This window comes from Eumetopias jubatus, unplaced genomic scaffold (assembly GCF_037043125.1).
Source record: "Eumetopias jubatus isolate StellerSeaLion01/CBP00866 unplaced genomic scaffold, mEumJub1_p1.0 scaffold_17, whole genome shotgun sequence".
Lineage (NCBI taxonomy): Eukaryota > Metazoa > Chordata > Mammalia > Carnivora > Otariidae > Eumetopias > Eumetopias jubatus.
Genome location: NW_028274823.1, coordinates 48,924,475 through 49,050,879, shown reverse-complemented (window position 1 = coordinate 49,050,879; position 126,405 = coordinate 48,924,475). Strand labels below are relative to the sequence as shown.

Below are 126,405 nucleotides of genomic sequence, written 5' to 3'. Positions count from 1 at the left end.
CTGGCCATTGGAGCCATCACCTCCGACTCTGAGCGGCTGGAGAATAGAGAGGAGGCCCAGCGGAAGTGGTGCACGTGTGGCCGTCTCCAGTGAACCCGCCTCCGTACGGAGTCACAGTGCAGCCGTCCCGGCCCTTCCCTGCGCAGCCCCCGTGCTCCCTGCCCTCCCAGACCGGGTGGAGGCCAGTGTGACCTGTGCACGTCCCCTCCTCGCCCCCACATATGCTTACTGTAATGTGTCTGGCTCTTCCCTTGTCCTTCCCGCGCCCCTCCTGCCCCCTCCTCGAAGGACTCAGCTGCATCATTGTTTTCCCATGTCCTCTCCCACTCACACCATTACATCTTTCCCCATCTCCGAAAGCTTGCCTCGGCCCCCTCGCCTGCCTGCCTTCCCTTCCCGGGGAGGCTCATTGTCTGGGTCTCTGTTCCCCGTCCTGCCACAGCCCACCACTCCCCTCCCTGACTGAAAGCTGCTCACCCCCTCACCAAGCCCCGTTGGCCTCTGCAGCTCCCAACACTCTGGACTGTCTTCTGCTCCTGTGGCCCAGGCTCGCCAGGTCTCTGGCGCTCGCCCACCCGTCCTTGTCATGCTTCCAGCTACGCCTGCCACTGCCCAGCTCACCCGTCTCCGGGGGTGCCCCCTGCCTGAAGGGCAAGGCTGTGAGCTGGGCAGGAAGACCACCCGTGCTGGTGCACGGGAAGCCTGTGCTAGATTTCCCCCGCACGAGTAACAATAAAAATGAATTGGCTACAGAACCTCCTGGAACATAGGAGGTGCTCTGGGTACTTAACAGTTAAACGCAGTCACCAGAAGAGCTCAGAGGAAGCCATTTTCATGCCCAAATGTGAGACTCAAAGAAAGGGGAGCTCCTGTTGAGGATTGGGAAGATCTAGATTCAAACTCTGGAAGGCAGTCCCAGAACCTTTACCTATTAAAATAGGCCTGGCTCCTCCTGCTGAGCAAAACCACATCAAGGGCAAGCCTGGGGAGAAGCAGTTTTCTGAAGATTGTCCAGCTAACGGGCTCTGTGGCAGATCGACAGGCATTTGGAGAAGGCAGGGGAGTGCTCACTCTTGCCTCTGGACCTGGATTTGGGAGAATATGGTTCTCAGCCTTCCTCAAGGCACTCAGATCATCACAGTGCTCAGCCTTGCCCCCGAGGCCCTGGGTTTGGGCAGCAGGCTCACTCCCCTGCAAGGCCAGAGCTGCTCTCCACCCAGCAAGCCCACAGAGGTCTTTCTGCACCGGGTGGTGAGGAATTGGACATGGCCTTCTCTCCAGGGGATCCTATCTAGGGGGCTGCCACCGGGATGGTGATGGGCACTTATCTGAGTGTGGGCCTCTGCAATCTTAGGGACCCCGAGTGGAGAGCTCCCCCGAAGAGGAGACCAGCAGAGAAGGAAAAACCTCAGTCTCGGTAGCAGGGGCCACCTGACCGCTCTTGGTCAGCAGCCTCAGAGCATGGACTGCAGAGGCACAGAGGAAGGCGAGGGGCTATTGCAGTGGTCCCAGCATCCTCGGAAGGTCCTGCCCAGGTGTCAAGTGCTCAGGCCTGCCACCCAGAGGTGCGGTGCCTTTAGCAGTACGAGGTGAGTAGAATGACTATATGACCTTCATAGGTGGGCATTTCTAGTTCTAGGGTCATGGTGTCTGTCCATGGGCCACAGGGTTTTTTGGTTGTCTGCCCCTAAACTGTGGTAACTTGTCCCAAATGATGGATCTTGGTAAAGAGGCTTCCGCAAGCTTGTGTTTGTTACTCAAGAGGTTGCTGCCTGGCCTGCCAGGGCCGACAGGACACTCCGAAAATCCAGAGAACCGTATACCTTTAGTGCTGTTTTAGCTCTCTGCCAACCCAGCAAGACCTGGCTTTTCCTCCTCTAGACGGCAGTAAAAAGGTACGTTCATTCTCAGAATGCTGTTGGGGGCTCCAGGTGCTTCCAGAAAACCTGCCGTGGGTGCTGTGGAATAAGGACTGGGGAGTGACTTTGACAGGAAGAAAAAGCCAAGCCTACATTCAAGCGGATGCTGTTCTGGTGAAGTGACCGATTTCAGAGAGCCCAGCTTTGGAGGAGGAGGAAATGAAGTATTCAGGAAGGTCAGAGACCATTCTCTCTTCCGCCTTCTTCCCATGCCCCGCGTCTCATACTTCAGCGGGGGCTTCGGAGGCATGGTTTAATAACTACCAAAGTAAATCATCACCTTTTATCACCTCAAACAACTTTAAAACTAGTCATTTTATATGTATAAGCAATCTAAACGTGGGCTAGTATAATGGGGAAAAGTACGGTTCCCGTTCCCCAGAGGCAACCGCTACTAAGTACCCTTCCAGAAAATGTGGATGCATATTCAAATATCTTTTTCACACAAATGAGGATCATGTTTTACATAGTAGTCAACAGTTAATTTTACTTAGTATATCTCAGAAATCTTTCTGCATGAGTGCATACCCATCCATGGTGCATTTTCACAGTCACACTGCCCACGGCAGGACCGGCCAGCCAGTGAATGAACCTTGCTCTATTCAGGGGAGTATGTTTACAGTTGCGGGTAACAGAAAACTCAGTTCAAACCGGTTTATACAATGAGGGGAGGTTTTTGGCTCCTGAAACTGGAAAGTCCGGAGGTGGGGTGAGCTTCGGGGTTAGTTTGATCCAAGTGGCTCAGCGACGCCAGCAGGATCTGGTTTCTTTTATTCTCTCTGCTCTGCCTTCCATAGTGTCCCCATGGGCCAGGGCAGAGGGAGGGCAGACCCATCACGGACAAGCTGGGGCCTTACTGTGATGGGAATGGCATCGTAGTGAAGCCAGTGAGGGAAGCTCCCCGCCACCCCCACCCCAGAACCCCCTGTGCTCGTCCTTCCCACTCAGAGCACACGTCAGGGCGACAGACCCCTGTGGAAGGGGGTGAACATCGAGGAGGCTGCCAACAGCCCTCATGATGATTTTGTGGGTGGATGTTTTAGTTGGTGTGGTGTTTTGTTGTTACAAGGGCTTATAAAAACTCCATGGTATCTTGTTGTCAGAATGACTTCTAGAAGGGTTTGCAAGGAAAACATGTTTTTAAAGGAGTTCTCCAAGGCGGTGGACTGACACTGTAATGATCGGGTAGTTGGGGATGGGGCATGCCTATTGCTGCCAGCCCATAGCTGGTGTGGTGAGGGTGCTGTGAGCATGAGCATCTGTGATGGAAGTGTGGGCTGGTTCTGGGACAAGGGGGTAGATGGGTGGGGGGCGATGTCTCTCCAAGGACCCCTCCCACTAGCCTGTGGCCCTCTAACAGCACAGCTTCCACAGAGAGGCTGAGCATGATGGGCAGGGGAGCCCTAGCCCATGGGAACAGTGTTGGGTGGCATCCTTGTTTATCAGTGAGGACAAGCACTCAAGACCCAGTGCTGCCCCTGAGGTTGCATAGGGAGGGAGATGCAGAGTCTGGGCAGGCACAAGCCTGGCCCCTGCCAGCCTGGCTGAAGCTCTAGGATGCGACACTTGTGAAGTCAAGGAGCCGCCCCATCTCCCCGCAGGCCCTGGTTCCTTGCGATGGGGCTCTGGGGTGCAGACAAGCTCACACGGCCTGATTGCGCCCCCTGGCGGCTGGGCGCTCCTGGAGAAGGGAGGTGCCCACACTGGGCTCCGCCTGCCCGCAGGGCCACTTCCCCAGAGAGGCGGGTACATGTGAGAAGAGAAGCTGGGAAGGGAGAGGAGGAGGTCTTGGCTCCGTGGGGGTGCAGCCCCCGTGGAGACGGGGATGGGTTGTGGCGGCCTCTTCCGCTCCCCTGCAGCACCAGGCTGTGGAAACCAGAGTCATTATGTGAGAGGGGAGGGAGTCCGGACCCAGATTCGATTGGGTTAGGACCTGTGCTGTGGTGGGAAGAAGCCTGAGCCTGAGCTGGAGTTTGGGCTCAAAAAAAAAAAACAAAAAAAAAAAATTAGTACCTCAGTTTGTTCATTTTAATTATCTTTCTTTCACAAAGTGCCCAGGAATATTCCGTTCATTAGTGGAGATGAAAGAACGCGGGGAGCCATGACTCCCCAGCCACCTACTCCTCACTAACCGTGTGGCTTTTAGCAAGTTACTTGAGCTCCTTGAGCCCTCTTTGTAAAATGGGGACAATAAGGGCCCCACATGGGGTTGTCTTGTGGATTACATGAGCTGAGGTGGTTTACCCATCACTTAGTCTGTGCCTCCCGAATTACTGCCGATAAATTAGGGAAGAGCAGCTGGTGGTGGCGACCAGACTGGGTTCCAAGTCACAGCTCAGGAGCCCAGCCAAACGCCCCACTTCTCTGTCTGTTCAGGAACAAGGCTCAGAGGTCTGTAGGGAGACTCAGCAGGCATTTGGAGTTCAAGGTCTGTTTGCTTTCTGTGTCATAGAGGTGGGGAGGCAGGAGAGGGTGTCGCTTCTCGCCTGGAGTTTGGGTCCTGTCGGAAACCAGCACAACCCCAGAAGTCTCTGGAGCCCCTGGAGGAAACAGAGTGGTTCTCGCCCTCCTAGGGGACGGGGGCTGTCCGCAGAGGCCAGCCCACGGGAACCAGCGTAGCGGCACAGCCTGCCTTCAAGGGGCTCAGGAGGGATGACGTGGGGAGAAAGGGGTTTGAGGGGCTCGGGATGGGAACTAGGTGCTGCAGGAGACAAAGCCCCAGACGCGGCAGGACATCACGTTTGGACAGGGTGGACCCCATCTGGTGCCACTCTGGTCAGGAGCACAGATGTGCAGGGAAGTGCCAGGACCCGCCGAGGCCTGAGTGGAGGCCGAGGCCAGGAGGCCTTCTGTGTCCTTTCCACTGCTGACGGGTGAGGGTGTCCTTCCAGGTGGTGGGGCAGCCTTAGCAGGACAGAAGCCAGGAGCCAGGGAGACGAGTGTGTGTGTGTGTGTGTGTGTGTGTGTGTGTGTGTGTGTGTGTGTAAGACAGGTGCATGGGCCCTCACTGTGCTTGCTCCCAGGAGAAAATCTTTGTGTCTAAAAACCTGCGGGAGCCCCCAGGGTCAGGAAGGTTGCCGGGTCGAGGTTCTAAGGCAGTGTGAATCCAGTGGTCTCACCTGTGTACTCACTGCTTCCGTCTTGCTGGTGGTTCTCCCTCTCACCCTCCCTGCCCAGCCCATTCAGCCTAGCTGTGCCTTTGCAAAGAGCCCAGGGTTGCGGGCCCTGTTTGTAGGTGATTGTTTGGATGCATTCATCTGTCTGCAGGAACTGGGCCCAGGCCTGGTGTTTTCTTTTAGTTTTAGACCTATTTTTCTTTTTCCTGTTTTATAAAGTGAGCACCACTGTGGGCCTATCTGGACAGAGTTGGAGCAGCCTCTGGGAGGGACTGAGCACCCCATCTCTGGAGGTATGCAAGCCCAGGCTCGCCATCTCCTGGTGGGGGTGATACAGGTGGGGCTGGGAGCCGGTTTGTGCTGCATGGACCATGGACAGTCTTCCTTCCCATCTCTGACAGGCAGTGGTCTTTAGTGTGCCTTTTGTTAGAGATTATGTCCCCCCCAAAAAGCATTACTTATGTAATATTACATATGCATGTGTCAAAAATTTTATTCAACTGAGGGAGCTGGTAAGATTAACAGTCAGTTTGAAGGAGAAATCACATAAATCTATATGGAGTAAGGGAATGTGAAGACTGGCTTTTTCTTCAGGGGATGAGGGGGTAGTTGGGCTTCATTCAGATATGTACAGTTAGGCACGTCCATAGACAAGAAATATTTGGCATTAACTCTACAACTTAGTTGTAAAGCCACTCAAAGGTAATGAAAGCCTAGAATCAGATCATTGGAAGAGTGTGCTCTAAACAATGCATTGTTTTCCACCAGAGACACCCAGAATCTTTTCTGCTTATTCCAAAAAAGATTTCCTTCCACCTCTCGTCTTTCTGGCCGAGAGAGAGGTGGAAGGAAATCTTGCTCTTTCACAGCGAGAGAGGGAACACAAGCAGGGGGAGTGGCAGAGGAAGAGGCAGTCTTTCCACTGAGCAAGGAGCCCGATGCGGGACTCCATCCCGGGACCCTGGGATCATGACCTGAGCCGAAGGCAGATGCTTAACCGACTGAGCCACCCAGGCGCCCCACAGCTTAATTTTAATAAATAGGACCCAAGCAGGGAATCCAAAGGAGCCAATCTCTTACTGAAAAATGGAGTCTGGGGGTTAGCGTATCTCCCAGGTGCCCTAAGTAAAGGTCAGCCCCTGTTGGAGGCGTCCTGGGGGCACCGGCTGCCCCCTTAGCAATGGACGGATGCCTTAGGTCCTCAGGCTGTGTCTCCTGTGTCGAGAGCCTGGGTGTCAGCCAAGCTGCTTTAGTCCCATGGCCACCCCTGCAGACCCATCAGGAGCCACATTCAAAACTGAATCTGTCTTCTCTTCCCCCAGTACCAAATCCTGTCCACACCCCAAACCGTTCCTCTCCATTTTCTCCCATCTCAGCTGAGGGCCCCGCCATCCACGCAGCAGCCAAATCCAGGAGGGTGGGCATCATCTGGGTTCTGAGCATGCCGTCAGCTCCTCCGTGGTCAACAGAATGCCAGGACATCCGCTCTCGAAGAAATGTCTCATCTGTTGGGGAGATCGGGAGATCTTTAACGCTTCACTCCCTGGGACAAGCAACATGACAGATTGCGGTGTCCTTCTTCCTTTCGTCCTGCTGCACGATTCCTGGGACTCCCCTGGTTTGTAACGTGTGCATTTGAGTCTCTTTTCAAGCATAATTGCATTTCGAAGTGAGTTTACCTCCCCTCCCTGTGGATCGCCAAGTGACTCCTGGAAGCTGCGGGGGTGGGGGGGCGGGGACGGCTTTCAGTGGTGTTCTCCCATAAGAAAGAGACTCTGTGATGGACGCTCTGTTGTGGGTCCGTGCTCGCAACACAGCACTCAAGAAAAGAGCCAGGAATCTGGTGCCGTTTCCTCAGTAAAATGGGGATAGTTCTTCCAACCCACAGCTTAGGCGGTAGCGCTGAGGTTCTCAAGCTGTGGTCCCTAGACCAGCTGCTGCAGCATCACCTGAGAACTTGTCAAACGTGCACGTTCTGTGGTCCCGCTCCAGACCTCTGGAGTCAGAAACTCGGGCATGGAGCCCAGTCATCTCTTTAACCAGTCGTTAGATTCTAATGCATGCTCTAGTGTGAGGACCACTGCATGAGGGTACTGTCAGAATAGACTAGCCACTATAGCAAGCATCCCCTACACTTGAGTGGCTTTGAAGAATAATTATAGGTCTTTGGAGTCATTTCTAGTCTGCTGGTGGTTGGGGAAGAAGGGGGAGGAGGGGAAGTCTTTAAGAATGAAGCCTGGGTGGCGGGCACACTACTCGTGCTCCCATTCCATTGGCCAGAACACAGATGCTACACTGAATCACAAGGGCCTGGCAAAGGTCTAGCTGCATGCCTAGGAAGAAGAGGAGAGGTCTGATCTTGGAGGACACCAGTGGTCTGTGCCCCAAGTCCCATAGTTTAGGGAAATGAAGACCGGAACTGGATTTACTGTCTTCCAGAATCTCCCTCTGCAAGGAACGGAGGGCACCGTCTGCGCAGGGCTGGCTTACGGTCTCTGTTCAGCCACGTCATGACTCCACAGAGTGGCTGGAGGCGCTGGGCACCTCACCGTGCTGGGCAGGGCTGCGGACTCCACAGGGCCAGGGATGTGGTCTGCGAGCAGATCAGGGGGCACGCGGTACACGGAACTCCTCTCAGTGCCCTTCAGGTTGGCCACTGGGGAGGTGTGGGCACAGCTCCATGGCCCTGGAAGGACTGTCCAACTCAGAACACGAGTAGGGGTGGGGGGAGTGGGCTGGAGGTTAGGCTGGGGTGGGGTGGGAGGGGAGGGACCTGTTCCAGCTCAGCATGATGGGTTTAAGTCCTGGATCCATTAGCAGCTGTTTGGCCTTGACAATAAGGCCTTGGGATAATAGAATCTCTTGCTTCATAATCTTGTTCTGAGAATTAAGTGAGATAGAGGAAGAACACCCTTGGCACAATGCCCACTGCACACGGTGGGTGTGTAAGAGATAGTGGCAGTTCTTCCCTGCTTGCTCGGAGGAGGAGGACAGGGGGATGGGGGCTCAGGGTTCCCCTGGTGCCTGAGAACCTGGCCTGCGGGGTCTGGGCTCACTTGAGTTCTGAGCTGCTTGTAAGGCGAGGGCACTGCTTCTCTCTAGGGGTCAGGACGGTCTCGGGGCCTGGCGGGGATGGGCCTGCGGTTCGGATGTGACCGTGTCTGCAGCTGCGAGGTGCCACAGGCTCGGCTCTCGGGCTGTGTGGTCCTCAGCAGGTACCAGGGGACCTGGGGCAGGGGGGACTTTGTGGGCAGTTGCCTGTGGTGTGAGCCTGTTTGCCATCTGGGGCTCCAGAGTTGCCTCCTGCCCTCTGAGTTAATAAGAGTCAGTCCTGGGCTGAGACTTAGCCAATCTGTTCTGTCCATGCTCAGTGGCCTTGTTCCGGGGGAATTTGCGTGGAGGAGAGTGTTTTCTAATTAGCAGGACTAGGGCTCTAGGGGAGATTTGGGGGGCAGGAGCGCGGGCAAGGGTCAGTCCTCTGTCTGTGTCAGATGGTGGGTGGGGAGGTGGCAACTGGCTCAAAACTTCCTCCACCCCGAGGACCCAGAGCTTCCTTGTCCCCTAGCTGTGTGCAGGCACGAAGGGCTCACCTCCAGAAACTGCCCTTCCTTTGCTGTGTTCCTGGCTTCCTGGAGGGAGACGGAGGGAGTGGGACTGGGGCCGCAAGGAGGTGGGACGGCTGCCTTCAGAGCGGGACCTGGGGTCTGGGGGGACTTCCTGTGGGAAATGGGCCCTCAGGAAGAGCCCTTCGAGAGGCTCTGCCCCAGGTGCCTCGCCTTCCTGGTGTCCTGCCCACCTCTGAAGCGTCTGTGGCAAGACAAATGGAGAGCGAGCCAAGCCACTGGGGTGGTCAGGATGCGTGGTTGGCGGTGACCTCACCTCAAGCGAGGTTGTCAGTTCCTAGGGCGGGGGGGACAGTGGGACATGCCTAGGCGGAGAGGGAGCAGGGCTCTGGGAGGGGGCCTCACACCACTGGGGTGTCCCCTCCGTCAGCGTCTCTGCTTCTCTCTGCACGTCGGCCCTGTTCTCTCCTGCTGCACACCAGAGACCTTCTCCGCTGTGGGGGACAGGAGGGCCAGCAGCAGTTAGAGCTGTAGTAGAACATCTGCCAGTTTCCCCCCGCGAGGGCGTGTCCACCTCAGGCCTGCGTCACACGGGCGCCCGGGGGAGCTCCCTGGGAAGCTCCCTGGGCAGACGGAACTAGCTGCCACAGCTCACCACCCCCACCTCATAGTTTGGTTCACCCAGTTAGTGAGGAACCAGGCCCCAGACTGAGGAGCAGGGAAACAGCTCACACTGGCACCTACTATGTGCCTGGCTGACTGACATAACTTACCTCACCTGTCTGATGCTGACAGAAGCCCCGTGTGTGCCACGATTACCTCTGCATGTACAGAAGAGGAAGATGAGTCATGGAAATGTCAGGGCCGGTCGGCTGCAGGCCTGGGCTCTGCCGCTATTATCATAAATGCGCGGCTGTGTCTGCAAATGTCAGTGTGGGTGTCCTTGCCCTTCAGAGGTCCTGGGATCCCACCGATTCCATGGTGGGGAGAGCCCCAAGCCCTTCCCACGATTTCCACTCATTCCAGGGACCCACGCTCCCATGGGCCTCCCACTCCTGTGCCCCTTCGTGGTCTCTGTTTTGTCCCTCCTCTGTCCTGGCAGAATTGGATAAAGGTTAAGGGTGGTTTTTTGTTTGTTTTTTGTTTTTCCCGTAAATAAGAAATCTCCTCATAGCAAACCTTTTGAGAATTAAATCATTTTGATGAAGATTTGGAACAGCCTTGGGTTGTGTGGTCATCTGTCATTTCTCTCTCTCCTTCCCCTGCTATCTCTGCCACTCTGGAACCTGATGTCCCGGCTGGGTTCCATGGAGCTGCTCAGTTCACCCCAGCGTGGCCTCCCAAATGGGCACATCCAGACCTAGCAAGGTTTCCAGATCACAGGCCTTTCTTGTTATTTATTTATTTTAAAAAAGACTTTATTTATTTGAGAGAGAGTAGGAACAGGGAGGAGAGGGAGAAGCAGGCTCCCCCCCGCGGAGCAGGGAGCCCGATCAAGCAGGGCTTGATCCCAGGACCCTGGGATCATGATCTGAGCCAAAGGCAGGTGCTTAACCAACTGAGCCACACAGGCACCCCTAGGGTTTTCCTTTTAATTGGACCTACTTAGTCTCCTTCAAAGGCAGTAGGGGTTAAAATATTCTTTTCCTCATTCATACAGCGGAGACCTTACTACACATAATATTTTACAACCTGCTTTCTGTCTTAGCAATACATAATGGGCACCCTTTTATGTCAACAAATATTCTTCTCAACAGCAATTCTGATGGCTGTAGAGCATTTTATCCTATAGACCTGCCATGATTTACTAATCTATACCTCATATATTGAACGCATCAGTTACTTTGAAATGTTCGCTCTCACGACTAATACTGCACAGACTCCAGAGTTCCTGGCCACTGGTAAGGATGTCCTGGTAGGATCACAGGTGACAGACAAGGATCTAGCTAACTATTTCTGGTCTGTTTATTGAATGTTCATTCTTTCCCCCCCATTATTAATTGCCATTTTGACCATGTACTAAATAATTACGTATACGTCTGGATCTGTGTCTGGGCTTTCTCACTTTAGTCTGCCTGTTCTTGTGTCAGGACTGAAATGTTTGCTTTATAAGTTTGAATTGGGCAGTACAGAGTTTCTGTACTTCTGTACGTTTTCCAGGCTGTTCTCATCTATTCATTTTTTTTTTTTTTGGTTGAACTTGGCAATCTTTTTATCAAGCTTCTCCCCCACTTCCCAATTAATTTCCAGGTTTGGCCTGAAATTTTACTAAATGTATACATTAATTTGATATTGTATTAGTTATGCATTGCTGCATAACAAATTACCCCGAAGTCTGACAGCTTAAAACAACATATATATATCTTATACCTTCTCTGAGGGTCAGGAATCTAGGAATGACTTAGCTGGATGATTCTGGGGAGGTTACAGTGAAACTGCCGGCCCAGGGCTGCAGCCTTACCTGACCAGATCTCTGCCCACTTCACTCACGTGACTGTTGGCAGGAGACGTCAGCTCCTTACCACGTGGGGCTCACATGGCTTCCCCAAAGAGATGAGAGAAAGAGAACCCAAAGGAGAAGCAGAATGCCTTTTATGCCCTAACCTCAAAAGTGACAGATCACCATTCTAGTATTTTCTATTGATGGCGCAGAGCAACCCTGACACACGGGGGGGGGGGGGTCACGAATACCAGGAATCACGGGGAGCCACGTTGGATGCCCACGAAGATAGATGGATTAGACATTTTCTGGCGTTAGATCTTTCTGATTGTGAATGAGACCGTGTGGTGAGGGCATGGGGGTGCGGCGGGGGTGGGGCAGGGCAGGGGCCCTACAGCAGGGCCATCAGTCTAATACCCCAGAGATTTAGCTTATCGCCTCATGACTCCTACATCCAAGTCTCCAGCAACCTCACTTCAGAGTCCTGTTCTGGATGCCTCCCCAGCATTTGCATGGGCTCCAATCAATTCCCCCTTGCAAGTTCCTTCATTCATTCTCTTCCAATAGATATTTATCTAATAGCACCTGCTGCAGCCTAAGCAGTGTGGCAGGCACAGAGAACATCAGTGAAGCACTGCTTGCTATCTAATAGGGAGAGAGAGAGAGAAACACACAGTAAGTAAAATGGTGTTTTACAAAGCAAGTAATAAGGAAAAAAAAATCAAGCAGAGTCGGAGAGGATCAGGAGTACGGAGGAGTTAAAAGTTAGAGCAAAGACTTGAAGGAGGTGAGGTTCCAGATGGAGGGAAGATCCCGGGGAGGCCCTGAGGAGGGAGCATGCCTGGTGTGTTTGTGGAAAGCCAAGGAAGCCAGCAGGCTGGGGCACAGGTGGAGGGAGAGGGCTGGGAGGGCTTATCTGAGGGGGTGAGGGTGGAGAGAGGCAGATCCTGGAGTGCCTTGTGGGCCCCTATGTGGACTTGGGCTTTGACTCTGAGTAAAATGGGGGCCATGGCAAAGTTTTGAGCAGAGAATGCCATGATCTGATTTAAGTTTTAAAAGGATTTTAAGTAGGGCGCCTGGGTGGCTCAGTCGTTAAGCGTCTGCCTTCGGCTCAGGTCATGATCCCAGCGTCCTGGGATTGAGCCCCACATCGGGCTCCCTGCTCAGTGGGAAGCCTGCTTCTCCCTCTCCCACTCCCCTGCTTGTGTTCCCTCTCTCGCTGTGTCTCTCCCTGTAAAATAAATAAATAAAATCTTAAAAAAAAAAAGATTTTAAGTAGATGCAGAGAGAACCTGATAGGACGCTCTGGGATAAGAAATGTCTCCCAAGTCTCTCCTCCTTGGTCCCCACTGGTAGCTCCCATACAGTCCTTATCACCTCTCTCCTAGACTTTGGCCAAAGTCGGCCGGCTTTGCCTGCCTCCTGCTCTTCCAGCCTCCTCTTGGCACCAGCGCCAGAGCTGAGAAATGCCTCCAAGCCCTTCTCTGGTTTAGGAACCTCTGATGACGTGAGCAGTTCATTCATCCTGACACTCTAGGCTTCCTGGCCAGGGAGCTCTGGCTTTGCCTGCATCTCCCTCCCTCCCAGTGGTGGGTGCTGGTGTGGAGGCCCATTATTTGGAATCACATTTAAGGACTTTCGAAAGACATTTTGCTTCAGTTGTATGTATTCTATATCTTACTGTATAAAACAATGCAGAATTGCCTATAGTGGTCGCCTTTCCCCTTCCAAGAAGAAAGCAAGAAGCCATGTGTGGGGGTGCCTGGGTGGCTCAGGTCATGATTCCAGGGTCCTGGGATGGAGCCCTGAGTCGTGCTCCCTGCTCAGCAGGGAGTCTGCTTCTCCCTCTCCCTTGCTTGCCTCTCTGCCTACTTGTGCTCTCTATCTCTCTGTCAAATAAATAAATAAAATCTAAAAAAAAAAAAAAAAGCCACGTGTGCTCCGTATTTGTCCTTTGTCTACACAAAAGTAATGATACAAATTCAAATAATGAATACTGCACACAGTATTCTGTGGGTCACCTTTTCCTTTTATCTGCCGTGGATATCTTCCCTTGCCAAAGCAGACAGTTCCACCCATCCTTTGTGACAGGTGTAATGTTCGGGACTGAGCAGCGCCCCCATCCCACAGAGGGACGTTCAGGTGGTCTCCAGTCCCTTTGCTTGTACTCCCGCTCCAGAAGCAATTGCGTTAGCGTGCAGAATTAAACAAATCACGCGGCCAATGACAAATGAAAACAAAACAAGGGCATTGAAAAGCGGCAGACAACCATCTGCAGACCCAGGGGCCCCCTCGCCTCGTTTTTAGTCGCCGGTATTCCTGTCGTCTGCGCGGCCCCTGCCCCTGCGTTCGCGGCCACTGAGGGCCACAGTGTCCCCGACGCACTGTTTGGTGGTCTCCTCTCCGCGCGGATCCACCTCTCCGCGCCTGGTGCCCCGGGGCTCCGGGCAGGCGGGCTCCCGGGCTCCTCGAGGCGCCCACACCGGCCGCCAGGGGGCGCCCCAGGCCCGGGCCGAGCGGCCTCCTCCGCAGGGCAGGGCGGGCGGGAGGTGGCGCCGAGCGGGCAGAGCGGCAACCACCCGTGCCCGGCGAGCGCGTCTTTCCGGAAGGCGGATCCGGTGGCGCCCCGGCTGCGTTCGGCTGGAGGCTCGGCCTCCCGCCCCACCGACCTGGGATTGCCCACCCACCCTTTCCCGGCAGAGTGGCCACCACATGGGTGCCATCGGCATCACCCCCGCCCGAGGCGCGCGTGCAGCCTGCCCATTCCTGCTCTCCGTCCCCTCCGGCCTTTCTCCCTGCAGGCGTCTCTCCCCGCCCAAAGAAAGAAGGAGGAGGGGGCCAGCCGGAGGCCGGACTCCCCTCGTGCCCCTGTTGCCTCTGCTCTGGACACCGTTCTCCCACCCAGCCCCAGTTAGGGCGCGGAGAGCTGTGCCGGAGGCAAGGGAAGCCCTCGCTGTAAGAAACCGGGAACCGGCACACAAGTAGGGGAGTCACTGGAATGTCTGAGCTGGGAGGACAGAGAAGAGAAGGGCGTGGCGAGTCCGGGGCCGCGGCTCCGGATGGTCGAGCCTCAGTGTGGAGGCTGCAAGGTCTGGGTCGCGGGGCAGCAAGCTAGCTAGGCCTAGGCGAGGGGCAGCCTGGCCCTCCACACTTGTTTTTGACCCTGTGGCTTGACACTCATCCCAACAGCTTCATTATTCTCCTGTTGTGTGCTAACCCAGCAGCCGGAGAAGAGAACCCAATCACACCTGTGGCCCATCACCCTCGGGTGTCTGATCCACCTTTGGCCCTCATGGGGAGGGAAGGGGACATGAAATCACCAATCCTACCACACCACAGTGCCAGACCCGCACCCGCTGTTGTTTTTCTCCTGGTCGGGTTACAGTTTTAAACCATCAAAAGATTCACAGTTGCCAGTGGATGTCGGATTTGAAAGTAGAGTCGCAAGGTGGCAACTTAGGGATTGGGTAGCAATAGGCAGGTTACTTACCTTCTGGAGCCCAGTTGCCTTGTGGGAATACAGGGGCAGCTGTTAGTAGCTGTGAGCACCTGTTGGCCTGGTCCTATCCACCTGAGAGCAGCATCCCACTCTGTCCCAGGTGCTTCTGATTCAGGGCACAGAGAAACCATATCATTCTGCTTGGTGATCTCCAGACACCTGCAAACAACCACCACAAAAAAATCAACTGCAACAACCAAAACTGAGCCCTGGAGGATTAATCCGTCAGGACATGCTCGGCTTTCGGAGCTCAGGATAGGGAATGGAGAGAGGAAGTCGGCCACCTGTGTGTCCTTGAATTCCATCCATGGTAATGCCCCTTCCTGGTCCCTACTCATTCTATCGTGTTTCCTTTCTGGGCGCTAACACAGTGAGAGGCAGAGTTTTAAAAGCATTACCTCAGGATGCCAAATGTCCTGGAAAAGAAGAAGGCTGGCAAGATGGGAGCAGGTAGAGGGAGAGGCTGAGGAGCCTAGGAACTGCTGGCTGGCTCCTCTGGCCAGTTTGAAGTTGGCTCAGAACTCATGGAATGCGTAGGCAGAACTGCCTTTTCCTCCTCTTACCTGCGGAGGAGAGATCAGTTCCTGGCTGGCCCGGGCAGTGTCATCGATACGGCTGGTGTCATCGTTACCTTCCACTAACAGATCACTCGACACCTGTCGGCCCAGGCAGGGTCGGGTCCGCACATTGCCCTGCAGAGCTGGAGGCTTTGATCCTCCCCATTGTCCTTGAACCCCAGGGGAGGCCAGGACACAGGCGCTGCTGGGATGTGGCAGTTGGTGACCCAACAGAAGGACTAGATTGCTCCTGATGCCTGCCCCCCACCCCTTGCCGGGGCCCAGCTGCCTCTTTGCTTCCTGCTGCCTGGTCCCTGTTGCTGTCCTGGGCAGAGGAGATGCGTTTGTCCCTGGCTGGGTGCTGAGGCAGCGTGACGATGCTACACAAAGGGACACCCCAAGTGACGCTGCAGTGAGGAGCCGGGGGTGAGGAGTAGCCCAGGGTGTCCCATCTGGCAGGGCTTCTTGGCTGGCTGCCCTTCTGGTGGGTGCACCCCAGCTGACATCATGCTGCAGCAGATCCTGCACGACATGTACATCGACCCCGAACTCCTCGCCGAGCTCAGTGATGTGCAGAAGCACATTCTCTTCTACAAAATGCGAGAGGAGCAGCTGAGGCGCTGGAGGGAGCGCGAGGCTTGGGAGGTCGTGGCCCAGGCAGAGGGCCTCAGGCCCCCGAAAGTCAAGCAAGGTACGTGGCTGGGTGTCACCAAGGGGTTGGCCCCTGGGCTCCCAGGAGGTAGAAAAGTTATTGATGCCAGGCTGTCTTCTTTAAAAGGAGCCCAAGTGTGATGAGGGCTGGGGACTCGAAACCCTTGTTCTGGGAGGGTCTGGCCCCACTAGCCTGGCCTCTATGTTTTGATCAGGTCTGTGAGGCTCCAAGGCAGCAGAGGGGGCTCCTGATGGGGTGAGGGAATGGGGGGACTCGCTTGGCCTTGTGGGAGACCCAAATTCTGGGAAGACTCCGTTGGGATCTCCGATTGGGCTCCAACACAGGTGATGATCCCTTGGTGAGGGAGAGGGCGTATTCTTGACCTTCACCAGTGGTTCTAGGATGGAGGGCCAGCGTGTAAGGAGGACATGCAGTTCCTCCCTCCCTTGTGCGTGCCAGCACAGTGGTTCTCAGCTAGGGTCAGCACAGAGCACCCTGCTGCTCCTCTCAATTTGCGTGTGAAAGGAAGCCTGGGGCTGTGGCTGGAGCCTTGCCAGGCATCTGGAGAGAGGGTGTCAGGGAATGTCCTGCACAGAGAATGACCAGCCCTTAATGGCAGTAGCAGGTGCAGAGAAAAAGCAGGGGTCCGGCCCGTGTTTTACGTTTCGGGTGGTTTATATGCAGTCCTGGGCCCGCTGGCTGATGCGCCCGGGATGAAGATAACGCTGAAGTAGTCAGGACCTGCTGGAGGACTCCGGGTCCTGCGAGGGATGGTACTTTCTGTGGCTCCTGCACTTGACAGTATGCAGTCCATTAATCTTCTCCCTCATTCATTCCCCCCAACAACCCTCCTCTTGGCCTCCATATGGTTCAGCAGAGTGAAGTATAGACTTGATCTCTTTAAAGTTTCAATCCAGGACAAAGCCCTATGTCTGGACTGGGCATGCAGGCCCCCTGGTGACCTAGCTCCTTTCCCCCTCCAGGCTCCCCGCTGGACCGTCCTGGCCACACTCACACCCATCTGGACATGCTTGCTGTACCTAGCCTCTGTCTTAGCACGAGTGGTTCTTCCTATGGGGAATGTCCCCTTGCCTCCTCCCCCTGACAAACTCCCCCAGGACTAGTCCCTGCCCCCTGGAGTCTTTGGTGGGTGCTCCTGGTGCAGGGAAGAACTCACTCCTCTACAGGCGCTTGGCATGTAGTGCCCCCCTCTGGGGGCAGGAGTAAGTGGGGACATGCTCTACTGGCTGGATCCTCTCTCTTCCTTGCCTCTCCCCCCCCACTATCATTTATCATCTGCTTGCCTGGCTCTCCCAGGGGTCTCAGAGCCATTGGAGCATGAGACCATACTCCATCCTGTCTTCCATCCTTTGGTCTAGCACAGAGCTGGCACACGGTTAAATCTGTGTTTTGAATGAGACCCACAACAGGACCCCAAGGGGGAGAGCTCTGACTTGGCTGGGTGTGGCTGGTGTCCAGGCTGGGGCCTCCCTAGTTGGTGAAAATGACAGGCTGCCTTTCCAGCCCTGCCTGACCTCCGCCCTGGGGCCTCACACCGTCTGTATGGTGGCTCTTCTGGGAGGAAGACAGATGCCCAAAAATTTAACGGCAAAAACATTTTTATGGCAATTTGTCACACATTGACGTCTACATTTTCATGTGTAAATTATACATTAAACTCATTTGGGTTTCTGATGCAGAAGATTCTTTTCCGGGTAATTAATTTTCTGATTTATAAAGAATGGAAGAGAGGAAACACACTGAGGAATGTGTGCATTTCAGGTCAGGATCTCGTTCAAATCTCAGCTCTTGGCTTCAGCCCGGCCTGTGGAAACGTCTGGGTGGACCATGGGGAAGCCTTTGGAGGGGGTGTCTGGCTTAGCAGAGCTTTTGCTGCAGGGTCTGGGATGCACCGTATGCTGAGACCCTGTTTCAGACGAGAAGCCATGGGCCACGAAGTGACTCAATCCACCTAAAGTCACCTAAATGCTAAGAAGTGGAGTCGGGAAGCACAGCTCATGACTTTGACCTTAGATCTGGTGACTAATGTTTTTCTATTCATTCGCTTCTGAACTCAGACTTGAATTCCACAAATGATCTGTGCGTGCATTCACTTGTTCATTTCTTCACTTATTCCTTTCCGTGCGCAACATTGCTAAGTGCAGACTTTGGTGAACTGGACAGAGCTTTGGCCCTTGAGACTGGGTAGACAGATCACAGGGGCCACAGCCGACTGGAGTGCCAGCAGCAGGGCCTGGCGCATAGCAGCTGCATGGTGGCTCAGGGCAGGAGTAAGTGGGGGCATACTCTACTGGCTGGATCCTCTCTCTTCCTTGCCTTCGCCACCCCCATCCCATTCCCACTATGTCTGGAAGGAAGATCTGCTATGCTTTGCTGAGGTGTGTGCCAGCCCCTTGGGGTCCCCGAGCACAACTTACTCAGTCCTGGTGAGCCTGGAATGATGCTTTGCCTCCTCCTGCCCATTCCCCCGTCCTGTCTTGTCCCTTAAGGCCTCTCTCCCACTGTCTCTTTTCTGGGGACATTTCCCAGCTCCTAGCAGATCTGACCTTGTGGTTCCGAGGGCCCCTGTAGGACGGGGCAGGGCAAGGTGTGCCTTGTCTGTGAGAACTTTCCTGCTATCCAGTCGTTCCTGGAGAGGGTAGTAGTGAACATTGGTGATACGGATCATTCTAGTTTACAGCAACTCAGGGGCTTTATGGATCCTTGAACACACCTTTGGGGTCTACGCAGAAATGGGCTGGGGTAAAGATGATGGTCTTGGCTGGGCACGCATCACTCCTCTGACCACGCGGGCATGTCTATTTTGTTTTCACCTTATGCTTTGGTGAGCACCTTCTGATGTCCTACCCTGCTGTGGAAGATACAGACTCTCAGCTGTGTTTTCCCATCTACCATCATGCTTGCTGTTTTGTCACATTTCTATGATTCAATGTCTGACAAGAATTGGTGCTGTTATGTTGAGGCTCTGGGAAGGCATACTCTAACATTGTGTTCCTGTTAGATTGAAGCCAAGCCCCTCCAACATGACCATGACCTTCACACTCTCTTCCCTGGTTAAGTGTCCTTTCTCCACAAAAACCCACACCACACGTCAGGAGCTGTGGAGCCTCACAACCTCTCGCCCTTCAGTGCTTGCTCAGTCATCCCTGTTTCTTGAGGGTAGACCTAGGTGTTGTCTGGGACGAGGACTCAGGAGACATGTTCACCCTGCCGCCAGCCCCAGGAAGCTTCCCCACCTGGACCCGTCCGTTCTGCTATGACCCACAACTTCTGTCAGTGTTAAAGTGGTTCCTCCATGACCACCTCTGTATCCATCTGGACGTCCTCTGCCTGGGAGCCAGACATCTTTCCCCACCCTCCTTCCTGGCCAACACCGGCCAGCTGGTGAACCAAGTCTGCACACTCACGGATGTGGCTCCTCTCAGCCACATGGCCGGCTCCGTGCCAGAATGCCTGCATCTTCCTGTGTAGGCTCGCCAGCCTGCCCCTTAGTTCCAGCCTGGGGAGTGCTCAAGTCCAGCTGGGCTCCGGCCCCCTCTGCCTCCACCCCCCACGGCTGGGATCATCCAAGGCCCACCTCTCTCTGTTGGCTTAGCCTGGGCAGTGACCAGAAGCAGCCCTAAGACGCGCTCCTTAGCATCCTCTCAGGTGACTCAGAATTCAGCCCCTCCTGCTGCATATCTGGCCTGGCTTAGGTGCCACAGGTGGGCCCGGTCCATTCCCCAATGATGGCTGTGTGACATGTTCCTTTTCATGGGGCATCTGCCTTCTCTGTGTGTCCTGGGAACCATCCAGTAACCATGGCAATCTTGCCTGTTGGGCCAGGGGCCCTCCTAGCCTCAGCGTCCTCCCTCCCCGCCCTCGCAAGGAAGGGTTGACCTTGATCACCAGCCATGCCTGTACTTGCCTGCAGACTTTCCTAGTGTGGCCCTGTCCCCTGCCTCATGCTCACTCCCTGCAACCCTTTTTTCACACAGCAGCCAAAGAAACTTTGTAACGTGCCGATTAGCTCCTTCATCTCCCTGCCTCAGTGGCTTCCACTGTCTTCAGAGGAGATAAGATGCTTCTTGTTGGCCTGTGTCCCCCCTCCAACCTACTCTCCACCCATTTGTGTCCCTCTGCGGGGAATGCTCTCTCCCCAGATCCTCACAGGGCTGAGTTCTTCCCTGACCGCCCACTCTCCACGGGTCCCGTCCCCATCTCTCTCTTACCATACCCTGCTGAACTTTCCTTACAGAACCTTCCATGACCACAAGTATCTTTTTAACAAAATTGTGGTGAGATACACACAACATAAAATTTACCATTTTAGCCACTTTACAGTGTTCATTTCAGTGACAGTACATTCAAAATGTTGTGCAGGGGGTACCTGGGTGGCTCAGTCGGTGAAGTGTCCGACTCTTGGTTTCTGCTCAGGTCATGATCTCAGGGTCTTGAGACCCAGCCCCATGTAGGACTCCAGCTCCTACTCAGCTCCAATCGGCTTGACGTTCTCTTTCTCCCTCTGCCCCTCCCCAGCTCGCGGGCGCGCTCTCGCTTAAAAAAAAAAAAAAAAAAAAAGTGTTGCAACTACCACCATCATCTAGTTCCAGAACATTTTCAGCCCAGAAGGGAAACATTTTACCCATTAATCACTCACTCCCCATCCCTCCCCCCGCCCGCCCCCCCCCCCCACCCTCAGACCTTGGCAACCGCGCCGGTCTGTGTTCTCTATGGATTTGCTGCCTTTTTTTTTTTTTTTTTAATGTATCTGTTTGCTTGTTTGTTGTCTGTCTCCTCCATTAGCCTGAAAGTGCTGCGAGGCCTGGAGCGGGGAGCAATCGCTGGCTTCTGTGCCAGCATCTGGATGTCTGGATGCGGGGTGGGGGTAGGGGCGTGGGCGTGGGTGCGCAGCTTGCACACACGTGCTGTGTCACAGGAGCTGGCCCGAAGGGGAAGGGACGAGTAGTAAAGGGTTTCTACTGAGTGAATGGTTGTGCGCTCTGCAGCATGACCCCTCCTCTAGACCCTGAAAATCTGCATCGAAAGTATCAAAGGCCCAATATAGTTGTGTTGGTAGATGGGTTATAGAAGCTGAACTACAACGTATAACAACATATAAGTCACAGCGATTCTGTCACCTTTTCACTCAGACTTATACCTCATTTCAGCTTCCTTCCTCGTTTTCGGATTTTTGACTTGGATGTGAGTTTGACCAATACAACGTTTTCCCCATGCGTCTTTTTAAAAAAACATATTTATTTATTTGAAAGAGGGAAAAAGGAGAGGGAGAAACAAGACTCGCCACTGAACGCAGAGCCTGATGCAGGCTCTGTGCAAGGCTTGATCCCAGGACCCCGAGACCATGACCCACACCGAAGGCAGATGTTTAATCCACTGAGCCACCAGGTGTCCCTCCCTTACATCTTCTTAGTATATATGTATATATATATACACACACGCACACATATATATATATTTAAAGATTTTATTTATTTATTTGAGAGAGAGAACACAAGCAGGGAGGGGAGGGAGAAGCCGACTCCCCTCTGAGCAGGGACCCCGACCTGGGGCTTGATCCCAGGACCCCAGGATCATGATCAGAGTGGAAGGCAGACAGACACTTAACCAACTGAGCCACCCAGGTGCCCCTTCTTAATGTATATTTGCCTCAACCTTTTTTTTCTTCCAGCTTTTTGGTGCCATATTAAAGAGCATATGCTGTTTTAAAAACTTATTTTAGGGGGTGCCTGGCTGGTAAATTGGGGCTGAGTGTGGGTCTGAGGGGTCAGTTACGGTAGCAGAAGAGCAGTGAGGAAGCAACCAGCTTCCTAATGGGAACCCGGAAGTCAGGCAAGAAGAACATCATGAGAAGTGTATCTGTGGTGACACAGGGCTGTCTACCTGAGCCCAGAGAGGTGTTCAGCACCCATGACTTGGAGATAGGTGCCTGCAGCTCTTGGGGTATATTTGGGGACAGGCAGACCACGTTCATTCTTCTAGATTTTCACACCCAAAGGGATACTCTATTAGCTCATTTTCTGAGGGGCTCAGGGATGGGAAATAACAGTCAGCGATCAATTCTTCACCCTTTGGTTGGGTCGATGCTATTTTCAAAATGCCTCTAGCATGGTGGAATGGAACCAGGTCTCCTGATGTTCATCTTGGTTCCGTTTTGACCTTTGAAAGTCACCTGTGCAATGGGAATAACCACCCTTTCTCAACAGTCATTGGGAGGATTCATAAAGCTTCTTCAGCAAGTGGGAAAAGCTCCTGCTGCGTGAGGGGCACTTAAGAGCCAAGTTCTATTCCTCTCCTCCCTCTTCCCCCCGACTCTGGTGGCAGATCATCTGGGGACTGGCTCAGCCTCTTCCTGAGAGCTCCCCCACTAGACCTGGGGCGGCTGGGGGGCCAGCCTCCTCATGGCCTGGCCAACCTCAGTTTTTCTGGAGCCTCAGCCATAAGGGGGTCTTACTTGTGTCTGTCAAATCACTCCTTGTGTGGCTTATTTTTTGGGATAAATTGGGAGGAAATTCAGTTATTTCACTAAAAGGCTACTCTGATAAACACCTTTCCTATGGATTGGGCAAAGATGTGATACAGGGAGTGCAGGACTAATCTATGGGGAATTGCTGTGATCTGCAGGTTGTTGGAGGCACGGCATTGTGTGGCCTGGGACCACCCTGTTTGTGACTGTGTGGCTGGGTGTGGGGCCTAGTCCTGGGCAAGGCACTGGAATAAAGGCGAGTGGTCTCTGAGAGCCGTGTGTGTGTGTGTGTGTGTGTGTGTGTGTGTGTGTGTGTGTGTGTGTGTGTTTTATGCGTTTTGCTGGTACTTTGGGGCATAGAGATGGGGGCTGGGGCCAGACCCCCTGTTCCACCTGCCTGGACTGTGAGACCCAACGTGAGCCTTCCACCAGTAAGTGCTCTACCCAGCTTTGTGGACTTGACTTTGGGGCCCTACTTTCTGGTTTGCTAGCATCATGTTCTGCCCCTACGTGGCAGACAGCAGGGTGGGATGGCTGTGCTGGCCAATGAGCTCCTGGGGGTGATGTCACTCTGCTTCCTTGCAGCTCCCTTCCTTCATCTGCAATGGGGGAGGGATTTCGGAGTGGTAGTGAGGATGTAGGAGCCACTGTGCCAAGTTCCAAGCCCATGCTGCCTGCATAGCACTGGCTGTGGGGGCGGCTGCTTCACCGCCTTGGCCCCTTTTCCTCCCTGCCTTCCCTAAGCCCAGCGGTATGGTGCCCCAGTGAAGAGGCAGCTCCGCCTGGCCAAGGGCGCCGGGGTCCATGGCTCCCCATGTCCGGTGCCAGCACTTTTGAAAGTGAAAAGCCCAGCATCACTAGTAAATCACAACAGGGCAAATTATAACAGGAAGATAGGCAAATGTCAAAGAAGTTTGAGGGTAGTCATGTTGATGATGATCCAGAGAAAGAGATATTCTCTCCTACACAGCCGAGGGGGACATAGAAAGAGGGGCAGAGTGCTTGTCTTTTTCCAGTATTCCTGCAGGTTCCCGAAGAGCCTGGGCCCACTGGGATTGGACAGGTAGCAAAGGCCGGTGCCTGGAGGCACACAAGCTGGCTAGGGGTCAGTGGCCCAGCCGAGAACTTGACTTTCTGGGTAGTACCCTGTCCTCTCCTCACTGCTGCCAAAGCTCAAGGACTTTGGGCGGATGAGTTTTGCTCAGCTCTGGATGGAGGAAAGCCCTTCTCATTGCTATTGCAAGGGGGATGCCTGGTGAGCTGTGCTCAGGTTTAATTTCTGCCCCCTTGCCACAGGGGTGACCATGCCTGCCACTTCCCTGCTTCTCCCCTCTCCACCTCCCTGCTTGCCATTCCAGGTTGGAGGTCAGCAGGGGGCAGTTTCTGAGAAAGGCCACCAGCTGGTTATCTCCTGACTCCCTGTAACCCGACCCCAGGTCTCAGCTCCGGCTCAGGGTGTGTTGAAGTAATAGGTTGCAGACGGGTGCCTGTCCCTCAGCTCATCTCTCCGAGTGGCTGGCATTACTGCTTTCCAGGGTTTTCTCACGTAAAAATTAGCAATGCTTCTTAGGGTTTTCCCATTTGGAACCAGATTTTGCATTTGACTGCTGGGTCTAAATTCTTTGGTGGGGAGCATTTTCACACCGACTTCTCCCATGTTCTTGCAAAATTACATGAATTTAGGCTTCAGGGGCATTTATTTTATTTAATTTATTTATGTTTAAAGATTTATTTATTTTGGGGGGAGGGGCAGAGGGAGAGGGAGAGAGAATCTCAAAGCAGACTCCCTGCTGAGTCTGGAGCCCTCTGTGGGGCTCAACCTCACAACCCTGAGATCACGACCCAAGCCGAAACCAAGAGTCGGATGCTTAACCGACTGAGCCACCCAGTCGCCCCTGGGGTCATTTATTTTTATCCTATCATTTCACTGATATGTTCATTTTCTGGCCACCACAGTTGGGTTCTCACAGTCAGACTCTGTGAGATGCTAAAGATTTAGGAAGTCGGTCCATGTCCCCGGTACATGTGTACCCCTTCATTTTACAGATTAAGTTATTTTGTGCCTCAGATGTTGTTCCAGATAAACATACTGGGCTAACACCAGTGACACTGGGGTCCAGAGATCTCACTGGTACTTTGATTGGGCTGTGCCTGAACTGAGGGGAGGTGAGGTCAAAGGTGGAGTATTGCGGATTTCCCAGTGATAATGACACCAAGTCCCAACATACATGGGGCATTATGGTCTTGGTGGCAGATTTCAGATTTGTCCCTTATTTTCCCAGGAGAGGGCAAGCCTTCTGAGAGGATGTGGCATGGAGCGTGGGGAGCCAGGTGAGGAGCCATTTTACATTCACAAGGTTAAAGCAAGTGTTGGGGGAGGGTGGTTTAGTGTGAGCTGACCCCAAGTCTGTCGCTGACCCACAGCAAGGACAGTTCTGAATACAACATAAAACAGCCTGGCCTTGTTGACTGTGTACCTTATGGCCACACCGTGCCAAGCTTCACATTGTTTGCCCCAGTGGTGGCTTATGCAGTGATTGGTCCGAGGGCCCTGGGTTCAAGTTTTGGCTCTGACCACTCCCTAGCTGTAGGTGTCTTCTATGTATTAATTTGAACTTAGCAAATTGCTCAAGGCTTCCTGAGCCTCAGTTTCTTTTTGCGTACATTGGGGATGATGGCAATAGGACCTCTCTCCCAGATCTGCGGGCAAGATTAAACGAGATGCTCCCAGTCGAGCCTGGTATGTTTAAGTATCTGATAAACATGAGCAAGAGCACATTTCTCACCTAGAGGAGTTCTTTTCTGTTTGTTTGTTTTTCCCAGAAAATTAAAGTTCACAACTTAGAACAAAAAGCACTTATATTAAGAGAACACACCAGCCATTGGGGCAGCCACTTCCCTGCAGGATTGTTGAAAGGCACCATTTCATCAGAAGTGGCCCTCCCCTTAGGAGATAGCTATCTGTCTGTCTGTCTGTCTATATTTATTTTAAGGAATTGGCTCACATGATCATGGGGACTGGCAAGTCTGTAATCTGTAGGGCACAGCCGCAGACTGGAAACTCAGGCAGGATTTCTGTTCCAGTCTTGAGGCAGAATTCCTTCTTCTTGGGGAGACTCTTAAGTCTTTTAACTGATTGGGTGAGGCCCACCCACATTATGGAGAGTAATCTGCTTTACGGAAGTCTACCGACTGTAAATGATAATCATATCTACAAAACATCTTCACAGCAACATCTAGACTAGTATTTGACTGAACAATTGGGCACATGGCCTAGTCATGTTGACATATAAAATTGACCATCACAGTTCATAACTGATTCTACTCACAGGGAGTAAGCACCTACTGTGTGCATCTACTGGGAGAGATGCTAGAAGTCCTCTATCTGGCTGGGGTGGCCAGACACTTTGGTAAGGACGTGCCGGGTAAAGGAGGATTCTTCCAAGCTACCTCCCAGAATCCAAGAAGGGCAAGTATAATCTGGAATCAGAGAGTCGCAGCCAGAGATTTTTCTCCTGGTTTCCTGTTGGTGTTTCTCTAGGCACACTTGCTCCTTCAGGCCAGCTCCCAGTGCTATTCATCTGCAGACATAGCCCTGCTAATACTGCCCCGGATCTGAATCTAGGTGGCCTTCCATTTCCAAGATCTGTTATCACCCCACCCTTTTTGTCCCTCAGTTTAGATTCCATTCAGTGGGTGTCTGATTGGCCCAGCTGATTGGTTCACCTCTATGAGCAAAGGAGCTGGGGTCATGGAGAAGGTAAGGCTGCTGATTTTCAGAGTTATGGGCTATGGAAGGCAGAACTAGAAGGGAAGTTGGATGTGATGGGTAAACTGGTAATATACCTGCTTAGGGTAAACCTTCTTGTCTTGGTCAACCCAAAGTGAACTTTCTGCACCTTGGGAATCTCCTCAGTTCCAGGCAAACTGGGACTCTTGGTCATCCTATCTCTGGCACACCCTTTCTATTAGGAGAGAAAGTGTAAGATAAAGGGGGATGCTATTACCTTTCCCACTCGTTGACAGGTAGAACATGGACATATACATGAGGTAAAGTAAGCGTCCAGATTCTGTTTGCTGGAGAAAAATATCCTTTCTCCATTGAATTACTGTGGCACTCTTGTTGAAAAGCATTTAACCATATATGTGTGGGTCTATTTCTGGACTCTGTTCTGTTTCATTGTTCTTTTTCACTGATGCATATACCTACCCTTACACAAATACCACACTGCCTGTAGCTTCCATAATAAATCTTAAAACTACAGCTTTGTAGTAAATCTTGAAGCTGAATTGTCTGAGTCACACTTTGTTCTTTTCCAGCATTGTTTTGGCTAATCTAGGACTTCTGCTTCTCCACAGAAATTTTAGAATCAGCTTGTCAATTTCTATAAAAATCTTGCTAGGAATTTGAGATTGCATTGAACCTGTAGACCAATTTGGGGTGAGTTGACATATTGATACAGTTGAGTTTTCCAATCCATGAAAAAGGTATGATGTTCCATTTATTTAGGTCTTCTATTTCTCTCAACAATGTTTTATGGATTAGAGAACACCTTTTGTTAAATTTATCTCTATTTCATGTTTTTCTATTTTCTATTTCTATTCTATTTCATGTTTTTCAATGCTATTGTAAATGGTTTTTTAAATTTTAATTTTTACCTGTTTGCTGATAAAATATAGAAATATAATTTATTTTTGTGTTTTGATTACCTTGTTTTCTGCAACTTTCCTAAAATCACTTATTAGTTCAAATAGTCTTTTTGGTAGATTCTTTAAGATTTTATACATGGTGATCATACAATATGCAAATAGAGAGCCTTTTATTTCTTCCTTTCCAATACATGTACATTGTAAATTTCTTTTTCTTGCCTATTGCACTGGTTAGGATCTTCAGTACACTGTTGAATAAATGTGGTGAGAGCAGACAACCTTGTCTTGTTCCCAATCTTAGGGGTGAAATCTCAATCTTTGGTCATTAACCATAATGCTAACCAAAGATTTTTCCTAGACGTATTTTATCAGGGTGAGGAAATTCTCCATTATTACTGTTTTGCTGAGAATTTTTATTAGGAATGGACATTGGATATTTCAAAAGTTTTGTTTGCATCTGTTGAGTTGATTATAGTTGTTTCTTTTTTAGTCTGATCATATGACAAATTACTTTGATTGATTTTTGAATTTGAATCAACCTTGAATTCCTGGGATAAACCCTGTATGGTAATGATACATTATCCTTTTTATATATTTCTGAATTCAGTTTGCTAATACTTTATTAAAAATTTTTAAAATCTGTGTTTGTGAGGGATATTAGTCTATAGTTTTCTTGAGATGTCTTTAGTTTAATATCAAGATAATATTGACCTCATAAAAATGAGTTGGAAAATACTCTCTTCTCTTGATTTTCTGGAAGCATTTGTGTAGAATTGGTTTATTTCTTCCTTAAATATCTGGTAGAATTCACCAGTAATGTCTCCTGGGCCCACGCTTTTGTTGTGGGCAGATTTTAAAGTACGAATTCAAATTCTTTAATGGACACAAAGCTACGCAGGTTGTGTATTTCTTCTGGAGTGAACTTTGGTATGTCTTTCAAAGAATTTGTTTATTTAATCTAAATTACCAGATTATTGGCATTAAGTTCTTTGTAAATTCCTGTGTCTGTGGGATCTGCAGCGAAGGACCCTCTTTCATGCCTGATATTGGTAAGTTGTGTCTTTTCTTGCTATTTTGATCAGTCAGTCTGGTGAAAAAATTTATTAATTTTACTAGTGGTTTCAAAGAACCAATTTTTATTTCACGGACTTTTTTCTGTTTTTGTTTTCTTGACTTCTGTAATCTCTATTATTTCTTTTTTTATTTTTGGATTTAATTTGTTCTTTATTTTCTAGTTTCCTAATGTGGAAGCTTAGACCACTGATTCGAGATGCTTCTCTTTTAAAAAAATATAAGCATTCTACATTTCTCTTATAGCACTACTTAATAACATCCATGGGTTTTACATGTTGTATTTTCATCTTTCTTCAATTAAAAAAATTTCTAATTCACCTTGAGATTTCTTCTTTTATCCATGAGTTGTTTAGAATTGTATTGTTTTATTTCTGAATACTTGAAGGGATTTTTTCCGGACATCCTTCTGTCATTGATTTCTAGATTGATTCCACTGTGGTCAGTGTTATACCATAGATGATTTCAAACTTTTAAATTTGTTCTTTTTTTTTTAATGGCCGAGAATATGATCTATCTTTGGTGAACGTTCTGTGTGCACTTGAAAGAGTTCTGCTGCAGTGTGAAGTGTTCTATAAATGTCAATTAGGTTAAGTTGGTTGACAGTGTTGTTTAACGACCTCTTATACCCTAACTGATTTTTTCCTCTACTTATCTTATGAATTACCAGGAGTGATTTTTTTCTTAAAATTTTTTAATTGTTATGTTAATCACCATACATTACATCATTAGCTTTTGATGTAGTATTCCATGATTCATTGTTTGTGCGTAACACCCAGAGCTCCACACAGAATGTGCCCTCTTTAATACTCATCACCAGGCTAACCCATCCCCCCACCCTCCTCCCCTCTAGAACCCTCAGTTTGTTCTTCAGAGTCCATCGTCTCTCATGGTTCGTCTCCCCCTCCAACTTACTCCCCTTCATTCTTCCCCTCCTGCTATCTTCTTCTTTTTTTTTCTTAACCTATATTGCATTATTTGTTTCAGAGGTACAGATCTGTGATTCAACAGTCTTGCACACTTCACAGCGCTCACCATAGCACATACCCTCCCCAATGTCTATCACCCAGCCACCCCCTCCCTCCCACCCCCCACCACTCCAGTAACCCTCAGTTTGTTTCCTGAGATTAAGAATTCCTCATTATCAGTGAGGTCATATGATACATGTCTTTCTCTGATTGACCTATTTCACTCAGCATAATACCCTCTAGTTCCATCCATGTCGTTGCAAATGGCAAGATCTCATTCCTTTTGATGGCTGCATAATATTCCATTGGGTTTATATACCACATCTTCCTTATCCATTCATCTGTTGATGGACATCTTGACTCTTTCCACAGTTTGGCTATTGTGGACATTGCTGCTATAAACATTGGGGTGCACGTACCCCTTCGGATCCCTACATTTGTATCTTTGGGGTAAATACCCAGTAGTGCAATTGCGGGATCGTATGGTAGTTCTATTTTCAACTGTTTGAGGAACCTCCATACTGTTTTCCAGAGTGGCTGCACCAGCTTGCATTCCCACCAACAGTGTAGGAGGGTTCCCCTTTCTCCGCATCCCCGCCAACATCTGTCGTTTCCTGACTTGTTAATTTTAGCCATTCTGACTGGTGTGAGGTGGTATCTCATGGAGGTTTTGATTTGGATCTCCCTGATGCCGAGCGATGTTGAGCACTTTTTCATGTGTCTGTTGGCCATTTGGATGTCTTCTTTGGAAAAATGTCTGTTCATGTCTTCTGCCCACTTCTTGATTGGATTATTTGTTCTTTGGGTGTTGAGTTTGATAAGTTCTTTATAGATTTTGGATACTAGCCCTTTATCTGTTATGTCATTTCCAAATATTTTCTCCCATTCTGTCGGTTGTCTTTTGGTTTTGTGGACTGTTTCTTTTGCTGTGCAAAAGCTTTTTATCTTGATGAATCCCAGTAGTTCATTTTTGCCCTTGCTTCCCTTGCCTTTGGTGATGTTTCTAGGAAGAAGTTGCTGTGGCTGAGGTCGAAGAGGTTGCTGCCTGTGTTCTCCTTTAGGATTTTGATGGACTCCTGTCTCACGTTTAGGTCTTTCAACCATTTGGAGTCTATTTTTGTGTGTGGTGTAAGGAAATGGTCCAGTTTCATTCTTCTGCATGTGGCTGTCCAATTTTCCCAACACCATTTGTTGAAGAGACTGTCTTTTTTCCATTGGACATTCTTTCCTGCTTTGTCAAAGATGAGTTGACCATAGAGTTGAGGGTCCATTTCTGGGCTCTCTATTCTGTTCCATTGATCTGTGTGTCTGTTTTTGTGCCAGTACCATACTGTCTTGATGATGACAGCTTTGTAATAGAGCTGGAAGTCCGGAATTGTGATGCCACCGGCTTTGCTTTTCTTTTTCAATATTCCTCTGGCTATTTGGGGTCTCTTCTGGTTCCATAAATATTTTAGGATTCTTTGTTCCATTTCTTTGAAAAAAGTGGATGGTATTTTGATGGGGATTGCATTGAATGTGTAGATTGCTCTAGGTAGCATTGACATCTTCACAATGTTTGTTCTCCCAATCCATGAGCATGGAACGTTTTTCCATTTCTTTGTGTCTTCTTCAATTTCTTTTCTGAGTATTTTATAGTTTTCTGAGTACAGATCCTTTGCCTCCTTGGTTAAATTTATTCCTAGGTATCTTATGATTTTGGGTGCAATTGTAAATGGGATCGACTCCTTGATTTGTCTCGCTTCTGTCTTGTTGGTGTATAGGAATGCCACTGATTTCTGTGCACTGATTTTATATCCTGCTACTTTACTGAATTCCTGTATGAGTTCTAGCCGTTTTGGGGTGCAGTCTTAAGGGTTTTCCACATACAGTATCATATCATCTGCAAAGAGTGAGAGTTTGACTTCCTCTTTGCCGATTTGGATGCCTTTGATTTCTTTTTGTTGTCTGATTGCTGTGGCCAGGACTTCTAATACTATGTTGAATAGCAGTGGTGAGAGTGGACATCCCTGCCGCATTCCTGACGTTAAGGGAAAAGCTCTCAGCTTTTCCTCATTGAGAATGATATTCGCTGTAGGTTTTTCATAGATGGCTTTTATGATACTGAGGTATGTACCCTCTATCCCTATACTCTGAAGAGTTTTGATCAAGAAAGGATGCTGTACTTTGTCAAATGCTTTTTCTGCATCTATTGAGAGGATCATATGATTCTTGTTCTTTCTTTTGTTAATGTATTGTATCATGTTGATTAATTTGTGGATGTTGAACCAGCCTTGCAGCCCAGGGATAAATCCCACTTGGTCATGGTGAATAATCCTTTTAATGTACTGTTGGACCCTATTGGCTAGGATTTTGGCGAGAATTTTTGCATCCATGTTCATCAAGGATATTGGTCTGTAATTCTCCTTTTTGATGGGGCCTTTGTCTGGTTTTGGGATCAAGGTAATGGTGGCCTCATAAAATGAGTTTGGAAGTTTTCCTTGCATTTCTATTTTTTGGAACAGTTTCAGGAGAATAGGTATTAATTCTTCTTGAAATGTCTGATAGAATTCCCCCGGGAAGCCATCTGGCCCCGGGCTTTTGTTTCTTGGGAGATTTTTGATGACTGCTGCAATTTCCTTAGTGGTCATAGGTCTGTTCAGGTTTTCTATTTCTTCCTGGTTCAATTTTGGTAATTGATACATCTCTAGGAATGCACCCATTTCTTCCAGGTTATCTAATTTGCTGGCATAGAGTTGCTCATAATATGTTCTTATAATTGTTTGTATTTCTTTGGTGTTGGTTGTGACCTCTCCTCTTTCATTCATGATTTTGTTGATTTGGGTCATTTCTCTTTTCTTTTTGGTAAGTCTGGCCAGGGGTTTATCCATCTTGTTAATTCTTTCAAAGAACCAGCTCCTCGTTTCGTTGATCTGTTCTACTGTTCTTTTGGTTTCTAGTTCATTGATTTCTGCTCTGATCTTTATGATTTCTCTTCTCCTGATGGGTTTAGGCTTTAGTTGCTGTTCTTTCTCCAGCTCCTTTAGGTGTAGGGTTAGGTTGTGTATTTGAGACCTTTCTTGTTTCTTGAGGAAGGCTTATATTGCTATATACTTTCCTCTCAGGACTGCCTTTGCTGTATCCCAAAGATTTTGAACAGTGGTGTTTTCATTTTCATTGGTTTCCATGAATTTTTTAAATTCTTCTTTAATTTCCTGGTTGACCCATTCATTCTTTAGTAGGATGCCCTTTAGCCTCCATGTATTTGAGTTCTTTCCGACTTTCCTCTTGTGATTGAGTTCTAGTTTCAAAGCATTGTGGTCTGAAAATATGCAGGGAATAATCCCAATCTTTTGGTACCGGTTGAGACCTGATTTGTGACCTAGGATGTGATTAATTCTGGAGAATGTTCCATGGGCACTAGAGAAGAATGTGTATTCTGTTTCTTTGGGATGGAATGTTCTGAATATGTCTGTGAAGTCCATTGGTCCAGTGTGTCATGTAAAGTCTTTATTTCCTTGTTGATCTTTTGCTTTGATGATCTGTCCGTTTCAGTCAGGGGGGTGTTAAAGTCCCCGACTATTATTGTATTGTTGTCAATGTGTTTCTCTGATTTTGTTATTAATTTCCCTATAAAATTGGCTGCTCCCACGTTAGGGGCATAGATATTTACAATTGTTAGATCTTCTTGTTAGATAGACCCTTTAAGTAGGATATAGCGTCCTTCCTCATCTCTTATTACAGTCTTTGTTTTAAAATCGAATTTGTCTGATATAAGGATTGCCACCCCAGCTTTCTTTTGGTGTCCATTAGCATGGTAAATGGTTTTCCACCCCCTCACTTTCAATCTGGGGGTGTCTTTGGGTCTAAAATGAGTCTCTTGCAGACAGCATATCGATGGGTCTTGTTTTTTAATCCAATCTGATAGCCTGTGTCTTTTGATTGGGGCGTTTAGCCCATTTATATTCAGAGTAGCTATTGAAAGATATGAATTTAGTGCCATTGTATTGCATGTAAGGTGACTGTGACTGTATATTGTCTGGGTTCCTTTCTGATCTATGCTGCTTTTAGGCTCTCTCTTTGCTTAGAGGACGCCTTTCAATATTTCTTGTAGGGCTGGTTTCGTGTTTGCAAATTCCTTTAGTTTTTTTTTTGTCCTGGAAGCTTTTGATCTCTCCTTCTCTTTTCAATGACAGCCTAGCTGGATATAGTATTCTTGGCTGCGTATTTTTCTCATTTTGTGCTGTGAAGATATCATGCCAGTCCTTTCTGACCTGCCAGGTCTCTGTGGATAGGTCTGTTGCCAATCTAATGTTTCTACCATTGTAGTTTACATATCTCTTCTCCCGAGCTGCTTTCAGGATTTTCTCTTTGTCTTTGAGACTCGTAATTTTACTATTAGATGTCGGGGTGTTTACCTATTTTTATTGATTTTTGAGAGGGGTTCTCTGTGCCTCCTGGATTTTGATGCCTGTTTCCTTCCCCACATTAGGGAAGTTCTCTGCTATAATTTGCTCCAATATACCTTCTGCCCCCCTCTCTCTTTCTTCTTCTTCTGGGATCCCAATTATTCTAATGTTGTTTCGTCTTATCGTATCACTTATCTCTCGAATTCTGCCCTCGTGATCCTGTAGTTGTTTCTCTCTCTCTTTCTCAGCCTCTGTATTTTCCATCATTTGGTCTTCTATATGGCCGATTCTCTCTTCTGCCTCATTTATCCTAGCAGTTAGCGCCCCCATTTTTGATTGCACCTCATTAATAGCTTTTTTGATTTCGACTTGGTTAGATTTTAGTTCTTTTATTTCTCCAGAAAGGGTTTCTCTAATAACTTCCACGCTTTTTTCAAGCCCAGCTAGTATCTTTAGAGTCATGATTCTGAACTCTAGGTCCGACATCGTACTAATGTCCGTATTGAGTAGGTCCCTGGCAGACGGTACTACCTCTTGTTCTTTTTGCTGAGGTGTTTTTTCTCGTCTTGTCATTTTGTCCAGAGGAGAATAGATGAATGAGAGAACAAAATGCTAACAGGTTAACAACATCCTCAGCAAATATACTCTATACAAATCAGAAAAGACCTGAAACCAGGGGAAAAGAAAGGGAAAGAAAGAAAAAAGAAAGAGGAGAAAAAAAAAAGAAAAAGAAAAAATAAAAACAAAAACAGAATAAAACAAAAAAACAGAATATGATCAAATATGATCAGGCTAGTGCATAGATCAGTGCCACACATACTGGATTTTGGGCGTATTTTGGTCTGTTAGAAGAAAGTGCCTCCTAAAATTTTAAAGGAAGAAAGACTTATATATGTACAAAATAAGGGTTGATATAATGAAGGGATGGAAGATGAATGTAAAGATGAAAATTATAAAAGATTTTATAAAAGGAATTGATAAGATAAGAAGTTGTTTGAAAAAAGAAAGAAGATAAAAAAAAGGGGAGAGAATGTGATCAGGCAGGAGACTAGAACAAAGCCATACACTAGTGATTTAGGGTATATTTTGATATGTTAGAAGAAACTGTATCTCACAATTTTAAAGAGAGAACAACTTATATATATATACCAAAAATAAGGGTAACTACTATGACTGGATAAAATATGACTCTAAAAAAGAAAAATAAAAAATATTTAAAAAAAAAAAAGTGATTGATAAGATGTTGGTTGAAAAAGGGAAAAAGAAAAATTAAAAAAAACAGTTAAAAAATTAACTTTGAAAAACTAATGAATCATGGTAAAAAAGCCATGAATTCTATGTGCAGTATTCCCCTAGCGCTGGAGTTCTCCTGTTCTCCTTGATTGGTAAACTTGGTCTTGGCTTGCTAGCTGTTCCTGCTGATCTTCTGGGGGAGGGGCCTGTTGCCGTGGTTCCCAAATGTCTTTGCGGGAGGCGGAATTGCCCCGCCCTTGTCGGTCTGGGCTAAGCAATCTGCTAGGGTTTGCTCTCAGAAGCTTTTGTTCCCTGAAAGCTCTCGGTACAGCTTTGGAGGACCAGGGTGAAAATGGTGGCCTCCCAATCTCCACCCGGAGGAGCTGAGAACTCGGGCCCTGCTCCTCAGTGTGCCTCCAGAGAAAAGCAGTCACTCCCGTCTCCCCAGTCTCTGGCCGCACTCCGTGCTGACCCGGCCTGTGACCGGCCGTTTCTATCTCTGGCACCCGACCCCGTGTGGAGTCTCCAAACCCAGCAGATCCCTGCGGTGCACTCCTGCGCCGCTCCTCCCGGGGGAGGAAGGGGAGTCTCCCCAGCTCTGCCGCTTGTTGGGTCCCCGCTGGAGGAGCAGTGGCCCGACTGGGCCGCGGATCACAGTTTATGGCAACCCCGAGCTGAGAGCCCGCGCCTCGGCTCTGTCTCTGCAGCCGGCTTCCCCGCTCCGATACCTGAGAGCTCTGCCGCACTCAGGCACTCCTGGTCTTTCCGTGACCCCGAGGGTCCTGAGACCACACTGTCCCGGGAGGATTCCACCTCCCGCTTAGCCACTGCAGCGACGTCCCTCAGCGGAGGCGACTTCTAAAAGGTCCGATTTTGTGCTCCGCGGCTCTATCACTTGCCAGAAGCGGCCGTCGGAGGCCCCCTCCCCCACCGTCTATCCTCCCGAATATCGCCTTGGATTCACTTCTCCGCATGTCCTACCTTCCAGTAAGTGGTCACTTCTCTGTTCAGAGAGTTGTTGCTACTCTCTTCTTCGGTCTCCTGTTGAGTTCGTAGGTGTTGAGAATGGTTTGATCCCTATTCAGCTGAATTCCTGAGACCAGACGAAATCCAGGTCTCCTACTCCTCCGCCATCTTGCTCGGCCCCCCCTTAAAAAATTTTATTGAGTTAGAATTCATCCCCCATGTAAGTCAGTTATATAAAGTTGTACAGTTAATTTTTAGTAAATTCACCAAAATATGCAACCATCACCACAGTTAATTTTAGAATATTTTCATCAACTCAAGAAAACCCCATACACTTTAACTGTCACTCCCCTAGAACCCCTTTTCCCTTCCCCAGTCTTTAGCAACCACTCATCTACTTTATGTCTCTATAATTTCTCTATTCTGGACTTTGATATGGAGGAAATCTTGTAAATATGTGGACTTCTGTGACTGGCTTCTTGCACTTAGCATAATGTTTTCAAGGTCCATCCATATTGTTGCATTCCTTTTTATGGCTAAATGATATTCCATTGTACAGATGTAGATTTTTTTATCTGTTCATCTCGTAATGGACATTTGGGTTGTTTTCACCTTTTTGCTATTATGAATAATGCTTCTCTAAACCTTGAATGTACAAGTTTTTGTGTGCACATATGTCTTCATTTCTCCTGGTTGTGTACCTAGGAGTGGAATTGCTGGGTCATTTGGTAACCTTATGTTTAATCACTTGAGGAACTACCAGACTGTTTTCCAAAATAGTTGCACCATTTTACCTTCCCACCAGCAGTATGAGAATTCCAGTTCCTCCACATCCTCCCCAACCTTTGCTATTATCTATGGTTTTGATTAAAACCATCCTGGTGGATGCGAAGTGTTAGGTCATTGTGATTTTGATTTTCATTTCTTTGATGAGTAATGATGTTGAGCATTTTTTCTTGTGCTTATTGACCACCTGTATATCTTCTTTGGAGAAACATTTATTTAGATCCTTTGCACATTATTTGACTGGATTGTCTTTTACTATTGAGTTGTAAGGGTCTTTATATACTCTACGTACATGTACCTTATCAGATATATGATTTGCAAATATTTTCTCCCCGTCTTTGGGTTGCTCTTTCTTTCTTTCTTTCTTTCTTTCTTTCTTTCTTTCTTTCTTTCTTTCTTTCTTTCTTTCTTTCTCTCTCTCTCTCTCTCTTTCTTTCTTTCTTTCTTTCGAGAGCACTTGTGCGTGTGTGTGCAAGTGCAGGAGAGGGGGGACAGAGGAGCAAAGGGGGAGGGAGGGGGAGGGGAAAAGAATCTCCAGCAGATTCCACAGAGCCCACCTCGGGCTCGATTTCACGACCCTGAGATCATGGCCTGAGCCAAAACCAAGAGCCAGATGCTTAACTGACTGAGTCACCCAGGTGCTCTGCCTTTTTACTTTCTTGGTGGTGTCCTTTGAAATACAAATGTCTTAAATTTCAGCAAAGTCTGCATATATATATATATATATTTGTTGTTTGTGCTTTTGGTGTCATATCTAAGAAATCATTGTCTAAATTAAGGTGATGAAGATTTGTGCCTATATATCTGTATCTATTTTCAAATTTATTGACACAGAATAGCACATGGTATTCTCTTGTAATCACTCCTTGTTTTATGTTATCTTTATAATTCCTAATGGTATTTTTTGTTTTATTTCTTTTTTACTTAATTAGGCATGCTAGGTGATTTCCTATTTTATTACATTTTTCAAATAACAAATGTTTGGACTTATATATGCTTTGCATTTCACTAATATTAGCTTTTTTCTTCATTAATTCTTTTCCCTTACTTTCTTTTATCTTATTTTATTTAAAAAATGTTTTAGATTGAACACTTAGTTTGTTCGTGTTACACCTCTTTTTTTTAAAGATTTATTTATTTATTTTAGAGGGAGAGGGAGAGAGAGAGAGCGTGTGCACACAACTGTAGGGGGGAGGGGCAGAAGGAGAGGGAGAGAGAGTCCTGAGCACACTCTGAGCTAAGCCTGGAGCCTGATGCGGGGCTAGATCTCACGAACCTGAGATCATGACCTGAGCCGGAACCAAGAGTTGGCCGCTTAACTGACTGAGCCACCCAGCTGCCCCTCATTTTACATCTTTTAAAAATAAAGCTTTAACATTTTCTTATTATAAATTTTTGAACATACAGGCAAAATAGAAAATAATATAATAAATACTCATAGACCTATAATATCTTTTTTTTTTTTTTTTTGAGTTCCAGTGTAGTTAACATACAGGGTTATATTAGTTTCAGATGTGCAATATAGTGATTCGACACTTCCATACAATACCCTGTGCTCATCGGGAGAAGTGCACTCCTTAATCCCCATCACCTATTTTACCCATCCCCCCGCGCACCTCCCTTCTGGTAACCATCAGTTTGTTCTGTATAGTTAAGAGTCTGTTTCTTGGTTTGTCTCTCTTTCCTTTTTTTTCTTCCTTTGCTCATTTTTTTGTTTCTTAAATTCCACATATGAGTGAAATCATACAATATTTGTCTTTCTGTGACTGACTTATTTTGCTTAGCCTTATATTGTCTAGCTCTGTCCATGTTGTTGCAAATGGCAAGATTTTGTTCTTTTTTTAATGGTTAAATAATGGGGTGCCTGGGTGGCTCCAGTGGTTAAGCATCTGCTTTTGGCTCAGGTCATGATCTTGCCCTGGGATTGAGCTCCATGTCGGTCTCTGGCTCAGTGGGGACTCTGCTTCTCCCTCTCCCTCTGCCTCTCCCCTCTGCTCCTGATCTCTCTTTCTCTCTCAAATGAATAAATACAATCTTTAAAAAAAATTAAAAAGAATAATGGTTGAATAACATTCCTCCTCCCCACCTCTTTTCTTTATCCATTCATCTATCGATGGACACATGGCTGTTTCCATAATTTGGCTATTATAAATAATGCTGCTATAAACATAGGGCTGCATGTATCCCTTTGAATTAGTGTTCTTGTTTTCTTTGGGTAAATACCCAGGAGTGCAATTAGTGGATCATAAGGTAGTTCTATTTTTAACTTTTTGAGGATTCTCCATATAGTTTTCCACAGTGGCTGCACCAGTTTGCATTCCCACCAAAAAGGCATAAGGGCTCCTATTTCTCCACATCCTCTCCAACACTTGTTGTTTCTTGTGTTTGGACCCATAATATCTTTATTAAATGTTGACATTAGTGCCTTCTTTGTTTTTATTTAAATACTTCATATAGAGTAGAGACCTACGTTAACGCCTTCCTAAAATTTTACTCCCCATCTCTCTCCCAATATGCAACCCTTATTAAATTCAATGCATATCATACTTATATCCTTGCCAGACTGTGATATATATTTTGTAGGCACTATGTTACTTAATCATTATATGAATGACATTATACTATATGCAACCTGAATTCAATTTGTGGTTCTGCATTTTTAAAAGGCATATATTTATATTGTTCAAATACATTTATTTTTCTTGCTGTAGAGTATTACATTATCGAAACATATCATGATTTGTCTGTTTTTCTTTATTGGGTATTTACGTTGTTTCTAATTTTTCAAATTTTGAACAGTGTTAAATTTGAATAATATTTTCTTGTTCAGTTTTCTCCAAGCACATGTGAAAGAGAATCTGTAAGTTATGCACCTAAAGTGTTATTCCTTAGTGATGATGTATAACATTTTCAACTTAACTTAATGTTACCAAAGATCTTCCAAGTGGTTGTATCAGTACCTTGCACCATCAGCAATTTTTGTAACAACTATTGTTGCTCCATATCCTTTCCAACACTTGGCTCATCAGACTTTTTACAAGATTCTTTCTAATCTTGTAGGAGTGAAATGACTGTTCATTCTTGTTTTTATATGCTTGTGCCTAATTAGTGATAAAGTTAAGTCTCTTTAATATGTTAGTTTACTGTTTATGTTTCCTCTCTCGTGAAATGTCTGTTCATATCAATAACCTGACAGCAATGTGTTAAGCTGGAAGCAACGGAAAATCCAATCACCAGGGACTTTCCTAGGTAGGGTTTGTTTTCCACCCAAGCAAAAAAAATCTAGAAATAGGCAAACCTGAACTGGGTTATTGGTCCTGTGATGTTATTAATGTTGCTGGTTCTTCTTTCATGATCTTAGATGGTGGCTTAGTATTTTGGGTCTTCAGGTGGCTCTTGTGGTTTTTAGCATCACGTGAAGAATAGGGGGAAGAAAGACTGGATGTTATTTGTGTCAGGACAGCAAACATTTCTCACAGCACTCTCACTACCTTCTAATTATAATAATTGGCCAGAACTTTGTCACATGGCCGCCCTTCCCTGGAAGGGAGACAGAAAATGAGAATTTTAATCAAATCTATTGCTCTTTTGATTAAACTCTGCATACTAAAAGCAAGGAAGCAACAGAAGGAGGGTTGAGGGGTAACTGGTAGGTAACTGAAGGCATTTGGGACAATATTTGTTGCCCTTTATTCTGTGGGGTTGTTTATCATTTTCTTATTAGTTTATAAGTATTCTTTGTATATTCCAGATAAATATTATTATTTTAAGATTTTATTTATTTATTTATTTATTTATTTATTTATTTATTTATTTGAGAGAGTGAGAGCGTGAGGGAGCACAAGTAGGGGGAGGGGCAGAGGGTGAGAAAGAATCTCAAGCAGACTCACCAATGAACCCAGAGCTGAAACCAAGAGTCAGACACTTAACTGAGCCACCCAGGTGCCCCTATTCCAGATAGTTTTTTTTTTCCAGTCAAGATTCTGTGAAAAAAATTATGCCTCTATATTTTAGCAGTGATTCTTGAAGTGTGGTCCCTGGATTCCTGGAGGTGTGAGACTCACCATGTCAACAAGGTTAAAACTGTTCTCACAATAATACTGAGGTGTTCTCTGATGCTACTCACAATGTTTATGCTTGTACTAATGATGCAAAACCAAGAGTGGGTAAATGTGCTGGTATCTTAGGAGCAATAGTCATTGTATTTTTTCACCATCACACACTTACAGTAAAGTTAATAATGGTTTCACTCCTTGATGAAACAGTAAACCTTATTCATTTTATCATGTGACAAAATGGGAAGTATGCATAAAATATTTCCATTGCATATTCAAGTACGATGAGTGTCTTCAGGAAAAGCACTGTGGGATTTCTTAAGTCACGTGCTACACTATCCTCTTTTTTCCTAGAATGCCATTTTTACTTGAAGGAAGATTGACAGACAAGCTACATCTTTTGTAAGACTTGGGTATTTGAAAATGAATAAAGTGAATCTGTCACTTCAAGAAAAACAACTGATAGAATTTATGCCAACGATAAAATCCCAGCTTTCAAGAAAAAATTAGAATTTTGGGAAAACTTCTGTCACCAACAATTTATTAAATTCCCAATACATAAAGGCTTTTCTCATGAGATTCATAGTGATATTAACAAACATGATTTTCTGATATTATAAAATAAAATGCATCCACATTTGGAATATCTGCTTGACTCAGTGAACCAATATTTTCCAAAGGACCAATGGATAACTTTGGAAGATCATGCATTAGTGCATGATTCATTCGAAGCACAAAATAAACCAACGGATTTCTATTTTATTTTGCTTTTTAAAATTTTAAACTTTTTATTTTGAAACAACTTTAGACTTAGGGAAGAGTTGCACAGTGATTCAGAGAATTCCCATGTAGCCTTCACCCAGCTTCCCTGAATGGTAACATCTTATGTTACCTTGGTCCATTGATCAAAACTAAGAAAATAAGATGACCAATGAGTCCTAAGATAACAAAGTGCAATAAATTCATGGATATTTTTTCAGGTTCCACATCACAATTAACTTTTAAGAACTACCATTTGTTTGGGCGCCTGCGTGGCTCAGTTGGTTAAGCGACTGCCTTCGGCTCAGATCATGATCCTGGAGTCCCTGGATCGAGTCGTGCATCGGGCTCCCTGCTCGGCAGGGAGTCTGCTTCTCCCTCTGACCCTCCCCCCGTCTCATGTGCTTTCTCTCTCTCTCATTCTCTCTCTCAAATAAATAAATAAAATCTTAAAAAAAAAAAGAACTACCATTTGTTTGAGTTTCACCGTAGTATCAAAGATTATCAAAAACTCTCTGAAAAACTATCAAGTTTTCTCCTTTCTTCTCTTTTCTATGTATCTGTGTGAAGTAAAAATTTTTTATATATTTCAACTAAAATTACATATTGCAACAGAGTGAATGTAGAAGCAGATATGAGAATCCAGCTGCTTTCTATTAAGCTGGACATCAAATAGATTTGCAAAAATGTGGAACAAGGCCACTCTTCCTATTAAATATTTTTGTGCTAGAATATATAGCCATTTTTCATAAAAATGCCATGTATGTTAGTATGTAATGGATTTGTCATTATTTTTAATAAGGATTAAATTTTTTTCTGGTTTTAGTTTTGAATATGGTAAATATTGGTAGATATGACTCAAATAAATAACAGCATTTGAGATACTTAATATTTTTAAAGAATGTAAAGGGGTCCTGAGAGCAAATTATTTGAGAACAGCTTTCTTAAAGGATCCATTGTATGTAATGGGTTAACTTTTCTACAATGCATCAAGGCTAGTACTATCTATGTACCATCTTTAAAAATCATTCAAATTATGTTTTATAGGGCTTATTTTTCTCACAGGACCTCAGGAGGGGAAGCTTGTTCTAGACATTAATAAGTTAATAGATGTAAAATATGTTGAACCGTGATTAACAGATAAGCCCTCTGTAGATGTGAGCTGTTATTATTGCTTTAATTAATTGTTGCAATCATTTGACAGTTATGTGTATTCAAATATCTTCTCTCCGCTGGTGGTCCGATTTTTTTTTAAAGATTTATTTATTTATTTTGAGAGAGTGAGAATGAGAGCGAGAGAGCGAGAGCGAGAGAGAGAGAGAGCGCACATGAGAGGGGGGAGGGCCAGAGGGAGAAGCAGGTTCCTTGCTGAGCAGGGAGCCTGATGTGGGACTCGATCCCAGGACTCCAGGATCATGACCTGAGTCGAAGGCAGTTGCTTAACCAACTGAGCCACCCAGGTGTCCTGGTGGTCTGATTTTTAATTGTCTTTATGGTGTGCCTTTTGTGTAGAAATTTTAAGCCTTGATCTGTATTCAAATTTATCAACATTGTCTCTCATAGTTTATTCTTTTTATTTCTTGTAGAAGAAATTCTTCCCTTCCCCAGAGTTATAATGATGTGCTTTTATATTTCCCTCTAAAAGTTTCCAAGTTTCCTAGTATTCCTTTTCACCAATTCATGAAACCACTCTTGTCAAGATAACCATGACCTCCATGGTGCCAAATGCTGTGGTCGGTCCTCGGTCTTCATTCTGTTGACCCATGGGCAGCTTTTGACGCAATCGGTGCTTCCTTAATTCCTGAAATTCTTTCTCTCCTTGGCTTCTGGGATATCGCTCTTTTAGGGTTATTCTCCGGCTCATAGGCTTCTTTGTCCTTGCCTCCTTTGGGGGTCCTCCTCCTCAGTGTTGAAGTGTCTTGGACCTCCAACTTTCGACTTCTTCTCTTTTCCATCTATCTTCATGCTCTCTTTGTTCTCATCCAATTTTGTGGCTTAAATATCTATACACTGATGACTCCAAAAATGTATATCTTAATTCTAGCCTCTCCTCTCAACTCTGTTTTATTCAACTGACTCTTGGACGTCTAATAAGCATCTCAAACTTAATTTGGCCCAGACAGAATCATCTATTTCTGCAAGTTGTTTCTTCATGGTGCCAGCCCATTCATTCTGATGTTTAAGCTTGGAATGTTGGACTTTTCTCGTTCTCTTTCTTTCACAATTCATATCCAGAATTTAGGCAAATTTTGCTTTTTCCCTCAGAGTATGTCCTAAATCTTAACCACTTTGTGCCTCCTCCACCATGGTTGGGGCTGCTGCCCCTTCCCCACCTTCCCTCCCGCTCTCCTTGCCCCCCTTGACTGCAGCCACGGTGGCCTCCGTGCTGTTCCTTGAACTCACCAAGCACATCACCAGCACCTGGCTTCAGTAACGAGCTTATTCAGACCCCTGCCTTGCCCAGAGAACCTTTGTTCCCCTTCACCAGTAGGAGTCACATTCCCGGTGACCGCTGATGCTTCAGGACCAAGTGGAGTCTAAGGCTTCAGCCCTGCTCTCTGCTTCACATTCCTGTTTGGTATAGATTCCTTGGAGGTGTTTCTTGTATTCCTATGCATTTTGTCTTGCTATTTTGTATCTATTATTGTTATGTGTTTGGAGAAGAGATGTACATCTTCACCAGGGCATCCAAAAGAAAAGCGTTTATGCCTATACTTTTGAGCTCACTGTTATGTGTACCTATATTTTTTGGCTACATTTTCCCTTTACATAAAATGTGATTGCAATTTTGATTTTTTCTAAGATTCTTAGGTTACCTAGGAGATATTTTCTTTTCTTTTCTTTCTTTCTTCCTTTTTTTTTTTTCTTTTTGTGAGAGAGCACAAGCGGGGTGGGGAAGGAACTTAGGGGAGAGGGAGGAGGGAGACAATCTTAAGAGAATCTTAAGCAGGCTCTATGCTAAGCATGGAGCCTGATGCAGGGCCTGATCCCACCACCCTGAGATAGTGACCTGAGCTGAAGCCAAGAGTCGGACCCTTAACCCACTGAGTCACCCAGGTGCCCACTAGGAGATATTTTCTTAATTATTAATTTATTAATGGCTTTTAAAAATGGCTATTTTCCCCATCAATTTCTAATTTTTATATTATTATTAGAGATTATGGCCTATACATTTTTTTCTCACGATTGTAAGCTCAAAAGGAAAACAAGTACAATCTCAAAGCTTAAGGAATGAAGTTCTGTAATTGTTAAATAAAATTTTTTTGACCATATTATTCAAATCTTCTGTATTATTAATTTTTAAAATCTACATGATCCACCAACTTCTGAAATAAATATAATAAAACTACCCACCATAGATACACTTTCAAATTCTCCTTGCATCATTAGGAGTTTTTCTTTGATGCAGTTGTCTGCTGTGTTATATGTTGTATCAAGTTTTATGACTTTTATATTTTCTTTGTGGGGTGCATCTTTTATTATCACACAATATTCTTCTTCTTTTTTTTTTTAAGATTTTATTTATTTGACAGAGAGAAACACAGCGAGAGAGGGAACACAAGCAGGAGGAGTGGGAGAGGGAGAAGCAGGCTTCCCGCGGAGCAGGGAGCCCGATGTGGGGCTCCATCCCAGGACCCTGGGACCATGACCTGAGCCAAAAGCAGACACTTAACAACTGAGCCACCCAGGCACCTCTTCTTTGTCTTTTTTTTTTTTTTAAGCACATTTGTCCTTGCATTGTCACTCCTGCTTTCTTTTTGCTCACCTTTTCATGGTCCACTGCTGCCTAGCTCTTTACTTTTAACCTTTATCTTGTAAAAAAAAAGTATGTTTTTTAAAAAAAATATTTATTTATTTATTTTAGAAAGAGAGAGAGTGCACGTGCAAGAGCACGAGAAGGGGGAGGAGCAGAGCGGGAGGGAGAAGCAGACTCCCCGCTGAGCAGGAAGCCTGATGACGGGCTTAATCCCAGGATCCTGAGATCATGACCTGAACTGAAATCAAGAGTCAGATGCTCAACTGACTGAGCCACCCAGGCACCCGCAAAAATGTATGTTTTATTTAAATAATGCACAGTTAGGTTTTACTTATTTATTTTAAAGATTTATTTATTCGTTTGAGAGAGAGAAGGGGGGAGGGGCAGAGGGAGAGGGAGAGAGAATCCTAAGCAGACTCCATGCTGAGCATAGAGCCTGATGCGGGGCTTGATCTCATGACCCTGAGATCACAACCAGAGTCGAGTGCTTAACCGACTGTACCACCCAGGCGCCCCTAGATTTTATTTTTAATCACATCTGACAGCTTCAGAGTTTTAATGGGGGAATTAATTCTGTTCATGTTTCTGTGTTAGTGAATATACTTAGGGTTTAGGGCTTTGGTGTTATTTTGTGTTTGTTATCTAAATCAGTTAGGGATGTGCTTGACCTTACATAATGGAATATCTGGCAAATAGTCGCTTAATTAAAGCAGCATTTCAAATTAATATTATCATATTTCATTTGATAATGATACAACTGTATTCTTTGAAGGTCGTTATTTGTCTCAAACGGCGAGGCCACTGGAGGTTACTGCTTGGGTAATACTGGTGTAGCTGCTCAGGAAAACCATCAGGGCCCCACCTCCTTCTCTCTTTCTGCTTCCTCGCCCTTAGTTGCGGCTTTCTTCCTCATGGTGGCAAAAATCTTCCAGCAATTCCAGGCTTCATGTCTTCATTTCAGGGAGGAGGAAGGAGGAAATAAAAGAGGAAGCATGCAGGGGTTTTTCCTAAGGAGTCTTCCCCTTCCGTTCAGAGGGGAAAGCTCTTTATTTGGACTTCTGCTTGCATCTTTGTCAGAAATGGAGACTTTAGGTCTTTCCTAGATTGATCCCTCACTAATTCTGCTTGTCCTTTGAGGCTGGCATAGAAACTTGCCTTTCCTGATGCTGCAAGATCTCTATACACCCTGGGCAGATCAGGGTTTTCCCATAAGGGAGGAAGGTGGGGTGGAGGGGTGGCGGCTGGGCACCGACATCGTCTGCTCTAATAACTGCATCGTGTTTGTTTTCTCTTGCCTTTTACAGATTTTTGCAAGATTGGTAAACCTCTTATCATTTATTTCCTCCCACTATTACTCTGGAAGTTTTATAATCTTAATAGTGTTTTACCAGTCATAACTAAGCCTGTGTTGCTTTTACCATGCAAAAAAGTAACAGTATCGTCCTATATTAGGGAATTAATGCTGCTTTGGGCAATGGATAAGCCCTGAAATTTCAGTGGATTAATATAAAGGAGGTTTATTTCTTGATGTGGATTGGGTGGCTCTTCTGTGTCACTGGCTTTCAAACACTGACTCATGGATCAGGCTGCTTTTTCCTTGCACTCCCACCATCTTGGATGAGACGGGTGGGTGAGGGACAGAATATGGAAAAGTCACACCAACCGCAACAGTCACAGCCTGAAAAGGTATAAATAGCCTCCTCTGACATCATCCATAGTCTAGAATTCATTCACATGGCCACGTGGAACTGAGGAGAGCCGTCATCTGGGGGGCTCAGGGAGGGGAAATGGGGTGCCGGACAGCATGGTGGCGGTCACAGATTGTCATTCTGGTCCCTCCCACATTATGTCCTCCTCTTCCATATAAGTGCACTCACGACCTCCTTAAGCGGGATACCCTCAAGTCCCATGCAGTCACTGCCTCCAGCCCAAAGTCCACAGTCTGCATGGGTTCTGCATTGATCTCTCTAATGTCTGGATGTGGCTTGAAAAGGCATGTCATCTAAACACCCCCCACCTTTACAACATACTACACAGTGGTAGAGCGGGGGTTGAGAATGTCCACTATGGAAAAGGGGAGAATGTGAGCCCCACTCAGTCACTAGCTGATAGCATTCCTGCAGTCCCACCGGTCAGGCTCTGCAGTTCTCCTGCCCTGGCAGTGAAGGGACAGCCTTCAGTAAGGGTAGGACCGTGCCCTTGAGGAGCCTTCTCTTTGTTCATCATTCCCCTTAGCCTCATCTGAAGTGAGTGTTGAGGACCACGCCCTCCTGACCAGTACAGCCTTTGAAACCTGCCTCCTGTTCATTCATCGAGGTTGGGTATCCAAGGGTGGCTGACATCTCGAACAATCAAAGGCTTTTTTTAGTCCAGACTCAAAAACTTAGGAGGCTTCTGATCTGTTTGTTTCCATGTCCCTGTAACCACATCTAAAATTTCTTTTCTAGACATATTTTGCAAGTTGACTGCACCTCTCTGCCTCTATTTCTCCTTCCAACCGAAGGGCATCTATCTATCTCAGGCTCTTTGAAAAATAACACAAGAGATTGCACTCTTAATGCACTTGTGTTAGCCTGACTCCTCTGAGGAATAGAGACAGGAATGGGTTTACACAAACAAGGGCTTTATTCAAGAAATAAAATTTTCCTTATGGGAGAAAAGGGGCAGAGCCCTGGAGAAGTGTGGGAGAGCCATTGTACTGCAACACAAATCTGACCTTGAGTGAAGGAGGGTGGGAGGCCGAGGTGTTCTGGGCAGGGGGGAGGGAGGTGGGGGAGGAGGTGTTCTAGATAGCCATGCAGCCCAAGCTGTGCAGTCAAGGAGTCATTGACGTTGCCCATCCGAAGAGTCTGCTCTTCGGATGGTGAGTCAAAGGCTGGGAGCCACTCTGGGAAGCATGGTGGCGGGCAAACACAGGAGAGTAGGAACTGAAGTGCTTGCTCGGTTCTGCCCCCTGCAGTTGGATGTCGGTGGAGCACATTCTCATGGCCGCCACGGTGTTCTGTGCCTTAGGTCACTTCTTCACCTTAGGAGTTCTATTGGGCTCTATCATGCAAACTTCAAAAAAAAAAAAAAAAAAAATCCCCTCTCCTGTAATTTGGGCCCTAGAAGGAGGTGGTTTTTTCCAGTCCTACAAAGTCCCAGATTTCTGTGTTCTCTCCATTCCCTTTCATTTTTACTTGCAAAGCACTCAATTCTTCCTGGAACTCATTTCTTTTCTCTTAACACCTTGCTGAACACAATAGGCATTGGAATGTTCTGTTTTCCAATCTCTTGCCTTAGAGTGGCAGTTCTGGAAGGCGTGAGGGTCTGCCTTTCCAGTTACAGCGTCTGACAATTTTCTCAGCTGTTTTGCTCTTGTATTAACATGGATCCGTAGCTGTTCATTCAGTCTGCAGCTGACTGCCACCTCATGGCTCAGGCAATGACACACAGCTGCTATTTCTGTCCTGGCACTACCCGGCTTTGGGAGTAGATTTCCATTTTATTTTATTTTTATTTACTCATTTTTAAAGATTTTATGTATTTATTTGACAGAGAGAGACACAGCGAGAGAGGGAACACAAGCAGGGGGAGTGGGAGAGGGAGAAGCAGGCTTCCCGCTGAGCAGGGAGCCCGATGCGGGGCTCGATCCCAGGGCCCTGGGATCATGACCTGAGCCGAAGGCAGACACTTAATGACTGCGCTAGCTAGTCGCCCCATAGATTTCCATTTTCGTCCTGGTAATCAATGGAATCTGTTGCAACAGGCAAACCGAGCAATCTCAGTGGCTTAATACGGCACAGGTTTATTTCTTGCTCATGTTACAGGCAGATGCGGGTCAGGGGCCTAGACTCTGTATCTTGGAACACTATCTCCAATTCCTTGTTTCCAGCCAGTGGACAGGAGGGAGGAAGAGAAGGCCGGATGCACTGTTCTCCTGCTGTCCTGTTTGCTGAAGGTCATCTCCACAGCGCTCAGCTGCCGACACCAATTCCAGCCTTGGGCACCTGCTTCAACGGGCTGACGTGGCAGCTGCGTTGCTCCCTGGAGGGAGTGGGAGGGGAGGTGGAGGTGGACCTGCACTCAGGCTATCTCTCTGGAATGCTTTTTGTAGATGACAACGTTCTGTAGAGACAACGTGGTGCACCATTGGCCAACCTAGCCCATCCTGGACTAATTAGAACTCAGACCTGTTTCTTCTTCCTTCCTTGTTCCTCCTTCTGCTGTGAGGCAGCGAGCGACAAGCACATCCGGTGGCTCCTGGGGGCAGATGGTGAAGTCTGGGTCTGGATCATGGGCGAAGGTCCTGGTGACAAGCCCTACGAAGAGATCTCTGAGGAGCTGATTGCACAGAGGGCGAGGCTGCAGGCACAGAGGGAGGCCGAGGAGCTCTGGTGAGAGGTGCAGATGGGTCTTGGGTGGGATCTGAACACAGAGCCTAGGCTGGGTCCAAGCTGAAGGACGACAGGTGGTGGGTGGGAGGGAGGAGGTGCCAGGCAGCTGGCTGACCCCGCTGAACTCAGCTAAGATTAGGCGACCAAAACCTCAGAGTCTTCTTCATCAGGTAGATCTTGTGGGTTCAAATCCTGGCTTCACCAGTGAGTAGAGAGCTGATCTGGGGTCTCAGTTTTCGAATCTGTGGTGTGGGCATAACACCCTTTCCATCTGGACATAGTTTGGATTCACTGAGATAATGACATACATTTCTTTTATTCTTCACTGAGTTGTCCCTGTGACAATAAAGGAATTTGGATTCACTGTTGTCTGCTCATTTTTCTTTTAGCTGCATTTCACATACAATGTGGATAGTTGAGCCCCTGGTAAGATTTGGAGTCAGCCTTCTTTCATAAACAACTTTTAACCTTTTTTTTTTTTTTTTTTGCCCAACTTGGAAATCCATATAAGTTGACTCCAACATTCCCTCCCACCCAGCTTTTAATGACAATATTTTAATTGTAAAATTGTAACAACTCAACACCCACTACCTAAGATAATCACGGTGAGCATTTGGCAACACCTTCTTTTCATTTATATGTATTTTCTGAGTTTTCTCAGACAAATTGATTAATATAGATTCACAAGGATTATTATATGGTATCCTATTACATGAGAAACCCAACTTATTGGTCCTGTTAATGGACATTTAGGTTGTTTGCCAATTGTTATGTGATAAAAATCCTCTGATGAACATCTTCTACCTACACCTTTGTGATCTTAAGCGAGAAAAAGGATTTCTGAGTCTATTTTTTTTCCTGGCTTCCAGAAAAATTCGGTCGATTTACATTACCCTACAGGACAGTGACTATTTCTGCCCCCACCTTTGCCAGCATTGAGTTTTGCTGCTCTTAGATATATTCCATTCTGATAGACCAAGAAATATTGCTCCTGGTTTTTATTTGAAATCCTGTTTTTATGTGCCTACATGAGCTCATACCTCCTGGTGTTCTCTTGCAAGGAGACAGAAGGAGGCAGAAATCACCAAGAAGTTCCGGGATGCTCTGGCCAATGAGAAAGCCCGGATCCTGGCAGAGAAGTGGAAAGTGGAGATGGAGGACCGGAAGGCTGCCAAGGTCCTGGAGGAACGCATCCGTCAGGAGTTCAAGGTGAGCCAGCGCATGGGGCATCCGTCTGCGGCCCCCAATGCTAGCTCCCAGGCTACTGGCTTTCATCTTTGGTTTGGCCATTGGTTGGTACTGAGTGCTTTATGAGAACAGAAATCTTGAATGTCTGAGGAGGGAGGAATGTGACACCCCATTTGAGCCGATCCACTTCTCATTGGACAGATGAGAAAACTAAGTGTTAGAGGAAGAGACTTGCTGAGGACATCGTGTAGGAGGGGACAGAGGCAGGATCAGAACTCAGACATTTTTTTTTTTTTAAGATTTTATTTATTTATTTGAGAGAGAGAGAACGAGAGATAGCACGAGAGGGAAGAGGGTCAGAGGGAGAAGCAGACTCCCTGCTGAGCAGGGAGCCCGATGCGGGACTCGATCCTGGGACTCCAGGATCATGACCTGAGCCGAAGGCAGTCGCTTAACCAACTGAGCCACCAAGGTGCCCAGAACTCAGACCTTCTGCCTCCCAACCCAAGGGGCTTGAAAAGGGGCCCAGAAAGTGCTGAGTTTGTGGTCAGACCAGCCTGGGATCAGGTTCCAATTCTTCTGGTTGGTCCTGTGTGACCTTGGGAAGCTTGCTGAGCTTCTCTGAGCCTTCACTTTCTTGTTTATAATATTAGGGTAATAACAACACCCAACTTGAGATTTTTGGAAGATTCAAGGAGATGAAAAATGCACATTTTCTGGCCCTGGAAAGGGAGTTGTTGGGAACCTTGCATACCTACACATTCTGGGAAAGTTTGGAGCTGGTAAAGGAGTTTTTTACTGCTCTCTGGTAAGAAGCTTAGGTTGCCTGAAGAAAAATTTTTTTCTGGTCCCTATTTTGCAATTTATTTTTTTCTATAGGAATAATACATTTTTTTGGGGGGGTAGAAAACTCAGAAAATACATATAAATGAAAAAAAGAAAATAATAACCATGCTGAATTCCAACAATTATATTATTTTATGAATTGTATATCACAGCATTTGTACACTTAAACGTTTTAATAATATTTTTTCCTATAATGATTAGACAGTGAGGACAGTGGCCCCTTAAGATCATTTATGTTGCAAATATTTATCTCAGAGGATTCTTTTTTTTTGAGAGAGAGAGCAGAGGGAGGGGCAGAGAGAGGGAGAGAGAGAATCTTAAACAGGCTCCACACCCAGCGCAGAGCCCAGTGCAGGGCTCCGTCTCAGGACCCTGAGATCATGACCTGAGCTGAAATCAAGAGTCAGACACTCAACCGTCTGAGCCACCCAGGTACCCTGCAGTTTGTTTTTTTTTTTTTTTCTTAATTTTGGTTATAGTGCTTTCAGGTGTATAGAAGATTAAAATTTTTATTAGCCAACTATATCAAACTTTAAAAAAATGATTTGTCTCATGCTAAGAAAGATCTGTGCCGCCACAAGCTTGTACTACTATTAATCTACATTGTTTTCTCTATTTTTCATGATTTTATTTCTTTGTACCTAATTTTCCTGCACTTTGGAGTGTGGTACGATATAGGGCTATGACTTTTTTTCCTTCCACATGGTGGGCACATCGTTCCATCATCGTTTATTATATAACCTGTCCTCTCCCCCTCTCATTCTACCTGCTGTCCCGATTCTTCTTACAGATCTTTGGATCTCTTCGTGGGTTTTTTCTTCTTTGATTATTCCTCAGCCAGATTTGGTCATTTAATGACTGTAGCTTTTAAAATGAGTTTTAACATCTGCTAAGGTATGAACCTATCATTGCTCTTCATTTTCAAAATGCCCTTGGCTGATTTTGCCCATTTTTTTTCCTACCCGAGATACATTTGAATCTTTATGTCACTATCCTCCCCCAAACAGCAACAACAAAACCACACAGTGATTTTAATTGGAATTACATCAGTGTTACAGATGTATTTGTGGAGGATAGACATTTTTCCCAATACTAAATCATTCAGTCTGCTTGTTCAGGGTATGGTATGTTCTCCCGGTTACTCAAAGCTTTTTTTGTCTTTGGTAAAGTGATTTGTTGTTGTTGTTATTTTTTGTTATTTTTTGTTTTTATTTTTATTTTTTTATTTTTTTTAAAGATTTTATTTATTTATTCATGAAGCAGAGGGAGAAGCAGGCTCCCAAGGAGCAGGGAGCCTGATGCGGGACTTGATCCCAGGACCCTGGGATCATGACCTGAGCCGAAGGCAGACGCCTAACATCTGAGCCACCCAGGCGCCCTTTTTTGTTTTTAAACACCTGTAAATGCACTGGCCACCCAATCCCAAACATTCACAATAACTTGTACATAATGTTGTGCTTCCATCTTTTGGACTTTGGTGAAATTTATTATTTTACTTAAATGCTCCACATCTCTTGTTAACCATAGGTTTAATATTTTTTGTTGTGATTGTGAATAAGATTGTTCTTATTACTTTAAAACCTAATGCAATTGCTGGTTACATATTTATATTGTTATTGATCTTATTTAATTTTCTCTTGAGCTATATATATATTTAGGAGATTCTCTTTAGTTTTTAAGGGAAGCAATATTTACTCTCCAAACATTTTTTTTAAAGTAATTTCAAACTTGCAGCAAAATTGAAAGAAAAAAGGACTTGTAGAATCTCCCCTGAAATTCACCAATTATTAATGTCTTGTCACATTTGCACTGTCTCTTTCCTCCTCTGCTCTAGATATATATGCACACATATATACATATGTATATTTCTGTTGCTACTGCTGAATTGTTTTGCCAGGCAATTGGAAAGGAAGCTGTAGATATCATATACTGTAGCCCAGGGCTTACCAAACTCTTTTCTGTAAAGGTCCAGATAGTTAATATTTTAGGTTTTGTCGGCCACACCCTCTCTGTCACAATTACTCACCAGGCCATTGCAACACAAAAGCGGCCTCAGATAGTATGTAAGCAAATGGGTGTGGCTATCTTTTAATAAGACTTTATTTTAATTTTTAAAGATTTTTGAAATGCATTTGACAGAGAGAAAGAGAGAGAGAGCGCAATGCATGAGCGGGATGGGGAAGGGCAGAGGGAGAAGGAGAAGCAGGGGCTGGATCCCAGGACCCTGGGATCATGACCTAAGCCAAAGGCAGACTCTTAACTGAGCCACCCATGTGCCCCCGTAAGACTTTATTTTAAACAATAGAGGGCAGATCTGGCCTGGGAGCCTAAGTTTGCCGACTCCTGACCAAACCCTACGTACTTCAGTGTGCATCTCCCATGACTGAGAGCCGTTCCCTCTGGAGCCACAACAATCATTTCCACACCTGTTGAAATGAACAATAATTCCATAACAGTATAAAAATCCAATCAACCCATAGTGGAGAGATGTTTGGTTTATATCGTTGGATTTTGCATACAATTATTTAAGTCTGCTGGAGAAGACAAGTAATACTTTCTCTTTTTTTTTAAATTAACATATAATGTATTATTTGTTTCAGGGGTACAGGTCTGTGATTCATCAGTCTTGCACAATTCACAGCGCTCACCATAGCACATACCCTCCCCAAAGTCCATCCCCCAGCCACCCCATCCCTCCCACCTCCCTCTCCTCCAGCAACCCTCAGTTTGTTTCCTGAGATTAAGAGTCTTTTATGGTTTTTCTCCCTCTCTGGTTTCATCTCGTTTCATTTTTTCCCTCCCTTCCCCTATGATCCTCTGTCTTGTTTCTCAAATTCCTCATATCAGTGAGATCATATGATACTCGTCTTTCTCTGACTTATTTCGCTTAGCGTAATACCCTCTAGTTCTATCCACGTCGTTGCAAATGGCAAGATTTCAATTTTGATGGCTGTATAATATTCCAGTGTGTGTGTGTGTGTGTGTGTGTGTGTGTGTGTGTGTGTGTACACCACATATTCTTTATCCATTCATCTGTTGATGGACATTGAGGCTCTTTCTTCCATAGTTTGGCTATTGTGGACATTGCTGCTATAAACACTGCGGTGTACGTGCCCCTTCAGATCACTACATTTGTATCTTTGGGGTAAATACCCAGTAGTCAAGCAATGCTTTCTATGTATCTCTAACAGCAAGAATCCCCTGTTCTAATCTCTGGCCTCCCCCCTCCCCGGAGGTGAACTGAGCCCCAGATGCTGGGAAGGTGGCTCCATGGAGCTGGTGTCCTGGGGCTCAGTTCACAAGGAGATTACAGAGGGGCTGAGTTCCCAGAGATTTTCTGGTTGATGATCTCCTTGAGAACCTCAGTGAGATAGAGATGATAAATTGTGGGGTGCTCCATATTGGGGCTCATGGGGGGCTCAATAAAGCCATGAGGTTCACCAAGGAACCCACATGCAGGCTTTGGGTGTTATTTATAAGGAAGGCTATGGTAATGATATGTTTGTTTTTGATTTCAAAATTAATTTGCTGCATGTGAACGTTTAAACTTTAATACTCACAGTAATTCTGATTTGGTATGTCTGCATTTTGAGGAGCCTCAGACAGGCAAGTAGTACCTGTGAGGCCCTGGTGGGCCTCATCGGGGCAGTGTCTGCCAGGAATGTCAGCTCATGCACTTGGGGGTGGGAAGGTCCAGGCTTACGAGCTGGGATATTTTCTGTAAATGGGCTGCCCTTGTATTGTGATGAACTCTTCATATCAGGAACTGTCTGAGCATGGGCTGAAACAAGATCCGAGAAGTTTCTGTGGTGGATTAAATATGGCTGACAGCAAATTCTTTGTCATGTCTCTCTTTGAGAGGTAGGTTTATTTCCCTTCCCTTGAGTCTGCTTTGGCCTTGTGCCTAGCCTTGATCTGTAGAGTGCAACAGAAATGATTGTGTAACTTTTGAGGACAGGCTAAAGGAGATTTCCAGCTTCTGCCCCTTTTGCAATGCTCCCTTTTGGAAGCTGCCCCATGAGAAACTCTACAGCCTTAGACTACCACTCTGTAAGGAAAGCTGGGCAAGCCAGGCAGAGGGAAAGGGGCTGTGTGGAGGACACTGAGGCACCAGACACGTGAGTGAAGCCTTGGTTCTTCCTGTGGTGAATGACCCCGGATTGACCGGATTGAGGTCAAGTGATTGACCTCAGATGTAACCATGTTGAGCAGAAGGGCCACCCGCCAAGCCCTGCCCAAATTATTACCTACAGAACCACAAGCAAATAAAATGTTTTTTTTTTTTAAAGAATTTATTTATCTGACAGAGAGAGACACAGTGAGAGAGGGAACACAAGCAGGGGGAGTGGGAGAGGGAGAAGCAGGCTTCCTGTGGAGCAGGGAGCCTGATGTGGGGCTCCATCCCAGGACACTGGGATCATGACCTGAGCCGAAGGCAGACGCCCAATGACTGAGCCACCCAGGCGCCCCAAAATGGTTGTTGTTTTAAGCCATTATGTGTTCTGGGAGTTTGTTACTCGGTAATAGATAACGGGAACAGCTTCACCAAAGGGATTTATGCATTGGATTAGAGATTGGCTTAGATCATTTTCATTGTGTCTTTCAACATCAAGATTCTAACCTGATGTGAGTCTTGCATGCGGGAATGCACCAACAGAATTCATTTAATTTCATACATTTTTTCCCCCTTTCCCTGAGAACCTAAGTGCAAGTTGTTTGGGGGGAGGGTGGTGGTAATAGTAATAAACTCCCTACTCTCTACAAGCTTACAGGGTGCCAGGAGAGAGAGAGAGAGACAACTCTGTGAGCACCCCTCAGCCCCCACCATGCCTGGGGGACTACATGGAGCGCAAAGGAGCACCTGCAGGAGGCTGGGCGTGATCAGAGCAGGAAATGGACAGGAGATACGTGGAATGGTGACTGTGGTCTGCTAGGGGGAGACAGAAAAGCACATATGGGGGAAGCCAGACAGGAACCTGGCAAGGTAGGCCGTGGGGTCCTTTGATGCTACGATAAAGAGGCAGACAGTTGTCTGTGGGCAGAGCAGTGCTGTGAGGATCTCGATACAGAGGGACATGGGTAGATCAACCTCTATGAGAATGACTGGTGGCCATGGTGTGATGCAGGTGATGAAGGCGTTGAGGGAGGGAGAGGCCAGTGAGGAGATTTTTGCGGTCCTCGAAGTGGTCACTGATGAGTCTGAGGATGGCTAGATTCAGGGGGATATACACAGAAATAGGGGAGGCGAAATCAGCAAGGCTTGGCGTCAATTAGATGCTGGGATGAGGGGATGGAAGAGCAAAGACACCTGAACCCAGGCTGAGGAGTAGGGAGAGGGCGCCACCCTGTTGCAGAGGCAAGCTGGGAAGGGGGCGGGTAGGCTTGGGGGGCAGGGAATGTGCTAGCTGGGCCCAGGGGGTTTGTGTTTTGTGCCGCCAGAAGAGGACTTTGGGGTGGGGGCTGGAGGAGGGGAGGAAGCTGGATGGGAGCCGGCTGGTGGAGGGGGGACGGGTTGCCTGTGTCCAGGATGCAGGCAGGTTCTGTGAATTCTCCTGGTCATAGGAAAGATAAGAGTGAAAATTCCTTTGAGGAAATGGGGGGAGAATCCAAGAATCTTGTGTAAGGTTAAAGAGGGAACTTCAAAATAGAAGGTACAGACAGTTGGAAACCTGTTTTTTTAAAACCTGTTCTGTTGTGTCTGGCACCGTTTGGATGCAATTTACATGCGTGTGAAAGTGTTCCTTTAGAAAGAAGGGGTCATGAGGCCAGACAGAATTTGCGTATTTTCTCCGCTTTCTTAACTCCTAAGACTGCTTTTGGCTGCTTCTGCCTCTGCTTAAGACCACAGAACACTGTCGGTAAGGATCCTGCGCTCTCCCTCTGCCTTAGTCTCCCTCCCTTCCCAGTGCTCCCAATAAGGACCGCGCACAGTTGATACAGTTATGTTGTCCTCTGGTTTTGCACCATTTCCTATTCAAGGCCACTCGTTCTCTTTTGTGTTTCCCTCCATTAAGGCTGGAATTCTTCTTGGCCCTTCATGCCATCTTGTACGACTATAGAAACAATCCCCACCTTATTTCCAATAGGATTATCAGTGGTGGGGACACTTTCCACTTTTCTCTCAAAAATGGGAGGCTTGCTCCCAGTTTCTCTTGGATGACACTGGCCTCAACAAAACAACACGATGCGGCTTACCCTTCCTCTCTCAATGATCATCACAAACCCTGTGTTACCTTCTTTTTGTTTGTTAGTTCATTCACTCATCCGGTCAGCGTTTACGGAGAACCTGCTCTCTGCTAGGCCCCGTGCTGGGGGTTGTCGATGGGAGATGGACAGACACAGTCATGGCCCTGTCCTTTTGGAGTACATCATCTCAAAAAGCATGATGGTATTATTCGGGCCAGATGAACAACTAACTGAAGGGGCTCGGACAGCCCTCCTGCCTCCAGAATGTGCCACTTTGGCCCTCAGACTATTTTGAGCTGAAGGAAATTGAGACCCGAGGGTTCAAGAGAAACTATTGTCCCACCCTCTAACTACATAGAAGAATCTAAGTGGGGGGATCTTTTCAAGATTGGGGGTTTATTAGCAGAGATATATTTGATCTGAGTGATCCAGCTGTATGGCAGGGCCAACATCGAATTACCAAACACCTGCTCTTCTCTTTATTGCCCTGTGAATTGCGTTCCTCTCTTTGGGAATCCCAGACCCCTAACTCCCCTTCTCCTAAGTTCAGGATGACACATATCCCTCATTTTGCCTGACAGTCTTCCATATCTGTGTGCTTTCCCCGTATGTATGCTATGACCTCTGATTTTCTACTGTTAATCTGTCTCATGTCAATTTGATTCTTAGTCCAGCTAGAAGGACCCTTGAAGGGGACAGGAATTCTTGCTCCCCAGCACAACAAAAATGACTGTGCCTTCCAGAAAAACATCTGTCTCGGTGACAGTTTCCACGGGGGTGGGGCGTGGGCTCCCACAGTGTGGCGTGACTGATGGGTTATCAGGAGAAGGGGGATTGAATAAGGCGGGTGGCTCCGAGGGCTTTGGGCCCGCCAGAAAGAGGCATCGATTCCTAAGGTAGAAGAAGGGCATGTTTGCCCATCTGCCTTTTGGCTGTGTTGGCCTTTGCCCATCTGTCTTTGGCCGCCTTTGGAAAAGATAGACTTTTCCTCAGGGCTCGCAGGGGAGCCAAAGGGTTGTGAGAGTGGCCGCAACAGGGGAAGTTTCCAGGCAATTTCAGCGGTGAGGGCTGAGGCATTTCAGCAAGACTGTGGAGGGAAAGATGCAATGCTCTTTATCTGTAGCTGCAAAATGTTTTCTTTTGTTGTCCCCAGCCCTGTGAGAAGCTTGTCTTTGTCACAGTAAGTGGCTGGTTATTTTCCTCGGAGATGGAGGAGGCAGCGGGTTCCGGCTCCCAGCGTGCTGTTCACTCGGGCAGAGAGGATTGACTGAACAGTGTGGCTCTGCCATTTGTCGATTTATTTATTTGTGGGTAGTTCCCTCCCCCGCAACTTTACTGAGCTACAATTTCCAAATAAAAGTTGTATATATTGAAGATGTACAATGTTTTAGTATAGGTATACATTGCAAAATGGTGACCATAGTCAAGATAAGGAACACATCTGTCACCTTACCTGGTGACCTTTTTTGTGTGCAGTAAGAACACTTAAGATCTACTCTCTTAGCAAATTGCAAGTAGTCAGTATGGTATTAACTATAGGCACCATGCAGCAAGTCCAGAATGTATTCATCCTGCACAACTGAAACTTTGTGCTTGTTTGCTAAACAAAACCTTAGTGTCTGCTGACCAATGAATGGATAAATAAAATGTGGTATGTATATATTATGTGTGTGTATATATATAATGTATACATAATGTAATGTATATATTATAATGTATGTATATATAATGTATATGTATATATAATGTTTATATATGTATTATGTGTGTGTGTGTGTGTGTGTGTGTGTGTGTGTATATAATGGAATGTTATTCAGTCTTAATAGAGAAGGAAACCCTGCCATTTGTGACAACATGGATGCACTTGGAGAGCATTATGCTAAGTGTCAGTCATGACCCTTCCCTGGGGGTGCTGTCTCCTTGTGATGGGCTGAACTGTGTCACGCTAAAATTCTAATGTTGAAGACCTCACCGGCACTATCTCAGAATGTAAGTGTATGTGGAGGTAAGGTCTTTGGAAAGGTCATAAGGTTAAGAAGCGGTCTTCAGGGTGGGTCCTGATTCAGCATGACTGGTGTTCTTAGAAGAAGAGGAAACTTGGACACAGACATGTGTACACACAGAGGACAGAATGTGTGAGACATGGAGAGAAGATGATCCGTCTACCAAGCAAGGAGAGAAGCCTCAGAAGAAAGCCACTCTGCCTCTAGAGTTATGGCCTCGATAGCTCATAAACGTCTGTGGCTTCAGCCTCCTGGTCTGTGGTACTTTGTTATGGCAGCCTGAACAAGCCAGTACACTCCTCCTCTGTACCAGAAAGTAGGACCAGGGGGGTTGAAGACACTCTGCTCGGACAGGCCTTGGCTGACTGTGTTTTCCCTGAGACCTGTTCCTGCCTGGAACCCCGCCCTGGGCAGGTGCCAGATCTGAAGAGCCGGGGTGGACGCCGTCTTTGTGGGTGCCCCGTGTATTGGGTAATGTGACAACCTGGGTCAGAGATGAGGGAACTGAGGTGAAGGAGGCAGGCATGGGAAACCAGCTGCATACACTGCAGTGCTGTGCTGGGGTGGGGTGGATTTTTGCTCTGCTGAGATGCTGGTGATTGCAGAAGGTGAGGTTTTCTTCATGGCTTCGAGCTAAAACTTCTGCTTTGGGGTCAGACAGACTTTGGTTCCAATTCTGCATCTGTCATCAACTCTCAGCTCTGGCCGTTCCCATCCGAGCCCATGTCCCTCCTCACCCCACATTTCCCTCCACCTGCCGCTCCCTATCTCCGCTCCTATCTGCAGAAGATGTCCCCAGAGGGCTGTCTGCGGTCATTTCCACTCCCTCCCCCATGCCGCCTGGATGGCTGCCCCTCCACCCCACTGGGCAGCTCTCCCATCATGTCCTGAGGCCACGACCTGCCTGCCGTCCTGTCACTTCTCTGTCCTTATCTTCTGTGATGTTTCAGGGCCTGCAGCTCAGTTTACCACTCCCTTTTACTTGAAATGTTCTTTCTTGGTTTCCCCAACAGACATCACCCCTTCTGGGTTTTTAGCTTATCTGTTGGCTTTCCTTCTCAGCCTCCTTTCCTGGTTCCTGCTCTTTCTCTCAACTTTTAAATGGTGGAGTGGCCCAAGACACTCTGGTTGTTCTCTCTCTCTCTCTCTTTTATTGTTATTGTTGAAGCATAATTGACATACGGCGTTATATGAGTTTCAGGTGTGCAACATAGTGATTCAACAATTCTCTGCATTACGCAGTACTCACCACGGTAAGTGGAGTCACCCGCCATCTGTCACCCTACAACGTTATTATGGTTTTATTGACTATATTCCCTATGCTGTACTTTCATCTCCGTACCTTATTTCTGGTTGTTTCCTCTGGATCTGCATTCTTTCTCTCAGTGATAGCATTAGGTCCTGTGGCTGAGAAACTTCATCCCTACGCAGATGACTTCTGAACCAGTATCTTCAGCTGAACTTGCCCTTCAGCCCCAGGCTCCCCCATCCTGCTACTGATGGCAGGCCTCTGGGATGTCAGATGGCATCTCGAACTCATCAAATATAGAATTTTGACTTTTCTTCTTCCAACCACAGTAGATGATTCTATACTCAAACATGCCAAGCTCATTTGCAATGCTGGGTCCATTGTGCTTGTGCTTTTCTCTGCCTGGAAATTTCTTCTCCCCCAAACTTACTTATCGGCGTTCTTCCTTACTATTCAGTTATCAGATCACATTGACCCTTCTGAGAGGACTTCTGGTCACCCAGCCTAAAGTAGCATCCTAAATTCTCTCTGTTCTTTTTCCTGTTTTAATTCTCTGCACACTGGTTATTATCTTCTGATATTTCCTGATTTTTATTTGTCTGGTGTGTTTTGCCCCCTGGAAAGGTAAGCGCGGAGGTGGGGCCTGCATGTGTCCTGGCCACTGCTGTGTCCCCAGAGCCCGATGCAGGCCTGAGCCTCTGTGTGCTCTGTAAGTATTTGGTGAGTGACGTGTGAAGCCACTCAGCTTCTTTTGTCCTCATGCCCAACTCTTGAGAGTGACTCATTAGGAAGTGGGAATTCTGCCTATTTTTTCAGACTAAAACTTTGATTTTTGAATTAGTAAAAAATCCTTAATCTATACTGTTTCAGAAGAAACAAAAAACTTTGTCTTTTTTTTATTAAATGAGGGATTAAAAACTCAGTTACCTCCTCTCCACCCCGACTCTTGTTGATCCATTTAAATAGTAGGAAAGGACTGAAAAATTTCCAAAGCACCAGGAGAGAGAAAATGAGAAGAGGGAACAGATAAGAAAATGTTCGCTGAGGTTTGAAGGCTGGAAGACAGAGTGGTGAGGTTCAGTGGGGTTCCTGCAGGAAGGGGGTGGGTGGGTGAGCTGGCTCAGTCTGGGTCCCCATGGGCTCGGGACCTAGAGGCACCAGGGACTATGAAGCAGGGAGCTCAGGTTGGCGACCAGTTTCTCTGTGGAATGGCTGGACCCTCACGTCCCCATTTTCATCCAGGCTACTACATCCCTCCCTCCACGCTGAAGGAGATGGGGAGTGGGCAGAGGCTCAGAGCTCAGTGTGTCAGGCTGAATGGCGAGAGCAGGCAAGGGACACATGGGAAACAGGAGGATTAAGGAAAGGTCTTACTTTAAGCAGTGAGTAACCTGAGCCATAGAACCTGCAGCCTGGGCTGCCTCTGGGATGACAGGGCGGGCAAGTAGTTTTGCATGGTGTCTTTTCTTATCATAAATTATCAATTTGAGCCACATGAAATCAGCCTGTTAGGTCTTTTCTGGTGACCCAATCTCATGCAATGCTGCAATAAAAATACGGTGCCTACTGGCAGGGTTTGTAGGCTTGCTAGGCCACCCCCCTGGAAACGTGGCCTGGCCACTAGACTTCAGGATGATTCCATAAATATGTGTCTTGGAGCTCCTGGGGCCATATGGTTAACCCCTTTCATGAAGGAGAGGGTCAGAGAACACCCTGAGGGGGAGAAACAAGGGACTGGGGCTCATGCGGGACCTGGTCTGGACTTAGGGTACCTTACCTGGATACCACTGCTGCCCCTGCCAATCCTGGGAGGACTCTTTCTGGCCTTTCCTGGCAGACACCTGAGGGGGATGTTTGCAAAGAAGGCATTTCAAGGCATGGTGTTCCTATGAAATGTGGGACGCAAGCTAGGGGTTCTGTTAGCTAAGGTCTCAGGGCTGTCTTGCCTGCAGCCTGCCTCCCCCACAGATTTCGGTATGCTGGTGCTCAGACTCCACCTAGTAGGATAGAGGAGAAGACACGGAATAATCTCAGACAAAGGACCTCTAGATACTTACACTTACACTGGAGTATTGAGTATTTTCCTCAGTGAAATGGCTGATTCCTCATCCAGTCATCCTAGCGTGAAGCCCACTTCCCAGGGAAGTCCTGTCTACACCCTCTGAGTCTCCCATTCGGATAGTTATTTCCTGTCTTGAATATGGACAGCCAGGAAACATGAGACATCTGAGAAAAGCCTCCAACACCAATGACAGGCAACACATAAAACATACTTTAAAGGGAAAAAAAAGCAAAAAACAGAGGAAATAGACCTAAATCAGAATATGGGGGGCGGGGGGAGAAAGCTCTAAAGTCCTCAGAGATGAAACATTACACTCTTGAAACCAGGACAGGGTGCAATGAAGCAAAAAGGAACAACCGAAGAATAAGAAGGAGGGCTTTAGGAATTACAAATGCAATCTGTAATAAAAAATGTAGTAGTCTGTTTAGACAATAAAATCAGTGAATCAACCAGGAAGTAGAACAGCAAAGGCAGGGAAGAGAAAATAAGAGAGAAATGCTAAGCCTCCTAGAGGATCAAGTCAAGGAGTCCAGAATTTGACAAGCAGGAGTTCTAGAAAGAAAAACAATGAGAGGAGAAGAAATTACCCAAGAAATTCTAAGCCAAGGTGTATCAGACTGGAAAGATCTGAGACTTCAGGCAGAAAGCTCCTTGCATGCCTAGCACAATCAATGAAAGAAAATCCCCACCAAGGCACATCATTTAACCATGTTCAGAACATCAGCGATAAAGAGAAAAATTAATGTCTCATGCAGAAGATTGAGAATCCACGTGGCAGTATTGGATGCTGGGAAGTAAAGTCTTCCAAATTCTGCTTTAGGAAAGTGGTTTTTAATTGAATTCTATGCTCAGCCAAATTAGCAGTTATATCTGAAGGCAGCATATAGATGTCTTCAGACAACACTCAGAGTGTCTCCCTGTGCGTCCATACTTGAGAAGTCCTGCTAGCTATGTTGTTGCAAAATGACGAAGTGGCCAGAAAAGAACGTGGAACAAAGAAACAAGAGCTTCAACTGGAGGAGGGCTAAGAAATGAGTCCCCAGGTGGATGGACGGAGTGGGTGGTCCCCGGGTGGTTACCCGGAGACCCGGTAACAACCAACTGAGATGGGAGAAGAAGGAAGGCTGGCATCTGGGGATAGTGGCGACCCCTGAAAAAAGATAACTGCTGTTTACCTGTTAAAATAATAAACACAGAGAAAGATTTACGACAGATCTTAGAGAAGTTGGGAAAATTCAATATGCAACTTCAGGATAAAACAATTATGAACTCAGGAAAGAAAAAGCCATCGTACTACCATATTTTACTGAATATAAGATGCCATATTAGTTAAGTATTGATTTATTACTCATCATTTTAAGAAGAAAGAAAAAACTGTTGCCTATTAAAAAGGCAACTGGCAAGTCTTGAGACACACCCACATTATGTTAGAAAGTTACAAAACGTACTTCTTATCATTGGTGAAAACAGCGCCCTACTTTGGCTTTGCAGTGAACCGTATTTACACCGATTATTGATTTCACCACAAATTTTGATGTTGACATGCTAAGGAGGAGGAGAGGAAAAGTCTGGGCGTGTACCTGTGTGGCAAACATAAGTGTCAAATACTCATGTACCAAAAAGGAAAGGCAGTAGTTTAATGTCTAGAATTGATAAATAAAAAAATTAGCTGCGTGATTCAGACAGAGATGTCACCACATGAAGGAACAGCTAAAATAACTGAGAATGGTGGCCTCTGGGCACTGGGTGAGGGTGGGTAGTTTGGGGTGACGTGGCCTGGAGAATTGCTGGTTCTGAAAATGAGCCTATAGCATATAATGCATGTTCGACACCTGCCGGTTACTTTGATGTGAACAAAGGTAGAGGGAAATACACACACACACACACACACACACACACACACACACAGCTTTTTGGAGTTTCAAAGTGTGACAATTGGAGATGTGGGTCCCCCGAAACCTGCTTGTCTTGGAAATATCTTATCCAGACAGAAGGTTAAGACATGATCATATCCTGCTTAATTGGCCTCCAGAAGGAGTGGTACCTACCCTCCGTCTCCCCCAGAAGGCAAGTGTGGCCAAGGATGGCCCAGCCTCCTTTTATCTTTGCAGAAAGCTTTGGGGTCTACAAATTATTCCACACATTATTTTTTTTTTTAAGATTTATTTATTTATTTTAGGGAGGGAGGGGCAGAGGGAGAGGGTGAGGGAAAGAAGCTCAAACAGACTCCACGCTCAGTGGGTAGCCCAACACAGGGCTCGATCTCGCGACCTTGAGATCACCACCGGAGCTGAAACCAAGAGCTGGTAGCTTAACCGACTGAGCCACGCAGGTGCCCCTGTTCCCCGGATTTTAACCCGTTGGATCCTTCCCTGACTATGGCCATTTCCTGTGTCAGAGAATACACCTGAGCCGCCAGCCCTGGCCCACCCCACGCCGCCACAGCACAGCCCTGCCCCAGAGTCACAGGGGCACTTCTCTCTCGTAACCTAACGTCTTTCTGTCCCCATGATATTCTAGAGGAAAGAGGAAGAGGAGAGGAAGCGAGGAGAGGAGCAGATTCGCCTCCGGGAAGAGCAGAGGGCCAAGGAACTCTACTGGACCCTGAAGCAGGCCCAGCTGCAAAGCCACGCCAGCGAGAGCGAGGAGCGTGAGTGGGAGGAACAGCGTGAGTAGACCGGCCTGTCGCCCCACCCGCTCTCCTCCCGCTGCTTATCTGCTCCGTCATCCTTCAACCTACCGGTTCACGCCTTCCGCCCCAGGCCTTTACGCAGGACACACCCTGCACGGGGCCCTGCTAAGGACCCAGAGGGTGAGGGCTCCGCCCGCCGAGAGCTTATTTATATGCCTATGGAGGGGATTTCTTACACTAAAAAATATTGATTGCGTTACCAGTACTTTACTGGCTCTGTGCTAACCTCTGGGCACCCAGAATTGAGGGATCACCGTGCTTATCTTGGAGGAACTCCCGGGCCGGGTGGGAGACAAGACACGCAGGCTCCCGGCTTTGAGGGAGAAAGTACCGCTCCTGTTGGGAGTACAGAGTGGCTATCCCGGTGGGCTTCCGGAGGCAGCATGACGAAGTGAAGCTTGATGCGGGCACAGGAACAACGGAGGCGAAGGGCGGGTGAGGGAGAGGGTGCCCCAGACGGAGGTCCCAGCCTACGTAAGGGCATGATGATGGGAATGGGACGTGCACAGGAAGGTGGAGATGTATGGCGCGGGCTACAGAGGCTACACAGCTTGGCGAGTGTCGGGGGGAGAAAAGTTGGGGAGGGGGGAGAGGGAGGCGGAAGCAGATTTGAAGGGTGGTGTTTCAGTATGTGCTCGGGCTTCGTTTGAATCAGGTACGGTAACACCTGGATCATATGGATAATGTGGAAATGACGACGTTGCCCCAAGAAGTTTTTACTCACAGGGAGCGGGACACGCCGGGCGGGGCTTCATGGGGAAGCACCAGGGCCCGTCAGGGGGCGGAGGGAGCCAGGGCTCAGTGCTGGCCTTGTGGTTTGCTGGGCGCAGGTAAGGCCAGGCAGGGGAAGCAGGTGTAGGATCGGCTGGTTTGAATCATGTCTGCAGGCTCTGGGGCACAGGGGCTCTCTAGTTGTCTGACGCCTGGCCCTGGGGTGAGGAGGGCAAGCGTCCAACTCTTGGTTCACAGTCAGAACTAGATAGAGGAAGTGATCCGAGTATTTTGGATTGGCTGGTTTGCAAATGAAAGGCACACTTGCGGGTGAGTCCTCTAGTATCTTTAGGAATTGGACATCCCTGGGAGGGCCAGTCTCTCTCGGCTCAGCAAGGTCCCAGAAGTCAAAACATGGAGAAAATAAAAAGGCATGGTTCCTTGCAGGTGGGCAGTGGGACACTTGTAAAGGTGGGTTTGGGGGTGACAGACAGGAAGAGGCTGTTGCAGTGGTACCCCCGAGAGATGACTGGGGCCAGGGCCACGACAGGGGGAGCGCATGACTTCTACTCGCCAGCCCTCTGGTCCGCAGCCTTTTTCAACCACATGCCAGATTCATTCAACAGACTAGAAAAAGAAATTGAAATACAATTCACATAACATAAAATTCATCCTTTTAAAGTGTACAGTTTAGCGGCTTTTAGGATACTCAACGCCTTGTGCAAACCACCGTCACTGTTACTTCCAGAGATCTCCTCACCACAAAGAGAAACTGTCCCCATTGGATTTTCCTTCTCCCGCCACACCTCTGGGAGCCACTAATCTAATTTCTGTCCCTACGGATTTGCCCATTATCGATATTTCATATAAATAGAATTATACATGATGTTTATCCATTCATTAGTTGATGGACCTTTGGGTTGTTTCTACTTTTGGGCTATTATGAATAATGTTGCTGTGAACATTGGGGTTTTTTTTTGTGGTTCTTGAACATGTGTGTTTTTACTGAAAAAAATCACTCATAAATTAACAGAAATGTACAAACACATGAGTAAATAATGTAGTGACAAAGACTATTTTTGTGAAGTGTTTTTTTAAGTGAAGATTTAAGTGAAATCTTTAGATTTCAGTGCAAAATGTACCCCTGGCACCTCTTAAAACATAAGTGCAAGCTCAAAAAAACGTAGTAGTGACTGGATGTTTACCCCAAAGATACAAATGTAGTGATCCGAAGGGGCACGTGCACCCCAATGTTTATAGCAGCAATGTCCACAATAGCCAAACTATGGAAAGAGCCTAGATGTCCATCAACAGATGAATGGATAAAGAAGATGTGTTGTATACACACACACACACACACACACACACACACACACACACACGCTGGAATATTATGCAGCCATAAAAAAATGAAATCTTGCCATTTGCAATGACATGGATGGAACTAGAGGGTATTATGCTAAGCGAAATAAGTCAATCATAGAAAGACAAATATCATATGATCTCACTGATAGGAGGAATTTGAGAAACAAGACAGAGGATCATAGGGGAAGGGAGGGAAAAATGAAACAAGACGAAACCAGAGAGGGAGACAACCCAGAAGAGACTCTTAATCTCAGGGAACAAACTGAGGGTTGCTGGAGGGGAGGGGGGTTGGACGGATGGGGTGGCTGGGTGATGGACATTGGGGAGGGTGTGTGCTATGGTGAGTGCTGTGAGTTGTGCAAGACTGATGAATCACAGACCAGTACCCCTGAAACAAATAATATATGTTAATTTAAAAAAACAAACAAAAAAACCCCCATAAAACAAAGCCAAAACCAAAAAAAAAAAAAAAAAAATCCGTAGTGGTTGAAGGAAGCTAGCTACGTTCCATGCCAATGACCAGTTTCTTCCCATCCTTGCTAATGCTTGGCATCTTTTGTCTTTTTGATAATAGACGTCCTAACAGGTATGAAGTGATGCCTCTTTGTGGTTTTGATTTGCATTTCCCTAATAATTAATGATGTTGAGCACTTTTTCATGTACCTATTGACCATCTGTATATCCTTCTGAAAAAATATCTATTCGGGTCCTTTGCCCATTTTTTTAAATTGGGTTATTTGTTTTTGGCTATTGAGTTGTATGGATTCCTATGTATTTTGGACATTAACCCCTTATTAGATATTTGTAAACCCCTATATGTGGTTTACAAATATTTTTTCCTATTCTGCAAGTTGCCTTTTCGTTTTGTTGATGTTTCCTTTACTGTGTGGAAGGTTTTTAATTTGACATAACCCCGCCTGTTTATTTTTGTTTTTGGTGTCATAATCCAAAAAAAATCACCAAGACCAATGTCAGGGAGCTTTTTTCTTACGTTTTCTTCCAGGTGTTTTACAGTTTCAGGTCTTATAGTTAAGTCTTTAATCCCTTTTTCATTCTTTTGTCTGTGGATATCCAGTTTTCACAGCACTATTTTTTTGGAAAGACTATCTTTCCCCATTGGGTATTCTTGGCGCCTTTGTTGAAAATTATTTGACTGTATGGGCGCCTGGGTGGCTCAGTCGTTAAGCATCTGCCTTCGGCTCAGGTCATGATCCCAGGGTCCTGGGATAGAGCCCCGCATTGGACTCCCTGCTCCGCGGGGAGCCTGCTTCTCCCTCTCCCACTCCCCCTGCTTGTGTTCCCTCTCTCACTGTGTCTCTCTCTGTCAAATAAATAAAATCTTAAAAAAAAAAGAAAATTATTTGACTGTATATGTATAAGTTTATTTCTGAGCCCTATATTCTTTTCCATTGGTCTATGTGTCTCTTTTTATGCAAGTACTATACTGTTTTGGTTACTATGGCTTTGTAATATAATTTGAAGTCAGGAAGTTAGATGCTACTAGCTTTGTTCTTCTTGCTCAAGATTGCTTTAGCTCTTCAGAATCTTTTGTGGTTCCATACAAATTTTAGGATTATTATTTTTTCTATTATCTGTGAAAAATGCCATTGGAAATTTAATAGGGATTGCATTGAATCTGTACATTGCTTTGAGTAGTATGTATATTTTAACAATATTAATTCTTCCTATCTATGAACACAGGATATCTTTTTGTTTATTTGTGTCTTCTTTAATTTCTTTCATCAATGTCTTATAGTTTTAGTGTCCCAGTCTTTCATCTCCTTGGTTAAATTTATTTCTAAGTATTTTATTAAATTTTTTTTTCTTTCCAAGTTTTTATTTAAATTCCAGTTAGTGGGGTGCCTGGGTGGTACAGTTGGTTAAGCGTCCAACTCTTGGTTTTAGCTCAGGTCACGATCTCATGGTCCCGGGCTTGAGCCCTGCGTTTGTCTCCATGCTCAGCATGGAGTCTCTTGAGATTCTCTCTCCTCTCTCTGTCCCTCCCATTCATGCTTTCATTCTCTCAAATAAACAAATAAAATCTTGAAAACAATAAATTCCGGTTAGTTAACATACAGTGTAATATTAGTTTCAGTTGTAGAATTTAGTGACTCATCACTTGCATATAACACCCAATGCTCATCACAAGTGCCCTCCTTAATACCCATTGCCTAATTCACCCATTCTGATGCTATTGTGAGTGGGATTGTTTTACTAATTTCGTTTTTGGATATATATTGTTACTGCATAGAAACAGAACCGATGTTTATATGTTGATTTTTAATCCTGCAACTTTACCAAATTTATTGGTTCTAACAGTTTTTTGGTGAAATATTTAGGGTTTTCTATATGTAAGTTCATGCCACCTGTAAACAGAGACAATTTTACTTCTTCCTTTCTGATTTGGATGCCTTTTACTATTTTTTTAAAAGATTTTATTTTTATTTATTTGACAGAGAGAGAGAGACAACACAAGCAGGGGGAGTGGGAGAGGGAGAAGCAGGCTTCCCGCTGAGCAGGGAGCCCCATGTGGGACTCAATCCCAGGACCCTGGGATCATGACCTGAGATGAAGGCAGACGTTTAATGACTGAGCCACCCAGGCGCCCTGCCTTTTACTATTTTTTTTTCTTGCCTAATTATTCTGGCTAAGACTTCTGGTATCACGGTGAAAGAAATGGTGACAGTGGGCATTCCTGTCTTGCTCCTGATCTTAGAGCAAAAGCTTTCAGCCTTACGCTGTTATGTATGATGTTAGCTGTGTGCTTGTCATATACAGCTTTTATTATGAGGTACATTCTTTGTATACCCGATTTGTTGAGAGTGTTTATCATGAAAAGATGCTGAATTTTGTCAAATGCGTCGTCTGCGTCTATTGAGACAATCATACGATTTTTATTCTTTTTGTTAATGTGGTGTATCATAGCTACTGAGTTGTGGGTGCTGGGCTAGCCTGGCATCCCAGGAATCAATCACATGTGATCATGGTGTATAGAGCGTTTGGAAAGGCCCCGTGGAGGAAATGGCATTTGGTTTGGGAGAAGTGGGGAAGTAAAGAAGCAGGGAAGGGCATCACAGCTGAGGGAGGAGCACTGAGCAAAAGCAAGGTCATCGGGTGCCTAGGATGTGTTTCCCCGTGGCTGCAGCCTGAGGTTCATGGTGAATAATGGGGAAAGTGGGAAAGGCAAGATGGATAAGAGCTAACGAAGAATTCATTCATTTAAATTCAGAATGGAAGAGATAGGGGGAAAAAAAAGGCAGGACAAAGCTTTATACTGAAAAAATAGTGAACAAGTACAAAATGAGGTCACATGAGGTCACTCTAGTGTGGGAGAAGGAGCACTGGACTGGGAGTCCTGCCCTAGCTCTGCCACGGACTCGTGTGACCGAGAGCAAGTTCTTGCTCAGCTGCTCGGTTTCTTCCTTTGGAAAATGGGGGTAATCATGCTGAGTTGAGGCTTGTTGGGAGGGTATAGTAGGAGGAAGGAAGTGCCACCCAAGAGTGTTCCTCTTTTTGTAGCGACATGATGAGGCGGACCGTTAGGGGCCCGGCAGGTGTTTCGTTAGGGATGCAGACTGGAGGTCATCTGGCCCAAGTGCTGCCTGACTGCTAATTAATGCACCATGTGGCAATGGAAAGTGGAAAAACCTCCAAAAGACAGTGAAAAGGTGATGATGCCGGCCTCACGATTTTGGTACCTTATTTTATGCTTTCTTAAAGAATGATGTAGCTAAACTCTGGAGGCTGTCATTCAAAACCAGCAAAACCATTCTGCACTCAATTAATTTAATATGAAAGATTATAGTGGGCCATTAATCTAGAGGGAGCAGCCGTTTTTGATAAAACACCTAAATTAAATTCTCCGAGTTAGAAAAAAAAAGGCATTGTTTCCTTTAGTATCACTCGAATACAAAATTCGTTTTTCAGTTCAGGCTCTGGCCTCTCAGAAGCTCTGAAAATCCAGGCAGAAATTCATTTAATTAATTATCAGCTGCAAACGTGTAGGAGTGTGGAGTTAGGTGCTGTCTAGTTGCCCAGAGAGTTGGAGAAGAGCCTGGATGACTTGGTCGATGATACTATTTCCAAATCCTGGAACTGTGTTCTCATGAACCCCTCCCCCCTTTCCTTGAACCATGTCATTCTGGGGTGGCCCCTTCCCCACAGTCTATACTCTGCTTGTCTCACCCTTTGCCGTGTGCTCAGAGTCGAGGGAGAAAAATGTGTGCTCAGGCTCAGGATGGAGTCCTGCTCAGGATGTAGTCCAGCTATGTTGGTTCTGTTCTCTTTGTTCATAGAAAAGAGAGTGCTCTGGAGTCTGGGTTTAACGCGGGTGTTCTACAGTGCTGTGTGCTGGAGACAGGCAGACCCCGAAGGGGAGATGCCGGGTGGTCGGGAGATGGGGTGGGGTAGAGCTGGATGTGGGGCTGGAGGGAAAGCTGACACAAAGCAGGGCCTGTTCTGTGTACTGATGGCCTGGGAAATGGTGCAGTGTCTCTTTGGACAGAACCAGTACTGGCCGTACCTCCAGCTCCGAGGGCCACGTAGGTTTGGTTTTACTATTCAGATTAATGCCCGCCGGAGTCCCCATGTGCTCGATTCGTATCCTGCGTGGGCTTCTCTCTCCTCTTGAATTGCTCAAGAATCTCTGGAGGCTTTCTGTTGTCCCAAAGTGGCGTCCTTCCCGGGTTCACCCGGGTGCGGGGAGCACTCTGGTCTTAAGGAACCTCTCCACTGGTTGCGCCTGGTGGCCACAGGGGGTCACTGTTGGCAGCCATCAGGAATTGCTAGCGGAACTCGGTTGATGGTGATCTCAGAGGCATTGGAGTCAGGGAGGAGAGAGCCCTCCTTCCCTTGGGCTACATTTAGCTGTGGGGGAGCCTCACTTTCTTTCCCTGAGGCTTATCTCTCAGGGTCCATCCTCTTGGTGCCAAACCCACCTGTTTCCCAGGTGATGGCTGCTCCAGCAGGTTGAGTCCCCAGGGGCCTGTGTGCATAGCCTTCAATATCTGGAATGCCTGTTGTCCTCCCCCCGGGGCCAGGAAACCTCCCTGTTTCACAAAATTTTCATTTTCCCCCTTTGCCCGACCAGAGCTCCTGACACTACTCAGCCCTACCCCTACACCAATTCCCTGCCTCCACCCCTTTCTGCCTTAAGTGGGACGGGCCCTTTCTAGAGGCGGCGTTCCAGTCCCCTCACGTCACAGCGAAGACAGAGGTAACAACAGTATATGATATTTAATGAACTTCTGCTCTGTGCCAGAGCTGTCCAGGACCCTTCTGTGTAATATCTCATTACCTCATTTACAGAGCAGCCCTCTGAAGTCCCCATTTTACAGATGAGGGGATAAAGTGTAGATATGGTAACTCGAGTTGTCCATTGTCACATGGAGCAGAAAACAGAGCAGAAGTTAAACACAACTGCCCACATAAACAATTTAAATCTTTATGGGTGCTTTTTCATTATATATATATACATATATATGTATGTATACATGTATGTATGTATGTATGTATGATTAACTAATTTTCGGAGACATTATATATTATTCACCCAAGGTGTTACTACAAATTGATATTGCTTTGAAGCATTGGGTTTCTCTGTGGATGTAACTGGATCATCTGAATTCTATAAAGTACTCTTTTCTATCTGGGCAGAGGTAGAAAGCACCCAAGGAACCATGAGCAGGTTCTCTAGAGAGGAGTCTCATGATGAGCAGCAGCTAATGATCTTCCAGAACCTCATGTCCTCCTGGGATCCCATAGGCATCTCCACCTCAACACATCCAAAACTCAAGCCCCCACTTGCCCCCAACCGGCTTTATCAGCTGGCTGTCAAAGGCAGAAGCTTGGCTGTCATTCTGGTCTCTCCTTTTGGCTCACTATCAATTCCCAAACTTACCAAGTGGTAAGGATTCTACTTCCTTACTATTTTTTGAATTTACACCCTCCCACCCCATTGTCCTGGTACCATCTGAACTTTGACCCCATGGCTCTCCATATATTTCTGTTTTCCAAGCCTTTATTCTTGTTCCTGTCGGATTCATTCCCAACACTGCAGCCAATCCAATCTTCGAGAGGTGGAAACGGCATCCCACTGTCCTGCTAAAAACATGGCAGTGGCTTCCAATCACCCTTTGGTAAAGCATTAAAATTAATTAGCCAGTATTTATTGGTCTCCTAAATGGCCTTTTCTGTTTCTGCATCCTCACCTTTTGCCCGGTCTGTAAGAGAGCTGCCCTCCAGCCATCCTGACCCATTCCGGGAGGAGTCTTGCCCCTCGGCCTCTGCCCCTGAGCCTGCTCTGCCCAGAAGACCCTCTCCTTGGCCTCCGTTGGTTGACTCCCACGTGTCCACCAGGCATCAGTTTAGATGTCCTTCTCCAACTCAGGTCCACAGTTTGCTGGTGGGGTCCCCCTGCTAGATGGTAAGCTCTCTGAGAGCAAGGACAATGTCTTGCTCATTGTTGTACCCATGTCTCTTAGTACCAGCTTGGCAGCCAGCTGTTATGCTGACCTTGTGAAAATTAGAAAAAGACACCGCACTACCATCTGCCAGAAAATTGTTACATGTGTCCAAATCTATGATGATCATTACATGTGTCCAAATCTATGATGATCATGCAGGGACTGTGCTCTCTGGAGGTGTGCAATGTGCAGCTTTGGTCCTGTGCAGCACAGAGTGGGCACAGAATGGGCACTAACTACGCATGTGCTGAATAAATGCACACACCCTGCCCGACTGTGTTAGAGTGTTAAGAACTCTGCCTCTTGCAGTGACTAGTGTGGCTTGACGTCTGAAGCAATGTAACTGCTTGCAGATTCTGCCAGGGGGGAAACCAACTTCTGTTGTTTCTCTTCGGTGTTGGAGAACTGAGCAGTGTTATCCTGAGCACAGATAGGGACATGATTCCAGACCAGCCTGGCAGTTTGGTAGCCCTTGGATAAAGGATGGTACTGTCTCCAGGGAGGGAAAACTAAGATCCAGAGAGATGAAAACTTGTCCCAGTCTAGACAGACAGGAGTAAAGCCAAGCAAATGCCCAGCTCTCTCCACACCCCTGAGCCTGAGGCAGCTGAAGTTTCCTGGTCTGATGTGGGAGAGTTTGGACTCCAAAACCTGTGGGACTCCTGGTTTCTTCTTGAGCAGGAGGGTTCCAGGCTGGGCAGTCCTGGAGAGTGGTGTCTCAGTTCTGGGGAGGTGGCCCCACGCCAGGCAGGTGTGGGTACATCCCTGAGATAGGGGGCAGAGCTGGAAGGGACCTTCCCCCTTACCTGCATGGGAGAGAATTGAGGGCTGAGGCGGGGACACAGTTGGGTGCACATCTAGCCAATGATGACGCTTAACTATGCTCTGGTGGCTTCTTCTTCTTTTCAAGATTTATTTACTTATTTGAGAGAGAGAGTGAGTGTGAGCACGGGAAGGGGCAGAGGGAAAGAATCTCAAGCAGACTCCCTGCCGAGTACAGAACTCCACAGGGGACTTAACTCGGGGTTTGACCCAGGGCTCGATGCCACGACCCTGAGATCATGACCTGAGCTGAAATCAAGAGTCGGACGCCCAGCCGACTGGGCCACCCAGGCGCCCCTATGATCTGGCTTCTTCATTCTCAGCCCAGTGCTCACCAACCAGAGTGTTACAGAATGTCCATTTAAAAAAATTGTGGTAAGATGCACAACTTAAAATTTACCACTTTACCCACTTTTAAGTGTACAGCTCAGTCGCATTGAGTACATTCCAGAACTTTCTCATCTTTCCAAACTGAAACTCTGCCTCCACTGAACAGTAAGTCCCTGATCCACCCTGTCCCTAGCTACTTGGAACCACCATTCTACTTTTCGCTGTGTAATTAACTATTGTAAGTACAGTACGTGAAGTATCAGGGGAATCATACGACGTCCTTTGTGTCTGGCTTATTCACTTAGCAAACTGTCTTAAAGATTCATCTGTGTTGTAGCAGGGATCAGAATCCCCTTCTTTTTTTTTTAATATTTTATTTATTTGAGAGAGAGAAAGCGTGAGCAAGAGCACAAGCAGGGGGAGCAGCAGAGGGAGAGGAAGAAGCAGGCTCCCCACTGAGCAGGGAGCCCGATGCAGGACTTGATCCCAGGACCCTGAGATCATGACCTGAACTGAAGGCAGACGCTTAACCAACTGAGCCACCCAGGCGCCCCAGAATTCCCTTCTTTTAGGGCTGGGTAATATTCCACTGTGTGTGTATACCCTACTGTGTTTACCTATTTGTCCTTTGATGGACATTTGAGTTGTTTCCACCTTTTGGCTATTGTGAATCACGCTTCTATGAATATCGCTGTACAAAAAATGTGTCTGAAGCCCTTCTTTTGGTTCTTTTGGATATATCTCCAGGAGAGGAGGTGCTGGCTCACATGCTAATCGTATGTTTAATTTTTCTGGAACTGCTGTCCCATTTTCCACAGCAGCTGCGCCATGCTCAATGCCCACCAACAATGCACAAGTGTTCCACTTTCTCTGTACCTTTGCCAACACTTGTTTTCTATTTTTTCTAATTTTTTTCTTTTTTTAAAATAATTTTTATTGTTATGTTAATCACCATACATTACATCATTAGTTTTTGATGTAGTGTTCCCTGATTCATTGTTTGTGCATAACACCCAGTGCTCCACGCAGAATGTGCCCTCTTTAATACCCATCACCAGGCTAACCCATCCCCCACCCCCCTCCCCTCTAGAACCCTCAGTTTGTTTTTCAGAGTCCATCATCTCTCATGGTTCGTCTCCCCCTCTGACTTACTCCCCTTCATTCTTCCCCTCCTGCTATCTTCTTCTTTTTTTTTTAACATATATTGCATTATTTGTTTCAGAAGTACAGATCTGTGATTCAACAGTCTTGCACAATTCACAGCGCTCACCATAGCACATACCCTCCCCGATGTCTATCACCCAGCCACCCCATCCCTCTCACCCCCCCCCACTCCAGCAACCCTCAGTTTGTTTCCTGAGATTAAGAATTCCTCATATCAGTGAGGTCATAGGATACATGTCTTTCTCTGACTGACTTATTTCACTCAGCATAACACCCTCCAGTTCCATCCATGTCGTTGCAAATGGCAAAATCTCATTCCTTTTGATGGCTGCCTAATATTCCATTGTGTATATATACCACCTCTTCTTTATCCATCCATCTGTCGATGGACATCTTGGCTCTTTCCACAGTTTGGCTATTGTGGACATTGCTGCTATAAACATTGGGGTGCACGTACCCCTTCGGGTCCCTACATTTGTATCTTTGGGCTAAATACCCAGTAGTGCAATTGCTGGATCATATGGTAGCTCTATTTTCAACTGTTTGAGGAACCTCCATACTGTTTTCCAGAGGGGCTGCACCAGCTTGCATTCCCACCAACAGCGTAGGAGGGTTCCCCTTTCTCCGCATCCCCGCCAACATCTGTCATTTCCTGACTTGTTAATTTTAGCCATTCTGACGGATGTGAGGTGGTATCTCATTGAGGTTTTGATTTGGATTTCCCTGATGCCGAGCGATGTGGAGCACTTTTTCATGTGTCTGTTGGCCATTTGGATGTCTTCTTTGGAAAAATGTCTGTTCTTGTCTTCTGCCCATTTCTTGATTGGATTATTTGTTCTTTGGGTGTTGAGTTTGATAAGTTCTTTATAGATTTTGGATACTAGCCCTTTATCTGATATGTCATTTGCATTCTGTCGGTTGTCTTTTGGTTTTGTGGACTGTTTCTTTTGCTGTGCAAAAGCTTTTTATCTTGATGAAATCCCAATAGTTCATTTTTGCCCTGGCTTCCCTTGCCTTTGGCGATGTATCTAGGAAGAAGTTGCTGTGGCTGTGGTCGAAGAGGTTGCTGCCTGTGTTCTCCTTTAGGATTTTGATGGACTCCTGTCTCACGTTTAGGTCTTTCAACCATTTGGAGTCTATTTTTGTGTGTGGTGTAAGGAAATGGTCCAGTTTCATTCTTCTGCATGTGGCTGTCCAATTTTCCCAACACCATTTGTTGAAGAGACTGTCTTTTTTTCCCCTGGACATTCTTTCCTGCTTTGTCAAAGGTAAGTTGACCATAGAGTTGAGGGTCCATTTCTGGGCTCTCTATTCTGTTCCACTGATCTATGTGTCTGTTTTTGTGCCAGTACCATACTGTCTTGATGATGACAGCTTTGTAATAGAGCTGGAAGTCCGGAATTGTGATGCCGCCACCTTTGCTTTTCTTTTTCAAGATTCCTCTGGCTATTCGGGGTCTCTTCTGGTTCCATACAAATTTAAGGATTATTTGTTCCATTTCTTTGAAAAAGGTGGATGGTATTTTGATGGGGATTGCATTGAATGTGTAGATTGCTCTAGGTAGCATTGACATCTTCACAATGTTTGTTCTTCCAATCCATGAGCACGGAACGTTTTTCCATTTCTTTGTGTCTTCTTTAATTTCTTTCATGAGTATTTTATACTTTTCTAAGTACAGATCCTTTGCCTCTTTGGTTAAATTTATTCCTAGGTATCTTTTGGTTTTGGGTGCAATTGTAAATGGGATCGACTCCTTGATTTGTCTCTCTTCTGTCTTGTTGTTGCTGTATAGGAATGCCACTGATTTCTGTGCATTGATTTTATATCCTGCCACTTGACTGAATTCCTGTATGAGTTCTAGCCGTTTTGGGGTGGAGTCTTTTGGGTTTTCCACATACAGTATCATATCATCTGCAAAGAGTGAGAGTTTGACATCCTCTTTGTCGATTTGGATGCCTTTGATTTCTTTTTGTTGTCTGATTGCTGTGGCCAGGACTTCTAATACTATGTTGAATAGCAGTGGTGAGAGTGGACATCCCTGCCGCATTCCTGACCTTAAGGGAAAAGCTCTCAGCCTTTCCCCATTGAGAATGATATTCGCTGTAGGTTTTTCATAGATGGCTTTTATGATACTGAGGTATGTACCCTCTATCCCTATACTCTGAAGAGTTTTGATCAAGAAAGGATGCGGTACTTTGTCAAATGCTTTTTCTGCATCTATTGAGAGGATCATATGATTCTTGTTCTTTCTTTTGTTAATGTATTGTATCATGTTGATTGATTTGAGGATGTTGAACCAGCCTTGCAGCCCAGGGATAAATCCCACTTGGTCATGGTGAATAATCCTTTTAATGTACTGTTGGACCCTATTGGCTAGGATTTTGGTGAGAATTTTTGCATCCATGTTCATCAAGGATATTGGTCTGTAATTCTCCTTTTTGATGGGGCCTTTGTCTGGTTTTGGGATCAAGGTAATGGTGGCCTCATAAAATGAGTTTGGAAGTTTTCCTTGCATTTCCATTTTTTGGAACAGTTTCAGGAGAATAGGTATTAATTCTTCTTGAAATGTCTGATAGAATTCCCCCGGGAAGCCATCTGGCCCCGGGCTTTTGTTTCTTGGGAGATTTTTGATGACTGCTGCAATTTCCTTAGTGGTCATAGGTCTGTTCAGGTTTTCTATTTCTTCCTGGTTCAATTTTGGTAATTGATACATCTCTAGGAATGCACCCGTTTCTTCCAGGTTATCTAATTTGCTGGCATAGAGTTGCTCATAATATGTTCTTATAATTGTTTGTATTTCTTTGGTGTTGGTTGTGATCTCTCCTCTTTCATTCATCATTTTGTTGATTTGGGTCATTTCTCTTTTCTTTTTGATAAGTCTGGCCAGGGGTTTATCCATCTTGTTAATTCTTTCAAAGAACCAGCTCCTCGTTTCATTGATCTGTTCTACTGTTCTTTTGGTTTCTAGTTCATTGATTTCTGCTCTGATCTTTATGATTTCTCTTCTCCTGCTGGGTTTAGGCTTTAGTTGCTGTTCTTTCTCCAGCTCCTTTAGGTGTAGGGTTAGGTTGTGTGTTTGAGACCTTTCTTGTTTCTTGAGAAAGGCTTATATTGCTATATACTTTCCTCTCAGGACTGCCTTTGCTGCATCCCAAAGATTTTGAACAGTGGTGTTTTCATTTTCATTGGTTTCCATGAATTTTTTAAATTCTTCTTTAATTTCCTGGTTGACCCATTCATTCTTTAGGAGGATGCCCTTTAGCCTCCATGTATTTGAGTTCTTTCCGACTTTCCTCTTGTGATTGAGTTCTAGTTTCAAAGCATTGTGGTCTGAAAATATGCAGGGAATAATCCCAATCTTTTGGTACCAGTTGAGACCTGATTTGTGACCTAGGATGTGATCAATTCTGGAGAATGTTCCATGGGCACTAGAGAAGAATGTGTATTCCGTTGCTTTGGGATGGAATGTTCTGAATAAGTCTGTGAAGTCCATTTGGTCCAGTGTTTCATTTAAAGTCTTTATTTCCTTGTTGATCTTTTGCTTAGATGATCTGTCCGTTTCAGTTAGGGGGGTGTTAAAGTCCCCCACTGTTATTGTATTGTTGTCAATGTTTTTCTTTGCTTTTGTTATTAATTGTCTCATATAATTGGCTGCTCCCACGTTAGGGGCATAGATATTTACAATTGTTAGATCTTCTTGTTGGATAGACCCTTTAAGTAGGATATAGTGTCCTTCCTCATCTCTTATTACAGTCTTTGTTTTAAAATCGAATTTGTCTGATATAAGGATTGCCACCCCAGCTTTCTTTTGGTGTCCATTAGCATGGTAAATGGTTTTCCACCCCCTCACTTTCAATCTGGGGGTGTCTTTGGGTCCAAAATGAGTCTCTTGCAGACAGCATATCGATGGGTCTTGTTTTTTAATCCATTCTGATAGCCTGTGTCTTTTGATTGGGGCGTTTAGCCCATTTACATTCAGGGTAACTATTGAAAGGTATGAATTTAGTGCCATTGTATTGCCTGTAAGGTGACTGTGACTGTATGTTGTCTGTGTTCCTTTCTGATCTATGCTGCTTTTAGGCTCTCTCTTTGCTTAGAGGACCTCTTTCAATATTTTTTGTAGGGCTGGTTTTGTGTTTGCAAATTCCTTTAGTTTTTGTTTGTCCTGGAAGCTTTTTATCTCTCCTTCTATTTTCAGTGATAGCCTAGCTGGATATAGTATTCTTGGCTGCATATTTTTCTCGTTTAGTGCTGTGAAGATATCATGCCAGTCCTTTCTGGCCTGCCAGGTCTCTGTGGATAGGTCTGTTGCCAATCTAATGTTTCTACCATTGTAGGTTACATATGTCTTTTCCCGAGCTGCTTTCAGGATTTTCTCTTTGTCTCTGAGACTCGTAAGTTTTACTATTAGATGTCAGGGTGTTGGCCTATTTTTATTGATTTTGAGAGGGTTTCTCTGTGCCTCCTGGATTTTGATGCCTTTTTCCTTCCCCACATTAGGGAAGGTCTCTGCTATTATTTGCTCCAATATACCTTCTTCTTTTTTTTTTTTTTTTTTTTTTTTTTTATAAGAGACAGAGAGAGAGACAGGCAGAGGGAGAAGCAGGGTCCCTGCCGAGCAGGGAGCCGATGTGGGACTCGATCCCAGGACCCTGTGATCATGACCTGAGCCGAAGGCAGACGCTTAACGACTGAGCCACCCAGGCGCCCTCTATTTTTTCTAATTAAACAAGTTAAAAAAATAGCTACCCTCATGAGTGTGAAGTGGTGTCTTACTGTGCTTGGTCCACTGTTGGATCTCTCAAGTCAGCCTTGCTTCTGAAGTCTTCAGTGTGTTCCCGCAGTCCCGGTTGTCTTTACGGTGTTACTGGGAGATGAGTCTCAATCTCCCACAAGCAGGAGAGAGGAGGCTCTGGATCCTGCCTCAGAAGTAGGGGTGGCCATGCTCACCCTTTGTCCTGTGTGCAGTGCAGGCCCTCTCAGTGTCTACTGGACAGGCCTGTGGGGCATCATCTCGGGCCAGAGTGTGGCGGGGGGAGGGAGCAGGTGACTCAGTGTGGGTCTTCACCTCCGCCGGGGGGTCCGCCGGGCCATGTGGAGAGGCTGACCCTTGGTGGCTCAGGGCAATAGATGCTTGTGGCTGCTCCTAATGTGGCTCCTCCTCTGAGTTTTGGTTATTTTCACTGGGTGAGAAGGAAGAAACCCTGTGAGTTTTGGCTGAGGGTTTTCGCGGCAGATTCACGGGATACAGTCTGAATCCCTGATTCTGACAAGGAACTAAAGCAACCTTTTAAGATTTCAACTTGCAATTTCGGGTAAGCTGCTTGACCCAGAGCAGATTCCCTGTGATCGACCAGCAAGGATGTCTCTTCCTGGACTGGCCATGAACTCTGGTTTGGACTTGGCAATACCAGGGCTAATGGAAAGGAAAATTTTAGGGGCGCCTGGGTGGCTCAGATGGTTAAGTGTCTGCCTTCTGCTCGGGTTATGATCCCAGCGTCCTGGGATCGAGCCCCACATCGGGCTCCTGGCTCAGTGGGGAGCCTGCTTCTCCCTCTGTCTCTGCTTCTCCCTCTGCTCATGCTCTCTCTCTCTCTGTAGCTCTCTCTCCCTCTGTATCTCTCTGTCTCAAATAAATAAATAAAATCCTAAAAAAAATTGTTTAAAAAAAAAAGGAAAAATTTTAACACTTAACCATGGTGCTTAATATGTCCCTGACATGGTTTTAAGTGAACACTATTAGCTCTCTCAAGCCTCACGACAACTTTATGAGGTAGGGACTACCGTTGTGTCCATTTTATGTAAGAGGAAACGCAGGCCCAGGGTAATGAAGCAGCTTGTCCAGCGTCACACAGCTGGAACGTGGAGCTGGGATCTGAATCTAGGCAGCCGGGCTCCAGACCCAGGCTTTGGGGCATTTGAAGAAAGGATCAACGTCAGGGGCCTGATCAAATAAGACACTGCCTTTCCAGAATACTTCATATGTTTTTATTTTCCATTTACCCTTCATGACCACTCTGTGAGGCAGACATTTGTGTCATTCTCGTTTTGCCAGAGGTGGAAACGGAGGCCTAGAGGCGTTCAGGGACTTTCCTAGGGAAGCTGGATGGCGTGTGGCAGGCACGTGTGTGAAAGGGACCCGGTGTGCGCTGTTGGTGGGAATGTAAGTTGGTGCAGCCACTGTGGAAAACAGTATGAAGCTTCCTCAGAAAATTAAAAATAGAACTACCCTATGATCCAGCAACCCCACTTCTGAGTATCTAGCCGAAGGAAATGAAAGCAGGCTACTGGATGAAATAAGTCAATCAGAGAAAGACATGTATCATATGACCTCACTGATATGAGGAATTCTTAATCTCAGGAAACAAACTGAGGGTTGCTGGAGTGGGGGGAGGGAGGGATGGGTGGCTGGGTGATAGACATTGGGGAGGGTATGTGCTATGGTGAGCGCTGTGAATTGTGCAAGACTGTTGAATCACAGATCTGTACCTCTGAAACAAATAATGCAATATAGGTTAAAAAAAAAAAAAGAAGATAGCAGGAGGGGAAAAATGAAGGGGGGGAAATCGGAGGGGGAGACGAACCATGAGAGACGATGGACTCTGAAAAACAAACTGAGGGTTCTAGAGGGGAGGGGGGTGGGAGGGTGGGTTAGCCTGGTGATGGGTATTAAAGAGGGCACATTCTGCGTGGAGCACTGGGTGTTATGCACAAACAATGAATCATGGAACACTACATCAAAAACTAATGATGTAATGTATGATGATTAACATAACAATAAAAAAATAAAAAAAAAAGCATAAGGAAGCTAACTGACCTGGCCAAAACTCTTTGACAGAGCCAGGAGTGGCATCTGGCCATCAAATTCTAATCAAGAATAATTTTCACCATTTCATGTTTTTTTTTTAACTTTGGATCGAAAATCAATAAGCAATTGAGATTTTTTCCTTAATAAATTATTTGAAATTGTTAAAAAAAAAAAAGCAGGCTACTGGAGAGATAACCTGCACTCCCACGGGCATTGCGGCATCATTCACAGCGGCCGAGATATGGAAACCACCTCAGGGTCTGCATGGGATAAGTGGCTAAAGAGCATGCGCGTGTGTGGCTGGGCAGCAGGTAGGCTTGGCCAAGGCCACGGCAGAGCCCCCCATTGCTTCCTGCTCTCAGCCTCGGCCACTTGCTCATCCCCGGGAGACGTCAGTGCTTGGCCCTTCTGGCTGCCCTGGCTGCCCGCTCGTCACAGCGGGTCTGGGTGGCTGAGCACAGCCGCACAGGGGAGAGTCCGCCGAGCGTGGGGAGCACAGTGGAACCAGACAGCAGAGTGGGGAGGAGCTCAGAAGCCATTGGACTGGGGGAAAAAGTGGGGCAGGCAGGACACTTCTTAAGGGCTGGGAGAGAGGGGGGCTATCCTTTATCCTGTGTGCAGTGGGAGCCCCTGAAGGCGTTTGAGGAAGAGAATGGCCAGATTAGAGCTGGCCTTTAGGAGGCTGGGTTTGGTCTCTGTGTGTCTGATGGCTCAGGGCCTCACCTGGCTGAGTTCCAACAGCCTGTCTTCCTAGTTTGCCTATGACTTCCTTTTGCTACCTGTCACTGAGTGTCCCTGTCTCTCAGGGGCTGTAAACTCTCAAAGGTCACCGGCTTTTGTAGGTCACCAGCTTCCATGTTTGGTTTGCTGGCTGGTGGCTGCAGAGCTCACGCCCAGGCAATCCTGGTCTTATCTTTGACCCTCCCATGGCAATGCAGGGCAGGCGTTATGGTGTTCTTAGTGTCTGGAACAGACAGATGAACCAGCTGGGCATCCAACCTAGATTTCTCCCTGGGATGGCTTCTTTTCTCTGGAAAACGCCTACTGACCTTTCCAGATGCTTCCTCTCCTGGGATGGCTGTTGGCTCCCTCACAGAATATGAGAGCTGCTGCCCCTAACCCCTGACAGTACTTTTATCTGTCCCAGATTTCATTGTGTTAGAGATCCTTGTCTTATTTTCCCAGGCAGGCTCTGAGTGCCTTGAAGGAAGGGTCTGGTCTTTGTTATGTCTGCACCCAGCTCAGAGTTAAATACTTGATTGGGCACAGTCATCCAAGAATAGGCATTGTCTGTTCACTGACACCTGTGTATGTCGGCCCTGGGATATAGCCATGAACAAAGCAGAGCAAGTCCCCCACCTGCCCTTGGGGGGCTCAGCCTACTGGAGGCTCTGCATGTGACCTCCACTTCTATAAATCTTTCTGAGGGACAGACTTTATGCTGCCTTCCTCATATCTGGGGAAATGTTCTATTATAAGACAAGGTCTTTGATAACGTGGGAGGTAAAAGTGCTCTCTTTCAGGACAGGGGCTATTTACCTTGTATCCTCCCAAACACTGACAGAACGCAGTTCTCTGATGTTGGTCGGTTGTAGGTGTTTGCGACACACGTGTGGAATGGAGCTGGAGCAGGAACAGACTCTGGGTAAGAGTTGACTCCAGGACCGGGCCCGCGCACTCACCAGTCATGCACTGTTAGAACATGTCCAGCTCCAAGAGTTCTCTACAAAAAGAATTAGATTTTAGAGGCAGATAGGGGCCTGACAAGATGCACTCAGACTGCAAAAGAATTGGTTTTAATTCGAGACCTTGCCTCCAACAGGTTGTGTTCCCTCTCTTGTCATTTCCCCAGTTCCAGGACTCCCTTTTGAGTTTTAGAAGCAGCAGCACACGGATGTCTTTCCCAGGCCACTTGGCCGAGACCAGGCCCTGCCTTGGGAAACACAGAAAGCTGGAAGGCTGGAGAGAGGGGCATCTGGAGTTTGCGGTCTGCGAGTGACAGAGCTACCAGAGGATCCTCTCTCTCCAACACACTCACCCAGTGTCAGGGCCACCGCAAACCAGAGAAAGGGCACCAGAACCAGGACACCAGGGTTTTCAACAACTCAGCCTGTGGTAGCCGGAAGGATGGCTCCAGGCTTGGCTTGGCCATTGCTCCAGCTGGTCAAGTTACTGTCCTTCCTCCTGCCTCAGATTCCACATGAGCAGCATGAGGAGGTTGGATGGAGGGTCTTAAATGCTCTTTTGGCTTTTTGTAGAAAGAAGCAGGGGCTCTGGTGTCAGGCACACCTGGATTTCAAAGGAAGGGAGCTTGAGAGGTAGGGTGCAGGTGGTAGGAATGGCTGCATAGGTTTTAGAGACAGCCACACTTGGTTTCCAACGCTGGCTCTGCCCCTTGTTAGCTATTTATTTGGGGGCAAGTTTTGTAACTTTCGGGAGGCTGAGTTTCTGATGTAGAAACAGTGATGGGCCCTCCACCCTGGGTGGTTGGGGGAATCATCTGTAACAAGATGTTGCAGGGAAGCGTGGAACAAGGGTGTGGCACAGAGAAAGCCTAGAGTCAATGTGGGGGTTGGCAGTGGTATTTGGAGATGCTGGGCACCTGTCCAGGTGCCCTTGAGGCTGGCAGGTGGGCACATGGTACTCCCAGAAAGAAATACATATAGAGATGTATATTTCCATCCAAAGGTTGCTTGCACGTTCTGGACCAGGGCTGCAGGAACAGGCAGATGACCCTCAACTGTCATGAGTGTCTCTACCTCCACGGTGACGGGCAAGCCCAGAGCTGCTGGCCGGAGCTGGGCTGGCCCTGCCATTCCTGGGCTCTGAACCTCCATGTAGCCCATGTAGGTGAATCCAGGTGAATTATGAGACTCTGGGTGAGTCCCGGGTCTCCGGGCCCAGTCCTGGCTTGCTGGGTGTATGGCCTGGGCTGTGGGTCTGGGTGAACATGCTCTCCACCCCTTTCCAGTGCGCAGGTCCAAGGCCGCGGACGAAGAGAGGAGCTGCCGAGCTCAGCGCGCCAGGGACGAGTACCGGCGCCACTCCCTCCGCGCCATCCAGAAGGGCACGGTCGCCGGCCTCAGCTCCATGTTCCAAGAGCTTGGCCAGAGCCGCGAGCAGGAGGCCAGACTCTACCACCACCTCCCAGGCCCCGGGCTTCCGCCACCCCTCGCCATACCTGTCAGGTGGGTCTGGGGGACTCTGCAAATGCAGCGTGGCTGGGGGATCCAGTCCCTGCTCTGCTCCAACAGCTATGAAATTTGGAGCTAGTCATTTCCCCGCCGTGGGCCTCAGTGTTCAAGTCTGTGTAATGGGGCCAGAGCAGGGCTGTGAGGAGTCTGGTTGGAGATTTCTTTTTTTTTAAATTTTTTACTGTTATGTTAATCACCATACATTACATCATTAGTTTTTGATGTAGTGTTCCATGATTCATTGTTTGTGCATAACACCCAGTGCTCCTGGTTGGAGATTTCTAATAGCCCCAGAGTTCTGGGAGTCTTAACATTTTGGGGTCTAGAATTCTTTTGAGAATCTAAAGAAAGCTGTGCACCCTCTTCCCTCTAAGACGTGCATATGAAAATACCCAAAAATGTTTGCATATAATTTCAAGCTCTTAAACGTCCACACACCCCAAGAACTTGTAATATAAGACCTCAAATGGGTTAAATTTGGCCCAGCTGCTTGGAAACCAGGGCTGGCTGCTTTTTCTAACCACAGGTAGTGCTGGTGCATCCCTGGTTCTGATAACAGGTTTGCAGATGAGCGTGGTTGAGTCCTGAGGGTCCTCACACACACTGGTGTCTCTGGAGTGGCTTGGCAGGGGCACTTAGGTGACTGCCCATCATTGCCAGAACCCAAGGTCAAGAGGTTGCCTGGAGCCTTTCCACTTTCCGCCTGTGCCCACCTTAGGCCAGCCCCAAGGTTGGTGCCCCACACCTCCATCCTTGCTGAGTAACTACTGCCCCATGAGGGTGCGTGGTGAGTGTCTGCTGGGTCCCTGAACCATGGTTAATCTGTAGAAGAGTACGTTCTGAGTTTTACTTTAATTGGGATTTAGGATTATTCATAACTCCCTTCTCCCTCTCCCTGCGGGCTAGAGAGGGCTGACCATACCTGCATTTCTTCCTTCCTTTCTTCTCTTCCTCCCTCCCTCCTTCCCTCCCTCCCTCCCTTCCTTCCTTGTCATTTATATGATTCACAAACCACGAAGTTTAAAAAGAAATATGGAAAATGGTTGCCTTCTATGCCTACCTCCACCTACTTAGTTCTCCCCCCCTGTAGGGGAGCACTGTCCTCAGTGGTTTTGTGCACCACCCCCCCAGTTCCTTTGTGTAGTTGATGACCTGAAAAGTCGTAGCCCTGTCTTGTGTTTTTGTTTTTGTTTTTGTTTTTTTGTTTTTTTTTTAGAAAAGGTTGCATACTATATACATGGCTCTGCATCTTGACTTTTATTTCCATTTAACTATATTTTGGAGGTCTTTTCATATCAATTCTTAGCTAGTCATTTATTTTTATTTAGTTTTTTTTTTTTTTTTTGACAGATAGAGACACAGTGAGAGAGAGAACCAAGCAGGAGGAGTGGGAGAGGGAGAAGCAGGCTTCCCACTGAGCAGGGAGCCCGATGTGGGGCTTGATCCCAGGACCCCAGGATCATGACCTGAGCCGAAGGCAGACGCTTAACGACTGAGCCACCCAGGCACCCTATTTAGTTTTTTTTTTTTTTTTTAAGATTTTCTTTTTAAGTAATCTCTACACCTGATGTGGGACTCGAACTCACTTCCCCGAGATCAAGCGTCCCATGCTCCACTGACTGAGCCAGCCAGCCACCCTGGCTTAGTTTCCTTTTTTCTAACTGCATCATGTTCACTCCGCAGATGTGCTAGAAATTATTTATCAAAAACTCTGTTAATGAACATTGGAGTTGTTTGAAATCCTTGGTTATGACCAGCAGTGCCCTTAATGAATAACGCTGTAGACGTTCATTTTACACACGGGCCACCCTGGGAGGGAGGCTGGTGGCTGGCCTCTCTGGGTGCGTGGGTCTGCCGCTCCTGGTACACGAGGGTCTTCCTTCATGGATGCTGATGTTCGTGCTCTGCAATTCTAGAGGGGAAAAAAAATGCCTTTTCTCTCCCTCAAACACCCCCTCCTCTTCTCTTTTCCATTCCCATCTGTGTGGCTTTTTTGGAAGCAAGCGATAACAGTGCTCTTTTGGGAAAAATAATAGTAGTTGGCGCATTATTATCTGCAAAGTGCCTTCATGCACCTGGACTCATTTAATTCGCTCCACAGGCATGAGTGTGGGCACTGTGCTGATTCATTCTCACAGTGGCCTTCCCTCCCCTCCCTTCCCCTCCCCTCCCTTCCCCTCTCCTCCCATTCCCCTCCCCTCCCTCCCCGACTCTTCACACTTCGTCTCTCTTCTCAGCAGGACCTGGGAGCGCCCACTGAGACCTGTCTCCAGAGAAGTCATAGTCCGCTGGTTTAAGGAGGAGCAGCTGCCTCGCAGAGCTGGCTTTGAGAGGAACACTGAGTCCATCGCCCCCTGGTTCCATGGTAGGATGGCTTTCCGGGCCCCTGGGGCAGACAGTTTCCACCTGTCAGCCTCTCTCCAGGGTTGGGAGGAGGTCCTGAGGGACTGCTGTCATCAGGGGCAGTGGAGGACTTTGGACTTGGCTACTTTCGCGCTGCCCCCACAGAGACTGGCCAGTCTCCCAGCGTTAAGGATCGGCTCTCCTGGGTCACCTGGGGGACAGTGGCATGGAGACAGGTCCCATGGCTGCCCTCTGTTTGCTCATTGAATGTGCTGAGCTCAAGGCAGAGTTTGATTTCCCCAGGGCATGAGCTGAAATGCTGAGTGGCGTTCATCAAGGCCTTAGGGACCAAGGCAAACATCTCCGAGCAGGAGTCCAGGAGACTGGAGGCGCCAGGGATTCTGAATGTGCATTCATTCCCCTCTCTCTGCTGGGGAAGGATGACCACGATCTTGCCCACTGCCCCCACTCACAGCCTCCTTGGCCATCCGGAGGCGTCTTCTCTATACTCACAAGACGGGGAGCTCCCCTTGCACTTGGTGGACAGGGCCCACATCTTGTGGTCTGAGCCTGCATCCCAGATCCTGGCCATAGACAGGCACACAGCAGGCTCTGAACAAATATCTGTTGATTAGATGACAGAACAGCTGAATGAAGAGGTCAGAGTCACCCAAGCAGAAGGCTCCCTGGAAGTGTCTAACTCCTCATTTTTCAGATAAGGAAACAGGTCCAGATTGGGGAGAAAGTTTTCATCATATCACCGATAGCCTTGTAAAGTCAAGTTCAAGAATATATCTCAAGCTCATGATCCCAGTCCAGTGATCTGAACCTGGAGAGGCCTCAAACCGGGAAACAGGATTGTAATTTCAGCAGAGACTTGCTACAGTGAAATAGGAGTCGTTACTGGCCATCAACCTCTTCTGTATCAGTTAGCTATTGCGACATAACAAATCACCCCAAAACTCAGGAGCTAAAAACAAATAAGCACTTATTGTTTACTCATAAATTTCTGAATCGACTAGGCAGTTCTTCTGGGATGGGCCAGGCTCAGATGATCTGAGCTGAGCTTGCTCATGTGTCCCCAGATAGCGGGCTGGTCTCCTGGGTGCTTTATCCAGGACAGACTTGCCCAAGACATCTCTTCTCTGCTCCATATGATTTCTTATTCTCCAGCAGCCTGGCCAGACTGCCAGGTTTCTCTGGATAAGTTGCATGCTGGCCTTGCTCCCGGAGTCTTCCCTCCCTCATCAGCACTGAGCCCCGGTTTGTCTGAGGACTAGCCTGGTCAGAATGGATCTCTTTGGCTGCAGTTAGCATCCATCAGACCCTGACCTGCCTTTGTTTCACTTCTGCCAGCCTCTGGGGAGCGTGGCCAGCCTCCACCTTGGCCTGTGTCTCCCCTTGCAATGTGAACTACATACCTGCTTCCTGACCAGCCTCCATGTGTTCTCAGTTCCATCCAGATGGAGAGCATGACCCTCAGTGCCATGATGGGCACTAGAGACCGTGTATTCTTAAGGGCTAATGGGGAGGCCCTCACAGGCAAGCTGTGGGCGTGGCTCCAGCTCTAGGACAGGCAGCTGGAGTGAAATCATGCAGGGGCAAGCAAGGCCATGTGCACCTTCAACCCCATCTTCAGGAGCCCAAAGAGTTTATGAACTATTGAGTGTAGGTGGTAGCCATACTACAGGTGGGATGACTGAAATGTAGCATTTTTCAGGGACTGTCCAAGGTCATAAAGGTCACAGAGGCACCACCCAGTTCATGCAGGAATGTCTTCACAGGTTTGCCTGTTTCACTCTGGCCCCTCTACAATTTATCCTTCACATAGCATCCTGCGAATATTTTAAATATAAATCAGATCCTGTCACTCCCTTGCTTAATACCTTTACATCTGCAATGAATTTCAAGTTCCATGCTGGGGCCTGCAAGGCCCCCGATGATGGGTCCAGCTTCCTGCTTCAGCCTCATACCACAATTCTCTCTTTGTCCACCTTGCTTCTACAACTCTGGCTTTTTCCCTCTTCCTCAAACAAGCCGTTTTCTTTTCTACCCCAGGCCCTCTGCACCTGCTTTTAATCTGCTTGGTATTGCTCTTTTCCTAGCTTTTTGCATGGACGATGCATTCTTATTTCTCATCTCAAATATCCCCTTCTCAGAGAGGCCTTTCCTGAATCCTCACCTAAAGAAGCCTTTGCCAGTTTCTCTCAACTCACTATGCTCATCTCTTTAAGAGTGCTCACCCGATTGGTATTTATCTTGTTATTTGCTTTTGTCTGTTCTCCTACCTGAACGTGAGCCTGTGAAACTAAGACCTTGTTCATTTTCTCTGAATGCCTAAAGAATGGGTGAAGGTGGGAATCAAGTGCCAGATTAGATCCAGTCTTCCCAGTCCCAGAGAAGAGCCATCGCTTCTCCACACTGGGCCCTGGTAGGTCTCGTAGGTGTGTGGGTCTCCTGAGGGCCTGATGGGTGAGTTTAAGTGGGAGCCATCCACTTGTAGCCTGCCCCCTTCTCCATGGGGATGGAGAGGCTCCTGATGGCCCAGAAAGAAAAGAGTCAACATTCACAGGTGACTGAGGCACACAGCCCCCAAGCTGGTCCTGGGGGATTCCCTGCTTCTCACTTCGCTCCCAGTTATGTAGCCCTGAGAATATTGCTGCTTTCCTTTTCATTCATCCATTAGAAGCACAGAAGGACATCAGGAGCATCTTAGGCGCCTGCGCAGTGCAGCTCCAAAGTTCTGCGGAGGAGGGGGTGGGGCTGGGGCCCCCGGGGGCTCCGCAGTGCTTGCTGCAGCTGGCGGAGAAGGCACGACAGAGGTGCTCAAATTCATCTCTTAGCTTTATTTTCTATCCTGATGAAAAAAATAAACTTTTTATATTGTCACGGAACAAACAGAACCGTGATTTAAGTCTCATAATTTATGTAACTGATTTCATGTTCTCTTGACAGTTCTATCATAAAGCATGCGGGAAAGTTGCTAATACCCAGACTGGAGCTATTTAGTGACAAAGTTCTTATTGATATGTGACAGAATGAAAAGAAAAAGGCTCATGGACGGAGGGTGGCCCACTGTCTTTGCTTGGAAAGGACTGTGTCGTATTCTAAGATGATCTCCTTTCCTCCATTGTAGTATGAAAATGTTCTATCTTTTATGAATTGGTGGTGATAGTAAGTGGTAGTTATTTTTATATATTGCCTTTGCTCAGAAAAGCAAAAAGCTAGCAGCCCCATGTTGGTTTCTAAACTCTTGAGAGTAACTTTGCTTCATACCTAAAATCCCAAAGTCTGGAACTACTGGTATGGTCCGACCTCTTCTCCAGTGGAGGCATTCTGTGACAGCATCCCTGAGAGGCGCCCCCCCCCCCCCCGCCCCCGGTCCAGTCCTTCCAGAGAGTGAGCTATTGCCCATACTGCCCACAGGCAGCCTGCACCCGTTTAACTGTGAGGGAGTCTTTGCCAAGGTGGGCTGGGGGCTCTGCTCTCAACTGCTCTTGGTTGGACATCTCAGCGGGGGTGGCTCTGCTTCCCAAATCTCCCACGCTCCCCTTGGGACCAGCAGGCTAGCCCAGGCATGCTCTTCCCAGCAACCAGAGAGCAAGTGGCATTCTAGGCTTGTGAGTCTAGTCTTCGAAGCAGGACGCTGGCAACTTTCACCTCATAACATTGGCCACGATATGTCACAGAGTTCAGGCGTGGGAAAGTGTATCCTGCTCCTTTCCCATGAGGAGCTGCAAAGCTGTGTGTCAAAAGGTGTGAGGACAAGGAGGGAGAGAGAACTTGACGATAATGGAAACTGTTACAACCCCAGTATAAATCTTTTCTTTCCTGGGTAAAACATTCCTTATTATTTTAGCTGGGTTTTAACTATTTTTTTAAGAAAATACTTTATTTATTTATTTTAGAGAGAGAGCGCACGAGAGAGGGGAGGGGCAGAGGGAGAGGGAGAGAAACTCAAGCAGACGCCACATGGAGAGTGGAGCCCGATGTGGGGCTCGATCTCACGACCCTGAGCTCATGACCTGAGCTGACATCAAGAGTTGGACGCTTAACTGACTGAGCCACCCAGGCGCCCCAATTTAGCTGGGTTTTAGATGGAGATTAAAAATGACCACTGTGACTCCTGGTTCCTTCCCTACCCTCAAACACATTTGGATACATTGTATGCGCCAAAGAGTAATGTGAACGAGGAGTCTGAAGATACGGGGCCCACTCTAGAACCTAGCAGCTCTGTGACCTTGGGTGTGTCCTTTAAATCCCCATCTATGAAATTGAGATTTTAACATTGGTTTCACAGGACTTATGGAGATCAAGCCAACAAATGTGCTTTGTCCACCATAATGAGCCATGTTGGTGTGAGTGCTGATGTCTCTCGGAGTCTGAGGTGGGCCACAAGAGAAGCCACCCACTCTGGGAAACAGAGTTCAGAGGTGGGGGGAGGGGGAGGAGAACTGGCTTCCTGCTGGGGCCAAGGAGTTCTCAATAGTCTCCTCTGTTAAAAAGAGAAAGTGGTAAAGTTATTCCTCCTTTCTCCTTTGTTCATTGTCATGTTCCAGGGGTTGTAAGAGAGACTTCTAGTTCTATAAAAATACTCCCAAGAAAAGCTCGTGCATCTGAGCTTGGCTTTGGGGGAAAAATCTATTTTTGGACTTCAACATGTATCTAAAATTATTAAGAACATCCTCTGTCTGAACATTGGCTCAGTCGGACCCCATTTCTCTTTCTGTGCTTAACTTGTAGAAAAACAGTCACAGTGTGATCCATAGTTTATTGTCTTGGCAACAACCCACTGGCTATCTTGCCACTTACCCTTAGGGCTTGGTGGGGGACGGTGCTAGGCGGTGGGTGATGTAGTTGGTGTTGGTAAACTATTCCCACAGGACCCTGTTCAGGTCCTGGGAGTGGATCTTGAGCACGGCCTCGCCTGGGGTGTTATTGTCCTGCCTTTTCAGACAAGCACAAAGTGGGGGCTTCCCCAGGGAGGAGTTACTCCCCCCCCCCCACGTAGACGGTGCAGTCTGCAGGGAGCCTAGCAGTGGGGGGTGGCTTTCCATGCAAAGCTTGAGCTCCCAAGTGGAATGGGCACTGCTTCCTACCTTTCCACACTGACTTCAGAGCATAGTTAGAGGACAGGAATGTTGAAGGTCCTAGGGCTGCGAGGTTCTAGAATGGGCCCAAACCTTCAGACTCCTTGTTCACCTTGCCCTTGGTCCCAACGCATCTCAATGTGTTTGAGGTTCAAGGGAAAGAAATAGAGGTCACTGTGGTCATTTTCAGTGACTACCCAGGGGAATGTTTGTTTTGGAAAAGACTTGGTGGGGGATGGGTGGGAGAATAGAGCCACCATTTCTCAATCTCTGGAGTTCTGTCTTGAGAAGAGAAGACTATTCTAAGATGATAGGACCAGGGCTGGGGGCTAGGACTTACAAAGAGAGTCCTAGCATTGGGATTCGAGTTGGACCCCAACAGAGAGTCAAGCTCCTCTCTTGAAGAAAGAGCTTTTTGGTGGTTACAGCTCACTGTTGGGCAGTCTGGATGGCTGGTGGCCTCATCGGATGGGGTGGGGGCCTTTAAGCATTCTGTCCTTAGCGCCCAGGGTGCACTGTGATTCTGAGTGCATGTTCTGCCGGCAGCACTCCAGGACCAGGGGCTCTGCTCCTGCTGAGCCTCTAGCGTTTTCTCTGGTGCACAGGTGCATTAGAAACTATGGCCAGGGCACAGGGCCACTAGGGGGCGCCTGGGAGTCTGCGGGCTGAGAATGAAGGGTGACTGTTGGCTTTTTCACCTTGCTCATTTCTCTATTGCTGCTGGTGTTTCTGGCCTAGGAGCTGAGGTACAGGCAGTGGGGACCCCCTCTGGATGGCTCTTCTGGGAGTCCTGCAGGCGAAAGACAGACTCACCAGGCCGTTCTGCCGGGAGGCAGCTTCTTGTGAAGTGGGAAAGATTGTGCTTGGAAGGCAGAGGCTGAGTGGGAATGGAGTCTAGACTCAGCTCCTCCAACTGCATGGCTTGGGAGGTCTCCTCTTCTCTGAGCTGCACAGAGCAGGGAGGACTTGGATTGGCTGACCGTAGGTGACCCTCCTAGCATGATGCAGCTGTGCAGTCTTGCGTGTCTGCAGGGTGGTGTAGATGTACGGGGTGGCTTGATGGGTATCATCTCATGGGAACTCTCAACTGCTCTTGACCCAGTCATGGTTCGCTTTTTACTGGTGACCATACTGAGGCCCAGAGAGCTTGAGAAACTAGCCCCTGTTGGCTTCTGGATCCTGGTCTTACCTACTCCATTTTGGAGGTTCCTTGAATATACCGCTACCAAGGGAGAGAGATTGGGGCACAAAAGTCTTCCCTCTGGATTCACTGTCCCTTACTGTATATTCATTTGAAGCTCTTTTTTTCTTCAAGATTTTATTTATTTATCTGAGAGAGAGAGAGAGAGAGTGAATGAGAGGGAGAGGGAGAGAAAATCTGAAGCAGACTCTGCACTGAGCACAGCCCACTGTGGGGCTCAATCCCACAACTGTGAGATCATGACCTGAGTTGAAACCCGAAGTTGGATGCTAACTGACTGAGCCACCCAGGCGCCCCTCATTTGAACCTCTTTTAGATGCAGCCTGAGCTCTTTATTTTAAACCTTACCCCTGCTCATTCTGTGTGTGACCTTGTGGATGGAGCTGCTACTGGTCTCCTGGCCCAGCTAGAGGGAAAATCTGGGAATGCCCTGTTTGGCCTTTGAGATTACTTTCAGAAGCTAGCATTTCTGGAGCCGAGATGGAAAGCATGAGCCAGCTCGGGCCCTGTTCTTGGTGTCCAAGATCAGTGGGAGGAGAAGGAGCCATGGTGAGGCTTTGGAGGTTGTGGAGACGTGGCAGCCGGTCCGGGGGCCGGGCAACCATGACCCATGGCCCAAGTCCGTGTTAAGCAAGGACTGACTGCAGAGAAAGTAGTCATACCCACTTTGTAGTGGTGTTACGAGGATTAAGTGTATGGTATTTATAAAGTGTTTAGAACATTCCTGACGTAAAGTAAATGCTTCCATTTATTATATGGAATAAATAAACACGGTAGCTTTTGGAGATGCATATGAGGATTTGAATATGTAAATGGTGGCCTCTGACCCTGAGGCCGGGTCACTGCTGTCACTCGGAAGTAAAGAAAAAGATGACATCAAATGATTGCATAAAACAAAGATGATACTTATTTAGCCTCCCCCCTGCAAAAAAACCCACAAGTCTGAATTTTCTTACATTATGACTCTGATCCCCATCTTGAAATGTGTCTTGAAAGCTGTGAGGGTAACACACGGGTCATTTGGAAGGATAGTTGGCATGTTGCAGATCCATCGTGTCAAGTCAGATTGCTCAGTTTCCTGAGCAGAGCGTGGAGTGGAAATTTTCCACCAACTCGGATCCCAAATGCAAAAATTTCTAAAGAGGGAAAAAGTAGGTTAGTTGACCTACTTTCCTCTTAAGTTCTTGCTGAAGCTGTTCCAGCTAAGAAATAAAGGAATCTTTTTCCTTCTTTTAAAAAAAATTGTGCACTGGCTGTAAAGTCTCAAAAAAGGATTACAAAGAACAGCAGCATTATTTTTTGCTTTAGGAAAGCATAGATTGTAATGGTGTTTTCAAGATTTTAACTCTTTCCTTTGGCTATCTGTAGCTCTGTGCTTTTGATTTCAGCCTTTTGTGTCTTGTCCACCTAACACTTTTATTTGGGCTGTTTTGCTGAGATATTTGTCTTCTGATCCACAGGTGAGGGTAACTAAAATATGTGGGAAGGGACTGGGCTTGGACTTCTAGTTGGATTTGAGAGAACTGAGTTTTTCTTTTTTCTATTTGGGTTTAAAAAAGCAGAGTAGCCACAAACCATGATGTCTGTTGATGTAATTGATTTAATATTCTTCTGACAGTCCCATCATATTTCTGGTGGTGACAAAAGACGCTTCCTATCTCCCTAACTCTGGGAGCTTCCTATCATAGGTTAGACCCCTCTTCCATTCCAGCAAGCTATTTTGGGGTTTTCTTTGCTCCAGGCTCTGTAGTCTAGTTTCCCACCTGTTCCCAGCCCCAAGCTCATCCCAGCCCTGGTACCCAGCGCCCCAGCTCATGCCAGAGCCATTGGCCTCCCGTTTTCCTGAGGGCAGGCACGGGGTTGAACAGGAAGATGTGGTGGGGGCGGGGCACAGCTGCCGTCTTCAAACCACTAACATCCCCCAACCTGTGAGAAGCCTCAAGGTCAGGACATGGAGCATGAGGTGAAAATCACAAGGGCTGACTTTGGCACAGTCTGATGTCCTGAGATGGAATAAGCTACCTCCAGGAGTCCTGAGCACCCGCGGCTGGGGTGTGTAAACAGAAGCCAGACAGCCCTTCAGTCAAAACAGCGAGAGCACAGATGGTCCCGTCTGATGGCGATTAGGTCAGATCGCGTGCCTCTTCTCCCCTCCCCTTCCCACCAGGAGCTGTTCTCCCTCTGCTTAGCCGAGAGACCAATATGGTGGCTTTGACATTTGCTAGAGAACAAAATCTAGTCACTAGAGTAGTTGAGAAGCCTTTCTGGAAATGAACTCATTAATATTTATGCATAATTATTAACAGTTTATCAGACTCAATCTATAAAGAACTTAATTGCAGAGCAGAAGGTAATTTTACATGCCAGAGCATTTGCTTACAGGTTTCATTTTAAACAGTGATGCTGCTTTTGGGTATTGTGATTCACACTGCCTCTCACCAGGGTGCCCAGTGCAGGAAGGTGTCCTCTACCCATGGGACAATCTAGAAATGCTTCCCGGAGGGGAACAACATGGCTTGCATATGCAATCAATGTATGGGTCCTCCTGTAATGGGGGCAATACACCGCCCCCTGCAGGTAGTGGGGCGTTACCAACATTGGTGCAGTCAAGTTGCAAGCTTCAGCGTACAAAGAAAGTGGAATTCCTTTATTTTTCTACATTTCTCCCATGTCATGAAGTTATCACTGCCCCCCCTCTTCCTTTCTGGGTAGTAGGGGAAAAAATAAACTCTAGTCCATTTTGTTTAACTTCGTCCTATTTAGTGGAGTCATTTTCTTCGGGAGGCTAGATCTTTAGAATTTTCTCCCATCTGCTTCTCTCCAAGAAGGCATCGGAGTATTTGGGGCTTCTCTCCAGGGTGAGGAGGTTGTTGGGGGCAGGGTTGCCGTGCAGATGTTTGGCCTTTGTCTTGCATCAGGGTAGGGGGCTGAGGGACAAGAGAGGCTGACCCCTGGGTCTCTGCTGCCAAGCCCTGTACCATGTATGGAATTGTGTCCATCTGGAGACGCACAGAAGCACTGCTTGGATCGCGGGCATCCCTGGAAAGGGGGCACTTAACCTTGTACTGGTCCTCAGGGATGCAGCTTGCTCTCCATGGGGTGTGGCTGGTTGGCCTCCCCTGTGGGGTCATGCTGGCTTTTATGTTTTAACAGATAATTTATGAAATTTTTACTTTGTCCTGGCTATGCCAAGGAAACATTTCCTTGACTCCTCACACTACTCTCTGGAAGAGGTAGGAATACGGGCAGTTAGGTAGGAACACAGTGTTTATAGTAGGCCAGATGCTGGCTCACATTCATGGACTTATTTAATCCTTGTATCATCGCTGTGTGCTTCCTGCTAGCGTTAGCCCCATTTTGCAGATGAGAAAGCTGAGGTTCAGAGAATTGAGGCCACTTGCCTGAGGCTCGCTTGTGGTAGGTGGGGGCCATGGGGCTCAAACCCTGGAGATCCCACTCTAGAGTCCATGCCCCTATCTGTGATGCAAAAGCAGCCTTGTCACCATCTCACAGGTGAGGGACTATGTTACGTTACTGCCCTGGGGGCAGGCAGAACTCAGGGGAGCCACTTCCTTCCCAGTCCAGAACAGCTTCTGGAGGAGGAAGAGATAGCTATTTCCTTAGGAGACACACAGCATCTGTGGGTCGTGGGGTCAGCTGTTCAGCTGCCATGCCTTATTCTTGGCTGAGGCAAGTGTCTGCTCCTTCCTAGGCCGGCACACCCGCCCACAGAAAGCCTGAAGGGTGACCTCCAAGTCTCGTACAGTGTTCAAAGTCCTCATGCAATAAATGGGAGTAAAACAGGAAATTGTCAGTGTTGGGAATTGTCAAATCACCCAGGCAGGGGCATGAGGAGGCAGGCTCCCTGTGTAAGGCATTTTTGTAATTAACTTATTGTAATTTTGTAATTAATATTAAGCTTCTGTTGTGTTAGGCACTGTGCTAAGTACAGAGCATTTGGTGGTGAATTCAACTGACAGCTTCCCTGCTCTCATGGAACTTATATTCATTTGCAAGTAACAGAAAAAAACACAACCCTGATATAATAAAAAAGAGAATTTATTTGTTCATGTGACTGAAAAATCCAAAGGCAGGGCTGGCTTCAGGCTTTGCTTGATCCAGGGAACTTAAAGTTTCAGCATCTGGCCTTTCTCCATCTCTCAGCCCTGTTGCTCTACACCATGATTTCTTGTCCAAGCAATGCATCAGCTTGTGGTTGCCACGTCCCCTTTTGCCTAGGTTGACGTCCAGCAGACAGAAGACGTGCTTTTTTCTCAATATTCTGGATACTACTAGTCCTCACATCCTGCTGTGTTGGGTCTGGTTTGGTCACATGCTCTCTCCTGAACCAGTCACTATGGCCAGAGGCACGAGATCTCTCTGATTGGCCAGGCGTGAATCACATGACCATCTCTGGTGAGGAATAGAATCCATCCCATTGCAACGGCATAGACGTGAGTGTAGATGTGAGTGAGAGGTGTGGCTTCCCAAAAGGAGGTCAGCATTCCCTTGCCAGAAGATGGGCAACTGGTCCCGAGTGGGCAAGACCAAACGATGTCTGCCATAGAGAGGAAAAAGCCCGTTCTTTGTCCTCGTGAAACTGTCAGTCCAGTCAGCAAGACCGACCTGAAACAAATAATCGTTTTATACTTTCAGTTGAAGTTGGTGCTACACAGGTTCCTTGGGTAGCCAGTTTCAGAAGTCATTCTACTGCGTGGTTGCCATCCTCTGTCCCAACAGTGGCGTTAGTGATTTGAACCTGGCATGTCAACCTGGAGCAGGCGGTCGTGGGCATGGGATATTGCCTCTTGTGCATGGCTATATCTGGAACCAAGAAGCTCTTCCAGTGAAACCCTTGTCTCAGCAGTTAGCCATGGTTAAATTTCATTTGGAGTTATAAAAAAATGAAGGCATGTGAACTCATTCATCACAATCTCTGTGGCTTTAGGATGCTTTAAGAAACTGTTGAGAGTGAAGAGCTTAATAATTCCAGCCTCTTTAATGATATCGTCTGGAAAGTATGGCAATAAGAAAGGAAAGTCACAAAAATGAATGAGAAATAGCTAACCGGTTGATGGAGGAGTTGCCGGCCGGTGAGGCGTAGCTACAATGGAAGCTGTAAGAAATATGCCCATCAGATAAATTGAGACCCATAAAAAGTAAAACGTCGTGTCTGGCCTGCCTGCATTTCGTTCTTTTCAGAGAGAAACCCCAACAGAGAAATAAAAGGAACCCATTTGGTTACTCAGGTTAAATTCAGAGCCAGTGCTTTCAGGGACCGGGATGGAGGTGGAGGAGGGGCTGGGAACTGAATCCAGGATTTGCTAACATAGGGATTTATGGGTCCCTTTTAGCCCAGCGTCTTCTGGAGGTGTGTTTAAAGTGCCTTTCCTTTCCTGGGGCTGCCGCCAGTTAGCACCGATGGAATCAATATTTTGATAACAACTTGAGGTTGTTGGTGGTGGTGTTTGAGAGCATCTTCATGGGATGCAGGGAGATGATTAGGTGAGGCTTAGCGAAGATGGCACGGGGATTTGTGCTCCGTACAATAAGAAGGGAGTCCGGAGCTGCTGGCCACACCTCGCGGGGCTGCCGGCTGCAAACACGATATTAATGTGCGGGGATTGGGACAGGGAGAGCAAGCCTGGACTTCTTGGCTACGCTGGCCATCTCCGCTTCTGCATTCCCTGCTTCTTACCCTCCCGCTGTGCAGTCCGGGATGGGGTGGGGGGAAGGGGGCAGATGCTCTGGAAGGCTTCTGTCCCCTGACCTTGGCCATGGTTTTTACTGGAGAGGCCCAGCAGAGGGCGCTGTAGTTAGTTGGCTTGCCTCTGATGTTCAGCACCCAGAGGAACCGTAGACTATTTTGTTAAGACTTTTTGTTGTTGTTATCAGTCAGAGATCTTTCGGGTCCATCTGTATGTCAGCGGTTCTTGCCAGGGATGATTGTGCCCCACGGGGCAGCTGACAGTGTCTGGAGACATAGTTGGCTGTCTCTACATTTCCATCAAACTTTTGAATTGTTGCTAGAAAGATATAAAAGTGTAATTTCTTGTTAATTTGTTTTTATAAGGGGTCTTACCTTGTCAGGACCTCTGTTTCCTGCTAATGCCTAAAATATCACCCTCACCATTTCCACTTCCTTTGGTTTTAAGAGTCTCTTTCAGTTTAACTCGGTTACTTTCTAACAAATATTCAATCTTTCCAACATCACTCCTTTTCCCCAGGTGGTGTCTGAGTGGAGGGGGAGCTCATGGCTTGGGAGGGAGTCAAAGAAAGGCCCTGGTTGGCCCCTCATCTCTGGACCTTGTTCTCTGCTTTTCCGAATCCGATGGTCCACTGCTGCTGGAAGCATCTGTGAGTGTCGGATACCGAGCATAGCTGGGGTCTGGGGGTCCCCTTCTCCACACCAGTTATCTCCCACACTTGACTTACCCTACCTTGGCTCTTGCTGGGCCTTCTGAGTTTCAACAACTGCCATCAGTTAACTGTTAGAGAAGACCATCTACCCCAGAGCCTAGGTTCTGGGGTGACCTTGCCTCTCTTCTGGGCTATGCTCTTAATGATGTTTATTTTCCAAAAAAAACCCTCAGTCCTAAAGGTTCAGTTCACTGGCCACCTCTTTCACCCCTGTCCTCAAACTTTATTATCTTTATGGAAAGAAACAAGGCTGTCCCTTATTTGTTTATTTTCTTACTCTCCTTTATGCTCCACCCACATTCCCCTTCCTCCTCAATAAGCAGCCAACCTGATCATAATGAGTATCTGTTCAAAGAGTTCTTGTATATATATCATGTATATATCACCCAAGAGAAGTTTTTCCGTTCCTTATTTTCTTTTTTTCTCATGCTAACGTTACATATGATTTGACCTTGATGTTTTTCTGTGGCTAATTTTTTAAAAGATTTTATTTATTTGAGAAAGAGAATGAGTGGGGAGGGGCAGAGGCAGAGGGAGAAGCAGGCTCCCCGCCGAGCCGGGAGCCCGATGCGGGGCTCGATCCCAGGACCCTGGGATCATGACCTGAGCCGAAGGCAGACGCTTATCTGACTGAGCCACCCAGGCGCCCCACTTCTGCTGTTTTTGTGATGTGTCCACAAAGAGCGCAGCTTACTTCCTGGAATATCCAGGCTCTGTTCCCCTCCCCCATGTGGGTCTGGACCTTCTCCTTCATCCCTTTCTTTTCTCCTACCTTGCTCAATTTTGATTCCACTCCCAGTGATCAGGGGTGGCCCCAGAGGGTGTCACCATGGATGGGCCTCTTGCTCTTCCCCAGGATTGGGGAAGGCAGATCCTCCCCAGGTTTCAGCTGCTGTTCTAAAGTTGGCCTCCTGCTTTCCAGTGAATTCCTGTTGACTGCTCTCGGGTCCATTGGTCACCCTTGTTTCTTTCTTCTTCTTCCTGTGGAAACACTTGGTATCACGAAAGTCTTGTGTTGACTGATTTTTCCTACCTCCATCTGTATCTGGGGTTCACGGGGCTACCTTGCCACCTAGTTTTGTTGGAAACTTAGTCCATGGACTTTGTTATAAGAGCCACGCTGTTTCTACCTCTGGCCTATTATTTCTAATTGCTGCACAGAATTCCACAGGCTGCATCTACCTAATTTTGCTCACCCTCTCCTCGAGTCCTGGATACCCACATTGCCCTCAACTTATCACCACCACAGATTAATCTCAGAGTCAATTACGTTTCTTGCCCTGGACCCTTATGGACTTGTGTGAGGATTTCTTTATAATATACCCCAGGAATGGAATTGTTGGACCAGAGGGTAAATGTGCAGTTAATCTGATTAGGGGTGTCCGGAAGGCTGATCCAGTCCCGATTCCCAGCAGCCACACATGATGGTTTCTCTCCTTCCATGTTCCAAATCCCACACCAGAAGGTGTTGGAAGTCCTGGCTCCCCTCCAGGACACACAGAAATTTGGGGAGCCTGGCAGCCATCATGTTCAGGCTGTTCTGTCTCCAAATCCATTGTTCTGCCTAATTGTGGCTATACTGTGCTGGTGCATGGCACCTGCTAGATTTGCCACAAAATTGGGATACGGGACTCTTCTAGTTTCTCTGTGGGGTACAGGAACATGAGTGGGGGTCCTCCCTTTAGTCCCTCTTTCCCTCGGTGGAGGGGATAGCGGGGGGATGCCACCCTAGCCCAGGAAAAGCTCTTTCCCATCTGCAGGGACTTCTCACAGGCCCTACCTCTGTCCCCTCTAGAGTAGGTCTATAAAACTGTGTTCAGACCTCCAAGTACTGCTTGAAATATAGAGGGAGTTTGTAGAATGTGAAAATCCACTTTTTACATCTGTGCCAGCCTTAGCTTGCAAGACCATTTACACTCTAGCTCAGTCTGTCTCAAACCTGGTTGCGTATTGGAATTACCTGGGAAGATTGTAAACATTACTGATGCCTGTTGGACCCAAAATGAATTAAATAAGACTGTCAGAGTGGGCCCGGGCAGAGAACCGTGCTCTAGGGACCCAAGACAGCCAACACTGACATTTAAAGCTCATTAGTGATCCTTTTTTTTTTTTTCTGGGTGATAACCTCCCCATCCCTCAAAGGACATTGACCGACTTTGAATGAACGTCACAGCATGATGTGTGGGGAGGTGCAGAGCCATGATATTTAAATCCTTAAAATATTAAACATCGAATAGATACAGTGTGCGCACATCCGATGTGAAGGGCATGAAGAGAGCTTCAGGAGCAGAAACACGAGCTGTCCTGGGAGCACCTGTGTGCCCCCGACCTTGGTCGCCCGGGTCATCGTTCCACCAGACGCCATCCGTCTCCCCAATACCTGCTCTATCAGATCTTTGCTTCATTTATTGTTTGTATATTAATCTCCAAGCGCTGTAGCCTTTAGCTTGGTGAGCTTTTCACTTTAATACCAATGGAACTATAGTGTAGTTATTTCTTAGTTATTAGCTTGTTTCACTTCATTGAAAAAAAAACTTCTCCTGGTTGCATTTGTCCAGCTCTGCCCTTCGGAGGCCACACGGCTCTCCAGGCCTATCTTTCAGCGGTTAATTGAGAGGACATAACATGTATATTTCACATATTCTCAAAGTTGCTACATATCTTTACCCTCTTCCTAGACACAGAATTTTTATTATTTTTATTATTTTTTTAAAGTTTTATGTATTTAAGTAATCTCTACACCCAGCGTGGGGCTCCAACTCACAGCCCTGAGATCAAGAGGCTCATGCTCTTCCAATGGAGCCAGCCAGGCTCCCCCTCAAGACACAGAATTTTTAAAGTCCAGTGATTCTGCTCTCAGCTGATCAGATGTTGTCAGTATGACAGTTCTTTCCTTAAATCCTCAAATTATCCATTACTAGTATCGTTTTGTAAGTCAGTATATCTTTTTAAATTCACCTGCAGGATCTATGCTCATCATTCCTTCTAGCCCCTGAGATTCTCTGTTCAGGATCAGATTTCTTCTACCTGAAGTATGTCCTTTAGATTATCTTTGATAGTCGATTTTCTCATTTTTTTTTCTTCTGAAGATGTCTTTATTTTGTCCTTTTCCTTGAAAGATAGTTTCATTAAACACTGTTATTTTTTTTTTTTTTCCTCAACACACTGAAAATATTATCCCATTATCCTCTGGCTTCTACTGTTGTAACTGAGAAGTTAACCTCAGTCTAATGGTTCATTCTTTGGCGATAATCTGCCTTTTGCTCTGGCTGACAGAATGACACTAAGTCGCTTTGGGCAGGTTCACTGCAACGTGTCTTTGATGAACCCCCAATCCTTCACTCTCTAAATATGGCCTCCTCTCCCTCTCGCCTGTATTCTCTGGGATCCGGACCGCGCATGTGCGAGACCTCTCAGCCCATCCTCCGCGTCTCTTCCTGTCCTCAGACTTCGATGAAGCTTCTCTTATGCTCCATTTATATCAGTGCGCCGTGGGGGTGTCCTTCCTCGTCTTGGCTGTGACTCTTCGCTCATTGCATCCCTCCTTCTCCCCTCCCATGTCATCAGCTCTGCTTACGGCTTGTACCCAGAATCTGCCCGGCCCCAGACGCCTGCTTCACATCCCCCTTCGTTGCTACTCGCACGCCTGTCCTGACTTCTCCAGGTCACAGTAATCTCCTCCTTCTGTGTCTTTCACAACAGCTCTTACTGTCCTGTGCATGTGAAAACATGGTGTAGAGCAAAGAGCACTGGGCTTGGAGTCCGAGGACCTGAGTTCAAAATCTGGCCCCACCACTTACTAGCTCTGTGACCTGGGATAGGTCCCTTTTCTTGCTGACCCTTGGCACCCTCAGTTATGAATTGATGATGATCGGGATGTCAGGAGGACTGAAGGGGATGAGGGTCACAGAGTCCCTGGATGGTGCCCAGGGCTGGCTGTGACAGGGGGCTTCTTAGGTAACCCCCCCCCCCGTGTGTCCTTTTGCACCCCTGCCTCAACATAGAAGCCATCTCTGGCAGACACTCAGTCCGGGAGCTGAAGTCCAGCGCTGCAACTGTGGAAATGTAGCTATGAAGCAATCCCTACATGATGAAGACCTAACTGCCTAACAGCCCTAACTGCATTGAGATCCCTGGCTTGTGTGCCTCTAGTTCATACCCCCTGGAGCCGTCTTTTCATCCTTGGACATTCTCATATTCTTCTCTGTCTAGTTCATACCCCCTGGAGCCATCTTTTCATCCTTGAACATTCTCACGTTCTTCTCTGTTTAGAGATCATTAAGTCCAGGATCCTCTATCCCTGATGGTATGGAGAGCTCTTGGGGGCTTGGCTCCTGCCGACCTCTACGTATCTCACCATTGCTGTTCCTGGGCTCCTACTTTGGCACTCCCTCAGGCCACAAAGAACCACGTGCTAATCTCTTTTGCAAACAAGTTCTTGCCTCGCGCCTCTGTTTTCACCTTTCTGGTCTCAGTCTAGCTGTCGCTTCCACCCTTAGCACCAGAGCTGGGTGGGGTGCCTCCTACAGCACCTGGGGCCTTGATCACCACTGGTTACAGTGAGCCTTTTCTTAAAAAAACAAAACAAAACAAAACAAACCAACAAACCCTGTCGATCTTTATTTCTGTCCAGAGTCAAAGCTTCTGGAAGGCAGGAACTGTTTTTCATTCAGTGCTGATTCCCAGGTATGCAGCATGGGGCCTGGCTCCTAGAGTGCTTAACACATAGTTATTGAAGGGAGGAAGGAGAGAAATTGCAGGAAAAGCTACATTTCCCAATGTTGGCAGGTGAGAATTGGCTCAAAAGGGATCTACAGTTGCATTCTCCAGTCATCATTCCAGAACAGCTACCCTGGAGCATTGTGTGGTAAGGCCGCATCCCTCAGCAAGCCCTGGTCATTGGCAGACGCAGAAAGTTTCCATGATCCCTGGGAGCAGTGTGCTTGCTCCACAGTCAGAAGCGGTGAGGTGAGGCCTTCCCTTCTTTCCTTAGCCAAGAAGTCGTAGAGTGTTGAGAAGGGGCAGAGGTGGGATGGGATGGGGTATGATTAGTGCTTAGTTCCCAGTACACTTGGCTTAGAGGCGATCCAGGGAGAGAGAGGGAGATGAGCACAGAGTATGAATGGGCAGAAAAGTGTAACAGCTTCTCCTTGTAGGTGTCCTACAGGCCTCCCAGCCACCAACTAATTCTCCTGGGGGTCAGGTTTTCTATGGAATGGTCTATGCCATCCTGAACTATGAGGCTGCATTACTTTTGGTCTTGGGCCAAATTATACTGTTGACTTCTATGTAAGTATCAAAGAGTGGGGCCAGAGTTCACAGATGTTTATTATCCCAGACACCTGGAGAGTCTGCCAGGGATGGTGCAGGTTGGGGCCCAGGGACCCAAGCAGTCCCCATCAGAAGTCACCCGCTACAGCCTCTGTCTGGAGGGATTGGGTGCGTGGGTGTGGGCAGCACAGTCTGGCAGTGCTATGACCATTGCTGTTCCCAGGACGAAGTGACATCCAACCCTGGCACAGGAGTGATACGCTTGGTGTAGCCAAGACAAACTAGTTATGTGTATTAGATAAGCGTTGTGTTCTCAGGCACTGTGGCGAGCACGCTTACACATTAATTTAAGATAGGCTCAAACAACCTTTTGACGTAGGTAGGAGTAATGGTACCACTTAATAGATGAGGACACTGCCCTGGGTTTCAGAGAGGCTTAAGTAACCTGCCCAAGGTCACCTATTGAATGAATCCCTGAGCTGTGATTTTATTTTTATTTTCTAATTTAATTTAATTTTTTATTTTTAAAAGATTTTATTTTATTTTTTATTTTTTATTTTATTTTTATTTTTATTTTATTTTATTTTATTTTATTTTATTTTTTTTATTTTATTTTTATTTTTTAAAAGATTTTATTTATTTGAGAGAGAGAGAAAGCAAGAGAGAGCGTGAACGGGGGGGGGGGGCGGCAGAGGTAGAGGGAGAAGCAGACTCCCCACTGAGCAAGGAGCCCGATGTGAGGCTCGATCCCAGGACCCTGAGATCATGACCTGAGCTGAAGGCAGATGCTTAACTGACTGCGCCACCCAGCTGCCCCACCTGAGCTGTGATTTTAGTCTATGCTCTTGATTACTGCTCCAAGCAAGCCCCCCAACGGGCCAGATGCTTGGGGCACAAAGGTCAGCATTCGGTGTCAGTTTGGGTCTTCCAGGAAGCAGAAGTACAAGCGATTTCCTGGAAGAAATGCCCATGAAGGGTAAAGGGGAGAGGGAGCAGGAGAAGGTGGGGAGAGTCTTCAGATGAGGTGCAGGCCTGACACCCATGAAGGGAGGATGGGAAGGAAGGGTCATTGGGAGGAAGAGCCTGCTACTGGAGCACAGCTCAGGGAGAGCCTTGCTCCGGCTGATGGGAAGCCCTGAGCAGTGACTGCTCACTAGAGGAGTCCCACACCGGGCAGAATGGCAGCTTCTGTAGCCTCGTGCTCAGTCATAGAACCCTCTGTGTTCTGAGTCCGGGGCACTGGGTCCTGTACCCTCTGTACCAGAAGCAGCTGGGGCAGAACATGCTTCAGTGGTGGATCCTGAGCAGCAGCTGGGGGCTGTCAGCTCTGGACACTGTTCCTTGCAGCAGAGTCTCTCTTGAGGGAGGCCCGAGCAGCGCGCTCCCATGGTTGCCACAAGCTTTATCCTCGAGCCCTTCACAGCCTGTTCACTAATACACTGTGGCATCTGGGCAGGTGTTATGAAAGCTCACAGGTGGATATCCTGTGCAGCCTCCTGGGATAGCGATGATTTCCTGACAGGATGGAGCAGGTTGCACACTGAATAAAGGGACCCTGCCAAGGGGGCTGGTTGTGGGGAGCAGGGGTTGAAATGTGGAAATGTGAGCTTGGCCATTTTGGCCCAGAGAGGCACCCTTTTCAAAGTCCACCACTCAGAGGGACATCTGTTTCTCAGTGGCACAAAGGTAGAGTGTAGGTGACCAGCAGCATGGGCTTCCCAGGAGAGAAGAGGGGGATTCGGGGTCAGCGGGGACAGAGGGGGCTGGGGGCGGGCATGAAGCTTCTGCACAAGGAGGGCTTGTGGGAAGGAGCCAGCAATGGTGCACAAGGTGAGTGACTGAATGAGCCTAGAGAGGTGGGTGGGTGGGGTCCCAGAGCCCAGTGTCTGTTGTTCCTGGAGCCTGGAGTCTGCCAGAGTCCGGGGAGGCTATTCAAAGGTTCTAGATGGCAGACACATGACATTGTCCTTTTGGTGTTATTGGTCGCTTTCAGATATTAAAAAGTCGAGTCCTATTCAAGTTTGACTGTTCAGGCTCCTGCCCAATGCAACAATTCTCTCCTCCCCGATTTTCAGTCTGGTCTGGGCTTTAGCTTGAGGTGGGCAGAGTGGAGATGGGGGTGGCATTTTCTGGTCTTTTTTCCTCCTGGCCCTTGGCTCTACTCTGTCTCCTCTTACTTTTCTCCCTGCCCCAGCCACCTTTAGGGTCTAGGTCTTCTGGCACTGGGGCAGGGAGGTGGGTGAGGGACGGTGCTGAGTCTTCTGACAGACTCCAGGTGGCCATTTTGGTCCTCCTTTGGCTGTCACTGCTTCCCTGGCTGAAGACACTAACATCCTCCCCGGGGCAGCCCTCGGGTGCTTCCTCCTGCCTACGTGGGAATTGTGCACGATTCTTCAGGTGTCCTGTGGTAGAAGGGCTCCCCACTTCCTTCCCCTTCCCCTCTCCCTAGTTTCCTGCTTACATAGCCTGGCTGCGGAGAGGGTGGCTCACTTGACGGCCTCTTGATAAGTTCTGGGCAAGGAGGACGGAAGTGACCCCCAATTGTGTTGGCTGTCTTTAAAAGGGGGACATGTGACAGTGTGGTAGCCTATATGTCCTCTGCTTTGGGCACAAGGAAAGTCCTGCCACACCTCCTATAAATAGGAGAGCAATGGCAGGGGTTTGGGGGGGAGCAGGGAGTACCTACAGGAAAGCTTGAGAAAGGCACCAGGGTGCAGCAGGGGAGAGGTCACAAGTGTGCAGTGCCTCTCAGGGTCACAGGGACCAACAGCCTGGCTACCTTCTACTCCTTTGCTACGTGACTGTCAGTAAATGATCCCACGGAGTGTATGCACAGGGTAACCAAGTGGGTGTGTGAAAAGGACCATGTGTTTCTCCTCTCTCCCCAAATACGATGATAACAGTAGCCAACATTTCCACAGTGTTTCTCAGTTTATGAAATGCTTTCAAACTCTTTAGCTGACTTGAAAGTCGTAATGTGCCCTTGAGGTAGATGGATTAAGATGCTCACTTAAATGTCAGAGGACTTTGGAAAAGTCGAGGAGTTGGCTGAGCATCACGGAGCCCAGAGGAAGGCAGGTTGAGCAGGTCACCTAGGCCTTCTGGCTCCCTCCCTCTTCCCGCTGCCCCACCCTGCAAGGCTGGTCCCCTGACACATGGCTTCCTATGCTCTATCCAGAGGACAGCAGCTCCCAAAAAGCCCTTCTGGGGATTGCCACTGACAAGTAATCAGTAACTTCAGGGCTGGACCTGACCTCCATACTGTGGTGAAACCACATCCTCGTGAAGGACTGCAGAACCTGAGAAAATTTTGTCCTTTGAGCTGGTTTCCCAATGCCCACAGGTGGGCGGAGGAAGTCTTTTCACTTCTTAAGAGGACCTACTGTTTTCAGGTGCTCATTCATGGGTACCAGCAAGATAACTGGGGTAGTAATCGTGAATCACTCTGCTGTTGTCATTAAAGCAGGACTCTTAAGGCTCTCCATGGGGCAGTGCTTGCTGACTTGTATTTGTAATCGATAGATGCTCTAATTCTGGCTCATTGCTAATTCTTTGCTTACCCAATTAATCCAAATTAGTGTGGCTTAATTTGGAGGAAAGCGTGCTAAACTCAGGTCCTAGTAGAAACTCTGCCCCCAGGCTCACAGCTGGTTGCTCTGGGCGGAAGGAGGTAAGTAAGTGCTGGACAGCTTCTGAGGCCCCCTCTTTCCTGACACCATGGAAGGAGGATGAGGGGCAGGGGTGTGTCAGGGAGAGTGGCAGGGGAAAGATTTGCTGAACCTACGGACTTATTTTTTTTCTTTTTTAAACCAGGAATTATTAGCCGAGAAGATGCAGAAGATCTCCTCGAGAACATGACGGAGGGAGCATTTTTGGTCCGGGTCAGTCAGAAAATCTGGGGCTACACCCTCTCCTATCGCCTGCAGAAAGGGTTCAAGCACTTTCTTGTGGACGCCTCTGGGGACTTTTACAGCTTCCTGGGAGTGGACCCCAATCGCCACGCAACACTCACCGATCTCATTGATTTCCACAAGGTATCCTTCACAGGGCTGCTGGTCAAGAGATAGGACTGGGAGAAACTTGAAGTGAAGGAGCACCAGGCTGCAGGTATCCTAAGAGATGGGGTGGAAAGAGAGCAGGCAGCCCCAGAAGGTCCGCAGGATCAGAGGGATATGGGACATCGTGGTGGAGGAGAGCAGAGATGGTCTAGACAGGCCCTGGGGCCTGCTGTTCTTCTCTCTGGCTTACCCTCTGACTAATGCAGGCCCCTCCAGCCCTGGTCCCTAAGCCTCTCCTCACCTCAAGTATCCGAGTTCTCCCTATGGTAAACACCTTGGGACTAGTTGATGGCACCTTCTGTCCAAGCCCGCAGCTTACCTGCAACACATCCCCAGGATGTCCTGCTTGAGGACGTTCTAGCCAGGCCTCTGGCAGCTTTGTAGCGTTGGCTGAAGCCTAGCTGTCAACCCTGTGCCTTGAGAAGCTTTTCTAGTAGAGTTACCACGCCTCTTGTTCCAACTACAAGGATATGTACGTGTGTGGTACGTGTGTGACTTTGGGCAGGTTCCTTAGTCTCACTGAACTTTACCATCCTAACCAGGCAAATGGATGTAAATAATCGTTCAGATCCCATGACTGTTAAATGAGGCAGTGTCCGTTACAGCACCCTGTGAAGTGGTGTGGAAGTTCTTGTTTTCCAGAAGTCTCTGTTATTTGTCCCCCTCCTGTAGACCTCTCATGAGGAAAGATGTTGCCTTCCAAACAATATATGCAGAAAGAAGCAACTTTTGTGTTAATGTGACTGTCAGCACAGTAGTAACTGGGAGAAAGCCAAAGGTGGAACTTGGTGAGCCACAAGGTGGGGGAGGGATTCCGAGAGACAGAGTCATGGTCGCTCCCCATCTACCTGAGCTTTGCAGCTGTGGCAAGGTTCACAGACTCACATCTCACCGGGTTTTTGCTGTAGTAGGAACTCTTGGATTGGTTTTGTTTTTTCTTCATGGATGTCCCCCAGGCCCTAGGGACAGCTCTTGACTTGACCTTCTAAGTAAAGCACATAGAAAATTACCTATTTACAAATACCTAGACTCTGGGTGGACAGGACTCCTGGAAAACTGGACTAACCAGGTTCAGGGCAGTTTTCTACCCGTGTTGGGAAGAGCTTTCTAACAACTCTAGGAAAGAAAAAGGGAGGGCATGTGTGGTTATTGGCACCTTCTCTGTGTCAGGCATTATGCCGAGTGCTCTCCATCCATTTTCTCACTTCCTCTTCATGATAGCTCCGTGAGGGAGGTAGACTAGTCCCATTTCACAGATCAGGAAACCAAAGCCAGGGAGCTTGAATAGCTTCCCTAAGTTTTCATGGCTGGCACCACGAGGTCCGAGAGTTAATCCTCAGGCCGTCTGCCTCTAAAGATTGTGCTTTTTCCTCTCTAGCATGATGTTTGGTTTCCCTGGCCACTATAAGCTGCTTTGAGCAGTGATGAGCTGCTTGTCCTACGAAGTGTTCAAACCCAGGAAAAAAGTCCATCTCTCAGATATGCTATGCTATGGTTCCTGCGTTGGAAGGTTAGAACAGATGTCTTTGGAGGTCTTTATTCTCTCCCAAATCTAGGGTTGGAGACTTCCAATGTAGTTTCTTACACTAAAGAGGGGGTTCATCTATGCCCATGTGGAGATCTGGTGGTCAGCGTGTATAAATTAAAGTTTTAATTACACAATTAATTTGTGATTACGTTCTAAGAATAATCAAATACAATATAAGGTGAATGCCTTGTCCATTTCAAATCTCCATTTCCATCCTCCACCTTAAAGTATTAGTTTGCCATGTACCTATCCAAGTATTTCCCGGGCATTAACACAGAAATTTATGTACATAAGGAAGTACATAGTTTTGTTATTTTCCACATAAACCAGACAATTCTTTTTTTTCCTAATTATAAATTTAATGCAGTTCTCTACCCAACAAATATACCAATAGGATGGAGATTAAAAAAAAAAAAAAAGGTAGGATTTTCCAGAAAAAACTGAAATACACCAGTTTAGCCAGGGAAATTCTAAAAAATAAGGATAGTGGGGTGAGATTAAACTGGACACTTCTTTACCAATAGCTCAGCAATTTGATTTTTTAGCAGGATCAATATAGCATATGGTGTATTTTTTCAAAGCATGGTCGCTGGAAGCGGGCTGCTAAATTTTCAATCCCAACTTCATTACTGTGAGTGACTTTGGGCAAACTACTGAAATTTTTGTGCTTTAGTTTTCTCCTCCGTAAGATGGGTTTCAAAATAGCACTCACCTCCTTAGGGTCCCTGGGAGGTTTCATTGAGATATCACTGTGTAAAGTGCTGAAACAGTACAGCCAACATTTGTAAGTTATCAGGACGTTGGCTCTTACTGAAATGCTTGTATTGAGTACATGTACCAACCACATCTGTACACGTGCCCCATGGTTTTTCATGATGGCCAATTACATAGCTTCCAGGTTTCCATGATCACAAACGGGGCCGCAGAGCTATGCTTGTCTATGTCCCTCTGGGCACAGGTGCAAGTATTTCTCTAAGATGGATCCATCGTACTGGAATTGCCGGATAGAAGATGATGCACATTTTAATTTGAAGAGATCTGCCAGATTGCCCTTCAAAAACATAGCACCAATTTGTGCTTCTGCCAAAACTGGATGAGGCTGTTTCCCCACACTGTTGCCAACACTGGGGATTATCAGTCATTTTAATTTTTTCCCATCAGATGGGCAGATGCTCTACCTCACTGTTGTTTAGCTTGTATTTCTCCAATTACTACTGACACAGAGGATCTTTTCATATGTTTAATGGCCACTTGGATTTCTTCTGTGGATTGTTCGTTCCTGTCCTTTGTCCATTTTCTACTTAGATGTCTCCTTTCCTACTGACTTGTCAGTTCTTCCAGCAATTAAATTGAGCTTTAGTTATGTCTATTCTGCTTCTCAGGTCTTCTTTTGGGAAATTTTTATTTTTATTTAATGGGCACTCTTTTCATTTGCAGGTTCTTTAACTAAAAAAAATAGCCCATTTTTTAAAAGATTTATTTATTTATTTTGGCGAGAGAGAGAGAGAGAGAGCACGAGTTGGGGGGTGCAGAGGGAGAGGGAGAGAATCCCAAGCAGAGTCCATGCTGAGTGTGGAACCTGACGCGGGGCTCAATCTCACAATCCTGAGATCATGACCTGAGCCGAAACCAAGAGTCCGATGCTTAATGGGCTACACCACCCAAATGCCCCATAAATAATAGCCCATTCTTATTTCATGAATGATTTATCTTATTCCACTGAGGAGATGAATACCCATCCCTGAAAAGCTCTTTCAGTTTGTTTTATAAGCTTGATATTTTCTTGAGGGTCAGTTCTGTTGTTGAGTTGCCATCTTTCTTTTATGGGTATGATTTTCCTTAAGTATGTATACATTTTGAGTTATGAGGTGGTGTCTGAACTTTGAATTTCCTGTTTATCCATCAATGGATACAGTCCCTGTTTCCTGAATCCATTCTCTCCATGCTGTAAGGGTTGGAGTTGACAGCCCAAAAGACAGCTCATCTTTTGGGCAAGGGAATGTCTGAGCTTTTGTGGACTCTTTGGCCTCCCAACGAAGGGCAGTGCCTCTCCTCACTTCCCATCTGCCCGAGGCAAAGACCTCTACTGTCTAGGGCTCCCCAGCCTGTCCCTCGGATACTTGCTCCAGCCCCTGCCTCACCTTCCCTCCTCTGACAATCTCACCCTGTAGGTCTTTTGGTTTTCGAGTATTCTTTAACATTTGGCTTTGTTGATGGCCTTCCTTCTTATTTTCCCGTATTGGATTTATTTCAGTTTTCCCAATATGGCTCTATTTCTTTTTTAAAAGCAGATTTTTTTCTGTCATTTCTATAAATTTGAGTGAGGAGGAGGCAGATACATATTCATAGACTTTCTATCTTGAACTGGCCTCTCTCTGGTAGATGTTTATTTCCCTTGCTTGGTTATAAGTAATTCTTCCTTTTTGTTTTTCCTTTTAGGAGGAAATTATCACTGTTTCAGGGGGAGAGCTGCTGCAGGAACCCTGTGGACAGAGGAACAGCCCACCAGACTACCATCTGTTGTTTGAATGATCCCCCCCCCCTTATCAATTGGGCTTCTTTGGGCATCCATTTTTTGAACTCAACTTAAGAACTTCCCAGCTCAAATCCTTATGGCCCTTCTGGAAGATCCACCACCATCCAGAGGATTCAGTAGATTAGTATGTCTCAAGGGATATGAAATATATGTGCTATTAGTCCCCGTCCCAATGCCCAGGACAGAAATTGCTAATAGCTGATGCAATTCTTTCATGAAGAGCTTAGTTATGACTTCATGAAGCCTATTTTCCTTGGCCACCCTAAGCTGAGCCCCTAGAGCACCTGGGTCATGTTTTAATAATCCAAAATAATTCCAGTGCCGAACTCTGAATTTAACCCATGGTAGACATTTAATAAATGTTTGTTGAATGAATGCAATTCTTCTGAATGTCTTGAAACACTAATCAGCAATGTTTTCTAGTAAGTCATTTCCTACCTTTTCTGTCTATAAAGTCATGGAGAGTATAGAAGAAATACTGCAAAGGATTTATATGGAAAATATAGATGCTGCATCTTTAATGATGTACATTATCGCCCTCATTGATTTTATCATTGGAATAATTACCTAAGGCCTCTGAGACCCAGGTTCCAGAATAGGTGGCTGATACTGCCCTGCTTTCTTTATTTGCCTCTTCTTCTGCCACCCATCCTTGGTCTTGGAAGCATATCTTTTTTTTTTAACAATTTTTTATTGTTATGTTAATCACCATATATTACATCATTAGTTTTTGATGTAGTGTTCCATGATTCATTGTTTGTGCATAACACCCAGTGCTCCACGCAGAATGTGCCCTCTTTAATACCCATCACCAGGCTAACCCATCCCCCCTCCCCCTCCCCTCTAGAACCCTCAGTTTGTTTTTCAGAGTCCATTGTCTCTCATGGTTCGTCTCCCCCTCCGACTTACTCCCCTTCATTCTTCCCCTCCTGCTATCTTCTTCTTATTTTTTTTTCTTAACATATATTGCATTATTTGTTTCAGAAGTACAGATCCATGATTAATCAGTCTTGTACAATTCACAGCGCTCACCATAGCACATACCCTCCCCAATGCCTATCACCCAGCCACCCCATCCCTCCCACCCCCCACCACTCCAGCAACCCTCAGTTTGTTTCCTGAGATTAAGAATTCCTCATATCCGTGAGGTCATATGATACATGTCTTTCTCTGATTAACTTATTTCACTCAGCATAACACCCTCCAGTTCCATCCACGTCGTTGCAAATGGCAAGATCTCATTCCTTTTGATGGCTGCATAATATTTGGAAGCATATCTTGACCCTGGTTTTGCAATATTGAGTCAGTGGTTTTGTTTATTCCCATAGATGTGCCCAAAACCTGGGATGAATTATAAATTCAAGAAAGCCTTTGCTCTCTAGGATTTGACCCTCTTGATGTATGTTACCCAAATGATTACTTCTGCCTTCTTGGTCATTTTGAGTCTGATCCTTGTATTCACTTAATCTGAGTATGGTTTTCATATCAATGAGATTCTTCCAGTGACTCATCAGTAACTCTCAGGGATAGTGTCTTCGTGCATACTCAGGTTCTCACGTTTATGGACAATCAGAGACAGCATGTTATGGTGGGAATATTATAGTGGAATCAAGCAGACTTGTGTTCAACTCCCCACCCTGGACTTACTAGTATTTTAATGTTGGCAGCACCATATTGGTGGGAGTGAAAGCATGGATGGGCTCTGATCCTTGTCAGTGGATGGGCATACCTTACTTGATAGTCATGTCCCACACCACTTATGCTCTCCTTCACTTCCTGCTTCCCTTACTCTTCACATCCTTGGCCACTTGCTTCACCCTGGTCACTACCACTGCAAGGCGTTCTGCCTGGACTCTGTTCTTCCTTACGGGGTCCATCAGCTTGATGTGAGAAGAGCCAATGCCACTTGCCCATGTGGTGCTTTGGACCCCTCATCTCCTATTGCTGCAGATGCTGAAGACACCGTGCACCCATCAAGAGCAGGGCAGTTAACTCTGCATGTGCAGCGAACCTGCACATCAATGGGAGACAGCAGCTGGTAGATTACTTCTTCCCCTTCCTCCCGCTGGGGGGCTGTTCGGACAGGCAGTTCTTCCGACGACCTCTGAGAAGACAGTCCTGCAAGATGGAGCAACTCGTCAGGATGAAACCAGGGAGTGGCCAGATGAGGTCCGACCCCTCCCGTCTGTTCCTCCTCCTCCTCTGCCTCCTTCTCCCGCTCCTCTGGGCTGCCCACCCCTGAATTAAGTGGCAGCATATGGGCATTTGCTGCAGGCTCTGCCTTTGAGGGAAGCCAGGGTAAGGACCTATCATACAAATGTGTTCGATAATGTCAGCCTCGCAACCTGGCTTCTGTCTCGCTCTCTCCCAGGGCCCCCGAATTAATAAAAGAGAAGGTGGAAACCTGCTTCTTGAATGCTAAGATGCTTTAAAACCTTCATTGATTATGGTTAGATTTTCTTGTAATAGTCTTCCATTCTAGTAGCCTCAGAGGAACCAAATTTTAGTTTTGGCCGTGCTACTTACAAACTATGTGACTTTGTTCAAGACGTTCAACCTTGTGAAGGTTCAGTCTACCTGAGAAGAGGAATTTCTGTGTGGCTGCCACTAGTTTTTTTTTTTTTTTTTTGGTGGGTCACTTAAATGAGCAATATGAAAGCTCTGTCTAAATGAGAGGCATTGCTGGCAACAACCACAGGAACAGCAACAATTATTTTGGGATTAGCAGTGATGTGGCAGGGGAATATGGTGTGATGATTTTCAAGGTGTTGGAAGAAACTTCTTACTCCAAGCACTAGCAGCAGCTCTGAGAGCCAAGCAGGCTGGGCTGAGAACCTGAACCCCTGAGCTGTTGTTCCTATCACCCCTAATTAATATGTGAGAGACAACAGCTGAGGTTTCTATGCCTAACACATTTATTTCATTTTATTTTGGGCCTGCACTTTCTGCATGTCTCATATATTTTAGGTTTTACCTGGCCTTAAAATAAATTCCTTGTAAGTTGTCCTGCAAATGAAATTACTGTCTGGAAAACTGCAATTTCATCTTGAGAGTTTTATTATGCTAATAAATGTCAGGATTCTCAAATAAAAGGATTGCCTTTTTTTTTTTTCCCTGAGCCCTACAAATATAATGAAAAATAGTCAGTCAGCTACAAGACTCAGCAAAGAGAAGATTTACAGTCTATAACTAGAAAGAGAAGTTGTGAAAAACACTATGCAAGTTAATGGAAGATAAATGTCACTGAACGGAAGGGTAACTTGGGGTCCCGATGAGGGAGGGCCCTGAGTGGCAGAGCCGGAGAGCTGGACACCTGGGGTGTGAGGGTCTAAGGGGCACGGGCTGCAAAGTGGCTCCTTGGGGTTAGAATGGAGCCCTGGACATGAAGATCTGGGCTCCTGGGGAGTGTGGCCCCCTTCTGTACCCTTGAACCCTTCATTAGCCTCAGGACTAAATTTAGAGCGTTTGTTCTGTGACCCTAGGCAAGTGTCTCCAATTCTCTGGGCCACAGTTTCTTCTATGAAATGGGGGTAAAACCATGCTTGTCTCAGACGGTGGCTGGGAAATTGAACCATGTGGGGGTGCACTCGAAAATCCACATATAACTTTTGACTTCCCTCAAAACTTAACTACTAACGGCCTACTGTTGACAGAAGCCTTACTGATAACATGAACAGTCAATTAACACCTACTTTGTATGTTTTATGTACTACATACTGTATTCTTACAATAAGGTAAGTTAAAGAAAAGAAAATGTTATTAAGAAAATCATACTGAAGAGAAAAATACATCTACAGTACTGTACCGTATTTATTGGAAAAAATCCATGTCTAAGTGGACCCGCGCAGTTCAAACCCAAATGTTCAAGGGTCAACTGTCACATCATGTGAGATTTTGTAATAGTAGTGACAAATACTGTTTAAGCTGTGTGTATGTGGGTATGTGTGTATGTCTAATTCTTGCAATCATGCCGAGGGAGACAAGACTATCCTCTCCACCTTGTGCATGGGGAAACTGAGGCATAGGGAAGTTTAGAACTTCCCCAGGGTCAGCTCTCGGGGAAGTCGTATGATAGAACTGGGATTCGCCAGTTTGGCTTTGGAGTCCGTGTAGACCTTGAACCAGTGCTTCTCAAACAGGGCTGTGCAAATTAGACACAGAGGGGGTGTTCTTAAAATGCAGATTCTCCTTTAGTGGATCTGGGGTGGGGCTGGAGGTTTTGTATTTCTTTTCTTTTCTTTTTTTTTTTTTAAAGATTTCATTTATTTATTTGACAGCAAGAGAGCACAAACAGGGGGAGCAGCAGAGGGAGAGGGGGACAAGCAGACTCCCCGTTGAGCAGGGAGCCCGATGCGGGGCTCCATCCCAGGACCCTGAGATCATGACCTGAACTGAAGGCAGACGTTTAACCATCTGAGCCACCCAGGTGCCCCAGAGGTCCTGTATTTCTAACAAGCTCCCGGGTGCTCTCTATGCTGCCTGCCTGTCTGCCACGCTTTGAGAAGCAAGCTTTGAAAGCAGGGTGAGGCAAACTCTAGCTGCCGGCCAAATTCGGTCTGCTGCCTTGTGTTTCCACAGCCCGAGAGCCAAGAGTGGTTTTTCCGTTTTCAACTGGTTGGAAAAAATTAAGAAGAATAATATTTTATGACCTGTGAAAATTATATTTCATTCAAATTTCAGCACTCATAAAGAAAGTTTTATTGGAATATAGCCACGCTCATTTGTTGCCACTGAATCGTTGGCTGTGTAGGGCCTGCAAGAGCCTAAAATATTTACTATCTGGCCCTTTACAGAAAAAGCTTGCTGACCCTGGTTTTAAATTATGTGCATATGTTAGGGATTATTTTGCTGTCTTGCTCTGCTTGATCTAAATCTACTTAGGAGAGATTCTAACACCATATTTATACTTCAGAGAAGCCGAAGTGAATGTATTACATCTCTGGTAATGTTCCCTTTTTAAATATGATATATCTCACCCCTTCTCAAGTAACCAAAAAGGAGTCTTATTTTATTTTATTTTATTTTTTTGGTCAGAGGATTTTAACCAAATGTAAGCTGGTTCTATCACAGTTATATAGATACTTTATATGGGCACAGAGTCATTTGCTTTCTAGAATTTATCATGCTTCCTACACTTAACTGTGTATTTATCTGTTTTGCTCTTCAATCTATGCAGTCCTGGAGGTCCGACGCTGCCATATTTACGGGTGTGTTTTATCACGCGTGGAGCAGTGGATGTTGTTGAGTTGTGTTTGTTACAGATTAGGGACAAATGGACCTTGCTGGTTTCAAAGACCTGCTTTACCCTTTACAGGAGCCCCACAGCCGAAAAGCCCAGGCTGAGCATTAGGGCTGCTTTGGGTTGGAATCTCTACTCCTCTACTTGCAGTTGTTAAGAGGAACAAACAAACAAGCCAATGAGACTGCAGACGTCAGAGGGAGCTCTGCTACTAGCTAGCGTGAGATGTGCGAGCTGAGAATTGAAACAGAAATCACATCTTGGCAAAGCTGTTCTATGACTCGCAAAACAGACACTGAGCTAAGCCATGGCAGGCACGAGAAACTGAGCTCAAACGCTTCTTGCCAGTTTGTGCAGCCCCTTGTGTTCTCAGAGGACATCAGATGAGGTGGTCTGGCAGTAACTCTGCAGGACTGGCTTTTACTGTGGTAAAATATATGTAATAGAAAATTGACCATTTTAATCCAATTGTCACCATCTCCCGTTCACGGAACACTTCATCTTGCAAAACTAACACTCGGTACCCATTAAACAAGAACTCCCGGGCGCCTGGGTGGCTCAGTCATTAAGCGTCTGTCTTTGGCTCAGGTCATGATCCCAGGGTCCTGGGATCGAGCCCCGCAACAGGATCCCTGCTTGGCGGGAAGCCTGCTTCTCCCTCTCCCACTCCCCCTGCTTGTGTTCCTTCTCTCGCTGTGTCTCTCTCTGTCAAATAAATAAATAAAATCTTTAAAAAAAAAAAAAGAACTCCCCATTCTCCCCTCCCTCTGGCCCCTGGGAATCAACATTCAGCTTTCTGTCTGTATTTATTTGATAACTCCTGGTAGCTTATTTAAGTGGAATCATTCCGTATTTGGCTTTTTGTCACTTAGCATGTTTCTTTAAGGTTCACCCAAGTGGTAGCATGTGTAAGAACTGTCTTTCTTTTTAAGGCTGAATAATATCCCCTTGTATGTGCACCCCACATTTTCTTTATCCATGCGTCCATCAGTGGACTTTGGGTCTGCTTCTGCCTTTTGGCTATTGCAAATAATCCCGCTATGAACATGGGTGTATTTCTGTATGATTTGTGTGCTCTACAAGTCCCTGGTTTACAGATTCTGACCAATCCCTGCCAAAGCCATTCCTGATCTCAATAAGTAATCTTGGTTAACTCCCACCTTATGAGATGTTCTACGATTCCTCTGGTATGTGCTCTGCCTCCTGCAACAAGCTAATAAACCTAACTTTGGTTACGTGTGTGTTCTGGGTGGCCTTTAGCAGGTGGGCTTTAGAAAGGTGATATCTGTAAAGCTGTGATAAGCACTTAAAAGAGCTGAATGTCTTCTCCCCCTTGACCACACTGGGAGCGGCTGCATAAGGCCCTCTCGTGAGTGGTATTATGTGCATTTACAGCCTCATCTCAGAGAATGAGCTCATGCCTGCTTGAGCTCTGAGCTCACCCCCTAGGAGATTGTGTAAAGCGGAGGATGGTGAGGTTGCAGGGCCAGAGTCAGACTCAGAAATGGTGCACCACCTGCTCTTTTGAAGGGAAATTTCTTGCCCCAGGGGCACCCAAAGTCAGAGGCCCAGCAATCGAAGTGACCCCCTTGAGAGAAGCTGGAGGAGAGGAGGCTTCAGGAGCCCCCATGCTCTGTAGAATGGGGAGGCCAGCGGAGCTCATCTCTGGCGAGCCATTAACCCATTTGCTAAGGGGCTTCTTCTCTCCCTGGATACCTCCCCTACTCTTCCCTCTCCTGCCCGGGGGGTAGGAGGAGGTGGCAAAGTTTAGTGGGAAGAGTAATTCTTTGGTGTTATCAACGTAAATCTGAATTTAAATGGCAGAAGAAGAACAGAAGGGGCTGCCGCAGAGAGGAAAGGAGGCGCTTCAGCAAAGGTAGAGAGGCAGGAAATGCATAAGTGACTGTGTGTGTGTGTGTGTGTGTGTGTGTGTGTGTGTGTGTGTGTGTGTGTGGTTAGCCTTAGATATGGTCCACAGGGGTCGTTCAGACCCAGACATGGGCTGTGTGTGTGGGGGGTGGGGTGTGAATGAAGAAGTCCTGATGGGCGCTCTTCAGCATCCTATCCTCCACCCCTTCTTTATCACACAAACTAAACATTTGCACGACCAAGTTTTTGCCCAGATTCTCACCCACCAGCCAAGCGCCTTGGACACTTCTGCAAGCCTATGGGGCAACAGATGTCTGTACCTATAACTTGGGTGTTGACCAAAAATTCAGCATGCATAGACCTTCCTTAAATCTCTCTTCCTGAATCCGTTCATCGATATTGCATATTGTTGACTACCTTTCATGTCCTCTGCTAGCATGTCTCCAGAGTAATTTCTCATTTATTCTCACGTCTTCATCGAGTTTTGGTGGGTTTTTCCATTGGGCTTCTTCTTATTGGCTGAGATGACTGCCCTTCGTGAAGGTTCTCCCCTCCCCCCCGCGGGCAGCTGCTGGGCAATTTGATGAGAGGAGGGACCCACCCCCTTATATGTGGCATGGGTATTCTTTACAGCGTCAGATTTCTACTGGTTGTCGGTTGTTGAACACAACTACAGAAAGTTCTTTGGGGTAATCAAGCCTCTCCCCTCATCTCCACTTTCTACGGAGCCAAAATATTGCAATGAAATACAAAAATTAGGATTCTAATAAGTAACTAAATCCAAAAAAACATCTGTGAGCTAGTAGCCCAGAGTCTGACTCTAGCATACTGTTTTAGGAATAAATCCGACACCTCCCCAAGTCTGCCTAACAAAATATCGTTTCCCATTAACAGCTTAGCAATTTGTTCGAGAGGCATGGAATCCCTGAACAAATGGGCCGTCAGGAAACTAATTAATGACACTCTGCATTAGACACATTCTTAACCTTAAAAAGCAGACGCTAACTCATAGCTGAAACAGAAACGCAAAATCATTTTAGGAACAACTTAACTTTTATTACTTAGTGCATACCAGGGGAGGAATACTTTGCGTTAAAAGCACTTACCTGACACGTCTATAAAACAATGGAGCCCAAGCTGGAAGATGTAGCGCACGGAGCCTTTAAAGAGGAACTGTCAGTAAACACAATAGAGATTTATGTTCTCAATTAAGCAATTCAGTTATTGGTTTAAGGGAGGGACCATTTCTCCCAGCAATTTAAAAAGCTCTGAACGCTAATTTTTTAGCCAATTGTACTCAAAAGTACGATGGTGGCTCAAAAAGGAGAAAAAGTTAGAAACACATTTCATGGGCTTTTTCTCTTGTCTCTGTTTGTTACTTCTTCAGATGGAATCATTTTTCAACGCCAGTGAGTATGCCATCTGTCTCTGTCCAGAGACCCTGAGAGTGGCCAGGAAAAGATCTAGGGGCTGTCGGCGTCTATATTAGTCGGAGCCCTAGTAGCGAAGAGGATGAAGCTCTTTGGTGTTATCATTTGATGAGGTTCATTCGCAAAGGTGGGGGTGCAGGGGAGCTGTACTGGAAAGTGCAGTGACCTGTGGCTTCGTAACTTCCCAGCTGCCCCCTCCCCCCCAGTGACATGGGAGGAAGCAGTTGCACTATGAGGAGGGACATACACATGCAGTTGGCCATTTTGAGAGAGTCAGGACTGTGTCCAGGGAGAGAGCCGGCCTCAGGTGACCTTGCGGGTAGGCCACCGTAAATAAGTACCCTGACCTCACCCTCCTTCCTCCTTCTACACTTTGTAGTGTGCCCTGTGGCTGAACCGGCCTAAAGCCAGAGGGTCTGAAAGTCTTGGTGAAATCTACCCAGGTAGGCCACCCAAGGTAGAGGGGCCAAAGGTGCACCTGGGGGGCAACGTTACTCCAACATTGTCCCAGCTTTCCTTGCCAACCTTGAGTCCTCTCACATACTCAGAGATCATACCTCTGCCTGCTCTCCTGTTCCATCCGCCTCTGTCACCTTTGCAGTTCCTCTTGAAGAGTCTGTTAATGGGCCTCTTCATTTTGAAGGCCGACACCATTATCCCATTACTTAACTTCCTGCTTTTAAACTTGGCTGTCGTGTTTTGGGTGCAGGTGACCCTTACCTTGCCCTCCATACCTGAGGAGACAGGCAGTGTGGCAGGGGTTACTGGAACCTGGGATGGCAGGCTGCTTCATCCTCCATACTCTGACCTGCCCATTTTGATGGATTTTCCAGTGAATTTTGTGTTTCATAATGAACCCATTCTTGGTACATTTCTGTCCTGGATGTGGCCATTTGACCACTTTAGGGGTCTACAAAGACAGAGTTACAACAGGAGATTTGTGAGGATCATCAGAAGTACACACCGGGAGCCAGTACACTCTGAGCATCTCTAGAGGTTCTTCAGCTGAGCCTGTGGATGAGGGTTCCCACGCAGGTCCCTCAAGACCCAGCTGTTGGGGGAGCGTGAAGATGCCCCCCCCCCCCGCACCGGGCAGCTCTGTCCACCTTCTCCATGCAGTTGCTTCGCAGTTTTGGCCGGACAAGAGGATGGCCAGGCAAAATGGCGGTTGTCATTTGCTCACTGGTTCATCTGAGCATGGGATGAATCACTAGTGTGATTTCTGGAGAATTAGAAAGAAGTGAAACTTAACTGTAGTTTGGACTTCTGGCTGAGCCTGATACAGCTGTGTGTGAAATTTGGGCCACAACAGAAGGACAGAAAACACACCAGCAAGGAGGGGAAAGGGCCTCAATTGTCTGCTTATGTCTGTCCATCCAGTGAGTGGTCTAATATGCAGGATTACATGCCAGGCATGAACGGGAAGGTCTAAGATAGTCTCTAGTGGTACTTGCATGACAATATTCCAGGGATCTTAAAAACAAACAAACAAACAAACAAACAAACAAACAAGCAGACAAGCAATGTTCCTGCTCTAGAGATGCTGAGACAGTTGGTCTGGGCTGGGGTCTCTGTACAGGGACTCTATGTGTCAGAGGTTAAGTGTCCACTCTGTGGTGCACAGGGTAGTGTGGACATGCTGTCTTGGTGGGGATGATGCCATTTACAGTCTTCATAACTTCAGGAAGCTGAGCAAGCAATGGAACTTTAATTTTCTGTAATGAAAACTAGTTTGTCAAGTTCCCATTCTGCTGAGTTAAACTTGGTTATTTTAGGTTAAAATTAGTCAATTCACAATCCTGTCTTCTTCGTTGGGTGGATTTACAGCATCAGGGGGTTGGTGACTACTCCTGGTGTGGGATGGGGCTGGTGGGAGATGTTCTTTCCCAGTCCACATCCACCGGATGTAGCCCTATCTGATGTTGGGGTCTCTCCTGCTTCCCTGCTGGACCCTGGTGGAAGTTCCCATCTTGTTCCCAGCCGTGAGGTTCACACTGCCCCTGCTGATAGTCTTGTTCTGGCTTCAAAGCCCCAGCAGGTCCACCTTCTCTCAAAGACCCAAGAAAAAATTTGTCTGCTTTCTGAGTTCTCTATATCCAGATGCGTGGAGACTCTGTGCAACCTCCTGGGTCCATCCTTCTAGGTACATTCATGTAGCCTCTCTCTCTAAATACAAATCTGCAATGTTTGCCATTAGGCTGGGGGACCTGGAAGGAACCTGAAGTTGCAGTTCAGTCCAAAGACTGCTGCAGAATCCCCTCTTGCTCAGGGGAAGTCAGTCTTTTGTTCTATCCAGGCCTTCAACTGACTGGACAAGGCCCACCCTCATTATGAAAAGCAATCTGCTTTATTCAAAGTCCACTGATTTAAATGTTAATCTCATCAAAAACACCCTCACAGAAAGATCCAGAATAATGTTCAACCACATACTTGGCACTGTTATATGTTAACATCAGTTAACATATAAAAATAACCATCACAGTGGCCCTGAACTCCAGAAGCCAACAGCAGTGTTAAAAGCATTGACTTGCTGATGACATGACTTGGGCCATGGTGACCCTAAGGAGGGCCTTACTTTGTGGTTCCCTCTCTTGGTGGTCTGCCACATCTATGCCTCAGACTGGAAGGACCCAGATCTCTCTAGCATCCTGAATTGTGCCTTTACTAGATCACCCCACCCTGCTTCTTCATCCTAAAATGGGAGAGAGAGATTGCCCTGGGGCTCTGCTTTTTCTCTGAGGTTGCCAGTTCAAAGGCATAGGATTAAAAATAGCCCTCTTTCCAGAGTCAGTCTGGATGAATTCCTCTGGGGCCTCTTCCGTGAAAGCACATCTGTCAGGGGCTTATGAGCCTGTCCAGTCCTGCCTTCCACTCACTAGTAGGTAAAGAGAAGTGAGTTGCTGTAGCAAATCGCCCGTATCCTTTAGGTATTTTATGTGACTTCTGGAAGCCATCTGCATTAGCTCCAGCTTCTATCCTCCACCTAAGAGGATGGGTCGTTGTAGGCTAGTTGTGTCTGAGAACTGCATAAGTTTGTTCACCTTCTAGAGACAAATGTTCACTCCACACTGGATCCTTTCTAATGACAGGGGTC

At 46.8% G+C, this 126,405-nt stretch overlaps 1 protein-coding gene across 2 annotated transcripts; it reads left to right on the top strand.

Annotated features, from left to right (window-relative positions):
* The first annotated feature begins 49,084 nt into the window (after positions 1-49,084).
* Positions 49,085-115,148, top strand: SH2D4B (SH2 domain containing 4B). 2 transcript variants are annotated; one of them, XM_028098922.2, is made up of 7 exons: positions 49,085-49,242; positions 50,304-50,451; positions 65,297-65,444; positions 86,104-86,320; positions 88,564-88,691; positions 110,465-110,685; positions 114,677-115,148. In XM_028098922.2, the coding sequence occupies exons 1-7, from the start codon at positions 49,142-49,144 to the stop codon at positions 114,767-114,769; spliced, it is 1,056 nt and encodes a 351-aa protein (XP_027954723.2). In that variant the 5' UTR covers positions 49,085-49,141; the 3' UTR covers positions 114,770-115,148. The 2 variants fall into 2 exon arrangements, with proteins under 2 accessions (XP_027954723.2, XP_087876046.1); XM_088019920.1 differs by having other exon boundaries at positions 49,092-49,242; positions 88,567-88,691.
* Positions 115,149-126,405: the final 11,257 nt, after the last annotated feature.

Coding starts and splice junctions, on each gene's coding strand:
- SH2D4B (XM_028098922.2), top strand. CDS start 49,142: ATGGGCGAAGGTCCTGGTGACAAGCCCTACGAAGAGATCTCTGAGGAG. Junction 49,243..50,303: donor AGGGAGGCCGAGGAGCTCTG/GTGAGAGGTGCA, acceptor TTCTCTTGCAAG/GAGACAGAAGGAGGCAGAAA. Junction 88,692..110,464: donor CATCGCCCCCTGGTTCCATG/GTAGGATGGCTT, acceptor TTTTTAAACCAG/GAATTATTAGCCGAGAAGAT.